This window comes from Carcharodon carcharias, chromosome 19 (genome assembly GCF_017639515.1).
Source record: "Carcharodon carcharias isolate sCarCar2 chromosome 19, sCarCar2.pri, whole genome shotgun sequence".
In the NCBI taxonomy this organism is placed as follows: Eukaryota; Metazoa; Chordata; class Chondrichthyes; order Lamniformes; family Lamnidae; genus Carcharodon; species Carcharodon carcharias.
This window is the reverse complement of record NC_054485.1, coordinates 74,476,174-74,588,568: the sequence shown is the minus strand read 5'-3', so window position 1 is coordinate 74,588,568 and position 112,395 is coordinate 74,476,174. Positions and strand designations below refer to the sequence as shown.

Genomic DNA, 112,395 nt, shown 5'->3' with positions numbered 1-112,395 from the left:
GTAACTCAGTGTGTGTGTGTGTGTGTGTGAGAGAGAGAGAGAATGTTTCTGAGTGTTTGTGTTTGTGTGTGAGAGAGTGAGAATATTTCTGTGTGTGAGAGAGAATGTTTGTGTGTGTGTGTGAGAGAGAATGTTTCTGTGTGTGAGAAAAAGAGAATGTTTCTATGTGTGTGTGAGAGAGAGAGAATGTGTGTGTGTGTCAGAGAAAGAGAATTTTTCTGTGTGTGTGTTTGTGTGTGCGTGTAAGAAAGAGAATGTTTCTGTGTATGTGCGTGTGTGTGCGTGAGAAAGAGAATGTTTCTGTGTGTGTGTGAGAAAGAAAATGTTTCTGTGTGTGTGTGTGTGTGTGTGTGTGTGTCGGAAAAAGAATGGTCGTGTGTGTGTGCGAAAGAGAATGTTTGTGTGTGTGTGTGTGAGAGAGAATGTTTCTGTGTGAGAGAGAGAATGTTTCTGTTTGTGTGAGAGAGATAGAATGTTTCTGTGTGTGTGTGTGTGTGTGTGTGTGTGTGTGTGTGAGAGAGGGTGTTTCTGTGTGTGCGTGTGTGAGAGAGGGTGTTTCTGTGTGTGTGTGTGAGAGGGAATGTTTCGGTGTCTGTGTGTGAGAGAGTGAATATTTCTGTGTGTGTGAGAGAGATAGAATGTTTCTGTGTGTTGGGTGGGAGAGAGAGAGAGAATATTTCTGTGTGTGTGTGAGAGAGAGAGAAATTGTTTCTGTGTATGTGTGAGAGAGAATGTTTCTGTGTGTGTGTGAGTGAGAATGTCACTCTGTCTGTGTGTGTGAGAGAGAGAGAATGTTTGTGTGTGTGTGTGTGTGTGTGTGTGTGTGTGTGTGTGTGTATGTGTGTGTGAGAGAGAGAGAATGTTTCTGTGTGTGTGTGAGAGGCAGAATGTTTCTGTGTGTGTGTGAAAGAGAATGTTTCTGTGTGTGTGTGAGAGAGAGAAATTGTTTCTGTGTGTGTGTGAGAGAGATTGTTTCTGTGTGTGTGTGAGAGAGTGAATGTTTGTGTGTGTGTTTGAGAGAGAATGTTTCACTGTGTGTGTGAGAGAGAGAGAATATTTCCATGTGTGTATGAGAGAGAGAGAATGATTCTGTGTGTTTGTGAGAGAGAGAGAATGTTTCTGTGTGTGTGTGTGAGAGAATGTTTCTGTGTGTGTGTGTGTGAGAGAATGTTTCTGTGTGTGTGTGAGAGAGAGAGAGAATGCTTCTGTGTGTGTGTGAGAGAGAATATTTCTGTGTGTGTGTGTGTGTCAGAGAGAATGTTTCTGTGTGTGTGAGAGACATTGTATCTGTGTGTGTGTGTGAGAGAGAATGTTTCTTTGTGTGTGTGAGAGAGAATGTTTCTTTGTGTGTGTGAGAGAGAGAATGTTTCTGTTTGTGTGTGTGTGAGAGAGAATGTTTCACTGTGTGTGTGAGAGAGAGAGAATATTTCCATGTGTGTATGAGAGAGAGAGAATGATTCTGTGTGTTTGTGTGAGAGAGAGAATGTTTCTTTGACTGTGAGAAAGGGAACGTTTCTGTGTGTGTGTGAGAAAGAGAATGTTTGTGTGTGTGTGTGTGTTTGTGAGTGAGAGACAGAATGTTTCTGTGTGTGTGTGTGTGTGTGAGTGAGAAAGAGAATGTTTCTGTGTATGTGTGTGTTAGAAAGAGTATGTTTCTGTGTGTGTGTGAGAGAGAAAGAGTATATTTGTGTGTGTGTGTGTGTGTGTGAGAAAGAGAATGTTTCTGTGTGAGAGAGAGAATGTTTCTGTGTGTCTGTGTGTGTGTGTGAGAGAGAATGTTACACTGTGTGTGTGTGTGTGTGTGTGAGAGAGAGAGAATATTTCCGTGTGTGTATGAGAGAGAGAATGATTCTGTGTGTTTGTGAGAAAGAGAGAGAGAATGTTTGTGTGTGTGTGTGTGAGACAGAGAATGTTTCTGTGTGTGTTTGTGAAAGCGAGAGAATGCTTCAGTGTGTGAGAGAGAGAGAGAGAGATTGTTTCTGTGTGTGTGTGAGAGAATATTTCTGTGTGTGTGTGTGTGTCAGAGAGAGAATGTTTGTGTCTGTGTGTGTGTGTGTGTGTGAGAGAGAGAATGTTTCTGTGTGTGTGAGAGAGAGAGAATGTTTCTATGTGTGTGTGTGAGAGAGAGAATGTGTGTGTGTCAGAGAAAGAAAATTTTTCTGTGTGTGTGTTTGTGTGTGCGTGTGAGAAAGAGAATGTTTCTGTGTGCGTGTGAGAAAGAGAATTTTTCAATGTGTGTGTGTGCGTGTAAGAAAGAGAATGTTTCTGTGTATGTGTGTGTGTGTGTGCGTGAGAAAGAGAATGTTTCTGTGTGTGTGAGAAAGAGAATGTTTCTGTGTGTGTGAGAAAGAGAATGTTTCTGTGTGTGTGTGTGTGTGTCGCAAAAAGAATCGTCGTGTGTGTGTGAGAAAGAGAATGTTTCTGTGTGTGTGTGTGTGAGAGAGAGAGAGAATGTTTCTCTGTGTTTGTGAGAGAGAGAGAATGTTTCTGTGTGTGTGTGTGAGAATGTAACTCAGTGTGTGTGAGTGTGTGTGTGAGAGAGAGAGAGAATGTTTCTGAGTGTTTGTGTTTGTGTGTGAGAGTGAGAATATTTCTGTGTGTGAGAGAGAATGTTTGTGTGTGTGTGTGAGAGAGAGTGTTTCTGTGTGTGAGAAAAAGAGAATGTGTGTGTGTGTGTGTGAGCAAGAGAATGTTTCTGTGTGTGTGTGTGTGTGTGTGTGTGAGAGAGAGAGAGAGAGAATGTTTCTATGTTTTTGTGTGTGAGAGAGAGAGAATGTTTCTGTGTGTGTGAGAGAGAGAATGTTTCTGTGTGTGTGTGAGAGAGAATGTTTCTGTGTGTGTGTGAGAGAGAGAGAATGTTTCTATGTGTGTGTGTGAGAGAGAGAGAATGTGTGTGTGTGTCAGAGAAAGAGAATTTTTCTGTGTGTGTGTTTGTGTGTGCGTGTAAGAAAGAGAATGTTTCTGTGTATGTGTGTGTGTGTGCGTGAGAAAGAGAATGTTTCTGTGTGTGTGTGAGAAAGAAAATGTTTCTGTGTGTGTGTGTGTGTGTGTCGGAAATAGAATGGTCGTGTGTGTGTGCGAAAGAGAATGTTTGTGTGTGTGTGTGTGAGAGAGAATGTTTCTGTGTGAGAGAGAGAGAGAATGTTTCTGTGTGTGTGAGAGAGATAGAATGTTTCTGTGTGTGTGTGTGTGTGTGTGTGTGTGTGTGTGAGAGAAGGTGTTTCTGTGTGTGCGTGTGTGAGAGAGGGTGTTTCTGTGTGTGTGTGTGAGAGGGAATGTTTCGGTGTCTGTGTGTGAGAGAGTGAATATTTCTGTGTGTGTGTGAGAGAGATAGAATGTTTCTGTGTGTTGGGTGGGAGAGAGAGAGAAATTGTTTCTGTGTGTGTGTGAGAGAGATTGTTTCTGTGTGTGTGTGAGAGAGTGAATGTTTGTGTGTGTGTTTGAGAGAGAATGTTTCACTGTGTGTGTGAGAGAGAGAGAATATTTCCATGTGTGTATGAGAGAGAGAGAATGATTCTGTGTGTTTGTGAGAGAGAGAGAATGTTTCTGTGTGTGTGTGTGTGAGAGAATGTTTCTGTGTTTGTGTGTGTGTGAGAGAATGTTTCTGTGTGTGTGTGAGAGAGAGAGAGAATGCTTCTGTGTGTGTGTGAGAGAGAATATTTCTGTGTGTGTGTGTGTGTCAGAGAGAATATTTCTGTGTGTGTGAGAGACATTGCTTCTGTGTGTGTGTGTGAGAGAGAATGTTTCTTTGTGTGTGTGAGAGAGAGAATGTTTGTGTGTGTGTGTGTGAGAGAGATAGAATGTTTCTGTGTGTTGGGTGGGAGAGAGAGAGAGAATATTTCTGTGTGTGTGAGAGAGAGAGAAATTGTTTCTGTGTGTGTGTGTGAGAGAGAATGTTACTTTGTGTGTGTGAGAGAGAGAATGTTTCTGTTATGTGAGAGAGGGAATGTTTCTGTGTGTGTGTGTGAGAGAGAGAGAATGTTTTTGTGTGTGTGTGAGAGAGAGAATGTTTCTGTGTGTGTGTGTGTGAGAGAGAGAGAGAGAGAATGTTTCTGTTTTTGTGTGTGAGAGAGAGAGAACGTTTCTGTGTGTGTGAGAGAGAATGTTTCTGTGTGTGTGTGAGAGAGAATGTTTCTGTGTGTGTGTGAGAGAGAGAATGTTTCTATGTGTGTGTGAGAGAGAGAGAATGTGTGTGTGTGTCAGAGAAAGAGAATTTTTCTGTGTGTGTGTGAGAAAGAGAATTTTTCTATGTGTGTGTGTGCGTGTAAGAAGGAGAATGTTTCTGTGTATGTGTGTGTGTGTGCGTGAGAAAGAGAATGTTTCTGTGTGTGTGTGTGTGTGTGAGAAAGAGAATATTTCTGTGTGTGTGTGTGAGAAAGAGAATGTTTCTGTGTGTGTGTGTACATGTGAGAAAGAGAATGTTTCTGTATGTGTGTGTGTGTGAGAGACAGAGATTGTTTCTGTGTGTGTGTGTATGTCTGTGTGTTAGAGAGAATATTTCTGTGTGTGAGAGAGAATGTTTCTGTGTGTGTGCGAGAGAGAGAGAATATTTCTGTGTGTGTGTGAGAGAATGTTTCTGTGTGTGTGAGAGAATGTTTCCGTGTGTGTGTGAGAGAATGTTTCTGTGTGTGTGTGTGAGAGAATGTTTCTGTGTGTGTGTGAGAGAATGTTTCTGTGTGTATGTGAGAGAATGTTTGTGTGTGTGTGTGAGACAGAATGTTTCTGTGTGTGTGTGTGAGAGAGAATGTGTGTGTGTGTGTGTGAGAAAGAGAATGTTTCTGTGTGTGTGTGTACATGTGTGAAAGAGAATGTTTCTGTGTGTGTGTGTGTGTCTGTGTGTTAGAGAGAATGTTTCTGTGTGTGTGTGTGTCTCTGTTTGAGAGAGAATGTGTCTGTGTGTGTGTGTGTGTGTGAGAGAGAGAATGTTTCTCTGTGTGTGTGAGAAAGAGAATGTTTCTGTGTGTGTATGTGGGCGTCTTAGAAAGATAATGTTTCTGTTTGTGTGTGTGAGAGAATGTTTCTGTTTGTGTGTGTGAGAGAGAATGTTTCTTTGTCTGTGAGAAAGGGAACGTTTCTGTGTGTGAGTGAGAAAGAGAATGTTTGTGTGTGTCTGTGTGTTTGTGAGTGAGAGACAGAATGTTTCTGTGTGTGTGTGTGTGAGTGAGAAAGAGAATGTTTCTGTGTATGTGTGTGTTAGAAAGAGTATGTTTCTGTGTGTGTGTGTGTGAGTGAGAAAGAGAATGTTTCTGTGTATGTGTGTGTTAGAAAGAGTATGTTTCTGTGTGTGTGTGTGAGAGAGAAAGAGTATATTTGTGTGTGTGTGTGTGTGTGTGAGAAAGAGAATGTTTCTGTGTGTGTGTGTGTACATGTGAGAAAGAGAATGTTTCTGTATGTGTGTGTGTGTGAGAGACAGAGATTGTTTCTGTGTGTGTGTGTATGTCTGTGTGTTAGAGAGAATATTTCTGTGTGTGAGAGAGAATGTTTCTGTGTGTGTGCGAGAGAGAGAGAATATTTCTGTGTGTGTGTGAGAGAATGATTCTGTGTGTGTGTGAGAGAATATTTCTGTGTGTGTGTGTGTGTCAGAGAGAGAATGTTTGTGTGTGTGTGTGAGAGAGAGAATGTTTCTGTGTGTGTGTGTGAGAGAGAGAATGTTTCTGTGTGTGTGTGTGTGTGAGAGAGAGAGAGAGAGAATGTTTCTATGTTTTTGTGTGTGAGAGAGAGAATGTTTCTGTGTGTGTGTGAGAGAGAATGTTTCTGTGTGTGTGTGAGAGAGAATGTTTCTGTGTGTGTGTGAGAGAGAATGTTTCTGTGTGTGTGTGAGAGAGAATGTTTCTATGTGTGTGTGAGGGAGAATATTTCTGTGTGTGTGTGTGAGAGACATTGTTTCTGTGTGTGTGTGTGAGAGAGAATGTTTCTTTGTGTGTGTGAGAGAGAGAATGTTTCTGTGTGTGTGTCAGAGAGAATATTTCTGTGTGTGTGTGTGAGAGAGATAGAATGTTTCTGTGTGTTGGGTGGGAGAGAGAGAGAGAATATTTGTGTGTGTGTGTGAGAGAGAGAGAAATTGTTTCTGTGTGTGTGTGTGAGAGAGAATGTTACTTTGTGTGTGTGAGAGAGAGAATGTTTCTGTTATGTGAGAGAGGGAATGTTTCTGTGTGTGTGTGAGAGAGAGAGAGAATGTTTTTGTGTGTGTGTGTGAGAGAGAGAATGTTTCTGTGTGTGTTTGTGTGTGAGAGAGAAAGAGAGAGAGAATGTTTCTGTTTTTGTGTGTGAGAGAGAGAGAATGTTTCTGTGTGTGTGAGAGAGAATTTTTCTGTGTGTGTGAGAGACATTGTTTCTGTGTGTGTGTGTGAGAGAGAATGTTTCTTTGTGTGTGTGAGAGAGAGAATGTTTCTGTGTGTGTGTCAGAGAGAGAATATTTCTGTGTGTGTGTGTGAGATAGATAGAATGTTTCTGTGTGTTGGGTGGGAGAGAGAGAGAGAATATTTGTGTGTGTGTGTGAGAGAGAGAGAAATTGTTTCTGTGTGTGTGTGTGAGAGAGATAGAATGTTTCTGTGTGTTGGGTGGGAGAGAGAGAAAGAATATTTCTGTGTGTGTGTGTGAGAGAGAGAAATTGTTTCTGTGCGTGTGTGAGAAAGATTGTTTCTGTGTGTGTGTGAAAGAGTGAATGTTTGTGTGTGTGTTTGAGAGAGAATGTTTCACTGTGTGTGTGAGAGAGAGAGAATATTTCCATGTGTGTATGAGAGAGAGAGAATGATTCTGTGTGTTTGTGAGAGAGAGAATGTTTCTGTGTGTGTGTGAGAGAGAATGCTTCTGTGTGTGTGTGAGAGAGAATATTTCTGTGTGTGTGTGTGTGTGTGTGTGTGTGTCAGAGAGAATGTTTCTGTGTGTGTGAGAGACATTGTTTCTGTGTGTGTGTGTGAGAGAGAATGTTTCTTTGTGTGTGTGAGAGAGAGAATGTTTCTGTGTGTGTGTCAGAGAGAGAATATTTGTGTGTGTGTGTGAGAGAGATAGAATGTTTCTGTGTGTTGGGTGGGAGAGAGAGAGAGAATATTTGTGTGTGTGTGTGAGAGAGAGAGAAATTGTTTCTGTGTGTGTGTGAGAGAGAATGTTACTTTGTGTGTGTGAGAGAGAGAATGTTTCTGTTATGTGAGAGAGGGAATGTTTCTGTGTGTGTGTGAGAGAGAGAATGTTTCTGTGTGTGTTTGTGTGTGAGAGAGAGAGAGAGAGAGAATGTTTCTGTTTTTGTGTGTGAGAGAGAGAGAATGTTTCTGTGTGTGTGTGAGAATGTTTCTGTGTGTGTGTGAGAGAGAATGTTTCTGTGTGTGTGTGAGAGAGAGAGAGAATGTTTCTATGTGTGTGTGAGAGAGAGAGAATGTGTGTGTGTGTCAGAGAAAGAGAATTTTTCTGTGTGTGTGTTTGTGTGTGCGTGTGAGAAAGAGAATGTTTCTGTGTGCGTGTGCAAAGAGAATTTTTCTGTGTGTGTGCGTGTAAGAAAGAGAATGTTTCTGTGTATGTGTGTGTGTGTGTGTGCGTGAGAAAGAGAATGTTTCTGTGTGCGTGAGAAAGAGAATGTTTCTGTGTGTGTGAGAAAGAGAATGTTTCTGTGTGTGTGTGTGTGTCGCAAAAAGAATGGTCGTGTGTGTGTGAGAAAGAGAATGTTTCGGTGTGTGTGTGTGTGAGAGACAGAGAATGTTTGTGTGTGTGTGTGTGTGAGAGAGAGAGAGAATGTTTCTCTGTGTTTGTGAGAGAGAGAGAATGTTTCTGTGTGTGTGTGTCTGAGTGTGTGTGTGAGAAAGAGAATGTTTTGGTGTGTGTGTGTGTGAGAGACACAGAATGTTTCTGTGTGTGTGTGTGTGAGAATGTAACTCAGTGTGTGTGTGTGTGTGAGAGAGAGAGAGAATGTTTCTGAGTGTTTGTGTTTGTGTGTGAGAGAGTGAGAATATTTCTGTCTGTGAGAGAGAATGTTTGTGTGTGTGTGTGAGAGAATGTTTCTGTGTGTGTGTGAGAGAGAGAGAGAGAGAATGTTTCTATGTTTTTGTGTGTGAGAGAGAGAGAATGATTCTGTGTGTGTGAGAGAGAATGTTTCTGTGTCTGTGTGAGAGAGAATGTTTCTCTGTGTGTGTGAGAGAGAGAGAATGTTTCTATGTGTGTGTGAGAGAGAGAGAATGTGTGTGTGTGTCAGAGAAAGAGAATTTTTCTGTGTGTGTGAGACATTGTTTCTGTGTGTGTGTGTGAGAGAGAATGTTTCTTTGTGTGTGTGAGAGAGAGAATGTTTCTGTGTGTGTGTCAGAGAGAGAATATTTCTGTGTGTGTGTGTGAGATAGATAGAATGTTTCTGTGTGTTGGGTAGGAGAGAGAGAGAGAATATTTGTGTGTGTGTGTGAGAGAGAGAGAAATTGTTTCTGTGTGTGTGTGAGAGAGAATGTTACTTTGTGTGTGTGAGAGAGAGAATGTTTCTGTTATGTGAGGAGGGAATGTTTCTGTGTGTGTGTGTGAGAAAGAGAATGTTTCTGTGTGTGTGTGTGTACATGTGAGAAAGAGAATGTTTCTGTATGTGTGTGTGTGTGTGAGACAGAGATTGTTTCTGTGTGTGTGTGTATGTCTGTGTGTTAGAGAGAATATTTCTGTGTGTGAGAGAGAATGTTTCTGTGTGTGTGCGAGAGAGAGAGAATATTTCTGTGTGTGTGTGAGAGAATGATTCTGTGTGTGTGTGAGAGAATGTTTCTGTGTGTGTGTGAGAGAATGTTTCTGTGTGTGTGTGAGAGAATGTTTCTGTGTGTGTGTGAGAGAGAATGTTTCTCTGTGTGTGTGTGTGAGAGAGAATGTGTGTGTGTGTGTGTGTGTGTGAGAAAGAATGTTTCTGTGTGTGTGTGTACATGTGAGAAAGAGAATGTTTCTGTGTGTGTGTGTGTGTGTGTGTGTCTGTGTGTTAGAGAGAATGTTTCTGCATGTGTGTGTGTCTCTGTTTGAGAGAGAATGTTTCTGTGTGTGTGAGAGAGAATGTGTGTGTGTCTCTGAGACAGAATGTTTCTGTGTGTGCGTCTGTGTGTCTGTGTGTGAGAGAGAATGTTTGTGTGTGGGTTTGTGTGTCTGTGTGTGAGAGAGACAGAGAATGTTTGTGTGTATGTGTGTCTGTGTGTGAGAAAGAATGTTTCTGTGTGTGTTTGTGCGTGTGTGTGTGAGAGAGTGAGGGAGAGAATGTTTCTGTGTGTGTGTTAGAAATAGAGAATGTTTCTGTGTGTTTGTGAGGGAGAGAATGTTTCTGTGTCTGAGAGAGAGAGAATGTTTCTGTGTGTGTGTGTGAGAGGGAGAGAGAATGTTTCTGTGTGTGAGAGAGAGAAAATGTTTCTGTTTGTGAGAGAGAGAATGTTTCTGTGTGTGTGAGAGTGAGAATGACACTCTGTGTGTGTGTGAGAGAGAGAGAATGTTTCTCTGTGTGTGTGTGAGAGAGAGGGAGAGAGTGTTTCTGTGTGTGTGTGTGAGAGAGAGAATGTTTCTGTGTGTTTGTGAGAGAGAGAATGTTTCTGTGTTTTTGAGAGAGAGAGAATGTTTCTGTGTGTGTGTGTGTGTGTGTGTGAGAAAGAGAATGTTTTGGTGTGTGTGTGTGAGAGACACAGAATGTTTCTGTGTGTGTGTGTGTCTGTGAGAATGTAACTCAGTGTGGGTGTGTGTGAGAGACAGAGAATGTTTCTGTGTGTGTGTGTGTGTGTGTGTGTGAGAGAGAGAGAGAATGTTTCTGTGTGTGAGAGAGAGAGAATGGTTCTGTGTGTGTGAGAGAGAATTTTTCTTTCTGCATTTGTGTGTGTGTGTGAGAGAGAATGTTTCTGTTGTGTGTGTGAGAGGGAGAATGTTTCTGTGTGCGTGTGTGTGTGTGTGAGAGGCAGAATGTTTCTGTGTGTGAGAGAGAGAGAGAATGGTTGTGTATGTGTGAGAGAGAATGTTTCTGTGTGTGTGTGAGTGAGAATGTCACTCTGTGTGTGAGAGAGAATGTTTCTGTGTGTGTGTGTGTGTGTGTGTTTGTGTGTATGTGTGTGTGTGTGTATGTGTGTGTGAGAGAGAGAGAATGTTTCTGTATGTGTGAGAAAGAGAATGTTTCTGTGTGTGTGTGTGTGAGACAGAATGTTTCTGTGTGAGAGAGAGAGAGAATGGTTGTATATGTGTGAGAGAGAATGTTTCTGTTTGTGTGTGAGTGAGAATGTCACTCTGTCTGCGTGTGAGAGAGAGAGAATGTTTGTGTGTGTGTGTGTGTGTGTGTGTGTATGTGCGTGTGAGAGAGAGAATGTTTGTGTGTGTGTGTGCGAGGCAGAATATTTCTGTGTGTGTGTGAAAGAGAATGTTTGTGTGTGTGTGTGAGAGACAGAGAATGTTTCTGTGTGTGCGTGTGTGTGAGAGAGAGAGAGAATGTTTCTGTGTGTGTGTGAGAGAGAATGCTTCTGTGTGTGAGAGAGAGAGAGAATGGTTCTGTGTGTGTAAGAGAGAATGTTTCTGTGTGTGTGTGAGAGAGAGAGAGAATGTTTCTCTGTGTGAGAGAGAGAATGTTTCTGTGTGTGTGTGAGAGAGAATGTTTCTCTGTGTGTGTGTGAGAGAGAGAGAATGTGTGTGTATGAGAAAGTGAATGTTTCTGTGTGTGTGTGTGTGAGAAAGAGAATGGTTGTGTGTGTGTGCGAAAGAGAATGTTTCTGTGTGTGTGAGAGAGAATGTTTCTGTGTATGTGAGAGAGAGAGAATGTGTCTGTGTTTGTGTGTGTGAGTGAGAGAGAATGTGTGTGTGAGAGAGAATGTTTCTGTGTATGTGTGAGAAAGAGAATGTTTCTGTGTGTGTGTGTGAGAGAGAGAATATGTATGTGTGTGTGTGTGTGTGTGAGAGAGAAAGAGAATGTTTCTGTGCGTTTGTGTGTGTGTGTGTGAGTGAGAGAGAGAATGTGTGTGTGTGTGTGAGACAGAGAGAGAATGTTTGTGTGTGTGCATGAGAGAGAGTAGTGTGTGTCCGTGCAGTGTGTGCGCATGCCCGCGCAGGTTCGCGTGTGAGAGAGAGATTTTGGCTCACTTCCGGTCAGGTTTCATTCCCCGATGACCGCCACACACCAAAATGCACTCACATCCACTGAAACAGTGTGAGCTGGGAGTTGGGACGTCTGTGTTGGAGTGTGTTTGTGTATATATGTGAGCGAGAGGAGTGTGTGTATGTTTGTGTGTGAGAAAGAGAGAGGGGAGTGTGTGTGCATGAGAGAGAGAGATCGAGAGAGGGAAATGTTGACTCACTACCAGTCTCAGGGATCTAATTCTCCTTCACTGCCAGACACCAACACACTCTCTCACCCACTGAAACAGTGTGAGCTGGATATTGGTGCGTCCGTGCAGATGTGTGTGTGTGTGTTTATTTGAAAAAGTGGAGAGAGACAGAGAGAGAGAGAGTGTGTGTGTGTGAGAGAGACAATGTGTGTGTGTGTGTGTGTGTGTGTGTGTGTGTGTGTGAGAGAGAGAGAGAGAATGTCTGTGTGTGTGTATGAGAGAAAGGTCGATGGAGAGAGGAGAGTGTGCAGGTGAGAGAGATTTTGTCTCACTTCATTCTCAGGTTTCATTCCCCTCACCGCCACACACCAAAATGCACTCACATCCATTGAAACAGTGTGAGCTGGGAGTTGGGGTGTCTGTGCTGGAGTGTGTCTGTGTGTATATGTGAGCGAGAGGAGTGCGTGTATGTTTGTGTGTGTGAGAGAAAGAGAGAGGAGTGTGTGTGCAAAAGAGAGAGAGATAGAGAGAGGGAAATGTTGGCTCACTTCCAATCTCAGGGATCTAATTCCCCTTCACTGCCAGACACCAACACACTCTCTCACCCACTGAAACAGTGTGAGCCGGACATTGATGCGCCCGTCCAGATGTGTGTGTATTTGAGAAAGTGGATAGATACAGGGAGAGATTGTGTGTATGAGAGAGAGAGAATGTTTGTGCGTGTGTGAGAGAGAGAATGTTTCTGTGTGTGTGAGAGCGAGAATGTTTCTGTGTGTGTGAGTGAGTGTGTGTATGTGAGAAAGAGAATGTGTGAGTGTGTGTGAGAGAATGTGTGTGTGTGTGAGAAAGGTCGAGGGAGTGAGGAGAGTGTGCAGGTGATTGAGAGTGAGACAGTAATTTTGTCTAACTCACATTCCTCTTCACTGCCAAACACCAACTTGCACTCACACCCACAGAAACAGTGCCAGCCAGGCCTTTGTGTGTGTAAAACAAAAACAGAAATACCTGGAAAAACTCAGCAGGTCTGGCAGCATCGGCAGAGAAGAACAAAGTTGACGTTTCAAGTCCTCATGACCCTTCAACAGACCTAAGTAGAAATAGGAAAGGGGTGAAATATAAGCTGGTTTAAGGGGATGGGGGAAGAAGGGGGGGTTGTTGGGACAAGCAAGCAGTGATAGGAGGAGATAACCAAAAGATGTCAGACAAAAGAACAAAGAGGTGTTGAAGGTGGTGATATTATCTAAAAGAATGTGCTAATTAAGATTGGAGAGCAGGACGAGCAAGGTAGCTCTAGTGGGGGTGGGGTGAAATAAACCATGGGTGGAAGACATTTAAAAATAATGGAAATAGGTGGAAAAAGAAAGATCTATATAAATTATTGGAAAAAACAAAAGGGAGGGGGAAGAAATGGAAAGGGGGTTGGGATGAAGGAGGGAGTTCAAGATCTAAAGTTGTTGAACTCAATATTCAGTCTGGAAGGCTGTAAAGTACGTAGTCGGAAGATGAGGTGCTGTTCCTCCAGTTTGTGTTGAGCTTCACTGGAACAATGCAGCAAGCCAAGGACAGACATGTGGGCAAGAGAGTAGGGTGGAGTGTTAAAATGGCAAGCGACAGAGAGGTCTGGGTCATTCTTGCGGACAGACCGCAGGTGTTCTGCAAAGCAGCCGCCCAGTTTACGTTTGGTCTCTTCAATGTAGAGCAAACCGCATTGGGAGCAATGAATGCAGTAGACTAAGTTGGGGGAAATGCAAGTGAAATGCTGCTTCACTTGAAAGGAGTGTTTGGGCCCTTGGACGGTGAGGAGAGAGGAAGTAAAAGGGCAGGTGTGCATATTTTGCGTGGGCATGTGTTGGTGCCGTAGGTGGTGGTTGAGGAGTAGGGGATGATGGAGGAGTGGACAACGGAGGGAATGATCCTTACGGATCTACGGACTTTACAGCTATTGAGTTCAACAACTTTAGATCTTGAACTCCCTCCTCCATCCCCACCCCCTTTCCGTTTCTTCCCCCTCCCTTTTGTTTTTTCCAATAATTTATATAGATTTTTCTTTTCCCACCTATTTCCATTATTTTAAATGTATTCCACCCATGGTTTATTTCGCCTCACCCCAACTAGAGCTACCTTGCTTGTCCTGCTCTCCAATCTTAATTAGCACATTCTTTTAGATAATATCACCACCTTTAACACCTCTTTGTTCTTTTGTCTGTGACATCTTTTGGTTATCTCCTCCTATCACTGCTTGCTTGTCCCTACAACCACACCACCCACCCCCACCCACCCCCCCTTTAAACCAGTTTATATTTCACCCCTCTCCTATTTTTACTTAGTTCTGTTGAAGGGTCATGAGGACTCGAAACGTCAACTTTGTTCTTCTCCGCCAATGCTGCCAGACCTGCTGAGTTTTTCCAGGTAATTCTGTTTTTGTTTTTACCTTTTGTGTGTATAATTGTCTCTGAGTGTCTGTCTGTCTTTCTATCTGTGTGTGTCTGTGTGTGTGAGAGAGAAATGGTGAGTGTCAGCCTGTTCCTGGGGCTTCCGCATTGCGAGCTGGGCCCTGGGGTGTCCGCACTGCGAGCTGGGCCCTGGGGTGTCTGTGTGGTGAGCTGGGCCCTGGGGTGTCCGCACTGCGAGCTGGGCCCTGGGGTGTCTGTGTGGTGAGCTGGGCCCTGAGGTGTCTGCGCTGTGAGCTGGGCCCTGGGGTGTCCGCGCTGCGAGCTGGGCCCTGGGGTGTCCGTGTGGTGAGCAGGGCCCTGGGGTGTCCAAACTGCGAGCTGGGCCCTGGGGTGTCCGCGCTGCGAGCTGGGCCCTGGGGTGTCTGCGCTGCGAGCTGGGCCCTGGGGTGTCCGCGTGGCGAGCTGGGCCCTGGGGTGTCCGCGTGGCGAGCTGGGCCCTGGGGTGTCCGCGCTGCGAGCTGGGCCCTGAGGTGTCCGCGTGGCGAGCTGGGCCCTGGGGTGTCCGCACTGCGATCTGGGCCCTGGGGTGTCCGCACTGCGAGCTGGGCCCTGGGATGTCCGCGCTGCGAGCTGGGCCCTGGGGTGTCCGCGCTGTGAGCTGGGCCCTGGGGTGTCCGCGTGGCGAGCTGGGCCCTGGGGTGTCCGCACTGCGATCTGGGCCCTGGGGTGTCCGCACTGCGAGCTGGGCCCTGGGGTGTCCGCGCTGTGAGCTGGGCCCTGGGGTGTCCGCGCTGCGAGCTGGGCCCTGGGGTGTCTGCGCTGCGAGCTGGGCCCTGGGGTGTCCGCACTGCGAGCTGGGCCCTGGGGTGTCCGTGTGGTGAGCTGGGTCCTGGGGTGTCCGTGTGGCGAGCTGGGCCCTGGGGTGTCCACACTGTGAGCTGGGCCCTGGGGTGTCCACGCTGCGAGCTGGGCCCTGGGATGTCTGCGCTGCGAGCTGGGCCCTGGGGTGTCCGCGCTGCGAGCTGGGCCCTGGGGTGTCTGCGCTGCGAGCTGGGCCCTGGGGTGTCCGCACTGCGAGCTGGGCCCTGGGGTGTCCGTGAGGTGAGCTGGGCCCTGGGGTGTCCGTGTGGTGAGCTGGGCCCTGGGGTGTCCACACTGTGAGCTGGGCCCTGGGGTGTCTGCGCTGCGAGCTGGGCCCTGGGGTGTCTGCGCTGCGAGCTGGGCCCTGGGGTGTCCGTGTGGTGAGCAGGGCCCTGGGGTGTCCGTGTGGTGAGCTGGGCCCTGGGGTGTCCACACTGCGAGCTGGGCCCTGGGGTGTCCACGCTGCGAGCTGGGCCCTGGGGTGTCCGCGCTGCGAGCTGGGCCCTGGGGTGTCCGCGCTGCGAGCTGGGCCCTGGGGAGTCCATGTGGCGAGCTGGGCCTTGGGGTGTCTGCGCTGCGAGCTGGGCCCTGGGGTGTCCGCGCTGCGAGCTGGGCCCTGGGGTGTCCGCGTGGCAAGCTGGGCCCTGGGGTGTCCGCACTGCGAGCTGGGCACTGGGGTGTCCGCGCTGCGAGCTGGGCCCTGGGGTGTCCGCGTGGCGAGCTGGGCCCTGGGGTGTCCGCGCTGCGAGCTGGGCCCTGGGGTGTCTGCGCTGCGAGCTGGGCCCTGGGGTGTCCGCACTGCGAGCTGGGCCCTGGGGTGTCCGTGTGGTGAGCTGGGCCCTGGGGTGTCCGTGTGGCGAGCTGGGCCCTGGGGTGTCCACACTGTGAGCTGGGCCCTGGGGTGTCCGCGCTGCGAGCTGGGCCCTGGGATGTCTGCGCTGCGAGCTGGGCCCTGGGGTGTCCGCGCTGCGAGCTGGGCCCTGGGGTGTCTGCGCTGCGAGCTGGGCCCTGGGGTGTCCGCACTGCGAGCTGGGCCCTGGGGTGTCCGTGTGGTGAGCTGGGCCCTGGGGTGTCCGTGTGGTGAGCTGGGCCCTGGGGTGTCAACACTGTGAGCTGGGCCCTGGGATGTCCGCGCTGCGAGCTGGGCCCTGGGGTGTCCGCGCTGTGAGCTGGGCCCTGGGGTGTCCGCGTGGCGAGCTGGGCCCTGGGGTGTCCGCACTGCGATCTGGGCCCTGGGGTGTCCGCACTGCGAGCTGGGCCCTGGGATGTCCGCGCTGCGAGCTGGGCCCTGGGGTGTCCGCGCTGCGAGCTGGGCCCTGGGGTGTCCGCGCTGCGAGCTGTGCCCTGGGGTGTCTGCGCTGCGAGCTGGGCCCTGGGGTGTCCGCACTGCGAGCTGGGCCCTGGGGTGTCCGTGTGGTGAGCTGGGTCCTGGGGTGTCCGTGTGGCGAGCTGGGCCCTGGGGTGTCCACACTGTGAGCTGGGCCCTGGGGTGTCCACGCTGCGAGCTGGGCCCTGGGATGTCTGCGCTGCGAGCTGGGCCCTGGGGTGTCCGCGCTGCGAGCTGGGCCCTGGGTTGTCTGCGCTGCGAGCTGGGCCCTGGGGTGTCCGCACTGCGAGCTGGGCCCTGGGGTGTCCGTGAGGTGAGCTGGGCCCTGGGGTGTCCGTGTGGTGAGCTGGGCCCTGGGGTGTCCACACTGTGAGCTGGGCCCTGGGGTGTCTGCGCTGCGAGCTGGGCCCTGGGGTGTCCGTGTGGTGAGCAGGGCCCTGGGGTGTCCGTGTGGTGAGCTGGGCCCTGGGGTGTCCACACTGCGAGCTGGGCCCTGGGGTGTCCACGCTGCGAGCTGGGCCCTGGGGTGTCCGCGCTGTGAGCTGGGCCCTGGGGTGTCTGCGCTGCGAGCTGGGCCCTGGGGTGTCTGCGCTGCGAGCTGGGCCCTGGGGTGTCTGCGCTGCGAGCTGGGCCCTGGGGTGTCCGTGTGGTGAGCAGGGCCCTGGGGTGTCCGTGTGGTGAGCTGGGCCCTGGGGTGTCCACACTGCGAGCTGGGCCCTGGGGTGTCCGCGCTGCGAGCTGGGCCCTGGGGTGTCTGCGCTGCGAGCTGGGCCCTGGGGTGTCCGCGCTGCGAGCTGGGCCCTGGGGTGTCCGCGCTGCGAGCTGGGCCCTGGGGTGTCCGCGTGGCGAGCTGGGCCCTGGGGTGTCCGCACTGCGAGCTGGGCCCTGGGGTGTCCGCGCTGCGATCTGGGCCCTGGGGTGTCCGCGCTGCGAGCTGGGCCCTGGGGTGTCCGCGCTGCGATCTGGGCCCTGGGGTGTCTGCGCTGCGAGCTGGGCCCTGGGGTGTCCGCACTGCGAGCTGGGCCCTGGGGTGTCCGTGTGGTGAGCTGGGCCCTGGGAGTCCGTGTGGCGAGCTGGGCCCTGGGGTGTCCACACTGTGAGCTGGGCCCTGGGGTGTCCGCGCTGCGAGCTGGGCCCTGGGATGTCTGCGCTGCGAGCTGGGCCCTGGGGTGTCCGCGCTGCGAGCTGGGCCCTGGGATTTCTGCGCTGCGAGCTGGGCCCTGGGGTGTCCGCACTGCGAGCTGGGCCCTGGGGTGTCCGTGTGGTGAGCTGGGCCCTGGGGTGTCCGTGTGGTGAGCTGGGCCCTGGGGTGTCCACACTGTGAGCTGGGCCCTGGGATGTCCGCACTGCGAGCTGGGCCCTGGGATGTCCGCGCTGTGAGCTGGGCCCTGGGGTGTCCGCGCTGCGAGCTGGGCCCTGGGGTGTCCGCGCTGCGAGCTGGGCCCTGGGGTGTCTGCGCTGCGAGCTGGGCCCTGGGGTGTCCGCACTGCGAGCTGGGCCCTGGGGTGTCCGCGCTGCGAGCTGGGCCCTGGGGTGTCTGCGCTGCGAGCTGGGCCCTGGGGTGTCTGCGCTGCGAGCTGGGCCCTGGGGTGTCCGCGCTGTGAGCTGGGCCCTGGGGTGTCCGCGCTGCGAGCTGGGCCCTGGGGTGTCCGCGCTGCGAGCTGGGCCCTGGGGTGTCTGCGCTGCGAGCTGGGCCCTGGGGTGTCCGCACTGCGAGCTGGGCCCTGGGGTGTCTGCGCTGTGAGCTGGGCCCTGGGGTGTCCGCGCTGCGAGCTGGGCCCTGGGGTGTCCGCACTGCAAGCTGGGCCCTGGGGTGTCCGTGTGGTGAGCTGGGCCCTGGGGTGTCCATGTGGCGAGCTGGGCCCTGGGGTGTCCACACTGTGAGCTGGGCCCTGGGGTGTCTGCGCTGCGAGCTGGGCCCTGGGATGTCTGCGCTGCGAGCTGGGCCCTGGGGTGTCCGCGCTGCGAGCTGGGCCCTGGGGTGTCCGCGCTGCGAGCTGGGCCCTGGGGTGTTCGCGCTGCGAGCTGGGCCCTGGGGTGTCCGTGTGGTGAGCTGGGCCCTGGGGTGTCCGTGTGGTGAGCTGGGCCCTGGGGTGTCCGTGTGGTGAGCTGGGCCCTGGGGTGTCCGCGCTGCGAGCTGGGCCTGGGATGTCCGCGCTGCGAGCTGGGCCCTGGGGTGTCTGCGCTGCGAGCTGGGCCCTGGGGTGTCTGCGCTGCGAGCTGGGCCCTGGGGAGTCCGTGTGGCGAGCTGGGCCCTGGGGTGTCTGCGCTGCGAGCTGGGCCCTGGGGTGTCCGCACTGCGAGCTGGGCCCTGGGGTGTCCGCGCTGTGAGCTGGACCCTGGGATGTCCGCGCTGTGAGCTGGGCCCTGGGGTGTCCGCGCTGCGAGCTGGGCCCTGGGGTGTCCGCGTGGCGAGCTGGGCCCTGGGGTGTCCGCACTGCGAGCTGGGCCCTGGGGTGTCCGCACTGCGAGCTGGGCCCTGGGGTGTCCGCGCTGCGAGCTGGGCCCTGGGGTGTCCGCGCGGTGAGCTGGGCCCTGGGGTGTCCGCGCTGCGAGCTGGGCCCTGGGGTGTCCGTGTGGTGAGCAGGGCCCTGGGGTGTCCGTGTGGTGAGCTGGGCCCTGGGGTGTCCGTGTGGTGAGCTGGGCCCTGGGATGTCTGCGCTGTGAGCTGGGCCCTGGGGTGTCCGCGCTGCGAGCTGGGCCCTGGGGTGTCTGCGCTGCGAGCTGGGCCCTGGGGAGTCCGTGTGGCGAACTGGGCCTTGGGGTGTCTGCGCTGCGAGCTGGGCCCTGGGGTGTCCGCGCTGCGAGCTGGGCCCTGGGGTGTCCGCGCTGCGAGCTGGGCCCTGGGGTGTCCGCGCTGCGAGCTGGGCCCTGGGGTGTCCGCGCTGCGAGCTGGGCCCTGGGGTGTCCGCGCTGCGAGCTGGGCCCTGGGGTGTCCGTGCTGTGCATGTGTGTGGGTCAGTGTGAATGAGAGGGGAGTGGTTGTGTCTATGTATGTGTGTGTGTGTGTGTGTGTGTGTGTGCATGAGAAAGAAGAGTGTACGTGTGCCTGTCTGTGTGTGAGAAAGAGGAGAGAGTGTGTGTGTCTATATGTGTCTGTGAGAGAGGGAGAAACAGCCTGTGTGAGGTGGGTCTTCAGGCGTTCGTGCTCGAATAGGGCCCTGGGCATCTGTGGTGGGGTGAGTGTGTGTTTGTGTGCGTGCATGAGAGAGAGGAGTGTATGTGTGTACGTGCGTGTGCATGTGCGTGCGTGAGAGAGGGAGAGAGATTTTGGCTCACTTCATTCTCAGGTTTCATTCCCCTCACCGCCACATGCCAAAATGCACTCACATCCACCGAAACAGTGTGAGCTGGGCGTTGGGGCGTCTGTGCTAGAGTGTGTCTTTGTGTATATGTGAGAGAGAGGAGTATGTGTCCATGAGAGAGAGAGATCGAGAGAGGGAAATGTTGGCTCACTTCCAGTCTCAGAGATCTAATTCCCCCTCACTGCCAGACACCAACACACTATCTCACCCACTGAAACAGTGTGAGCCGGACATTGGTGCGCCCGTCCAGATGTGTGTGTGTTTATTTGAGAAAGTGGAGAGATAGAGAATGTTTCTCTGTGTGTGTGAGAGAGAGAATGTTTGTGTGTGTTTGAAAGGTCGAGGGATTGAGGAGAGTGTGCAGGTGAGAGAGAGTGAGACAGTGATTTTGTCTAACTCACATTCCTCCTCACTGCCAAACACCAACTTGCACTTACACCCACAGAAACAGTGCGAGACAGGCCTTTGTGTGTGTAATTGTCTCTGTGTGTCTGTGTCTGTGTGAGTGATTGAGAAACGGTGAGTGTCAGCCGGGCCCTGGGGCATCCGTGCTCGAGCTGGGCCTTGGGCATCCATGGTGGGGTGAGTATGTGTTTGCGTGTGTGCATGAGAGAGTGGAGTGTGTGTGTGTGCGCATGTGAGAAAGAGAGAGAGATTTTGTCTCACTTCTAGTCTCAGATTTCATTCCCCTCACCGCCACACACCAAAATGCACTCACATCCACTGAAACAGTGTGAGCTGGCCCTTGTGGCGTCTGTGCTGGAGTGTGTCTGTGTGTTTGTGTGTATATGTGAGCGAGAAGAGTGTGTGTATGTTTGTGTGTGAGAAAGAGAGAGAGAGAGGAGTGTGTGTGCATGAGAGAGAGAGATAGAGAGAGGGAGATGTTGGCTCACTTCCAGTCTCAGGTTTCTTTCCCCTCACCGCCACACACCAAAATGCACTCACATCCACTGAAACAGTGAGAGCTGGGAGTTGGGGAGTCTGTGCTAGAGTGTGTTTGTGTGTTTATTTGTATATGTAAGCGAGAGGAGAGTGTGTATGTTTGTGTGAGAGAGAAAGAGGATTGTGTGCATGTTTGTGTTTGTGAGCGAGAGAGAGAGGGAGAGAGAGGGAAATTTTGGCTCACATCCAGTCTCAGGGATCTAATTCCCCATCACTGCCAGACACCAACACAATCTCTCACCCACTGAGACAGTGTGAGCCGGACTTTGGTGTGTGTCCGTGCAGATGTGTGTGTATATTTGAGAAAGAGGAGAGAAGCAGGGAGAGAGCGCGTGTGAGAGAGAGAGAGAATGTTTGTGTGTGAGAAAGGTCGAGGGAGTGAGAGAGAGTGAGACAATGACTTTGGCTAACTCATTCTCAGGGATCACATTCCCCCTCACTGACAGACAGCAACCCACACTGACACCAATGGAAACAGTGTCAGCCGGGCCCTCCGGGACATCCTGGTCCACTCCTCCATCACCCCCTACACCTCAACCCCCTCCCACAGCACCTTCCCATGCAACCGCAGAAGGTTCAACACTTGCCCCTTTACATCCCCCCTCCTCACCGTCCAAGGACCCAAACACTCCTTTCAAGTGAAGCAGCATTTCACTTGCACTTCCCTCAATTTAGTCTACTGCATTCGTTGTTCCCAATGTGGCTTCCTTCAAATCGGAGAGACCAAACGCAGACTGGGTCACTGCTTTGCGGAACACCTTCGGTATGTCCGCAAGCATGACCCAGACATCTCTGTCAATTGCCATTTCAACACTCCACCCTGGTGTCATGCCCACATGTCCGTCCTTGGCTTGCTGCAATGTTCCAGTGAAGTTCAACACAAACTGGAGGAACAGCACCTCATCTTCCGACTAGGCACTTTACAGCCTTCCAGACTTAACATTGAGTTCAACAACTTTAGATCATGAATGCTTTCCTCCATCCCCACCCCCTTTCCGATCCCTCTTTTCCAATAAGTTATATATATTTTTCTTTTCCCACCTATTTCCATTATTTTTAAATGTATTTCCATCCATTGTTTTATCTTTACCTTTTAGCCTATTTCGATCCCTTCCCCCACCCCACCCCCACTGGGGCTATCTGTACCTTACTCGTCCTGCTTTCTACCCTTAATGTCACCTATTAGCACATTTCTTAGATAATATCACCACCTTCAACACCGCTTTGTCCTTTTGTCTATGACATCTTTTGGCTATCTCCACCTATCACTGGCCCTCTATCCAGCTCTACCTGTCCTACACACACACACACACACACACACACACACAACCCCCCCATGCCCTTAAACCAGCTTATATTTCACCTCTTCTATTTCTCTTTAGTTCTGTTGAAGATTAATATGGACTCAAAAGTTAACTGTGTTCCTCTCTGCAGATGTGTCAGAGCTGCTGAGTTTTTCCAGGTATTTTTATTTTTGTTTTTGTTGTGCTTGGGGTTTCTGTGTCGTGAATGGGCCTTGGGATATCTGTGCTGGAGTGTGTGTGTGCGTGTGTCTGTGAGAGAGAGAGGAGAGTAAGTCTGTGAGAGAGCAAACGATCTGGAAGAATGTGTGTGTGAGAGAGAGGGAGAAAGAGTGGGTCTGTGTGTATGTATGTGTGTGTGTGTGTATGAGAGGGAGAGAGAGAGAGAGTCTGTATGTGTGTGAGAGAGAGAGGGTCTGTGTGTGCGTTTGTGTGTGAGTGGGACTGTGTGTGAGAAAGAGAGAGAGGGTCTGTGTGTGTGTGTGTGTGTGGGAGAGAGAGAGAGGGGGAGAGTGGGTCTGTGTGTGTGTGAGAGAGAGAGAGGGAGAGTGGGTCTGTGTGTGTGTGTGAGAGAGAGAGAGAGAGAGGGAGAGTGGGTCTGTGTGTGTATGTGTGAGAGAGAGAGGGAGAGTGGGTCTGTGTGTGTGTTTGTGTGTGAGAGAGAGGGTCTGTGTGTGTGTGTGTGTGAGAGAGAGAGAGGGGGAGAGTGGGTCTGTGTGTGTGTGTGTGTGTGTGTGTGTGAGAGAGAGAGGGTCTGTGTGTGTGTGTGTGTGTGAGAGAGAGAGAGGGTCTGTGTGTGTGTGTGTGTGTGAGAGAGAGAGAGAGGGGGAGAGTGGGTCTGTGTGTGTGTGTGTGTGTGTGAGAGTGTGGGTCTGTGTGTGTGTGTGTGAGAGAGAGAGAGAGGGGGAGAGTGGGTCTGTGTGTGTGTGTGTGTGTGTGTGTGTGAGAGAGTGGGTCTGTGTGTGTGTTTGTGTGTGAGAGAGAGGGAGAGTGTGATTTTGGCTAACCCCCAGTCTTAGCGATTGCATTCCCCTCACTGCCAGACAGCAACACATACCAACGGAAACAGTGCGAGCCCACCCTTGGGACACCCGTGCTACAAGCCAGGCCTTGGGGCTTCCATCCTGTGTGTGTTTGCATGAGAGAAAGGAATGTGTGTGTGAGAGAGAGAGTGATTTTGGCTAACTCCCAGATTCACGTATTTCATTCCCCTTAAGTGCCAGACAGCAACACACACTCACACCAACAGAAATAGTGCGAGCCAGGCCTTGGGGTTCTTGTGCTGGGTGTGTGTTTGTGTGTGTGTGCGTGAGAGAGAGGGAGAGAAAGTGTGAAAGAGGGAGAGGTGTGTGTATTTGTGTGAGAGAATGAGGAGCATGCATTTGTGTGTGTGTGTGTGTGTGTGTGAGAGAGAGAGAGAGACTTCGGCTCACTCAGTCTCAGGGATCTCATTCCCCATCACCAGTGTATACCAACACACTACCACCCACCAAAACAATGTGAGCCGGCGAACATGCTGTTAGCCAGGCCTTGGTGTGTCTGTGCTGCGAGATGGGCCTTGGGGCCTCGGGGGGGTGAGCTCTGTGTGCATGTGCCCGTCGGAAGCCCAAAGCAGCCCTTGGGCTGGGAATGATGCCAGAGCCTGGAGTAGAAGGGGGCCCTGCACGCATAACTTGACCACTGGAGGCTGGAGAAACATTGTGAGGGGTGGGGCAGAGGGCAGATCAGAGGCTCGCCAGAGAGTGAGTGAATCTGGAAGTGAGTGTGAGACTGATCATGAGTGTGTGTCTGTGTGTATGAGAGAGAAAGAAGAGAGTGTGTGTGTGTGTGCGTGTGGTGCATGTGTGTCCGAGAGCAAGGAGAGTGTGTGTGTGAGAGACCATGGAGAGCGTGTGTGTGTGTGTGTGAGTGAGGAGAGAGAGATTGTGTATGTGTGTGAGAGACCGTGGAGAGAGTGTGAATGTGTGTCTGAGAGTGAGTGTGTATATGTCTGAGTGAGGAGAGAGTGAGTGTGTGTCTGAGAGCAAGGAGAGACCGTGGAGAGTGTGCATCCTTGCTGCGAGCCGGGCCTCGGGGCCTGTGTGCTGTGAGCCAGGCCTCTTGTTTCCGTGCTGCGAGCCAGATCTGGGCCCTCCATGCTGCACACTGGGCCTTGGGGCCTCAGGAATGCGAGCCAGGCCAGACCCATGTGCTGCGAGCCAGTTCAAGCTCTCTGTCCCAGCACTGGGCGGAAACCTGAAGTGTGCCTAAGGCTGGGAGCAGTGCCAGACCCCGGAGCAGGAGTGGGGTCCAGTGGGCGAATAAGGACCTACCGGAGGCTGGTGAAACAGTGTGTGTGTGTGGGTCCGGGGCAGGGATTGGGTGGGGGGGGGTGGTAGCCGAGTGCAGAACTGGGTCTCACCAGAGTGTGTGAGACTGAGTGTGTTTGTGTGATAAAGACAATGGAGTGCGAGAGAGAGAGGGGTGCATGTATGTTTGTGAGTGTGTATTTGTGTGTGTGTGAGGAAGAGAGGGAGAGAGAGCTTTTGGCTCACTCCCAATCACAGGGTTCTCAAACCCCATCAATGCCACACACCAATACACACTCACACCTACTGAAACAGCGTGTGAGCACCCTGATACTGAGAGTGAGCCGGACACACACACACACTCTCGCACACCCTCATGGTCATCTTTATTTATTACTCATGCTTTAACATTATCAATTTATTGCTTCAAGATTTTTTTTTGCTTAGCAAGATGTTTCTTTTCATATCTTAGCTTATATTTTTGAAATTCTTGTTTAACTTTGTGCCAAATCTTATCTTTTCAAAATTTGCTCATCGGCCCTGCAACTGAGAAAATGTGGCTCCCCATGTGAGAAAGTTGGACAAGCTTGTTATAGAAGCACCATCCACTGGACCACAGGAGGAGATTGCAGATCTCTCACTGCTTTTCGCAGAAGGCTAGAAGGCACAGCAATAGAAGACACTGAAGTAAATGGTGACTGTCCACCAGAGGAGCTTCTTGACCTTGGCTGGCTCTTTTCATGATACTCAACAGAGTTCATGATAAGGAAGCCATTGTAGAAACAGGTGATCCTTTGGAAGACGAGCTGCTAGACCTTGTTACGCTCATTGACTCCACTGCCAATGCAGATGAAATCTCTGTTGTCTTTTTTGAAGGGTTAGCGCTGTTGAAGAAGTTACTGGTCCCACTGAATGCATCAATGAGATGCATCATAAATCGCTGGCTGACCACAGTGAGCTATCGAGGGAAAAGGCGATGTTTGATTCTAACTTGGATCAAACTACTAGAGAAAATGCAGAGCTTGATAGTTTGTACGAAAGTAAGCTGCAGCCCACACTTGAATCTCCATCAGCAACTCATGCTTACACTCAAGTCATCCTTCAGTACAGAAGCAGAGGCCAAAACTACAGAGCTTCTACAGTTGAAGAGTCCTATACAGGAATTTCATCTAGATCCAGGTCTAGAGGTTTTTTCCATTGTTGAAGATGGTGTCTTCCTACATTCTTATGCTGGCACCGTCATACCATTGCCTACAGTGGAGCAGCATCACACTAAAATAAACATGGAAATGATTTCACTGCCTACAGAAAGTGCAAGTAGTACCCTAAGAGTCGGAGGGAAGTCAGCTTTTCTTCATATCCTGCAATGTCTCCAGGATGTTTGCCATTCTTCTTCTTGTCTTCCAGATTTATTCAAATCTCAGGTATTGAATATCTATCTCATTGTCCATACAGTAGTGAATGATACAGCTGAGAAGTTCTTCATCGCAGTTGAAACTGCTTCCTCTCCTCAGGCCTTTACCCGGTGTGCAAAGAGAGTGTGATTGTCCATGTCCTGAAGTTTTCCCTCTTGAATCAGTCTTACAATGAATGGGTTTCACAACTCTTACAGTCAAGTCATCATAAGGATCACAGCCCAGATAGCAGCAGTCGTCAGAAGTTGCTATCCCACTCTGCCAATGTGTTTGTCTTCCAGGAAAAAGACAAGTGAACACAAATGTCCACAACATCCTGCAAGAGAGTGAGGACACAGTTGGAGATTGAAGACTTCGGGGACAGTGTCTTGGGCGGGGGGGTTGGGGGGGGGGGTGGTGTAGGAGTTGAACAGAAAAGGTACACAATATAGGAGATTTACAGAGCTTGGAAAATGTAATGTAAATAGCTTAATAAAAGAATATAAAATTTGAGATTATACATGTGGAGAGATGTAGAGTAGTGGGTTAATGGTTATGTTAATGAGACCATGATGATATTAATGATGTAACTGTGACATCAATAGTCAGATGACCAAGAGGCTCCAAGAGAGCTTGGTACAGAATAGTCTGTATCCTGAATACCAGGTGCTTACCCTGAGGTCTTTGCAAATGCTTCTTAATAAACTGTTTGAAGTTAAACTATATCGACTATCTCAACTTTGTCATAGGTGTTATGACACAGTAGTTGGTAAAGGCTGCGTTGTTTAAATCCCAGAGGGAAACTTGAACAACTGTCATAACCTACATTTTCAACTGGTATGTTTGAGATGCAGCTCTGAATTCAGGAATAAAACCACCAAGCCTCAAGAGGTTTTTTTATATAAAATTAAATTAAATATTTATTAATTTAAGAACAAATTAAACACATACACATGTCTACAAATGACTACCAGAATAACTTTTAAACAAATCCCAAAATTAATCACTCCCAGGTAAATCTTTACCAAGGGAACAATAACTCTTAGACTTTAAATAGACACCAGGCAAAGCATATTTGACTTTACGAGTTCAAAATGAGGTTCCTTGCAATTTGGTTCCTTTGCGGACAGAGTTGTAAACTTACAGGCTAGTTAGATCTTAAATGCCTCTGACCTACACACACAAACTCTTTTCTGTTTATACCTAGCTTCCACTTTGAATGTAAATTTTTCATTGTATTACTAGGTTTTTAAAAATTTTACCACTCCTAACAATAATCCCTTTCTTTTCACCAATTTTACTAGTAATATAAACACATTGCTTGGTGTCTGTCAGCTAGGTACAGATTTTATCCATTCTTTTGATTGGCTTATTTAACAAATGCAAGTTTACATTTGACCTTTTAATGTCCTTACATTTATCGAATTAATTCTCAAAACTACTATACATCAAAGCACCCAGACTAGCTGGTTTTAATCCAATTCAAACACACACACAGATCCAGACCTGACTACATTTCCAAGTTAACAATAATTTCCAATAACATTATAGACTTAATATCTCTTCATGAAAATAGGGAAGCAAAGCCTCATCAAGGTACGGTAAGATTAGAAAGTATAAGAGTAGTAAAACCTCAATAAAGTTCGGTAATAACATTGAAACAGTTCCCTCTCCTTTGTTGAAGGGACTGACTCCTCTGTTAGAGACTGTTCCACAGTGAGTGCAAGTCTCCTATTCTCCTGTGTGGATGATCAGATGAAAGTCCTTTATCTTCACTTAACTGTCATAAATCCTCTGTTTCCATCAGGGACAGTGGATTGTAACCTGGAGCAGCCAACATGTCTACTTTCTTCCTCCGCTCATTCTCCCGTCTTCCAAGGTGCTGTGAGGGCAATGGAAAAGACAGTTGGGTAAACTGTGCTATCAATTCACTATGAACTTGAGTCACACTGACAAAAGGTCCAGTTTTAAACTTAAGAGTATGTGTTTAATATCAAAAAACATTGCTTCAGAAAATATTGCTTCAGTGTAGCTGATTGAAGGGTTCTGCTTCATCCTCGGAGATTATATACATTGCACTCGCTCAGACTGCACATCCCAAATTCAGAAAAGAATGTATAATTGATATTTGTTCCTTAAATATTAGCTATTGCTTATCCACCGTCATGCCTTTTAATGAAGTTCCCCAATCTAGCTTAGCCAACTCATGCCTCATACCTTTGTAGTTTCCTTTCATGCGAAAGGGAACTGCACTGACTGTGACAATGGAAATATCACTCGCCAGCTGACATTTGGAGGTTTGTTGCTGTGGAAGGTTTGTTTCGACCTGTCATTCAAGCTTCAGAATTTGAGGTCAGTCGATGAGGACTGAGATGAGAAATGTTTTCACTGAAAGGGTTGTGAATCTTTGGAATTCTCTCTCCCAGGGAGCTGTGGATGTTCAGTCATTGAATATATTCAAGACTGAGATTGATGGATTTCTGGATGCTGAGTGAATAAAGGATATGGAGATAGTATGGGATGGTGAAATTGAAGCAGAAGGTTAGCCCTGATCATATTGAATAGTGCAGCAGGCAGTAGGGACTGAATTGCCTACTCCTGCTCCTATTCCCAGCACAGTCTGTTGTACAGGCCAGGCCTTGGGGCCTCAGTGCTGCGAGCTGGGCCTTGGGGGTCTCCGGTCTGTGAGCTGGACCAAGTCTGCATGCTGCATGCTGCTGTGTGTGGTTGCAGAGCCAGAGCCTGAAGGAGGCCTTGGGGCTGGGGGCAGTGCCAGGGCCTGGGGCCAAACCAGGGCCCAAAGCAGGAGAGTGAGCAGAGCCCAGATTGTGAAGTGGGGCCCTGAGCGTGCAGCTTGACCCACTGGAGGCTAAAGAAAGTATGGAGGGGAGTAGTGGCCAGAATAGGCACCCGCCAGAGTGTATGAGTGAGTCTAAGAGTGATTGTGAGACTGTGTGTGCATGTGTTTATGTGTGTATGAGAGAGGAGAGAGTGTGCGTGTGAGAGAGAGCGAGAGAGAGCAAGAGAGAGATTGTGGCTAACTCCCAGTCTCAGGGATCACATTCCCCCTCATTGCCAGACACCAACATGCTCTCACACCCATAGAAATAGAGCTGGGCCTTGGGGCGTCCGTAATGGTGTGTGTATGCTCGTAAGAGTATGTGTGTGTGTGTGTGTGTGTGTGTGTGTGAGAGAGAGAGAGAGTGAGGAGAGATGTATGTGGGGAGAGAGAGAGAGAGAGATTTTGGCTCACTCCCAATCTGAGGGATCACATTTCCCCCTCACTGTCAGACATCAACACACACTGTTACTCATGGAAACAGTGTGAGCTGGGCCGTGGGGCATTTGTGCTGTGTGAGTTTGTGTGTGTGTGAGGGAGAGAGAGAGAGAGAGAGAGAGGATAGTGTGCGTCTGTGTGTGAGAGATTGAGGGAGGGAGGTGAGTGTGTGTGTGTTAGAGAGAGCGAGTGATTTTGGCTAACAGGCATTCTCAGGGATCACATTCCCCCTCACTGCCAGACACCAACACACACTCATACCCACAGAAAAGAGAGAGTGCGTGTGCGTGTATGTATGTATGGAGGCTAAAGAAAGTATGGAGGGGAGGTAGCGGCCACAACAGGCACCGCCGGAGTCTATGATTGAGTTCTATGAGTGACTGTGAGGCTGTGTGTGTGTGCGTGTGTGTGTGTGTGTGTGTGTGTATATGTGTTTGTGTCTGTATGAGCCAGAGAGCAAGAGAGAGATTGTGGTTAACTCCCAGTCTCAGGGATCACAGTCCCCCTCATTGCCAAACACCAACATGCTCTCACACCCATAGAAATAGAGCTGGGCCTTGGGGCGTATGTGCATGTGTGGGAGAGAGGAGTGTGTGTGTGTGTGTGTGTGTGTGTAGGGGAGAGAGAGCAAGAGCGATTTTGACTCACTCCCAATCTCAGGGATCGCATTCTCCCTCACTGCCAGGCACAAATACACACTCACACCCACTGAAACAAGTGTGACTTGGGCCTTGGGGTGTCCGTAAAGTGAGCTGGGCCTTGGGGTCTTTGTGCTGTGAGCCAGGCCTCTTGTTTCCGTGCTCTGAGCCAGTTCAGGCTCTCTGTTCCAGCACAGGGCGGAAACCTGAAGTGGGCCTAGGGATGGGAGCAGAGCCAGACCCCGGAGCAGATGCAGGATCTGGACTCGGAGCAGGAGCGGGGCCCAGTGAGTGAAGAATGACCCACCGGAAGCTGGAGAAACACTGTGGTGGGGGGGGGTTGTAGAGACAGAACAGGGTCTCACCAGAGTGTGTGAGACTGAGTGTATGTGCGAGAGAGAGAAAAAGAATGGAGTGCGAGAGAGGGAGGGATCCATGTATATGTATATATGTGTGTTTGTGAGAGGAAGAGAGAGAGAGAGACAGATTTTTGCTTACTCCCAATCTCAGGGTTCTCAATCCCCGTCACTGCCACACACCAACACATACTCACTGAAACAGTGTGTGAGCACCCTGATACTGGGAGTCACCCGGGCAAATCAGATATCGAATATATTAGGTTTGGGACAGTAGCGCAGCATGCATGTGAGATCAGTAGTTTGAGCTTAGTTCACTTGGAGAATGTAGAAGAGAACTACTGATAACACAGCCAGTAAGCAATGGGAAAATAAATACTTACATTTCTACTTGTAATGCCATGGCAAACAAGCCTGCAGGATGTGTAAGCAGCTTGAGGAATTCCAGATTAGGATTATTGATCTGGAAGCCAAAATTCAGGCACTGTGCAACATAAGGGGGCGAAATACCTGGATACTTTGTTCCAAAAGACAGTCATACCTCTTAGAAGACGGTCATCTATTTGGTCAGCAGTGGGGGCCAGGAGTGTCAGTGAGGCAGGTAATGGGACTGAGCAGTCAGCAATGTAGGAGCCTCAGGCTTTGCAATTGTCAAACAAGTTTGAGGTGCTCACAACCTGTGTGGATGAAAGTGAAGTCTGCAAGGTGGATGAGTTGGCTGGCCATGGCACTGTGGTACAGGAAGCTGCTCAAGTGGGGGGAGCAAAAAGGAATGTAGTGGTAGTAGGGGATAGTATAGTGAGGGGGATTGACACTGTTCTCTGCAACAAAGAGCCAAAGTCCAGAAGGCTGTGCTCCCTGCCCAGTGCCAGGGTTCGAGATATCTGCTCAGGGCTGGAGAGGAACTTGTAGTGGGAGGGAGAGAACCCAGTTGTCGTGGTCCATGTGGGTGCCAATGAAATAGATAGAATGAGGAAAGAGGTTCTGCAAAGTCAGTATGAGGAGCTAGATACCAAATTAAAAAGCAGAACTTCAAAGGTAATGATCTCTGGACTATTAACTGCGCCATGTGTAAATTGGCATAGGGCAAATAAGATTAGACAGACGAATGCGTGGCTCAAAGACTGGTGTGGGAGAAGTGGGTTCCAGTTTGTTGGCAATGGCATCAGTACTGGGGAAAGTGGGGGCTGTACCGTTGGGACAGTTTACACCTGAGCCGTGCTGGGACGAGTGTCCTCGCAAATCACATAACTAGGGAAGTAGAGAGGGTAGAGGTAGCAATTCAAGGTGTAGAGTCAAGACAGGACAGCAAAATAGTAATATGAGAAATTAGGGTCAGAGAATGACAGGAAGGGACAGAGAGAAAAGAAACCTAAGAATATATCAACAGGAAAGACTAAATGTTACAAAGGTAACAAAAAGACAAAACTGAAGGCTCTCTATCTGAATGCACGTAGCATTCACAACAAAGTATATGAATTGATGGCCCACATTGAAGTAAATAAATATGATCTGATAGCAATTACGGAGATGTGGCTGCAGGACGACAAAGACTGGGTCCTTAATATTGAGGGGTACAAGACATTCAAGAAGAATAGGAAGCTAGGTAAAGGTGGAAAGGTAGCACTGTTAATCAAAGAGGGCATTGGTGCAATAGTTAGAGATGATCTTGGTTCAGGAGATCAGGATGTAGAATCGGTTTGGGTGGAGATGAGGAATAGCAGGGGGGAAAAGTAATTTGTGGGAGTGGTCTACAGGCCCCCTAATAGTAGCTACAATGTAGGACAAAGAATTCAAGACAAAATATTGTGTGCTTGTGATAAAGGGATGGCAATAATCAAGGGTGATTTTAATCTACCACTAAGATGAAAAATCAGATTGGCAGTAGTAGCATGGATGAGGGGTTCTAGAATGCTTTTGAGATAGTTTCTTACAGTAGTATGTTCTGGAACCAACAAGAGAACAGGTTATATTAGACTTGGCATTGTATAATGTGACAGGATTAACTAATACCTCAGGGTGAAGGCAGCCCTAGGTAGCAGCGGCCACAATATGATTGAATTTTACATCCAGTTTGAAAGGGAGAAGAGTGGGCCTAAGACTAGTATCTTAAACTTAAATAAGGGCAACTATGTGGGGATGAAATCTGAGCTAGCTGAAGTGAACTGGGAAACTAGGCTAGAGGATAGATCAATAGAGAAGCAGTGGCAGTATTCAGAATAAGTGCATTCCTATTATAAAGAAAAATTCTAAGCCGAGGACCCACCATCCGTGGTTAACTAAAGAAGTTAAGGAAAGCATCAACCTTAAGGAAAAAGCATACAACTCTGCAAAAATGAGTAGCAAGGCAGATGACTGGACAGAATATAAAGAACAGCAGAGAATGACGAAAAGTTTTATCAGGACAAAGAAAGTAGAGTATGAGAAGAAGCTAGCTAGAAGTGTAAAAATGGATAGCAAGAGTTTCTGCAGGTACTTAAAAAGGAAAAGAGTAAGTAAAGTGAGTGTTGGCCCTCAAGACAGTGACGGTGGGGAGTTAGTAGTAGATAATAAGGAAATGGCGGAAGAAATGAACAAATATTTTGCTTCTGCGTTCACTATAAAGGATACAAAAAACATTCCAGTAATAGCTGCAAATCAGGAGGTGAAAGAGAGAGAGAGAAACTTGGGAAATTGAAATCACTAGGGAAACGATACTGAGCAAATTGATGGATCTGCAGGCTGACAAGTCTCTGGCTCCCAATGAATTACATACTAGGGTCTTAAAAGAGGTGGGTGATGAGGTGTTAATTTTCCAATATTTCCTAGATTCTGGAAAGGTTCCAACAGACTGGAAACTAGCAAAGATAACTCCTCTATTCAAGAAGGGAGAGAAGCAGAAAACAGGAAACTACAGGCCAGTTAATGACCTCAGACGTCTGTCGTGGGGAAGTTGTTAGAATCGATCATTAAGGAGGCCATAGCTGGGCAGTTAGAAGAGCTCAAGGCAATCGGAAAGAGTCAACATGGTTTTATGAAAGGAAAATCATGTTTAACCAAATCATTGGAGTTTTTTGAAGGAGGAACATGGGCAGCAGATAAAGGGGAGACTGTAGACGTACTGTACTTGGACTTCCAGAAGGCATGTAATAAGGTGCCACATCAAAGGTTATTGCAGATAATAAAAGCACATGGTGTAAGGGATAATATATTAGCATGAATAGAAGATTGGCTGACTGGCAAAAAGCAGAGAGTATGCATCAATAGGTCTTTTTCAGATTGGCAGGATGTGACAAGTGGAGTCCCATGGGGGTGTGCGCTGGGGCCTAAACCTTTTACGATTTACACCAATAACTTAGATGAGGTGAGTGAAGCTATGGTAGCTAAATTTGTGAATGACACAAGGATAGGTAGGAAAGTATGTGGTGAAGAGGACATGAGGAGGTTGCAGATGGATATAGATAAGTTGAGTGAGTTGGCAAAGATCTGGCAAATGGAGTTTCATGTGGGAAAATGTGAAGTTGTTCACTTTGGCAGGAAGAACAAAAAAGCAGAGTATTACTTAAATGGAGAACAGCTGCATAATTCTGAGGTGCAGAGGGATTTAGGTTCTAGCACATGATCACAAAATGTTAGAATGCAGGTACAACAAGTAATTAAGAAGGCTAATGGAATGTTATCCTTTATTACGAGAGGGATTGAACATAAAAATAAGGATGTTATGCTTCAATTATATAGAGCACTGGTGAGACCGTACCTTGAATAATGTGTGCAGTTTTGGTCTTCTTATTTAAGGAAGGATGTAAATGCATTGGAGGTGGTTCAAAGCAGGTTTACTAGTTTGATACCTGGAATGAGTGGGTTGTCTTGTGAGGAAAGGTTGGACAGACTGGGCTTGTTTCCAATGGAGTTTCGAAGAATGAGGGGTGATTTAATTGAAGTATACAAGATCCTGAACAATTTCGACAAGGGGGACATTGAAAGGATGTTTCTTCTTGTGGGTGAGTCCAGAACTAGGGGTCGCCCTTTTAGAACAGAGATGAAGACAAATTTTTTCTCTGAGGGTTGTGTAACTTTAGAATTCTGCCTCAGAAGGTGGTGGAGGTGGGGTCATTGAATATTTTTAAGGCAGAGGTAGACAGATTCTTGTTAGGCAAGGGAATCAAAGGTTATCAGGGTTAGATGGGAATGTGGAAATCAAAACACAAGAAGATCAGCCATAATCTTATTGAATAGCGGAGCAGGTTCGAGGGCCGAATGGTCTACTTCTGTTCCTATTTCTTTTGTTCTTATGTAACTCCTTGGTGACAGTCACATTAAAGCCCTTGAAGAAGGCCTTTTGGATGGTCCAGGCATCTCTGATCCAGTGCTGCTCCCTGACTGCTGCTCTGTGGAGGATTGGGCTCTAGGATCAACAATACATTCTGTCTTCAGGTTTCTGACTCATTCACCCTGGGAGATTTCCACCTGGCAGGGAAAACTCTGACAGGTATAGTTTTCAGTCCCTGGTAGGATGACAAGTTAAATGAGGATAACATGCCAGGAAAAGTTGCTAGAGAAGGCCTGACAGCAAGAAGCTATATCGATCAGAGTCAGCAGGTTATCAGCAAGGGCACTGAGGGACTCTGCTCGTGCTAGCGCTGTCGACTGTCGCATTCAATATAATTGGCAGGAATTAGGCAGAACAGCTGCTGCTGTCCCTTCAGTGCTCATCCTGATCAGCATCTGCATTGTTACCAAAAGGTGATGATTTCACATACTCTGTAAATGGTAATGATGTCAAACAGGGGTAATGTCCCAGTTGCTGCCTCAGCACACCTCGAGAGAAGGAATGTGAAGATGATATTTATAGTGTTTAATATGGCTATTCATGTTCTAAGCCAAGGTGGATATCGCTAGGATGATCAAACAAAGCTGTAAGAGAATTACAAATTGATCAAGGATGTAAATAGAAACAAGGACTTGATGCCCACAGGAATCCAGAAGGATCCCTGGACGACCCTGTTGGCTGAGGGTCCAGTCAGATGAGTTGTGTCCACCTGGGTCAGATTTAATCTGACCACGGGCCAATAGGAAGTATTGATGTGGGGAATAAAGGGTTAATATGATTAATATAAATTGTATTCATTAAAGTTGTCTCTTACTGTACTTTCCCACCATCGCCCTATACATCTGCTATTGTTTTCTGAGATGTGTATTGCCAGGGATGGAGTGGCTCTAGCCGATAAGCTTGAACTGCTTTTGAGTTGCATTTGTTTTTCTTATGTCCTGTACTTTCTAACTAAATCTGCAGAGAAAACAGCTGGCCAGCTGCAACTGCATTGTGTATGAACATATGCTATTGTAACTGCTATTTGAGTGATACTGTAACTTAAATCTTCCTGTTGCATGCTCATAATAAAGATTTCTTAAACTGTAACTGACTCTGGACTCCAAATGGCATTTGTCTCACAACACCACCTAATATCTCCTTTGTCTCGGTGTTAATTTTTATCTGAATTTGTCTGTAAGAAACACCTTGGGATGTTTTACTACATTAAAGGCGCTGTGTAAATGCAATTTGTTGTTGAAGGGTTGATGCCCTCTTTCCCATCTCACATTCCTCCAATCCTCAAGGTACTGACCTGGAGTACAGACTGTGAATGTTGATTGGCCTCTACTGCTCTGTTTGAGTGGCCATTCAGCAGTGAACGTTGTGAGACAATGGAGACTGTCACAGCCGAGACACATCCTGCCCTCCCCGACTTCCCAGCTGGGGTCACTGATGAGGAACGGGATTCCTGGTTGATTCTACCCCTCCACAGACCAGAGATGCTGAGGCTAATTGAAGTCCCTCCATTACTACCCCAGGAATTGCTCCTCCCCTGGGAGCTTGTGCTGGTAGATCAGAAGCTGAAGCCTTTCTAACCACTGAGTATCTAATAGCCTTCTTAGCCAGAGTGAGTGTCAGTGAATGACTTGCACCTGATGCTGCATTGAAAGGATGCTGAGGTTATACAGGAGCTTCTTAACATATTGATGTCTTCTTTTGGTGATGTTTCGTGGTTGAGGGTTAAATTGGCCTTATTGAAACAATTGGACTGATGGTGGAAGAGGTTCGAGACAGACACTGCTGAGACATACAGTGCTTTGGAATGACAGCTCCCCTGCGCGAGCACTGGAGGATAAAGAACACAGGCAGCTCTCAGTGTAATGGAAGCAGGTGATCCGGCACCAGGTCTGTGTGGAGATGTGGGTGGTGCATGGCGAAAAAGGAGTAGGTGAAACAATCCAACCACACATCACACTCGAAGGGTTTGTCTCCTGTGTGGGTTCACTGATGTTACAGGAGGTCCAACTACTGTGTGAAGGCTTTATTACAGAACTCACACTGACAGGGTACATTGATGGACCAAGAGACACACAGACTATGTGAAAGCCTTGTCACACACCTCACAACTGAATGGTTTCACACCAGTGTGGATCTGCTGGTGCTGTAGGAAATCGGAGGAATGCATGTGAGACATTATTCATACATCACAACTGAATGGTTTTTCCTATGTGAATCCTCTGGTGTCCCATGAAGATTTGAGGAATTCAGGAAAACTTTAATGTAAGTTTGACACTTGAAGGGTTACTGTCCTCTGTGGGTCCACTGATGGGGCAAGAGATTTGATGAATTCATGACGGCTTTGTCACACACCTCATACTTGGACTTTCTCCCATGTGGATACGTCAGTGTTTCACTGGTGTCGATGATTTTCTAAAGGCTTGGCCGCACATCTGATGCATGAGTGTTCCTTCGCTGTGTGACTGCACTGGTGATATTCCAGGCCCAACAATTGTGCAAAGCTCTTGTCACACACATGACAAGTGAATGCGTTTGTGTGCACTGAGGTTCGATGACTGAGAACTATTTGTCACACACCTCGCATGTGAATGGCTTCTCCCCTGTGTGAATACGCCGGTGATTCACCAGGCCTGATAAGCGTGCAAGGTGATTATACACCTCACACTTGAATGGTTTCCCATCAGTGTGAAGGTGTTGGTGATTCATGAGTGTCAATGACTGTGCAAAGGCTTGGTTGCACATCTCACACTTGAATGCTTTCTTTTTCAGGTAGCTGCCCTTAGGTTACAGGTTGGAAAACAGATATGGCTTGTGTGTTAGGAGATCTCATCAGCCTGTGGGGCCCTCCTCACACACCTCACACTTGAACAGCCTCTCACCTGTAGGAATGAGTCAGCAGTTCATGAGGTTCGATGCATGATTGAAGCTCTCAACACACTTGGAGCCACTCACACTTCTTCCCAGCCTCACCTTGACCGATCACCCACAACCGAACCTTCAGAAAGGTTGGTTCCGATAGAAGGTTCCTCACCATTGACCAGTTTCAGATCTGATGATCTGTCAAAGCTCTCCTGACCCAACCGATTTCCAGATGATGGTTTCACTGCCCAACCTTCTCTGTGTTGACTAATGCTGTGAAGGGACTGGATGTCTTTCCATAGTTCTGCAGTTGTTCCTTGGGTGATGGTCAGGATCTATCTGCAGTGTCTATCCTCTCTGTATTCTCTGGTGTAGTACAGTGCAATCCTTCTGTAAACAGGAAAAGGTAACATGATTTCCTTGAAGTCCCTCTCCTCCTTTGCTGAAGGGGCTGACTCCTCAGTTAGAGACTGTTCCACAGTGAGTGTCAGTCTGCTATTCCCCTGTGTGGGGATCAGATGCAAATCCTTTCTTTTTCCTCACTTGCCTGTCACAGACCCTCTGTTGCCAGCAGGGACACTGGATAGTGACCAGGAGCAGACAATGTGGCTACTTTCTTTCCTCCGCCCAGCCCCAATCTTCCCAGGCACTGTGAGGACAATGGAAAAGACAGTCGGGCGGAGTGTAAAATGGACTATCAATTCACCATGAGCCTGGGACGTGCTGTTGAAGACCAGTTTTACCCTTAGAGTATGTGTTTATGTAAGAAATATTCAGCAGAAGTGTTAATTCAATGCAAATTTTGAAATTTTTTATCCAATTATTATTTATTTTTCGTTTTCACATTTTTTTTCTACATTCATTTTTATTTTTTAAATCCACTAATTTTTATTTGTATTCATTTATCTATGGTTTTCTCCCCTTTTTTATCCCTTCTATCCATTTTCTATAATTTTTACCAAAAGGGCCATCTGTTACTTGTTCCATGTTGTTCTTCCACACAATGCTACCCTTGTCCTACTATTATCACATTCTGCTTTCTTACCTTTACACCACTATCAGCACCTTTTTTAGCCCTTACCATTACCTTTAACACTCCCTTTGTCCTTTAGTTCATGACATCATGAGATTTGTCAATCTCGCCTGTGTCCCCACCTATTGCAGTCCTTCTATCCAGCTTCACCTGCTCCAACCCCCCTAAACAGTACAAATTTCACTTCTCTTCAGCTTTGAAGAAGGGTCATATGGACTCGAAGCGTTAACTCTGTTTTTCTCTCCGTAGATGCCGCTGGACCTGCTGAGTTTTTCCAGCATTTTCTGTTTTTGTTTCAGATTTCCAGTTTCCGCTGTATTTTGCTTTTATATTGAAATTTCTCCCCTTGTTTTCCAAAATTATTTGAAGAAAACACACTGGGCAGGAAGTGCTAGAAGGTATGGAAAATATTGCTTCAGTGTAGCTGATTTAAGGGTTCTGGTTTATGCTGGGAAATTAGATACACTGCACTCGGTCAGACTGCACATCCCAAATTCAGCTATCAGCTATAGCACTGGGCAAAACTATCAAATCCAAGCTGAGGCTTTTGCGAGGCCCTTCAGGTAAAATCTTTGAAGAAGGTATTAAAAGACATTTCAATAAATGTGTCTCTGCACCTCCCAGATAATTACAACTCACCTTCTCATATTCAGTAATGACCCAGCAACAAAACTCAGCCTGTAAATCAGAAGGGAAATGCTTCCAATAAACACACTCAATATCCAACACACAGCTCCAGTCAAACAGTTCAGCACAAAGCACCCAGTAAACAGCTCTCTCAGCTGGATCTTCTCACACAGCATAAGGGGCATTTCCACACCTGATTCCCCACAGGATAGTCAGACTGCCTGAACATTAGTGTGGATATTATGTGATGTAATTATTATAAATTCTGTTCCTTCACTCACCATCTCCTCACTTGGTTTTCAGTCCCTACAGGAAGTGAACCAGCTGTGGAAGAGGAAGAGGAGAGAATGGGCAGAGTGGGTGGGCTCTCTGATTGACGTCTCTCACAGCCAATCCAAATATTTCTGGAGTAACACAAGTTTCCTGAAGCAGCAGATCAGGTGGGGATTTAAACATGTTGGTGTCCCATTTGAATAAAACCTCACTTATTGCAGCTGCTGTCTCAGTTCGCCCGGCAAAACTTTGACAGAGATTTCTAGTGTGAGAATAGTATTCTTCATCCTCGGAGGCTTTCAAACTGACCACACCTATGTCGGGTGTGTGGCTTCAGATGTGTTTGACGGCAGATCAGAAGAGGAAGACCCATAGCATCCAAGGCAGCGATGACATGTAGTGGTGGGATCAGCATATGGACAGGAAAGAAGGGCAGAGGAGAGAGGGACACAGAAGAGACAGTAGGGAGAGAGGAAATTGACCTGGTGCCAGGCTTGGGGACAGAGTTGGGGCTCAATGTCTGAGTAGTTGCCCCGTGAGTTGATATCTGACAGCCCAGCCCTGCCCTGTCCAGGGGTCGCCTCCTGTGGAGGTTCAGCTCCCCTCAGCTCCAATTTCTGAGGCTCAACATTCACCTCATCTGGTTCCTCTCTCGGGATGTCACGGTCCATTCACCTCTCACGGAATATCACGGTCCATTCACCTCTCTCGGGATGTCACAGTTCATTCACCTCGCCCGGTTCCTCTCCTGAGCTGTCCCAGTCTAGACCTTGGACCTTGTATGAGAGTGATATTGTTCAGTGCGCAGTACTCTAAGATGATGGTTAACTGATGTGACGCAACTGAATAAAACTTTTATCTGTAGTTTGCTGAAATGATTGCAATAATTGAAAGTTGCATGTTGATTGGAGTCATGAAGTATGACTGACTGTTGGTGCCTGAATGCCCCAAAAGCCCTGAGTGTAATTTGAAGAGCCGCCTTAAACAGGTGCAATCGGCAGAAACTCACCACTCTCATTATTCCCATCTGGGGCCGTGGTCATTTCTGTGGCTGGTACCAGCTTCCTGGGTGATGTTTCATAAACCAGTGTTAAAGATCACAAAAGTTAAATTTATTCTTGACATAACTTACATTTAAAATTCAATATGGTAAATTTCAGCCACATTACACCGATAAAACCGACATAAATTAGCATAAACTCTCAGCTACAAACTGTGTGCTTGTCGTTGTTGCATATTTGCCAAGGAGTTTTACCAAAACAGACATTAAAAAAAATTGAGAGACCAATTGAAGCAATTTTATTTAAGGCTGGTACATTGTGGTCTGATTGGCTTCATGATCAATGCAGTGTGTAAACATCTACAGGATAATTTCTTCATTCACTTTACAACATATTTGTATTTCAATAAATGGTGGACGGGGTTTGTACAGGGACCCCAGAGTCTGAGGAATTATTCCTGTGACCCTGACAACAACTTTAATCCATGTTCATGGAATAATCCATCTGGAGTTGGACTTGAACCCACAACCTTGTTTTCTGAGTCAGAGGGTTGTGGATTCAAGACTCTCTCCAGGACTTCGGCACAAAAAATCACGGCTGACACTCCAGTGCAGGACTGAGGGGTGGAAGAGGTTACAGAGATAGGGAGGGGAGAGGCCATGGAAGGATTTGAAAACAAACTCAAACACTTCACTAAAACTAACACTGAGCTTTCTTGGGAAGAGTGGGTTATTCCTCGAGTTTTATTCCTGACAGACTGTTAGAACTGTGCCTAAACAATAGAACTTTCACAAGTGAATGAAAGCAGAATGGTTAATCAGCAATACTGATTGAAGACAATCCCTTAAGATGTCCATTCCAGCTGACACCAGGGACTTTACCACCTTTCACAGCTTCAGGAACCTAGACACAAAGACAACATTGATACCTGCAGCTCTAACTAATTACCACTTTAGATCAAATCAAACTTTCAGGCTGCCACTTTACAGGTGGAAAAGCATTCTGTACACAGCCTTTGGAGTTAACACCTTAGAAACTGAATCTAATCTAACAGAAATATTATGTGATTATGGGCTGTGATTTAGCTCATACTCTCATCTCTGAGTCAAAAGGTTGTGGGTTCAAGTCTCGCTCCAGAAACTTGAGCATTAAGGCTGACACTCCAGTGCAGTACTGAGGGAGTGCTGCACTGTCAGCAGTACCATCTTTCATATGAGTTAAACCAAGGCCCCGTATGCCCTTTCAGGTAAATGTAAAAGATCCCACGATACTATTTCAAAGGAGGGTTATCCCTGGATCCTGACCAATATGGATCTTGCAATCAACTTCAACAAAACAGATCGACTGGTTAGTATTACATTACTATTTGTGGGAGCTTGCTGTGTGCAAATTAGCTGCCACATTTTGAACATTACAACAGTGACTACACATCAAAAAGCTCTTCGTTGGCAGCAAAGTGCTTTTAGACATCCTGAATTCATGGAAGTTGATACAAAAATGCAAGTCCTTCTTTCTTTCTTATTCAAACATTATGCTTCATGTGAACTGGAAATGATAAACACATTGATGGAGAAAGTATGCCAGCCCACAGTGACATTGACCAATATATTGTGTACAGGACTCACTGTAGGCTCCTGAGTGCTTCAGTGAATAAGAACACACAATGCTGACAAATCAGGTAGTTTGGGTTAAGCTAAAAGAATGAATTTATTGTGAGGTATAAATCAGTACAGATTGAAACAACAACAGACAAATTACAACACAATATTCAGCTTACACCAAACTTTGAATCAACCAAAATAATAAAGCATTTGAAAAGGACTGAAGATCTTTCCTAGAACATGAAATGAATCTTGGAAGAGTGTAAGATGAACATATCACATCGTATTCCATCGAGGTACAATGGGCTGAGGGAACTCAAGTGTGTAGAGACTCACCCCCACTCCCTCACCGTACTCAGGATAGTAATCCTCCCAGACAGGAAAGTACAAACATTACCCAAGGCATTAGTAAAATGCACATCAACTGAAGAGGATCTGCCTATAATTCACATCACCAACTAATGTAGTGTCCGATTCTACCCCATATCCACTCTTGAGAGCTGGCTCACTTTACTAACACACACACACTCACATCAGGGGAAACTCTCTCAGTATACGACAGACAGAAGCTTTCTTTAAAATCCCTGTGTTTTAGTCTGGCTCCCAATTCCGATGGTCAGAAAATGACACTGAACTTCAGTGACACAGGATGGAGCTCGTGTCCATCATACAAACACATACAGAATTGAAGAGGTCGAGAGAGATTTGTAAATCTGTTGCAGAGTGGGCAACAACACTGCAGGCATCTGCAAACTGTAGATCGTATGGATCTATGGTGATCAGTTTAATTTTGGAACGGAGGCAACCAAGGTAAATAAGATTCCCATCTAGATGGTATTTAATACTGACACCAGAGGGCAGTTGATCTTTGATGAGATGAATAACCACTGTAGATTGTAAATAGAATGGGAGCTATCACACATCCTTGTTTGACACCAGTCTGGATTTTGAAAGCTTCTGTTTTAGATCTCCCACTCAAGACAGCTACAGTCATATCATCATGAAGCAATTGAAGGATTGTGTTGAAGTTCCTTGGATATCCAAATCGTTGGAGCACAAATGGGCTATCAATTCACTATGAGCTCAAGTTGTGCTGGCGAAGACTATTTGTACCCTCTGAGCATGTGTTTAATATAAAAAACACTCAGGAGAAATATTAATTCAATGGAGATTTTGAAATTTCTCAACTTGCTTTCCAAAATTATTTGAAGAAAACATTTGACGAGGAAGTGCTAGAAGCTAAGGAAAATTTTGCTTCAGTGTAGCTGAAGAGTTCAGAGCTAGGGCAGGGGGCAGCATTAATGGAAGTTTGTCCAGGTAAGCTTGCGGAAGGATGTGGCAGAGGCAGCTGGTGAGATTGTTTCAATCTTATTTCCCTGAGCACAGAGGTCAATAATTGGGGTTTGCATTAGAGGGGAGAGTCCTGCAGCCACGGCACATCTATTGGTGAGAGGTTACACTTCTGACTAGTATCACTGAGGAATACTGGGGATTTTCAGACAGTCAGTGGTTGTACTTGAACCAGTGGGATTGAGAATGTTTGGGTTTTTGATGAATGTGGGGATTAGGATTAAAAAAACCAAGAGGGTAGTGATGAATTTGCCCTTGAAATGTTACAGATAGCTGCAAGGAAGCAAAGATAAAGACAGTGGCAAAAAATTCAATAAAGGGTTAAGGTACAATATCTGTCATTGGAGAAGCTGGAGCACAGGAGAGACAGAATCTATGATTGGAGGAGCTGGAGTACGGGAGAGACAGAATCTGTGATTGGAGGAGCCAGAGCACAGGAGAGACAGAATCTGTGATTGGAGGAGCTGGAGCACAGGAGACAGAATCAGTGATTGGAGGAGCTGGAACATGGGAGAGACAGAATTTATGATTGGAAGAGCTGGAGCACACAGGAGAGACAGAATCTGTGATTGGAAGAGAATTAAAAACAAAAACCCTCTCTGCAAGTTAGAGAGAGAGAGAGAGAGAAAGGGGGAAACAATTCTCTTCAGAGCAGAACCTCAGAACTTGGGAGTCAATGGATAGTTAGCATTTTTCCCTCCATTTGGAATTATTTATTTTTAAAAATCCTTTTTGTGTTGTGTTTTTTATTGAGGGGTTGGGTATAAGGAGGGGACTGTTTCTGGCAGCTAGCGGTGAGGATGTACCGAGGTGGGTCTTTTAAAAGTTATTTATAAATGAACAGCCCCCCTTCCAACCCCCACCCCTTTCCCTCCTATTTCAATAGAAAATATAACAGAAAAGATGAGAATTGGGATCTCAGCACCACCATCAGCAGGTCTGGAGGAGAGAATGAGGACAAGATGGTGGAGAATTCAATGTAGGTAAAGCAGCTCTGGCTATGACTGAGAGAAAGAGGGAATGTGAGAGGGAGAGGGAATGTGGGAGGGAGGGAGAGAGTGAATGTGAAAGGGAAGGAGGGAGAGTGAGGCAATGCAAGAGGAAGGGAGAAAGAGGGAAGGAATGTGAGAGGAAGGAAGGGAGAATGTGAGATGAAGGAGGGAAAGAGATAGAGAGGAAGGGAATGTGCAAGGGCGGGAGGGAGGAGAGAAAGAGAGACATTGAAGAGGAGAATGGGGATAAGGGGGAGGAGGCCTCTCAGGGCAAAGGAGAGTGAGAGGGAGAGTATAGGAGACAGACAACACTGCTCACTTTCACATCCACAGCTTATTTTATGAAAATATGTATATAATTTTGCAACTCTTTCTTTTGAAATGTATCTTCATTTTTTCTTTTGGAACCCTCTTCCTGGCCCGGCTTTCAAATTCACAAACTCCTACTGGAACAACAATAACCAAATAAAAATAAAGAAGTTATATCCTTCCCAATGGATTCCTTCCTTTTATATTTGTCCAATTAATTTATGAGTAAAGTTGAGAGAGCCCTTAGGTAGACGAGAAAGAATATTGTGACTGAAATCCAGTTTTTTCTATTCGCTTTAGACTTTTCTTTAACTGTTTCTGCTATAGAAATGACTGTATACAAGCTTTTATAGGCTGTCGTGCGCATTTTCTCCTTTTATTAAAGAATTTTGATGTATAGGAAAGGTTGGGAGTCGAGTCAATCCAGAAGAGTCAGACCTTCCATGAATTTGCTTCAATGTCAGCCACTGGAGGACGACAGGATGGGGGTACTGGTGCATGAAGGAAAACTGTTTAATTGTTGTTGGATTCTTGGCCTCCTGCCCAGTACCAAGTCTCTCGTTTCTTTAATATCCTTTAGACGTAGAGTGAGTTTACAAATTCCTGTTTTGACAACAGTTTGGTTTCTAACTTAAATTTTTCAATCTGCTTTACCATCGAGGAACCCCTGAAAACCAAAAAGTAGCCCTCAAAAATCAAAAAGCAGAAAGTCTCACAGAGAACCCTCAGCAAAGAAATAATTTTCACCCCTGGTAGCCATAATGTCAATGTGATTATCAACAAATGGTAAGGCCAAGAAACAATCAATGCCTCCAGGGATGATTCTTCTCCCAGCTCGGTCGTTGCAGTGTGATGAAAATTAATCTTTCATCCCTGGAGACTCCAGACCAGTAATGGAGGGTTGGTAACTCTAGTTTGAGCAGACAGTTTGTGAAACAGTCAATCTGCAGTTTACAGTAGCTCTTTAATTCACCACCAAATTTACACCAGAGATTTCAGTTCAAAGCGAGTTCTAACCAGAATCCCTTCCAACATCCACAGGGATTTCTCCTCCTTCACTTTGACAGATTATAATGACTCAGCACAAACGTCATTGAGACAAATCCCCACAGCTCAGCAATGGCTGAAAATGGTTCAAACTTCCAGGTCACAGTGCAGCTTACTCATTTCATTTATTACCTGCTCCTCCAGCTGTAGGGCCTCGTCTTCCTGGCAGTGAGCTTCTTCTGGAGTCTTGCTGTGTAACCATCTCCCTTAATCCTCTATTGATCCTGGCTCAGCAACAAGCTGTCCTGCAGTTCCTGTTCTCCTGTACATAAACCCCACACTGTGTTCAGAGCACCTGATCCAATACCACAGACAGAGACGTAACATGGGTCTTCTTAAAACCGCATTGAGGCATTCTATCAATGCTCAGTGACTATTTCATACAACTAATTTTTATTCATTCATGGGATGTGAACATCACTGGCTAAACCAGCATTTGTTGCTCATCCCTTATTTACCCTTGAGAAGGCAGTGGTGAGCTGTCTTCTTAAACCATTGCAGTCCATGTGGTATAGGTGCACATAGAGTGCTGTTAGGGAGGGAGTTCCAGGATTTAGATCGTGTGACAGTGAAGGAACGGCAATATATTTCCAAATCAGGATGGTGAATGATTTGTTGGGGAACTTGCAGGTGGTGATGTTGCCATGAATCTGCTGCCCTTGTCCTTTGAGGTGGTAGGTTTTGCAGGTTTGGAAGGCGCTGTCTGAGGAGCCTTGGTGAGTTACTGCAGTGCATCTTGTAGATGGTACACACTGCTGCCACTGAGTGTTGGTGGTGAAGGGAGTGAACGTTTAAGGTGGTGAATGAAGTGCTGATTAAGCAGGCTGCTTTGTGCAGTGATGACACACATATTAAAAGATGTTCTGTCAGACACAGCAGGCTAACACTCGATTTGGAAATCCTAGTGCTCTGGTCTAGTTAGAAATTGAGAAATATTTGACAACCTAACACAGATGGAGCTGATATCCACTGAATTTGCTCCAAGCTGATGTGACTAAGTGAAGCAGTTCTTGCAGTGATTACACTGGGAGGGAGGAGGAGATGGCAAAACTGCTCTGCTCCATCTCACTCTGGGATGGTTTCTATCCTGTCTGGAGATACTGGTGAAGCTCTAAAGAGGACAAGTAGGTGAAACAATCCTGACACACGTCACACTCGAAGGGTTTGTCTCCCGTGTGGGTCCGTTGATGTTCCAGGAGGCCAGACAACAGTTTGAAAGCTTTGTTGCAGAACTCAGCTGAATGCTCTCTCTCCCCTCTGTGGGTTCGCTGATGTTCCACGAAGTCTGATGACTGCGTGAAGGCTTTGTTACAAAGCGTCCCACTGGGAGTTTTCTCCCCCACGTGGCTCCTCTGGTGATCCAGGAGGTTCGAGGAGCACGCAAGAGCTTTATCCCATGCCTCGCACTTGAAGGGTCTCTCTTGTGTGGGTCCTCTGATGCTGCAGCAAGCTCGAGGGGTGTGTGAAAGCTTTCTGGCAGACCTCACAGCTGGAGGGTCTCTCCCCGTGTGGGTCCGCTGGTGGATCAGGAGGGTGGATGAGTGTGTGAAACTTTTAACATACACGTCACACCAGAAAGGATTCTCCCCCGTGTGTGCTCGCTGGTGGATGAGCAGTGTGGATCTTTACAAAAGCTTTGTTACACACCTCACATTTGAAGGGTTTCTCCCCTGTGTGTGCCCGCTGATGTTGCAGAAGGGTTGAGGAATGCGTGAAGGCTTTGTCACAAATCTGATAGCTGAACTTGCTCTCCCCTCGGTGAATGTGCTGATGCTGCAGAAGTGTCGATGGCTGAATGAAGGAATTGTCACACAACTCACATCTGAAAGGCCTCTCCCCTATGTGAATATGTCAGTGTTGGAGGAGAGTCGATGAGTGTTTTGTCTCACACCTCACACGAAGGGTTTCTCCGCTGTTTGAATATGCTGATGTTGAAAGAGATTGGACAACTTTAAGAAAGCTTTGTTGTAAACGTCACACGGGAAGGGTTTCTCTCTCAGTCATTGTCCCTCATGGACCAACAGAGAGCCCACAGGGAGAAAGTTTTATCACACACCTTACATTTGAACAATTTCTCCCCTGTGTGGGTGAGTTGGTGCTTCAGGAAGTACGATGACCATACGAAGGTCTTCTCACAAACTTCACACCTGAACGGCCTCTCTGTGTGGGTGGGTTGTGGTTTCACAGGGTCTGGTGACTGGACAGAGACTCTGTCAAATTGTCCACATTCAATTAGTTTCTCTTCCATGTGACTGCCCTTGTGATACAGGAGGCATGATGGCTTCAATAAGGCTGTCTACACTCTTACCTATCTGTGAATGAGGAGCTCCTACAACCAGATAAATTCCTCATCACGCGTCACTCACTTGTCAGGATTTGAAAATGTTTCTCAAGGTGCAATGAATACTCAAAGCCAACTTCACACTTAGTGCCCTCCCATTCCAGTGGATGTTCCAGTGTTTCAGGTGTGCTAATGACTACATTTTAATCTCTCCTGTTACACTCCCTCCACCTCTAGTCCCTCCAAAGCGTTATAGTCTCTCCAGCCCGTTGCACTCCCTCCAAAGCATTATAGTCCCTCTAGCCCGTTGCACTAACTGATATCCCACAGAATAACCTCTGGAAGTGTTAGTTTTGATTGGATGTTGGACACTGGTCAGTTTCACTTTTGATCATTCATCAAATTCCTGCTGACAGATTCAATCACTGGAGATGGTTTTCCTGGGAAGTTGTCCCTCGGCTGACACTGGGATCTTCTCAGGTGATGAACAGGATCTATCTGGAATCTCTATCCACTTGTTTAAATCAGGACGATTCTTCTTTAAAACAGCAAAAAAAATCCACAAATACTTTCAACTCCTTTGAAATAATGAACAGCAGTAACTTGCATTTATATAGCACCTTTAACATGTCCCAAGGTAATGTTAGTATAGATGACCAAGAGCTTGATTAAAGAGCGAGGCTTTGAGGAGACTCTAACTGGAGGAAATGAAGAGTTTAGGAAGGCATGCCAGGAGCAGCACCAGGCATACCTAAAAATAAATCAAGCTACAACACCAGACTACTTGCATGCAAAAAAGCAGAAGCAGCATGTGATAGACAGAGCTAAATGATTCCACAAACAACGGATCAGACCTAAGCTCTGCAGCCCTGCAACATCCAAACGTGAATAGTGACTGACAATTAAACAACTAACCATAAGAGGAGGCTCCACAAATATCCTCATCCTCAATGAGTGGGGAGCCCAGCACATCAATGCAAAAGACAAGGCTGAAGCACTTGCAACTATCTTCAGCCAGAAGTGTCGTCTCCTCTCCATCTCAGCCTCCTCCTGATGTCCCCAGCATCGGATATGCCAGTCTTCAGCCAATTCAATTCACTGCATGTGATACCAAAAAACGGCAGGAGGCACTGGACACTGCAAAGGCTATGGGTCCTGATAATATTCCGGCAATAGTGCTGAAGACCTGTGCTCCAGAGCTTGCCATGTACCTAGCCAAGCTGTGCCAGTACAGCTACAACACTGACATATAGCCGTCAATGTGGAAAATTGCCCAGGTATGTCCTAGAAACATAGAAAATAAGAGCAGAAGTAGGCCATTCAGCCCTTCGAGCCTGCACTGCCAGTCAATATGATAATGGCTGATCCTTTATCTCTCCACATACCCCTTGCCTTTAGAGTCTAGAAATCTATCTACTTCCTTTTTAAATATACTCAGTGACCTGACCTCCACAGCCCTCTTTGGTAGAGGGTTTCAAGTGAAGAAGTTTCTCCTCATCTCAGTCCTAAATGGCCTACCCCATATCCTGAGATTGTGACCCCTTGTTCTAGACCCCAGAGCCAGAGGAAACATCACCCCTGCATCCAGTCTGTCCAACCCTGTCAGAAGTTTATACGTTTTAATGAGGTCCCTTCTCATCCTTCTAAACTCCAGTGAATAGAGGCATAGTCCGCCCAATCTCTCCTCATAGGACATAGCTGCTAGACTGGGTTTGCAGCAGGTCATGAGGGAACCAACAAGAGGGAAAAACGTACTTGACCTCATCCTCACCGACCTGCCTGCTGCAGATGCATCTGTCCATGACAGTATCGGTAGGAGTGACCACCGCACCGTTGTTGTGGAGATGAAGTCCTATCTTTATATTGCGGATACCCTCCATCGTGCAGCGTGGCACTATCACCGTGCTAAATGGGACAGATTTCAAACAGATCTAGCAACTCAAAACATCCATGAGTCACTGGGGTCATCAGCTGCCACAGAATTGTACTCAAACACAATCTGTAACCTCATGGCCTGGTATATCCTCCACTCTACCAGTACCATCAAGGCAGGGGATCAGTCTTGGTTCAATGAAGGGTGCAGAAGGGCATGCCAGGAGCAGCACTAGACATACCTAAAAATTAGGTGTCAACCTGGTGAAGTTACAACACAGGACGACTTGCTAGCCAAACAGCATAAGCAGCAAGTGATAGACAGAGCTAAGCGATCTCACAACCAACAAGTTAGTACTAAGCTCTGCAGTCCTGCCACATCTAATTGTGAATGCTGGTGGACAATTAAACAACTCACTGGAGGAGGAGGCTCAATTATGGGGGAGCCCAGCACATCAGTACAAAAGACAAGGCTGAAGAATTTGCTACAATCTTCAGCCAGAAGTGCTGAGTAGATGATCCAACTTGGCCTCCTCCAGAGGTCCCCAACTTCACAGATGCCAGTCTTCAGCCAATTGAATCCACTCCATGTGACATCAATAAATGGTTGAAGGCACTGGATAGTGCAAAGGCTATCGGCCCTGACAATATTTCTGCCCTATTGCTGAATACTTGTGTTCCAGAACTTGCTGCACCCCTAGCCAAGCTGTTCCAGTACAGATACAACACTGGCATCTACCCGGCTATGCGGAAAATTGGCCAGGTGTGTCCTGTACACAAGAAGCAGGACAAATCCAACCCAGTAAGTTACTGCCCCATCAGTCTACTCTTGACCATCAGTAAGTAATGAAATGGGTCATCAACAGTGCTATCAAGCGGCACTTGCTTAGCAATAACCTGCTCACTGATGCCCAGTTTGGGTTCCGCCAGGGCCGCTCAGCTCCTGATCTCATTACGGCCATGGTTCAAACATGGTCCCGAGGTGAAATGAGAATTATTGCCACAATAATTTGACCGAGTGCGGCATCAAGGAGCCCTAGCAAAACTGGAGCAAAACAAGGGAATCAGGGGCAAAACTCTCTGCTGATTGGAATCATATCTAGCACAAAAGGAAGATGGTTGTGGTTGTTGGATGTCAGTCACCCCAGCTCCAGGACATCGCTGCAGGAGTTCTTCAGGGTAGTGTCCTAGGCCCAACCATCTGATGAATGCACAATGTTCAGCACCACTCACGACTCCTCAGATACTGAAGCAGTCCATGTACAAATGCAACAACTCCTGAACAATATCCAGGCTTGGGCTGATAAGTGGCAAGTAACATTCATGCCACACAAGTGCCAGGCAATGACCATCTCCAACAAGAGAGAATCTAACCATTGCCCCTTGTCTTTCAATGGCATTACCATCACTGAATCCCCTACTAGGGGATCGTTAGGATTACAATTGACCAGAAACTGAACTGGACTAGCCATAGAAACACTGTGGCTACAAGAGCAGTCAGAGGCTAGGAATCCTGTGGATGACAACTCATCTCCTGACTCCCCAAAGCCTGCCCACCATCTACAAGCACAAGTCAGGAGCGTATGGAATACTCTGCACTTATCTGCATGAGTGCAGCCCCAACAACACTCAAAAAGCTTGACACCATCCAGGACAAAGCAGCCTGCTTGTTTGGCACCCCATCCACAACCTTATACATTCACTCCCTCCACCACTGATGCACAGTGGTAGCATTGTGTACCATCTACAAGATGCACTGCAGAAACTCACCAAGGCTCCTTCAACAGCACCTTCCAGATCCGTGATTTCTACCACCTAGAAGGAAAAGGGCAGCAGATGCATAGGAACATCACAATCACCTGCAAGTTCCCCACCAAGGCACACGCCACCCTGACTGGAAATATATCGCCGTTTCTTCACTGTCGCTGGGTCAAAATCCTCGAACTCCCTTTCTAACAGCATAGTGGGTGTACCTACAGCACATGAACTGCAGCGGTTCAAGAAGCTGGAACTTAACCCCTTAGTAACTGAATCTAATACAACAGAAATATTATAAGACTCAGCCATGGCTCAGTTAGCACTCTTGTCTCTGAATCTGAAGGTTGTGTGTTCAAGTCTCGCTCCAAAAACTAGAGCACTGAGGCTGACACTGAAGTGCACTACTAACAGAGTTCTGCACTGTCAGAAGTACCACCTTCAGATCAGGTAAACCAAGGCCCTGTCTGCCCTCTCAGGTAAGTGCTAAAGATCCCATGACTCTACATTGTAGAAGAGCAGGGGAGTTATCCCTGATGTTCTGGCCAATATGGATCTTGCAATAAACCTCACAATAACAGGTTATCTGGTCATTATCACATTGCTGTTTGTGGGAACTTGCTGTGAGCAAATTGGCTGCCACGTTTCCTAACAAAAAGGAACACACTTTAAAACACACTTCATTGGCTGTAAATTGCTTTCAGACACCTTGTGCTCAAGAAAGTTGATATAAAATTGCAATTCTTTCTTTCTGAGGGAAACATTATGCTTCCTGTGAACTGGAAATGATAAACCCATTGATGGAGAAAGTATGCCAGCCCACAGTGACATTGACCAATATATTGTGTACAGGGCTCTTACTGTAGGCTTCTGAGTGTTCCAGGGAATAGGAACACACCAATCTGTTATGACACAGCAGATGGTAAATGCTGAACTGTTCAAATTCCAGAAGGAAACTTGAAACAACTGCCACAACTCATTTTAATTTGTATAAAACTAGATTAAACATTTATTAATAAGAGATATGATTTTAAATGTCATAGAGTCACAGAGTTGTACAGCACAGAAACAGGTCCTTGGGCACATCATGTCCGTGCCAGCCATCAAGCACCTATCTATTCTAATCCCATTCACCAGCACTTGGCCTATATGCTATGGCATTTCAACTGCTCATCTAAATACTTAAATGTTGTGAGGGTTCCTGCCTCTACCACCCTCTCAGGCAGTGTGTTCCAGACTCCAACATCCCGCTGGGTAAAAAAAAGACTCCTCAAATCCCCTCTAAACCTCCTGCCCCTTACCTTAAATCTATGCCCCCTGGTTATTGATACCGCCATTAAGGGGAAAAGTTTCTTCCTATCTACCCTATCTATACCCCTCATAATTTTGTATACCTCCATCAGGTCACCCCTCAGCCTTCCCTATTCTAAGGAAAACAACCCTAGCCTAACCAATCTCTCTTCATAGCTGAAATGCTCCAGCCCAGGTAACATCCTGGTGAATCTCCTCTGCACCTTCTCCAATGCAATCACATCCTTCTTATGGTGTGGCAACCAGAACTGCACACAGTATTCCAGCTGTGGCCTAACTAGCGTTTTATACAGCTTCAACATAACCTTCCTGCTTTTATATTCTATGCGTCAGCTAATAAAGGCAAGTATCCCATACGCCTTCTTAACCATCTTATCTACCTGTGCTGCTGCCTTCAGGGATCTATGGACATATACACCAAGGTCCTCTGATCCCCTGTACTTCCTAGGATTCTACCACTCATTGTATATTCCCTTGCCGTGTTAGTCTTCCCAAAATGTATCATCTCACACTTCTCAGGATTAAATTCCATTTGCTACTGTTCTTCCCATTATACCAGCCCATCTATATTGTCCTGTAACCTATGGCTTCTCTCATCATTATTTACGACACTACCAATTTTCGTGTCATCTGCAAACTTGCTGATCACTACAAATTACTACTATGAAAACCTCAAAATCCCCTAATCAATCTAACTCCCAGTTACACTTTTGTTAAGGAAATAATAAGACACATAAATTTTAAAAGACCCAGGCAAAGAAACATGATAGCCTGAACAAGTGGTTTTCCAAGTGAGTTTTCTTAACTTCAGTCCTTTGAAGACAGCAGCTGGAGGCATAGATGCTGAAAGCTTTTTCACACACTTGTAAAATCTTAAAAATGCCTTCCATTCACACTGCAGTTGCTCCTTCTTTATACATAACTTCCTTTTTGAATGCAAAAACCCATTGTTTCACTATGTCTTTGGACTTTAACTCCCTCATAATAAAACCCTCTCATAGCACTAAATTTTACCAGTAATCTTTGGGAAAAATAAACACTCCGTTTCTAATCTTCACCTGGCTAAGTGACACATTTCACCCCTCCTTTGAAAACAGTATAGTCTGGTTTATTTCAAAATGCAAATATACCCTTGACATCTATGTTTATTTAATTAACATTTCAAACTTAACCTCTCTTCTTAGATCAAAGCACACAGACTAGCTGTCTCTAATTCAATTAAATCTCACCCACGCACATGCACACACACACGTACCACTATTACTCTATTTTACAATAAACTCCAATAACATTGAGAATTATTATATCTTCTTGACACTGCTGACAAATCAGGTAGTTTGAGTTACACTAAAAAGTGAATTTATTGGGTGTTTAAATCTATACAGAAGTTTGATAAAGCAGCAGGCAAATAATACCAGCCCATCAGCTCACAACAAACTTTGAATCAACCAAAATAACAAAGCATTTGAAAATGTCTCAAGATATTTCACACACGTGCACACACACACATCAGAAAAAGCTCTCAGAATACTGTAGAACATGTGCATCTATAGTGGTCAGTTTAGTTTTGAAACGGAGGCGACCGAGGTAAATGAGTTCCCTCTAGATGGTATTTAATACTAACACCTGAGGGCAGTTGATCTTTGATGAGGTGAATAGCCACTGTCAGGTAGATTGTAAATAGAATGGGGGCTACAACACAGCCTTGCTTGACACCAGTCTGGATTTTGAAGGCATCTGTTTCAGATTTACCACTCAAGACAGCTGCAGTCATATCATCATGAAGCAATTGCAGGATTGTGATGAAGTTTCTTGGACATCCAAATCATTGGAGCATGATCCACAGAGCCTCACAATTTACTGAGTTAAATGATTTGATCACGTTGATGAATGCAATGAAGAATTCCTGGTGTTGTTCTCGACATTTTTCTTGGGTTTGTCTGGCAGCAAAGACCATGTCGGAGGTTCCTCTGGAAGGTCTAAAGCCAAGTCAAAGTTCTAAGTGATGTCTGTATCACTCGATCCATGTGGGGGACTGATGCCTACTGGACAGATCATTGACTTGTTTGATCGGTGACGAACATCCACCCAGCACCAAGACATCACAAGGCCCAAAAGTCCAAGAGGAAGAAGATCAATGTCTCAGCCCTAACACAGCCCAACTGAAGAGAGGAATTCCAAGTGCACCTGGAAAATCTTCACACATCCAACTCAATTCCTGAACAGTGGGATCAAATTAAGTCAGCTGCACTAAACTACCGTGTCCAGATCATTGGGTTCGAGCATCATCATCACCAGGACTGGCTGGACGAACATGATATTCAAATATGTGACCTCCTGGAACAAAAACGATCAGTCTTCATTGCCTGGCAGAACAACCCAAGGCCACAACTCAAGAAGGCAGCATTTCAACAGCTCAAGTCTGACACCCAAATACAAATTCAGAAGATAAAGGACAAGTGATGGGAAGAGAAAGCCCGAAAGATCCAACAATATGCTGATCATCATGACATGCAAAGTTTTTCTGAAGTCATTAGGGTCATCTATAGACCGAAGTCAAATGGACAAAATCCCCTTCATTCACAGGATGAGGTTTCTCCTCTTTTAAGGATGACAATGCCATCTGTTAACACTGGAAAGAACATTTTGAACAACTCCTCAACCATGAATCCACAGTGGCAACTGATATCCTCCACTCTATCCCCCTGTGCCTATGGTAGAATCCATGGGTGAGTCACCATCGATGGGAGAGCTGCAACAAACAATCAAACAAATGAAAAACAACAAAGCATGTGGCCCCAATGGTATTCCAGCCGAGGTCTTCAAAGCTGGTGGGTATCTGCTCACATCAAGACTTCATTCACTCATCCTATGGATTTGGGAGGAAAAAGAACTCTCCCTGACTTCAGGAATGTGACAATCTTCAAGAAGGGAGATAAATCACACTGTGAGAACTATGGAGGTATTTCTGTCTTGTCCTAGCAGAAAAATCCTGGCACACATTCTTCTGAATTGACTGTGAGTAGAAATTAAGAAGCTACATATATTCACACACAGGGTTCTGGCCTTTGGAAGACAAAAAGGAGCATGTACACACATTGCATCTTTTTCAACTAAACAAAAGCTTAGGAGACAGCCATTCCTGGTTCACTCCCCAGGGTTAATGCCTTGACCAGAGTCCCCCGGCCTGGATTAAAATTAAACAAGGCTTGGCAATCAGCAGTCAGTTGTCAGTTACTGGTGCATTCTCCACTTGCCAACCAATTAACACACGCTTCTCATGCAGTATAAACTGTTGTTCCCTTTGCTATTTGGTATTCTTGCAAATGTCCTGATGAGTGCAAAAGGAAATGCTTTGACCATGTGTCTTTTTTCAGCAATACGGTGAATATTGCGAGACAATGGAGACTGTCACAGCCAAGACACATCCTGCCCTCCCACTGTCTTCTGAGTTGGGGTCACTGATAAGGAACGGGATTCCTGGCTGGTTCTCCCCCTCCATAGACCAGAGACGCTAAGTTTTATTGAAGTACCTATATTACTACCCCAGATGATTGTGTTGCTAGATCAGAAGCTGAAGCCTTTCTAACCACTGAACATCTGCCTTCTTAGCCAGAGTAAGAGTCAGTGAGTGACTTGTACCTGACGTTGCACTGAAAGGATGCTGAGTTTATACAGGAGCTTCTATACATATTGATGTCTTCTTCTGGTGATGTGGTGATCTGATCAAAAGGTAAATTAACCATCTTGAAACTTGGACTGATGGTGGGAGAGGTTTAAGACAGACACTGCTGAGGCAGACAATGCTTTGGAACGGCAGCTCCCCTGTGTGAGTACTGGAGAGTAAACAACACAGACAACTCTCAGTGCAACGGAAGCAGGTGACCCGGCTCCAAGTCCATGTGGAGACATCGGTGTAGGGCGAGAGTGGGTGTAGGTGAAACAATCCTGGCACACGTCACACTGGAAGAGTTTTTCTCCCGTGTGGGTTCGCTGATGTTCCAGGAGGTCTGACAACTGTGTGAAGGTATTACAGAACTGACACTGATAGGGTTTCTCCATCTGTGAGTTTGGTTACAAACCAGGAGATACGCTGACTGTGTGAAATCCTTGTCACGCACCTCACACCTGAATTGTTTCTCACCAGTGTGGATCCGCCACTGCTTCAGGATATCAGAGGAGTGGGTGAAAGCCTTGTCACAAACATCAGACCTGAATAGTTTCTCCCCTGCCTAAATCCTCTGCTGTCTCTGGAATTTTGAAGATGCACAAAATCTTTACCATAAACTACACATAAGTAGGGTGACAGCCCTGTGTGGATTGTCTGATGTTGCAGGAGGCTCAATAACTGTGTGAAGGCTTTTCCACAAACCTCACAGAAACAGCTTCTCCCTTATGTGAATACGTTGGTGTCTCACCAGCTCCAATGATTGTGCAAAGCCCTTATTACACACCTCACACCTAAAGGGTTTCTTCACTGTGTGAATTCTCTGGTGCATCAAAAGCCTCGTGGATGTTGCGAAAGCTTTATCACAAAGCTTGCACTTGAAGGGTTTCTCTCCTGTGTGGATTGTCTGATGTCTCGTGAGGCTCGATAACTGTGTGAAGGCTTTGTCACAAACCTCACAAGTGAATGGTTTCTCCCCTGTGTGAATGCGTTGGTGTATGCGGAGGTTCATTAGCTGCGAGAATGATTTATTGCACACTTCACATGTAAATGGCTTCTCCTCTGTGTGAATGCGTTGGTGTGCATGGAGGTTCATGAACTGAGAGAATGATTTGTCACACACCTCACACATGAATGGTTTCTCTCCTGTGTGAATGCGTTGGTGTCTTTGGAGATTCGATGACTGCGAGAATGATTTGGCACACACCTCACACTTGAATGGTTTCTCCCCTGTGTGAATGTATTGGTGTCTGTGGAGATTTGATGACAGTGAGAATGATTTGTGACACACCTCACACTTGAATGGTTTTTCCCTTGTGTGAATTCTTCGGTGCGTCAGGAGTTTGGAGGATTCGGTGAAAGACATCTCACAAACCTCACACCTGAAGGGTTTCTCCCCAGTGTGAATCCTTTGGTGCAACAAAAGCTTTGTAGATGTCATGAAAGCTTTATCACAAACCTCACATTTGAAGGGTTTCTCCGCCGTGTGGATTCTTTGATGGTTCAGGAGGCTTGAACATCGTGTGAATGCTTTCTCACAAACCTTGCATGAAAACCGCTTCTCTTCTCTGTGAATGCGTAGATGTGCATGGAGATTCGATGAATCTGAGAATGATTTCTGACACACCTTGCATGTGAATGGTTTCTCCCCAGTGTGAATGCGTTGGTGTGATCGGAGGTGCCATGTGTCAGACAATGATTTCTGACACACCTCACACTTGAACAGATTATCCCCAGTGTGGATTCGTTGGTGTCTCATGAGTGTCGATAACTGTGTGAAGGCTTGATGACACACATCACATTTGAATGGTTTCTCTTCCATATGCCTACCCTTGAAGTAACAGTTTTACAAGAGATGCACCTTGCATGTTAGGAGAACAAATGAGCCTGTGGATCTTTCCTCACACACCTCACAGTTAAACAGGCTCTCACTGTAGAAACAAATAACTGGCTTGATGAATGATTGAAGCTCTTACCACACTTGGAGCCCACTCACACTTCTTCCCAGCCTCACCCTGGCCGATCGCCCACAGCTAAGCCTTTAAGAAGGTTGGTTCTGATGGAAGGTTCCACAACATTGGTCAGTTTTATGTGACTGATAAGTCAAAGCTCCCTTGACCTGGTCAATTTCCAGATGATTGTTTCACTGCCCAACCTTCTCTGTGTTAAGCAATGCTGTGAAGGGACTGGATGTCTTCCCACAGTTGTGCAGTTGATCCTTGGGTAATGGTCAGGATCTATCTGCAGTGTCTATCCTCTAAATTCTCTGGTGTAGTATGGTGCAATCCTTCTGTAAAACAGGAAAAGGAAACATGATTTCCTCAAACTCCCTCTCCTCCTTTGCTGAAGGGGCTGACTCCTCAGTTAGAGACTGTTCCACAGTGAGTGCCAGTCTGCTATTCCCCTGTGTGGGATCAGATGCAAGTCCTTTCTTTTTCCTCACTTGACTGTCACACAACCTCTGTTTCCAGCAGGGACTCTGGATCGTGACTAGGAACAGACAATGTGGCTACTTTCTTTCCTCCACACAGGCCCCATCTTCCCAGGCACCGTGAGGGCAATGGAAAAGACAGTCGTGTGGAGTGTAAAATGGGCTATCAATTCACTGAGCTCATGTCGTGCTGGTGAAGACCAGTTTTATCCTTAGAGCATGTGTTTAATATAAAAACACTCAGGACAAATTTTAATTCAATGGAGATTTTGAAATTTCTCCTCTTGTTTTCCAAATTATTTGAAGATAATACAATAGACAGGAAGTGCGAGAAGCTAAGGAAAATATTGCTTCAGTGGAGCTGATTGAAGGGTTCTGGTTTATCCTGGAAAATTAGATACACTGCACTCACTCAGACTGCACATCCCAAATTCAGCTTTCAGTCTCAGCATTGGTCAAAACTATCAAATCCAAGCCCAGGCTTTTGGGAAAGGCCGAGGCCTTCAGGAAAAATCTTTTAAAAAAGGTATTAAAAAACATTTCTATAAATATGTCTCCAGGTATGGAGCTGAATTACTACAATGCTTGATTAACAATCCAAAGATTCTAAATTCAAATCCAACCACGGAAAGTTAGATACTTAGAACTGCAGTGCAGAAACAGGCCATACAGCCCTGTTGATCCACATTGATGTTTATGCTTCACACAAGTCTCCTCTCACCCCTCTTCAACTCACCCTATTAGCCTATCCTTCTGTTCCTTTCTCCCTCATGTGCTTATCTAGTTTCTCCTTAAAGACATATATGCTATTCACCTCAATCACTCCATGTTGTGAAACTGAATTTAATAAAATTTGAAATTTGTGGAATAGAATCAAAGTAAAAACATGAAAGCTTTCACGTTGTCCTTCAGGAAATGGAACCTGCTACAACTGCCTGGTTTGGTCTGCATGTGACTCCGGTCCCACACAACATGGTTGACTCTGAAGTGGCCTAGCAAACAATGATAAACAATCACTACAAAGTCCAATAAGAGGAAAATCAGATAGATCTGGACAATCGTGGCATTGTTTCAAAATAAGATTAAGATGATCTCAGCCCAGTGAATCCTGCAAAGTCTCTCTTACCTATGTCTGAAGGCAAGCACCCAAGTGAGGAGAGCTGCCCCACAGACTTGTCAAGTACGGTATTACTCATTGAATTGTGTCAATCTGGAAACATCCCAGGCTCCTCCGTCACCATCCATGGGTATATCCTATCTCACTGGTAGGTGGGCAAGTCCTCAATATTGACTCCATGTGGCGTCAGATCAAACAAGTTCAAGGGAAAGTCCCGCTCTGCTCCCAGCTGATGAATGCGTAATTCACCATGTTAATCATCAATAAGGAAGTAGACTGAGGACAGAACCCCAAACTGGGTAGCCATGAGGTGCATTGAGCTATCAACAGCAGTAGGATTGCATTCCACCACAATCTCACAGCCCAGCACAACCCTCATTCCATGATTATCATCAAACCAGGAGATAGACATGTCAGGAACAGTATTGGATGCACTTTGGAGTCAAGGTTGGAACTAAATGAAAGGACAAAGGGCTACATTCTGACTAAACATTAAGAGTAGAAGGTAATAAATAGAGCTAAACAACCCCACAACCAACAGATCACAGCAAAAATAAAAACAAAAAAACTGCGGATGCTGGAAATCCAAAACAAAAACAGAATTACCTGGAAAAACTCAGCAGGTCTGGCAGCATCGGCGGAGAAGAAAAGAGTTGACGTTTCGAGTCCTCATGACCCTTCGACAGAACTTGAGTTCGAGTCCAGGAAACAGCTGAAATATACAGCTTATATTTCAGCTCTTTCCTGGACTCGAACTCAAGTTCTGTCGAAGGGTCATGAGGACTCGAAACGTCAACTCTTTTCTTCTCCGCCGATGCTGCCAGACCTGCTGAGTTTTTCCAGATCACAGCAAAGCTCTGCAGTCCAAACACATCTTCTTAAGAATTGTGGATAAGTAGTCTAGTAACTGGAGAAGGTGGCTCACGAACGCTTCCATTCTCAACCATGTTGAAGTCCGGTTCATGCGTGCAAGCTGCAATGTAGCTTCAGCTAAAAATAGTGGGTGCATGATCAAACCCAGCCTCCTCCTGAGGTGCTGGGAGAACTCCCCTCCAGACCACTCAAATCCTCCCCACTGTCGAGAAGGCTCAAGTCAGGAGTGTGATGGAATATTCAACACTCACATGGATGGGAACATCTACAACACTGAAGAGTCCGGACAGGATCAGGAACACAGCCGGTCCCCTAATCAGAGCCACTACCATTAGACTCAGTACCCACTCCCTCCACCACCAGGACACTATCCAGGGACGATACATCACAAGAATCTTCCATCACCCTGGATATTCAACCCTGAACATTAGTGTGGATATTATGGGATACAATCTGTATAAACTCTGCTCCTTCACTCACTGGATATTCAATCCTGAACATTAGTGTGAATATTATGTGATGTAATTATTATAAATTCTGTTCCTTCACTCACCATCTCACTTGGTTTTCAGTCTACAGGAAGTGAAGCAGCTGTGGAAGAGGAGAGAATGGGTGGGCTCTCTGATTGACGTCTCTCTCAGCCAATTAGGGACAGAAATATATTGAAATCCCCCCCCCCCCCCCGCACCAAGAACATGTCAATCACTCTGCTCAACCGATCAGCGAGAAGGGGATGGGGCTTTTCTGACTCATTGCTCCACCTGGTGCTGAGCAGTCACTGTTCTGCGCCTCTCACTCAGCCGAACGACATTAGCACTGCTGGGAGGGGTAAGACGTCTGGGCGGTGAGGAGCGACAGGATTCAGTAATTGGGAGACCAAGGCGCAGTGCCTGATGGGAGTTGTAGTTCTGACGCACGCAGCGGTGGTTGCCGCCCAGCGTTCGCGAGTTCGAATCGGAGAAAGCGCGAGCCCGAACGGCTGTCACGTGGGCGGGGCTGGAATTCCGGGTGGCGGGAACCAGGATCGCAGCCATTTAACCCCCTCTACCTGCCCCCCCCCCCTCATCCAATTGGTTAAATGGATAACATGGGACTACATTGGTTTTCTGTGACAGGTGAGAGACTGTTTTCTCCAGACTGTGGAGTAAAAGTCTAAAAGTTTGACTCTCCCAGTTTTGACTCCATCTCCCTTACTGGTGCTGAAGGGCCTGTCCTCCATTTAGACCCTGCCCCAGTTAAGATTGTAGATCTAAGGTGCTCCGCTCCATGGCCCAGTCCTCAAATCATTTCTCTCCCTCTTGAAGCTGTCTGCTTGCCATTCCTTTACTACTAGATTTCTGTTTTGTCTGGTGGTGAGGGGCATTTCTTTCTGACTCGAGGTAAAATGGGACAGATTGTAAGAGACCCTCTGTGAATCTGACATCAGGTCATCAGATGATTTTACACAGGGGCAGCGTGTGGATGAGAAATAGGTGGGGACTGAGGATAGACCCTTGGTCAGACTCCAGAGCGATGGGGGTGGGAAGATTAACCATTGCAGGAGATTCTCTGGTTACAAGTGAAGAGGCGAAAGTGGGCCAAGTGTTAACAGTCCCACTGATTGGACAACAGAGAAGAGTTGGAGGAGGAGGATAGTGTGGTCGGGTATGTCAAAGGCTGTTTCTCTCTCCACAGCTGTTGCCTGACCGGAGTATTCCCAGTATTTTCTGAATATATATCAGATTTCCAGTATTCACAGTATTTTACATTGTATTTGAAGAGCTGGGTGTGAGCATGTTTAGCAAGTGTACTATGGGGTGATTTGATGGAGATTTGAAAATAACAACACTTTGTGTTCACGACTTCATGTGGACAAATTATTTCAATTGGATAGGTTATGGAGGGCCGAGGGTCATATTTACAAGTTGTGGAAGGGTAGAACTACAGATTCATCGATCATTAAAAGTAGCAAGACAGGTCAACAAGGTCATTAAATAAATCAAACAATAGCACTGGGGTCCATTTTTCAAGGAATAGAATTGAAAAGCAGAGAAGTTATGCTGAACTTGTATAGAGCCTTGGTTAGACCATTCTTGGAGAGCTCTGCACAGTTCTGATCTCCATAATGAAAAAGGACATAACAGAACTGCAGAAGGTGAAAAAATCCATTCATAAGGATGATATTGAGAGAATGTAAATATTAGGAAGGACTGAACAGACTAACACTCATTTCCTTAGAAAAGAGAAGTCTGAGGGGTGACATAACAGAAATCTTTAATATGATGAATTGTAAAATTATGAATTTGGGGGCTAAATGGAGAGAACATGTTTCCACTTCAAAGAATCACAGAATTTTAACGGCGTAGAAGGAGGCCATTCGGCCCATCATGTCTGCACCAGCTCTCCACATGAAAATTATGACCTGACTTTTCCCCGTACCGCTGCACATTGATTCTATTCAAATAATCATCTAATGCCCTCTTGAATGCCTCGACTGAACCTGCCTCCACCACAATTCCAAGCAGTGCATTCCAGACTCGAACCACTCGTTTGAAAAAGTTTTTTCTCACGTCACATCTGTTTCTTTTCCAAGTCACTTTAAATCTGTACCCTCTCGTTCTTGATCCTTTTACGAGCGGGAACAACTTCTTCCTATCTACTTTGTCTAGCCCCCTCATGATTTTGAACATCTTTATCAAATCTCCTCTTAGCTGCCTTCTCTCCAAGAAGAACAGTCCCAATGTCTCTAATCTATCTCCATAACTGAAGTTTCTCATCCCTGGAACCATTCTTGTAAACCTCTTCTGCACTCTCACCAATATGTTCACATCCTTCCTATAATTTGGTGCCCAGAACTGTACACAATACTCCAGCTGTGCTCTAATGAGTGTCTTATCTAAATTCAGCATAACCTGATGAAGAGTCATACGGACACGAAACGTTAACTCTGTCTTCCTCTCCACAGATGCTGTCAGATCTGCTGAGTTTTTCCAGCTATTTTTGTTTTTGTTTCAGCATAACCTCCTTGCTCTTGTACTCTATGGCCCTATTAATAAAGGCCAGGATACTATTTGCTTTATTAACTGCTCTCTCCACCTGTTCTGCCACCTTCAATGATCTAGGCACACAAAGATCTAGGTCTTTCTGATCCTGCACCCCCTTCAAAATTTCACCCCTTATTTTATATTGTCTGTCCATGTTCTTCCTACCAAAATGCATCACCGCACACTTCTCCGCATTCAACTTCATCTGTCACCTTTATGTCCTTCCACCTACTTGACTATGTCCTTTTGAAGTTCTACATCGTCTTCCTCGTAGTTTACAATGCTCCCAAGCTTTGTCTCATCCGTAAAGTTTGAAATTGCCCCCTGCACACCAAGATCTAGAGCACTAATATATGTCAGGAAAACAAGGGTCCCAATACCGACCCCTGGGGAACTCCACTACAAGCCTTCCTCCAGCCTGAAAAATATCCATTGACTCTCTGCTTCCTATTTTTCAGCCAATTTTGTATCCATGTTGCTACTGTCCCTTTTATTCCAAGAGCAATAACTTTTCTCACAAATCTGTTGTGCAGCACTGTATTAAATGCCTTTTGAAAGTCCATGTCCACCACATCAACAGCATTACCATCATTTTCCTTTTCTGTGACCTCTTCAAAAAACTCCCGCAAGTTAGTTAAACACAATTTCCCCCTTTAGAAATCCATGCTGGCTTTTCCTTACCAACCCATATTTTTCCATGTGACTACTAATTCTATCCCAAATAATTGTTTCTAGAATCTTGCCTACCACTGAAGTCAAATTGACTGGTCTGTAATTGCTGGGCTTATCCTTACAATCTTTTTTGAACAAGGGTGTAATGTTTGCAATTCTCCAATCCTCTGGTACCTCCCTAAGTCTAGGGTAGACTGAAAAATTATGGCCAGTGCCCCTGCAATTCCTACTCTCACTTCCTTCAATCTCCTTGGATGCATCTCGTCTGGTCCCGGTGCCTTGTCAACTTTAAGTATGACATTCTATTCAACACTTTCTCCTCATCAATTTTAAACCCTTCTAGTGAAGAGTTTCCTCCTCTGTCACCATGGCCTGAGTAGCATCTACCTCCTTGGTAAAGACAGACGGAAAGTATTCATTTAATACCACAGCCGTAGCCCCTTCGTCCATGTATAAATTCCCTTCTGGGTCCCTAATCAGCCCTACTCCTTTTACCACCCTTTAACTACTAATATGCCTATAGAAGACTGTGGGATTCCCCTTTATGTTGGCTGCCAGTCTTTTCTCATAATTTCTCTCTACTTCCCTACTATGCCTTTTCATCTCCCCTCTGAACCTTTTGTATTCCTCTTGGTTCTCAATTGTATTTTCTACCTGACACCTGTCATAAGCACACTTTTCCTTCTTTACTAGAACTTCTATCTCCTTTTTCATCCAGGGAGCTCTGGATTTGTTTGCCCTACCTTTCCCTTTTGATGGAATATACCTTGACTGTGCTCGAACCAATTCCTTTTTGAAGGTGGCTCATTGTTCAGCTAAAGCTTTTCCCGCCAGTCTTTTTTTCCAGTCTATCCGGCCCAGCTCCATTCTTGACCCATTGAAGCTGGCTCTCATCCAGTTAATTATCCTTACTCTGGGTTTCCTATCACCCTTTCCTATCATCATCCTAAAACGTATAATACAATGATCACTGTCTCCTAAAATGTTCCCCCACTGACACTTGACTACGTTCTTCTCAATAGTTGGCAGTCTGTAAACTACACCGAGCAATGTAATTGCACCATTTTTGTTCCTTAGCTCTAGCCAAATTGATTCTGTCCTTGAACCCTCTGGGATATCCTCTTTCTCCAGCACTGCAATGCTCATCTGAACCAATACCTCCACCTTTCCTTCCTTTCCTATCTATTCTGAACACGCTGTAGCCAGGAATATTTAACACCCAGTTCTGCTCTTCCTTGAGCCAGGTCTCGGTTATTGCCACAACATCATAATTCTGCATGGTAATCTGCGCTTGTAACTCCCCAATCTTATTTTACTCGGTGCATTCACATGCATGCATAGTAACCCTGATTTAGATTTTGTTACTTTTCCCCTCACCCGGACTCCACCTATTAACTTGCTATTTTCTATTCTAAAGCTTTCTGTCTCTCCCAGTATTTTGTGCACCCTAGTAATCTTCTCTAATATTCTCTCCTGGTTCCCACACTCCTGCCGAGTTAATTTAAAGCCCTCCCAACAGCCCTAGAAAAGCTCCCTGCAAGGAACTCAGCCCCGGCTCTGTTCAGGTGCAAACTGTCCAGCTTGTACAGGTGCCATCTTCCCCAGAGCCAGTCCGTGTCCCAGGAATCTTCCTGCACCATCTTTCCAGCCACGCATTCATCTGCCTTATCTTCCTATTTCTGTACTCACTGACTTGTGGTACCTGGTGTAATGCGGAGATTACTACATTTGAGATCCTGCTTGCTAATTTTCTACCTAGTTCCCTAAATTCTGATTGCAGGACCACATCCATCTTCCTACCTAAGTCATTGGTACTAATGTGGACCACAGCCTTTGGCTGTTCAGTTGTGTGGGGGAGTCCAAAACTAGGGCCCAGAAATATAAGATGGTCAATAATAAATTCAATAAGGAATTCAGGAGAAACTTCTTCACCAAGAAAATATGGAACTTGCTACCACAGGGAATGGTTGAGGTAAATAGTTTTGGTGTATTTGATGGGAAGCCAGGTAAGTACATGAGGGAGAAAGGAATAGAGGATCTGCTGATAGGGTGAGATAAAAGGCTGTGTTTGTTGCCAGCGATGTGCATGTGTAGTTTTAGTGTTTTACTCTGTTCTGTCATTGCGAGTGACAGAGTCAGCAGCGCCCAGGAGCAAAGATGATGTTGCTCAAATTATCAAGAGTGTGTTTTAGGCAACGTCCTTAATTCCTATTTGAAGTGGATTAACCAGAGACCCTGTCACTCATGTAGAGGGAATCGGTTTTCCGGGACCAAGCTCCAGTCAGACTAGGACCTCGGACCTTGGAGTGGAAGTCAGGCATTTATTTATCAGTGGTGGGATTTTGTGGGTGAGACAGACGTTCAGCATGAGAGATTTTATTTCTGTTGATTCATTTTCCGAATTGTGAAAATGCATTTTAAACCTCCAAGTTTATAACCTGTGCCCTCGCACCAACTTCAATACCACAAGAATTGTAGTAAAATCATTTACATATTGAACTTTCATTGCTGCTTCTTTAAGTGTGATATGTTGTACAGCAGCTCTCATTCCATTCAGCTTGTCTGCTTCCATCAGTTCCAGCATGCATTACTCAGAATGTTTGTTAATGTAAAATTTTAAGTTTTTCTTGAGATTGTTAAAAACCAAATCAGCCCGAGATGCTATAATTCAGACTTTCTGTTTGGTATTTTTTTTCGTCTGCTAGTAGCAAAAGGCAGTTTCTTGAAGCAGAGGATGCTTCCAATGAAATGAATCGTGCCCCCTTTACAGGTGCTTCAGAGGATGGATTTATCTTTAATGACTTTATAATATGCCATCATAAACATCCTGGGGGGTTACCATTGACTAGAAACTGAACTGGACTAGCCATATAAATGTAGTGGCTACAAGATCAAGTCAGGGGCCAGGAATCCTGTGGCGAGTAACTCACTTCCTGCTCTCCAAAGCTTGACCAACATCTGCAAGCCACAAGTCAGCAGTCTGATGGAATACTCCCCACTTGCCTGGCTGAGTACAGCTCCAACAACACTCAAGAAGCTTGACACCATCCAGGACAAAGCAGCCCGCTTGACTAGCACCCATCCACAAACATTCACTCCCTTCACCACTAATGCACTGTGGCAGCAGTGTGTAACATCTACAAGATGCACTGCAGGGTTTCACCAAGGTTCCTTAGACAGAGCTTTCCAAATCCACAACCACTACCATCTAGAAGGACAAGGGCAACCGACACATGGGAACACCACCACCTGGAAGTTCTCCTCTAAGTCATACACCAACCTGACTTGGAAATATATCGCCATTCTTTCACTGTCGCTGGGTCAAAATCCTGGAACTCCCTCCCTAACAGCACTGTGGGTATGCCTACAGCACATGGGCAGCTCATGACCACCTTCTCAAAGGCAATTAGGGATGGACAATAAATGCTGGCCTAGCCTGCAATGCCCACATCCCATTGTTAGGAAATAGAGATAGTTTAATTAAGTTGTATGTGTATTTGGGTGCATTAAGAATCATGTATATCTTAAAGTTTAAATTTAATTTATATTTTTTTCTAATTGTGGGTTAAAAGGTGAAACCTGGGATCTAGTTTCAATTTTGAGTGGAGATAGCAGATCTAAAGTACTGTTTGTATGCTTGCATTTCCAATGAGCTTTATGACTCCTAATGAGAAGTTAAAGCAAACACAAGAGTAGGAAAAACTGTGCTATTGCTGAGCAACAGGGGTCTAGGGAGGCAGGCCCTGCCCACACACATAAAAGTAGATCAGTTGAAAGTAATTTGAGTGCAGTTGGAAGAAGGTGCCAGAGCAGGCAGGACTTGAAAAGGGACAGATAGCAAGTTCTAAACTAAAGAAAAAAGTCCCCAAATCCAGAATAATGAAACAGGAGAAAGTCCCAAGAAGACCTTCTAGTCAAAGGAAGGACAGGAACCTGGAAAAGGTCCTGTTAAGTAAAATTAAGAGTGAGCAGCAGAGGAAGGCTCCAAGCTTCAAGCTTAAAGGAAGAAAAGCTGCAGGAATCAGATTTAATGTGAGAGGCCAGAAGGTCCAAAGAGACAGCTGAAGGTCTGTAACTCTTTATTATGGGCTTGTGAAGCAGTGGTGTACTATTGACAGCTGAGTCAGTGAGAGAGAGTACGTGGAAGAAAGCTTGAATGCATGTGACAATCCAGGGGAGAGGAACATCAGAAGGAGAATTCGAAACCCTGCAGTGAACCCTTGCAGAAAGTGTCTGAGAGAAAGTGTCGGTTTAGGAGAAGATTCTAAAGCGAGTTCTGGGAGAGCGGAGATTGGAAAGCCTTGTGTGAAAGACAGAGTTCAGTGAGACTGGCTGGCTCACGGTGTCACAAGCATCTGAGGGGGAGTTGAGGAGAGATCCACAGCATCTGGTTGGGGTTGCATCTGTCACTTGGTTTCAGAGTGTGGTGTGTCTGATCACAGGTCACCTAGTGGTTTACTTGGACTGTGTATTGTGAACATTAGAGTATAAGATAGTTTATGTACCTCATGTTAACCTTAAAAATCTGCATATATCTGTATAGTTGTGGGTGAAGGATATTGTAATTTAGTTCATTTTTCTGGTTTAATAAATGTTTTATTCTTTTGTTAAAATTTCATCAGCTGACTCCTGTGACTGTTCAGTAGCCACTCTCCACGTATCTAAACAAAAAATAAAAGTTAGGATCTATCAAGCCAGGTTCCACCCTGGGATCAGGCTTGCTCAGTAGTAACATCAGCTGGCACCATAACACCGTGAATGAATTTAAAAAAAACCCAGAGACCAATTACGTAAGCTGCCTTTCACTTTCTCTTGCCTGTCTCGTTTTAAAAGCAGTAAATGAAACACCATCGATCCATTACTAACAAACGAAAATGAATATATTTATTGATATGTAAAATTTCAGACAGAAGCAGAAAAACACTGGTGGAAATTAATGGGACTAAACATGCATTCCATATTATTTACAGCACAGAAACGGGAGGATGGCATATGTGTGTGGTGACATCGTTGACATATGCGCAGAGGGTACTGGCAGGCATGGCGCAGCAGAGTGACATCATTGGATTTCTACATACTTGCAGACCAGTGTGCATATGCAGACGGGTATCAGCAGCTATCTTGCATTGCAAGAGACACAGTGGAGATACAATAGGTAAGGAGAAAGCTCATGTGGAGCATCAGTACTGGTAGAAAGCAGTTGGGCCGAATGGCCTGTTTTTGTGCTTTAAAAACTAGAATGAATACAAAAAATGCTGGAAATACTCAGCAGGTGTCCTTTGTTTTATTTCCTCAAAGTCAGTCACCCTGGAGTCAATCTCTGAGTCGCAGTCACTCCCCAAGCAAGAGGAAGTCCATAAAACAGTTTCAACGTTGAGCATAGTGTCACTCCCCAGAATCACTCACTAAGCACTGGCTCAATCTCCTCTCCATGGTCTTCTCTGTTCCTCCCTCCCATGTCCCCCTCTCCTGTGTCCCTTTCTCCTCAGTCCCTCCCTCCTCTCTTCTTCACTGCATGTGTTGATCCCACCACTGTATGTCATCGCTGCTTTGAATGCTGTGGGTCTTCCTCTTCTGATCTGCTGTCAAACACATCTATCTGAGGCTACACATCCCACACTGATGTCATCAGTGTGAAAGCCTCTGAGGATGAAGAATGCTATCCCCACACTAGTTTACTGGGGGAACTGAGACAGCAGCTGCAATAAGTGAGGTTTATCCAGATGGGATAATGACAAGTTTAAATCCCCACCTGATCTGCTGCTCAAAGTCGCCTCCTTTTAACCGGTCAGTTTCCCAAGATTCAGGAAACTCAAGTTACTCCAGAAATATTTGGAGCCATTTGAATTTTAAACAATGTTCCATGCGGTGTGTAAAATGGTTACTGCATTCAAACCTTTATGTACATGTGATGACTTCAGAGATGACATTGATATGGGAAGCCACAGTGTACAAAGGGAGTTTTATCCAAACATACCCCTGTTCATAAAAAAGTAAAAACATTCCATTTCCTATCATTTTCAAATTACTCCACAAATAAAATTCTTAAAGAAAATTATTACACATGATCGCAAAACACTGTTCTTTCCAATCATTGCACACACAATCTTTAAAGTGTTCAGTTCTTATGGTATGTGTGTGTGTTCTTGTTAACTATTCATCCAGTTGTCTGCTGGTTCTTCAGGTGACGTCTCTCTAGGGAATGTTGTGAGTGTTGTTGCTGTGGTAACTGTTGCCGCTGATCTGTTGCATTTGTGGGGGAATGGTTGCCCTCTGGGACTGATGGTCATTCAGTTCCTTGTTCAGTTGGTGAAATAGGATCTGCCTCACCAGCTCCCTGCTGTGAAGGAGCAGCTTCTCCAGTTGCTCATAGATGTCTGCGGTTGTGAAGATAGATCTGGTCGTTCATCGTGTACGATCAAGGTGACAACTTCTCTACACAGGACCCAAGTTGCCAAGTGAGCTGACTTTTGTTGAATGTTTTCACTCTGACCGACTCTCCAACTCTCAGCTCTGGCAATGATGTGGCAGCTTTATCAAAGTGAAATTTGTCTTTCTGTTGTTTCACTTTGATCTTGTCACTCACCCTGTCAATACTTCTGCTCTCAGTAGTTTTTCAGCTGTTGGAAGAGTAGTCTGGGTGCAGCGTGACATTATTCGCTGAACTGGACAAATTTCTATGCCTTCAGTAGGTGTGTTTCTCCACTCTAAGATTGCCTTGTACACATCTGTGATGGGTCTGGTCGATTTTTTGATGATTGCTTTGGCAATTTTCACTGCTGTCTCAGCCTTTCCATTTGACTGGGGATAGTGTGCAGATGATGTGTGGTGCTGAATTTCCCAATCATTCATCAAGTGTCTGAATTCTCCCCTTGTGAACTGAGGGTCATTGTCACTCACCACAATGTCAGAAATGCCATGACGACTGAAATGTGCTTTCAGGCATTCTACAATCTCACTAGTAGTTGTTGATGTCAGCTGATCTAACTCCCAGTCGTCTGAATAGCAGTCGACTGTGACGAGATAATCCATTCCAGTGAGAGTGAAGAGGTCTATTCCAAGCTTCATCTATGGTGTGTCTGGGACATCATGAGTCATGAGCAGCTCTTTATCTTGCTTAGCTTGATGTTCATTACAAACACTGCACTGGCTGATGTGGTCCATAACCTCATTGCTCATGTTTGGCCAGTGGAGCACTACTCTTGCCTTCCTTAAACTAGACTCGATTCCCTGATGGTTTGTGTGGATGTGCTTCAGCATCTCTTTTCTCATCTCTTTAAAGATAATGAAGATAATGATCATAGTCCCTTTGTACAAGATGCCATCTTGGGCGATCACTTCATCTCTCTGCCCAATACTCTCCTACAGCAACAGGTGTGTGTCTGATAGTTTCAGGCCATCCTTTCATCACAACTTCCTGTAACATTTGAAGAGTTGTATCTCATTGTGTAGTCTTCTTGATCTGAGCAAGATGCTTGTCTGTCAGAAAACAAAAACAGAATTACCTGGAAAAACTCAGCAGGTCTGGCAGCATCGGCGGAGAAGAAAAGAGTTGACGTTTCGAGTCCTCACGACCCTTCGACAGAACTTGACAGAGCTTGTCTGTCAGATTCAATGTCTCTGCTGGGTTGATGACTTCCAGGGCATGTCATGCTGTTGCTTGTTGAATCTGCAAGATTTCACACTCTGTACTATGATCAACATTCCTCAAAGAGAGTGCAGCTCTCGATAGTATGTCGGTGATGTTCAGCTGCTTCTCTTGCTTGTACTTCACTTCCAAGTGATATCACTGCAAATGGAGTAACAACCTTTGCAATCGCTTTGGAGCATTTGAAGCGTTTTTAGAAAGGTGCTTTGAAGTGACTTGTGGTCAGACTGTACCATCACTTTCTCTCTTCCAAACTGGTACCGTTTGAAATGCTCACAAGCGAAGACAATAGCCAGGCTCTCTTTCTCAATCTACGCAGTGTTGTTCAGTTTGTGTTAACTTTCTGGATACAAACACAACTGGTTGTCCTTGTTGCATGAGGGTTGCTCCAAGTCCTGTTTCACTGCCATCTCACTGCAGGGTGACTTCATCATTGACATCATCGTACCTCAGCACTGGTGTTGTTGTCACTAATTGGTTGATGTGAGTGAAAGTTGCTTCTTGTTCTGTGTCCCAATACCTCAGAACATCCTCTGCAGTGAGCTTGTGTAGACATTCACACTCTGATGACAATTTGGGCAAAGAGATCCCAGGTGATGTTCACTGATGTTCCTGGAGGTCCAGAAAGTGTGTGAAGGCTTTATTACAGAACTCACACAACAATAGGATTTCTCCCCACTGAGTGCATTGATGGACCAGGAGATAAGTTGTCTGTGTGAGAGCCTCACACCTGAACGGTTTCTCTCCAGTATGACTCTATTGTTGCTTCAGGAAATCAGCAGACTGGTTGAAAGCTGTCGCACAAACATTGCACTTGAAGAGTTTCTCCCCCTGACAATCCTCTGGTGTCCCTGGAAAGTCTTTGATGAAGCAGCTGAAGATGTTTGGGCTTAGGTCATCATCCTGAGCAATGCCTGCAGTGATGTCCTGGGAGTGAGATGATTGACCTCCAACAACCACAACCACAACCATCTTCTTTTGTGTTATGTATGACTCCAACCAGTGGAGAGTTTTCTCCTGATTCCTATTGACTCCAGTTTTGCTAGGGGTTCTTGATGCCACACTTGGTCACATGTTGCCTTGGTGTCAAGGCCAGTCATTCTCACCTCTTGAGTTCAGCTCATTTGTCCATGTTTGGACCAAGGCTGTGATGAGGTCAGGAGCTGCCTAGCCCTGGCAGAACCCAGAGTATATTCTGTGCGCTTGCCATCATCACTGCTACTTCCAATTGGTAATTTGGTGTTCAACATGGAGGAAACACTGATTCATCAGCTGAGGGGATGGGCATTTGCGGTAAGTTATAATCAGCAGGAGGTTTGCTTGCTCATATTCGACCTGATGCCATGAGACTTCATAGGTTTTGGAGTTAATGTTGAGGATTCCAAAGGTAACTCCCTCCTGACTGTATACCACTGTGTCTGCAACTTCTGGTGCGTCTGTCCTGCTAGAGGGACAGGACATACCCAGTGAAAGTGTTGGTGGTATCTGGGACAATGTTTGCAGGGTATGAGTATGGCTGTGTCAGGTTTTTGCTTCATTAGTCTGTGGGACAGCTCTCCCAATTTTGGCACAAGCCCCTAGATGTTAGTAATGAGGACTCTGCAGGGTCAACAGGGCTGGGTGAGCCATTATCATTTCCAGTACCTAGGTCGATGCCAAATGACCCATCTGGTTTCATTGCTTTGAGACTTTGTAGTGGTTTGATACAACTGAATGGCTTGGTAAGGACAGCAGATTTCCTTCCCTAAAGGACATTAATAAACCAGATGGGTTTTTATGACAATGGTTATATGGTCACCATTACTGAGACTAGCTTTGAATTCCAGCTTTATTAATTGACATTAAATTCCACAAGCTGCAGTGGTGGGAACCCAAGTCCCCAGAGCATTAGCCTGGGCTTTGGGATTACTAACCCAGTGACTACAGCACCGCCTCCTCCCAGTTCAAGATTGTTCCACAGTGAGTGCTATTCTACTATTCCCCTGGATGAGGCATCAGATACAAGTCATTTCTTTTTCCTCACTTGACTGTTACACACTCTCTGTTTCCAGCAGGGACATTGGATAGTGACCAGGAGCAGACAATGTGGCTACTTTCTTTCCTCCAACCAGACCCCATCTTCCCAGGCACCATGAGGGCAATGGAAGTGACAGTTGGACGAAGTGTAAAATGGGCTATCAATTCACTATGAACATGTGTTGTGCTGGTGAAGACCAGTTTTATCCTTAGAGTATGTGTTTAATGTAAAAAGCACTGCGGAGAAATGTTAATTCAATTGGGTTTTCCAAAATTATTTGACAAAAACACATGGGAAATGATGTTTTTCCTCAAGTAACTGCCGATTCTTTCACCAATAACCTTTTATCTGCAACCTCAATTTATCAACGCTTCTGCCAATGGAAACAGTTTCTCTTTATTTACTCTGTTTAAACCATTCATGATTTTAAACATCTCTAACAAATTTCCTCTTAGCCTTCTCTGCTCTAAGGGAAACAATCCCAGCTTCTCCGGTCTATCCATCTAACTGTAATCCCTCAATCCTAGATCCATTCCAGCAAATCTCTTCTTTACTTCTCCAAAATTCAGAGCTAGGGTGGTGGGAGGACTTGGAGGGATTCGAAAAGACAGGAAACATCCAGATCCCGACACACAGAGAGAACTGACCATTCACGGTCCACAGGATAATAACCAGCTCCAAAAATACACACACAGAACTCAACAATATCAAATCAATAATTCAGCACAAAGCACCAAGTAAACAGCTCTCTCAGCTGGATCTTCTCACACAGCATAAGGGGCATTTCCACAGCTGATTCCCCACAGGATAGTCAGACTGCCTGAACATTAATGTGGATATTATGCGATGTAATTATTATAAATTCTGTTCCTTCACTCAGCATGTCCTCACTTGGTTTTCAGTCCCTACAGGAAGTGAATCAGTTGTGGAAGAGGAAGAGGAGAGAATGGGCAGAGAGGGTGAGCTCTCTGACTGACGTCTTTCACAGCCAATCCAAATATTTCCAGGGCAACAGGTGTTTCCTGAAGCTTGGGAAACTGACCAGTGAAACAAAGGCAACTTTGAGCAGCAGATCAGGTGGGATTTAAACTTGTCATTGTCCCATCTGAATAAAACCTCACTTATTACAGCTCCTGTCTCAGTTCCCTCTGTTAAACGTTTGACAGAGATTTCTCGTGTGGGAATAGCATTCTTCATCCTCGGAGGCTTTCAAGCTGACAACATCAGTGTGGGATGTGTAGCCTTGGATGAATTTGACAGCAGATCAGAAGAGGAAGACACAGCATCCAAGGCAGTAATGATGTGCAGTGGTGGGATTAGCACATGCACAGGAGAGAGGGACACAGGAGAGAGGAAGAAATTGACAGTGCTCAGAGAGTCCAGGGATTGTCTCCTGTTGAGGTCCAGCTCCCCTTAGCTCTAATTTATGAGAATCAACATTCCCTAATCTGGCTCTTCTCCTTGGACGTCCTGGTCCATTCACTTCTCTTGGGATGTCCCGGTGCATTCACCTCTCCCAGCTCCTCTCCTGGGCTATCCCAGTCTAGACCTTAAAAACAAAAAACTGCGGATGCTGGAAATCCAAAACAAAAACAGAATTACCTGGAAAAACTCAGCAGGTCTGGCAGCATCGGCGGAGAAGAAACTCTTTTCTTCTCCACCGATGCTGCCAGACCTGCTGAGTTTTTCCAGGTAATTCTGTTTTTGTTCCAGTCTAGACCTTGTTTGAGAGTGATATTGTTCAGTGTGCTGTACATTAGGATGATTGTGACCATTCTCTCTCTCTGGGGAATACTGCGATCCACCCTCTGGTGTAGCCAGTACCTGAAACAGTTCTTCAACATCCCACTAGCTTCTCTCTGTGAGCTGTCTCAGAGGGACACAGGCATCAATAAACAACACCTCCTCCTCAGTGTGTGGTGTATGAAATGGTGGCATCAGCCACACAAGGGTTCTTTAGTGCAGCCTTGGCAAATGGAGTGCAGCTGACAAACTGAGTGAAGACTTGGTGTTTGGTGAGAGGGGAGTTCGGTGAAGGGGGGAAAGGATTTAATATCTTTCTCACCCCACAGAACTTGGTTCTTCGCTCTACTACAGGGAAAGGAGCTAGCTGTTTGGTGAGCAGTAAGTAGGTAAGTTCTATCCCTAAAGTTTAAAACAGTACACAAATTGGTGATAAAGTTAATGAAATATATAAGGAAGCAACAATAAATATGTGATTAATACAATTCAGTAATTATTTAAAACACATTAAGGATGGCAGGACAGGTGATGTGTCAAGGTTGCAGTATGTGGGATCTCCTGGATAACATTGTGATCGAGGGCAAACACGTCTGCAGTAAGTGTTTGCAGCTTGAGGAACTTCAGCTCAGAGTCATCAAACTGGAGGCTGAGCTGCAGTTACTGTGACACATCAGGAAGGGGGAAAGTTACATGAATGTTCTATACCAGGAGGCAATCACACCACTTAGCATAGAGTCTTCTGATTTGGTCAATGATCAGGAACAGGAGGGTGTGACTGCGAGTGAGGCAGGTAAGGGGACCCAGAGGGCAGGAGTGCAGGAGTGTGAGCCACTGCAACTGTCAAACAGGTTTGAGGTTCTCTCAGCTTATTTGGATGAGAGTGGGAGCTGCAGGGTGGATGAGCAAACTGAACAAGGCACCATGGTACAGGAAGCCATTAAATTGGGGGAACAAAAATGGACGTGGTGGTAGTAGGGGACAGTATAATGAGGGGGATTAACACTGTTCTCTGTAGCAAAGAGCAAGAGTCCAGGCGGCTGTGTTGCCTGCCCAGTGCCAGCGTTCGGGGCATCTGCTCAGGACTGGAGAGATTGCAGTGGGAGGGGGAGGATCTGGTGGACATGGTCCATATAGGTACCAACGACATAGGCAGGATTAGGAAGGTGATTCTGCATAGTCTGTATGATGAGCTAGGCACCAAATTAAGAAGCAGAACCTCAAAGATAATTTCTGGATCATTACCTGAGCCACGTGCAAATTGGCATAGGACAAATAAGATTAGAGAAATGAATGCATGGCTCAAAGACTGGTGTGGGAGAAGTGGATTCCGATTTGTGTGGCACTGACACCAGTTTTGGGGAAAGTGAGATCCAGACCGTTGGGACGGTCTACACCTGAACCATGCAGGGGCTGGTGTCCTCGCGAGCCGCCTAACTAGGGAAGTAGAGAGGGTTTTAAACTAAATAGTGGGGACAAGGGATCAAATTTGGGAAGATGTGGTAAACCAAAGAGTAGAGACAAGGCAAGAGAGACAGGGAAATGATAAAATGACTGTATCAGGAAGGGACAGAGAGTACAATTCTAAGAGCAAATCAGCAGATAAGGCTGGACGCTACAAAAATAATAAAAGGGCAAAACCAAAGGCTCTGTATCTAAATGCACATTGAATTCGAAACAAAACAGATGAACTCGTAACGCAAATAGAAATTAATAAGTACAATCTGAGAGCCATTCCAGAGACATGGCTACAGGATGACATGGATTGGGACCTGAATATTGAAGGATATGACATTTAGGAAGGACAGTAAGTTAGGAAAAAGTGCAGGGCTGGCTTTGTTAATTAGTAATGGCATTAGCACATTAGAGAGGGATGACCTAAGTTCAGGAAACTAGGATGCAGAAGCAGTTTGGGTTGAAATGAGGAATAATAAAGGCAAGAAGTCACTTGTGGGAGTGGTGTACAGGCCTCCTAATTGTAACTATACAGTAGGACAGAGTATAAAAGAAGAGATAATGGGAGCTTGCCAGAAAGGTACAGCAATAATCATGGGGGATTTTAATCTGCATATAGACTGGAAAAATCATCTGGGCAAAGGTAGCGTAGATGAAGAGTTCATTGAATGTTTTCGGGATAGTTTCTGAGAACAGCACATTCTCTAGCCAACCAGAGAGCAGGCTATAATGGACTTGGTATTGAACAACAAGATAGGATTAATTGGTAACCTCTTAGTGAAGGCACCCCTAGGTAGCAGCAATCGTAATATGATTGAATTTTATATTCATTTTGAGGGAGAAATGAATGCGTCCAAGACTAGTGTTTTAAACTTAAATAAGGGAAATTATGAGGGCATGAACAAAGAAGTGAACTGGCAAATAAGGTTGAGGGATATGTCAATAGAAGTTCAGTGGCAGACTTTTAAAGGGATATTTCAGAATACACTGAATATATACATTCCAATGAGAAAGAAAAATTCCCAAGGGGAGGGCCCACCAGCTGTGATTAACTAAAAAAGTTAAAGGCAGTATCAAACTTAAAGAAAAAGCATATGATTGTGCAAAGACGGGTGGCAGGTCAGACGATTGGAAAGAATATAAAGAATAGCAAAGAACGACAACAAGATTAATAAGGAAACATTAGAGTATGAGAGAAAGCTAGCTAGCAATATAAAGATAGATAGTAAGAGTTTCTATAGATATTTAAATAAGAAAAGAGTTAACAAAGTGAGCATGGTCCTATAGAAAGTGTGTCTGGGAATTGACAGTGGAAAGTAGGGAAATGGCGAATGAATTAAACAGATATTTTGCTTCGGTCTTCACTGTAGAGGACACAGGTAACATCCCAGAAATAGCTGTGAATCAGGAAATGGAAGGGAGGGAGGAACACGGAAAAATTACAGTCACGAGGGAAGTGGTATTGAGCAAATTGGGGTTGTGGGATGACAAATCTCCAGGTCTGGTTGGACTTCATCCTAAGGCTTGAAAGCAATAGCTAGTGAGATAATTGATGCACTGGTTTTAATTTCCCAAAATTCCCTAGATTCATGTGACTCCTTCAAAGATTTGCAATAAGTTAGTTAAACATGATTTTCCTTTCACAAAACCATGTTGATTCTGCCTGACTGCCTTGAACTTTTCTAAGTGCCCTGCTATAACATCTTTAAAAATATCTTCTAACATGTATCCCTGCAACAGATGTTAGACTAACTGGCCTGTAGTTTCCTGCTTTCTGCCTCCCTCCCTTTTTGAATAAAGGAGTTGTATTTGCTACTTTCCAGTCTAATGGAACCAACACAAAGGAAGATGGTTGTGGTTGCTGGAGGTAGGTCATCTCAGCTCCAGGACATCACAGCAGGAGTTCCTCAGGGTAGTGTCCTCGGCCCAACCATCTTCAGCTGTTTCATCAATGACCTTCCTTCCATCATAAGGTCAGAACAGGGGATGTTCGCTGAGGATTGCAAAATGTTCAGCACCATTTGTGACTCCTCAGGTACTGAAGCAGCCCATGTCCAAATGCAGCAAGACTGGACAATATCTAGGCTTGGGCTGACAAGTGGCAAGTAACATTCTCGCCACACAAGTGTCAGACAATGATCATCTCCGACAAGAGAGAATCCAACCATCGCGCCTTGATGTTCAATGGTATTGCCATCACTTAATCCCCCACTATCAACATCCTGGGGGTTACCATTGACCCAAAACTGAACTGGACAGCCATATAAATACTATGGCTACAAGAGCAGGTCAAAGGCTAAGAATAGTGCGGTGAGTAACTCAGCCCCTTCAGCAAAGGAGGAGAGGACGTTGGAGGAAATCATGTTTCCTTTTCCTGTTTTACATAAGGATTGCACCGTACTACACCAGAGAATACAGAGAGGATAGACACCGCAGATAGATTCTGACCATCACCCAAGCAACAAGTGCACAACTGTGGGAAGACAATCCCTTCATAGCAATGCTCAACATAGAGAAGGTTGGGCAGTGAAACCATCATCTGGAAATCGGTTGGGTCAGGGGAGCTTTGACATTTAATCAGATCTGAAACTGGTCAGTGGTATGGAGTCTTCCATCAGAACCAACCTTTCCGAAGGTTTGGCTGTGGGTGATAGGTCAGGGTGAGGCTAAGAAGAAGAGTGAGTAGGCTCCAAATGTGGTGAGAACTTCAATCATTCATCGAGCCTCATGAACCACTGACTCATTAGCACAGGTGAGAGGCTGTTCAATTGAAGTGTGTGAGGAGGTCTCCATAGACGCATAGATCCCCTAACACACAAGGTGCATCTGTTGCATCATCTGTAACACAAGGGCAGCTACATGGCAGAGAAACCATTGAAGTGTGAGATGTGCGACCAAGCCTTCACCCAGTTACCTACACTCATGAATCACCGACACATTCACGCTAGGGAGAGACCGTTCACATGTGAGGTGTATAACGGATTATTCTCTGTCATCGAACCTCCGCACACATCAATGCATTCAGACAGGGGAGAGGGCATTCAAGTGAGGTGTGTGACCAAGCCACCTTGAAGTCAGGGAACCTCCGCGTACACCATTGCACACTGGGGAGAAATCATTCAAGTGTGAGATTTGCAACAGGGGCTTTGCACAGTCATCGCCCCTGATGAGTCACTGCTGTGTTCACACAGGGAAGAAACCATTCACTTGTGAGATGTGCAACAAATCATTCTCCAGGTCGTCGACCTTCCGCAGACACCAATGCATTCACATCGGGGAGAAACCATTCACATGCGATGTGTGGAACAAATCCTTCTCATTGAAGCTCCTGCTACATCAGAGGATTCACACAGGAGAAACCATTCAAATGTGAGGTGTGTGACAAGGCTTCCACACGGTCAGCTATCTCTTGATCCATCAGCACACTCATACACTGAGAAGGAAGTGATCTTTTTGATAGAGAGGGTATGAGTTCAGAAGCTCAGCTGGAGGTTGAATAGAGCAAATATTGTTTATGGAGGGGGAATGAAGAGGAGTTTAAGGAATGTAGGAACTGGAGTAATCCCTCAAGCCTTTTATGTCAGTTAGATCATGGCTGATCTGTATCTGACCTCTGTCTACCTGTCTTGGCTCTGTAACCCTGAACCTTTCCTCATCACAGTTTTGAAATTTTTGACTGTTTCCCAGAGTCAACAGCTTTTGTGGGGAGAGTTCCAGATTTCCAGTACTGTTCTGGAGCATTGTTATGATATACATTTTTTTGAAAAATTGTTTTGAAGATCACATTTTGTAATTCTTGGACTGAGTTTAAAAACTTTGCAAAGTGGACTCTGAGGGTCATGTGACTTTCTCCTTGTGGACTCAGGCTGGAGCCCCATCAGCCAGACAAAGAGGAGACATCCTCAGACATATACATTTAAAATTCATTGAGTGTTCCAAAAATGTAAACAGAAACTCATTGACTCGATGGCTTTTCCTCCAAACACAAAGACATTGAAAAGCCACTTTAAAGTGTGAACAACCTTAGCCCTTTGATCACTACAGGGGGTAAGGAGACTTTGGATAACTGTAATGGAATTACCACATGCCTTTTTGGAAAGTGACTGGGCTTTCTTGTGTAGGTCACATGGGTGATGGTGACCATTTTGCCTTACCTGCAAAAAGCTTTGAAAAGGGCAGGAAAAGACAGATCCACAGAGAACCATCTTGAAGCTTTGACCAGGGAGAGACAGAGAAAAACATCTAAGATAGGTCCTGGTCTGCTGCAAAGTAATAGGCAGCTAAATGTGCCACACCAGTGGAACAGAAGTAAGGAACGTTCTCTCCTCCCTGTAAACCTGATTCTATCTATTAAGCTCACCTGTTAAAGTAACCTTGGGCAGTTTGACAGTAGAAGCCGTCATAGATGCAGTGACAACTCTGCAATCCCAAGACCTTCACTTCAGGCAATGCAACGTCTCAACTTTAAAACCTATCAGGCCTGCACCAAATATGGACTGAACTGATCCAATTTTTATAAGTATTGTTTTATCCTCGTCTGTAATTAATCTTTGTGTATATGTGTGAGTGATATCATTATTCCTTAAGTCAATTCCAGAGCAAGAGTGTCAAAATAAACCTTGCAAGTACAAAAGACTTTGCTGCTGGGTTATTGTAAATTGACTTTCTCACTCAAAGGGTAAGAAATACACTCTCACATAGAAATATATTGTTCATGGGCAACTTTGGGGAAACACCTTTTAAAGCGATGTAAAGTGATGTAGTATTCTGTAGTATGCCTGTAGAATTCTGGGAGTGTCCCCTGATGTGGGTGTGTGTGTTAGTAAAGTGAGCCAGCTCTCAGGAGTGGGTATGGATAGAATTGGACCTTGCTTTAGTTGGTGATATGAATTATAGACAGATCCTCTTCAGGTGACGGGTGTTTGACTAATACCATGGGTAATGTTTGTACTCTGCTGTCTGGGAGGACTACTATCCTGAGTATGGTGAGAGAGTGGGGCTGAGTCTCTACAGACCTGAGTTCCCACAGCCCATCATACCTCAATGTAATAACGGTGTGATATGTTCACATTACACTCTTCCAAGTTTCATTTCATGTTCTGGAAAAGATCTTGATTCATTTTCAAATGCTTTATTATTTTAGTTGATTCAAATTTGGGTATAAGCTGAATGTTGTGTTTGTTTGCTGTTCTACCAATCTTTTGTATAGATTTATAATGCAAAATAAATTCCTTTTTTTGCTTAATCCAAAGCACTTGATTTCTCAGAATGGTGTGTTCTACTTACTGAAACATTGAGCCTGCAGTAAGAGTCCTGTGCACAATTTATTGGTCATAGGAAATAGGAGTAGGCCATTCAGTCCTTCGAGCTTGCTCCACCATTCAACTAGATCATGGCTGATCTTCTACATCAATACCATTTTCCTGCACTATCCCCATATCCTGTGATATCTTTAATATCTAGAAATCTATTGATCTCTGTCCTGAACATACTTAATGACTGAGCTTCCACAGCCCTCTGGGGTAGAGAATTCCAAAGATTCACCAACCTCTCAGAGTGAAAAAATTCCTCCTCATCGCAGCTCCAAATGTCTTCCCGCTTATTCTGAGACTGTGTCACTTGGTTCTAGACCCACCCCCCACCCCCACTCCAGCCAAGGGAAATATCCTTCCAGCAGCCACCCTGTTAAGCCCTATAAGAATTTTGTATGCTTCAATAAAAGAACTCTAGAGAATATAGGCCCAGGGTCCTCAGTCTGTTTGCATAGGACAATCCCACCATCCCAGGGATCAGTCTGGTGAACCTTAGTTGCATTCCCTCTATGGCAAGTATATCCTTCCTTAGGTGAGGAAATGAAAACTATACACAATTCTCCAGATATGGTTTCACCAAGGCTCTATATATCTTTACTCCTGTACTCAAATCCCCTTGCAATAAAGGCCAACATCCCATTTGTCTTCCTAATTGCTTGCTGCACCTGCTTGTTAGCTTTCAGTGACTTGTCAACAAGGACACCCAAGTCCCTTTAGACATCAACCCTTCCCAATCTTTCACCATTTAAGAAATACTCTGCATTTCAGTTTTTACTACCAAAGTGGCTAACTTCACATTTTTCCATATTATATTTCATCTGACAAATACTTGTCCACTCACTTAGCCTGTCTCAATCCCCTTGAAAACTCTTTTCATTCTCCTCGCAACTCACATTCCTACCTAGTTTTGTATCATCAACAAACTTTAAAAGATTACATTTGGTTCCAAAACCCAAATCATTAATGTCAATGAGCTCAACGTTACTGTGGGCTGGTATACTTTATCAATTAGTTTATAATTTCCAGTTCACGGGATAATAATGTTTCCCTAAAAAAAAAGCTTTGCATTTATATATCAATTTTCATGAACACAAGGCATCCAAAAGCATTTTACAGCCAATGAAATACTTTTTGAAGTGTAGTCAGTGTTGTAATGTAAGAAACGTGGTAGCCAATTTGTGCACAATGTGGCAATCCTGTTAGGGATCTTTAATGTTTGAAGAGAAATGCAAACACCATGTGATTAACCCACAGACTATGCCATAGGATTTCACATTTTTAAACAAAAACAACTGCTATTGTGTATAAAATAAAGCATGCATAATTACCTAACAAAGTAATTTATAATTACTTAAGCTATGAACTCAGTTCTATTTCTTACTTCCCCTTATACATTACAATAATCTAGAAGATTTATTCATTTCTTTAGGGATCAAACCAAAAGTATGCCAAAGACCTCTGGAATTCACTTCAGTTCTCAGTGTCCAAGTTATTCTCTTTCCTTTTGGCTAAGTGACCATCTAACTTTGCTTTAATACCTCACAATTATGGCTGCCTCAGCTTGTTTGGATTGCGAGCAGAAATCCACTTGCCTTTGCATAACTTTCAAGCCAACTCTGCTGACTACCTTCTGCCACAAGGCCCTATGAGGACCACTGTATGTTTCTTCCTCTAGCTTCAAACAAGGCATATCTTCCAGCTGTTTTTATGTCACAAAATCCAAATTGAGCTTGACCTCCATCTGCATTCCATGCGGTGAATGATAGAGTTAGAATTTTCTCTGTTTAAATTACAGGCCTGATGAACAATCATCTTCTGTTGGCTCTCTCAATCCAATAAGATGCAGGCTACGCCAAATCAAAACTGCAACTGCCTTCTGTGAGCAAACACTCAGCTAAATTAAACAAAAGAACCTTTACCCAACTCTGATTCTGTGGCCCAATTTAATAATTAAAATTACTAATGGATGTGATTACCCTCACTCCAAGCTCCCTAGGTCCATGAAGAACGCATGTGTTCACTAATCTGCTTTCAGTACCTTTTCATCTGGAATCTACATGCATAATTTAAATCTTTTATTGAAGGGTAGACCTTCTGTCTCCAGTACAAACTTAAAGATGACCCACTTTTGTTTATTACTCACACCTCTACCCCTGACATTGTAAGCTAAACATAGGTTAGCTTTTTACTGTAATAAACTCCAAGCTTGTTTGAATTGCATTGCAATTAGAGCTATAATCAATTTCTCAGAGATGCTTTTTTTAATATTTGTTCATGGGATGTGGGTGTTGCTGGCTAGGCCAGCATTTATTGCCCACCCCTAATTGTCCTTGAGAAGGTGGTGGTGAGCTGCCTTCTTGAACTGCTGCAGTTCATGTGGTGTAGGTGCTGTTAAGGAAAGAGTTCCAGGATTTTGACCCAGCGACAGTGAAGGAATAGCAATATATTTCCAAGCCAAGATGGTGTGTGGCTTGGAGGGGAACTTGCAGGTGGTGGTGTTCCCGTGTATCTGCTGCCCTTGTCCTTCCAGGTGGTAGTGGTCATGGGTTTGGAAGGTGCTGCTTAAGGAGCCTTGGTGAGTTTCTGCAGTGCATCTTGTAGATGGTACGCACTGCTGCCACTGTGCACCGGTGGTGGAGGGAGTGAATGGTTCAGGGTGAGGTGCCAATCAAGCGGCTGCTTTGTCCTGGATGGTGACGAGCTTCTTGAGTGTTGTTGGAGCTGCACTCATCCAGGCAAGTGGAGAGTATTCCATCACACTCCTGACTTGTTCCTTGCAGATGGTGGACAGGATTTGAGGAGTCAGGAGGTGAGTTACCGCAGGATTCATAGCCTCTGACTTGCTCTTGTTGCCACAGTGTTTATATGGCTGGTTCAGTTCAGTTTCTGGTCAATGGTATCCCCCAGGATGTGGATAGTGGGGGATTCTGCGATGGTAATGCCATTTAATGTCAAGGGTAAATGGTTAGATTCTCTTTTGTTGGAGATGGTCATTGCCTGCCACTTGTGTGGCACGAATGTTGTTTGCCATTTGTCAGTCCAAGCCTGGATATTGTCCAGGTCTTGATGCATTTGGACATGGACTGCTTCAGTATCTGAGGAGTCGCAAATTGTGCTGAACATTGTGCAATCATCAGCGAGCATCCCCACTCCTGACCTTATGATGGAAGGTCATTGATGAAGCAGCTGAAGATGGTTGGCCCCAGGACACTACCCTGAGGAACAGTTATATATATATAGTTAAAACTTCAATTCCTGAAACTAAAAGTTATATTCCAAAACATATGAATTATGAACTATATTTTTGCAACAACAGCAAATTCCACCAACAGCAATGTGATAATGACCGAATAATCTGTTTTTGTGTTATTGTGGGATCCACATTGGCCAAAACATTGAAATAGCGTCCTCACTCTTCTACAACAAGGTGTTATGGGAACTTTCACATCCAACTCCAGATGGATTATTCCATGAACATGGATTAAAGTTGTTGTTAGGGCTACACTGAGAATTCCTGAGATTCTGGGCTACATGTACAAACATCCCACGCACCCCCACCACATCTGTTTATTAAAGCAGTTGGATAATTGGAAAATGAGTGAAGAAATTATCCATGTTCACATTGATCATAAAACCAATCAGATCACGATCCTTAAATCAAGCTGCTTCAAATCGTCAGTATTGAAAAAATGTTTGCTTCAGTAAAACTCCTTGTCTTTTAAATGTGTAATCTGGTTAAAATTGACCATATCAGGAATTTTAAATGTAAGTTTCATCAAAAGTAAACTGATCCTTTGACGATATTTAACTCTGGTTTATGAAACATCACCCAGGAAGCTGGTACCAGCCACAGAAATGACCACGGCCCCAGATGGGAATAATGAGATTGGCGAGTTTCTGCCGATTGCACCTGTTTGAGGCGACTCTTCAAATTATACTCAGGGTTTTTGGTCGTTCAGGCACCAACAGTCAGTCATGTTCATGGCTCCAGTCTACATGCTGTGGTCAGCAATTATTTCAGCAAACTACAGGGCCAAAGATAAGAGCCTTTGTTTTTTCATTGATAGCAGAGTTTAAAATGGTGCACTTCCTCCCAATACTCTCACGTTTATAGTAATGGAGGAAAGGAGAGGAGAGAGGAAGGAAGCGGAAGAGGAAGGGGGAAGGAGACAGAAAGAGAGTTAGCAGAAGGAAGAGGAAGAGCAATGGAGGAAGAGAGAGGTAGAGAGGTAGGAAAGGGGAAGAGAAGGAAAATGAAGAGGTGGAAGGAAGAGGCACAGGATCAAGGAGAGAGATAGGAAAAAGGAGGAAGAAGAGAGAAAGGGTGGTAGGAAGGAAAGATAGGAGCGAGAGGAGAGCAGAGAAGAATACATTACTCCCTCTTTCCTAAGCTTCTACCCCTGCACTTCTCTCTCCCATGTCTCTCTCTCCTGTGCCTGTGCTGATCCTATCACTGCACGTCATCACTGCCTTGGATACTGTGGGTCTTCCTCTTCTGATCTGTTGTCAAACACATCCAAGGCTACACCTCCAACACTGATGTTGTCAGTTTGAAAGCCTCCGAGGATGAAGAATGCTATTTCCACACTAGAAATCTCTTCCAAATGTTTACCAGTGGGAACTGAGACAGCAGCTGCAATAAGTGAGGTTTTATTCAGATGGGACAATGACAAGTTTAAATCCACCTGATCTGCTACTCAAAGTCACCTCCGTTTCAGTGGTCAGTTTCCCAAGCTTCAGGAAACTCATGTTACCCCAGAAATATTTGGAGCAATTTGAATTTTGAACAATGTTCCATGTGGTGTGTAAAATGGTTACTGCCCTCAAAAATTTATTTACACACCATGACATCAGAGATCACATTGATATGGGCAGCCACAGTGTAAAAAAGGGATTTATCTAAATATCACCCTGTTCATAAAAAGAAAGATTGCATGCACTACGATTTACAAGTTACATACATAGATAGTCCTTAATGAAAATTATCACAAATAAACAAGACTGTTTCTTCTTTCCAGTCATTTTTTATTCATCCACGGGATGTGGGCTTCACTGGCTAGGCCAGTATTTATTGCCCATCCCTAATTGCTCTTGAGAAAGTGATAGTGAGCAGCCTTCTTGAAGCGCTGCAGTCCATGTGGTGTAGAAACACCCACAGTGCTGTTAGGGAGGGAGTTCCAGGATTTTGACCCAACGACAGTGAAGGAACAGTGATATATTTCCAAGTCAGGATGGTGAGTGGCTTGGTGGGGAACTTCCAGGTGGTGATGTTCCCATGTATCTGCTGCCCTTGTCCTTCTAGATGGTAGTGGTCATGGGTTTGGAAGATGCTGTCTAAGGATCGTTCCAATTTTGTATCTCTCTGAACACACATTGCACACACACAATCTTTAAAATGTTCAACTCTTCTTATGGTAAGTGAGAGAGTTGTTGTTGGCTGTTCATCCAGTGTCTGCTGGTTCCTGAGGCAATGTTGTCTCTCTGGGGGATGTTGTTGCCGTGGTGAGTGTTGTTGCTGTGGTAATTGTTGCTGCTGATCCGCTGCATTTGTTGGGGAACAGTTGACCTCTGGGACTGATGGTCATTCAGTTTCTTGCTCAGTTGGTGAAATCGGATCTGCCTCGTCAGTTGTCTGCTGTGAAGGAGCAGCTTCTCCGGTTGCACATAGATGTATGATCGAGGTGATAACTTCTCTACACAGGACCCAAGTTGCCAAGTGAGCTGACTTCTGTTGAGTGTGTTGAATGTTTTAACTCTGCGGCTCTCCAACTCTCAGCTCTGGCAACGATGTGGCAGCTTTATCAAAGTGAAATTTGTCTTTCTGTTGTTTCACTTTGATCTTGTCACACACTCCCTGTTACTACTTCTAGCCTCAGTAGTTTTTTTAGCTGTTGGAAGAGTAATCTGGGTGCAGCGTGACATTAGTCACTGGACTGGACAACTTTCCATGCCTTCAGTAGGTGTGTTTCTCCACTCTAAGATTGCCTTGTACACATCTGTGCTGGATTTAGTCGATTTTTTGATGATCCCTTTGGCAATTTTCACCATTGCCTCAGCCTTTCTATTTGACTGGGGATAGTGTGGAGATGATGTGTAGTGTTGAATTTCCCAATCATTCATCAAGTGTCTGAAATCTTCACTCATGAATTGAGGGTCATTGTCACTCATGACAATGTCAGGAATGCCATGATGACTGAAATGTCCTTTCAGGCATTCTACAATCTCACTGGTAGTTGTTGACGTCAGCTGGTCTAACTCCCAGTAGTCTGAATAGCAGTCGACTGTGACAGGATAATCAATTCCAGTGAGAGTGAAGAGGTCTACTCCAAGCTTCATCCATGGTCTGTCTGGAAGTCATGAGTCATGAGCAGCTCTTTATCTTGCTTAGCTTGATGTTCATTATAAACACTGCACTGGCTGATGTGGTCCTTAACTTCATTGCTCATGTTTGGCCAGTAGAGAACTTCTCTTTTCTTCTTCAGACTGGACTCGATTCCTTGATGGTTTGTGTTGATGAGCTTCAGCATCTCTTTTCTCATCTCTTTAGGGATAATGACCTGAGTCCCTTTGTAAAGATGCCATCTTGGGAGATCACTTCATCTCTGTCTGTCCAATACTCTCCTACAGCAACAGGTGTGTGTCTGATGGTTTCAGGCCATCCTTTCATCACAATTTCCTGTAACATTTGAAGAGCTGTATCTCATTGTGTAGGTAGCTTGATCTGAGCAAGTCTGTCAGATTCAGTGTCTCTGCTAGGTTGAAGACTTCCAAAGCATGTTGTTCTGTTGCTTCTGGTTGAGATTTCACACTCTGTACTAGCATCATTAACATTCCTCAAGGAAGGTGCAGTTCTCGACATCATGTTGATGATGTCCATCTGCTTCCCTTGCTAGTACTTCACTTACACATATCTCTGCAAATGAGGTAACATCCTTTGTAAACGCTTTGGAGCAGAGAGAAGCAGTTTGATGCTTTGAAGTGGATTGTGGTCAGACTCTACTATCACTTTCTCTCTCCCAAACAGGTACTGGTTGAAATGCTCACAAGCAAAGACAATAGCCAGGCTCTCTTTCTCAATCTGTGTATAGCGTTGTTCAGTTTGTGTTAACGTTCTGGATACAAACACAACTGGTTGTCCTTGTTGCATGAGGGTTGCTCCAAGTCCTGTTTCACTGCCATCTCATTGCAGGGTGACTTCATCATTGACATCATTGTACCTCAACACTGGTGTTGTTGTCACTAGTTGTTTGAAGCTGCTTCTTGTTCTGCGCCCCAATATCACTGAACATCCTTTGCAGTGAGCTTGTGAAAAGAGTCACACTGTAACAACAAATTGGTCAAGAACTTGGTTTAGGTACTCCCCGTGTGGGTTCACTGATGTTCCAGGAGGTCTGACAACTGTATTAAGGCTTTATTACAGAATTCACACCAATAGGGTTCCTTCCATGTGTGAGTGCGTTGATGGACCAGGAGACACACTGACTGTGTGAAAGCCTTGTCACACACCTCACACCTAAATGGTTCCTCACCAGTGTGGATCCACTGGTTCTTCAGGAGATGGGAGGAGTGGATGAAAGCCTTGTCACGAATACCTCACCTGAATTGTTTCTCCTAGATGAATCCTCTGGTGTCCCAGGAGGGTCAAAGATGTCACAAAATCTTTATCGCAAACCTCACACTTGAAGGGTTACTCCACGCTGTGGCTCCTCTGATGGAGCAGGAGCCTTGATGACACTGAGAATGATTTGTCACACAACTCGCAAATGAATGGCTTCTCCCCTGTATGGGTGTGTTCATGTATGTGGAGGTTCCCTGACTGTGAGAATGATTTGTCGCACACCTTACATCTGAATGGTTTCTTCCCTGTGTGGGTGCGTTCGTGTGTGCGAAGGTTCCCTGCCTGCGAGAATGATTTGTCACACATCTTGCACCTGAAGGGTTTCTCCCCTGTGTGGCTCCTCTGATGGAGCAGGAGACTAGAGGACGTCAAGAATAGTTTGTTGCACACCTCACATGTGAATGGTTTTTCCCCTGTGTGAACTGTCTGATGCATCCGGAGATCCGATGACCATGAGAAAGATTGGTCACACACCTCACACCTGAATGGTTTCTCTCCTGTATGAGTGCGTTCGTGTGTGCGGAGGTTCCCTGACTGTGAGAATGATTTGTCACACACCTCACACTTGAATGGTTTCTCCCCTGTGTGAATGCGCCAGTGTTGGCGGAGGTTCCCTGACAATGAGAATGATTTTTCACACACCTCACATGTGAATGGTTTCTTGCCTGTGTGAATGCGTTCGTGTTTGTGAAGATCCGATGATGTTGAGAATGATTTGTCACACACCTCACACGTGAATGGTTTCTCACCTGTGTGAAAGCGCTGGTGTTTGCGGAGACCTGATGATGATGAGAATGATTTTTCACACACTTCACACGTGAATGGTTTCTCACCTGTGTGAATGCGTTGGTGTTTGCGGAGGTCCGATGATGTTGAGAATGATTTGTCGCACACCTCACATGTGTATGGTTTCTCCCCGGTGTGAATGCGTCGGTGATTCACCAGGCCTGATAAATGTGCAAAGCCCTTGTTACACAGCTCACATTCGAATGGCTTCTCCCCAGTGTGGCTCCGTTGGTGATTTTCTAGTTTCGATGGATGTGCGAAGACTTGATAACACACCTCACATTTGAATGGTTTCTCTTCCATGTAGCAGCCCTTGAGTTACTGATGGGACAACAGATGCACCTTCTGTGTTAGGGGACCTTACGAGCCTGTGGAGGCCTCCTCACACACCTCACAATTCAACAACCTCACACCTGTGCAAATGAGTCAGTGGTTCATGAGGCTCGATGAAAGATTGAAGCTCTCACCACACTTAGAGCCACTCACACTTCTTTCCAGCCTCACCCTGACCGATCGCCCACAGCCAAACCTTTGGAAAGGTTGGTTCTGATGGAAGGCTCCACACCACTGACCAGTTTCAGATCTGATGATATGTCAAAGCTCTCTTGACCTGACCGATTTCCAGATGATGGTTCACTGCCCAACCTTCTGTGTTGAGCAATGCTGCGAAGGGATTGTCTTCCACAGTTGTGCAGTTGTTCCTTTGGTGATGGTCAAAATCTATCTGTGGTGTCTATTCTCTCTGTATTCTCTGGTGTAGTACGGTGCAATCCTTCTGTAAAACAGGAAAAGGAAAGATGATTTCCTCCAACTCTCTCGCCTCCTTTGCTGATGGGCTGACTCCTCCGTTTTTTATTTATAGTTTCACAGGATGTGGGTGTCGCTGGCTATTCCAACATTTATTGCCCATCCCTAATTACCTTTGAGAAGGTGGTGGTGAGCTGCTTTTGTAAACTGCTGCAGCCCATGTGATGTAGGTACATCCAAGTGCTGTTAGTGAGGGAGTTCCAGGATTTTGACCCAGCAACAGTGAAGGAATGGTGATATATTTCCAAGTCAAGATGGTGTGAGTCTTGGAGGGGAACTTCCAGGTAGTGGTGTTCCCATGCATCTGCTGCCTTTGTCCTTCTAGGTGGTAGAGTTCATGGGTTTGGAAGGGACTGTCGAAGGAGCATTGGTGATTGCTACAGTGCATCTTCTAGATGGCACACACTGCTGCCACTGTGCGTCGGTGGTGGAGGGAGTGAATATTTAAAGTGATGGATGGGGTGCCAATCAAGCAGGCTGCTTTGTCCTGGATGGTGTCAAGCTTCTTGAGTTGGAGCTGTACTTATCCAGGCAAGCAGAGCAGCTTCCATCACACTCCTGACTTGTGCTTTGGAGATGGTGGACAGTTTTTGGGGAGTCAGAAGGTGAGTTACATAACCACAGAATTCACAGCCTCTAACCTGCTCTTGTAGCCACAGTACTTATATGGCTGTTCCAGGTCAATTTCTGATCAATGGTAACCCCCAAGGATGTTGATAGTGTGGGATTCAGCGACTGTATTGCCATTGAATGTCAAGAGGAGATGGTTAGATTCTCTCTTATTGGAGATGGTCATTGCCTGGCACTTGTGTGGCATGAATGTTACATGCTGCTTAACAGCCCAAGCCTAAATGTTGTCCAGGACATAGCGCATATGGGCGCGGACTGCTTCAGTCTCTGAGGAGTCAAGAATGGTATTGAATATTGTGCAATCATCAGCTAACACCCCCACTTACGACTTCATAGGTTCAAAGTCAATGTTGAGGATTCCCAAGGTAATTCCCTCGCAACTGCATACCACTGTTTCCCCAACTCTGTCCTGCTGTGGGACAGGACATACCCAAAGAGGATGATGATGGTGTCTGGGACATTGTCTGTTATGTATGATTCCGTGATTCCGTGAGATGACTGTGTCAGGCTGTTGCTTGACCAGTCTGTAGGACAGCCCTCCCAATGTTGGCACAAGCCTGCAGATGTTAGTGAGGAGGGCTTTGCAGGTTGACAGGGCTGGGTGAGCCCATTGATGTTTCCAGTGCCTAGGTTGATGCCAAGTGCTCCGTCTGGGTTCACTGTGCTGTGGCTTTGTAGCAGTTTGATAGAACTGAGTGGCTTGCTAGGTCATTTCCGAGGGTCAATCGCATTTCTGTGGATCTGGAGTCTTGTTACAAGAATGGTTCCAGGGATGAGAACTTCAGCTGTGAGGATAGGTTGGAGAGGTTGGGACTGTTCTCCTTGGAGAGAAGAAGTCTAAGAGTAGATTTGATAGAGATGTTCAAAATCATGAAGGGGCTGGACTGAGTAGATAGGGAGAAGCTGTTCCTGCTCATAAAAAATCAAGAAAGAATAGGCACAGATTTAAAGTGATTTGTGAAAGAAGCAAACGTGACGTGAGAAAAAATTTTTTCACACAATGAATGTTTCGAGTCTGGAATGCACTGCCTGGAGGTGTGGTGGAGGTAGGTTCATTAGAGGCATTCAAAAGGGCATTAGATGATTATTTGAACAGAAACAATGTGCAGGGGTATGGGGGAAAAGGCAGGGCAATGGCAGCAGGTCATAATGCTCATTTGGAGAACTGGTGCATACATGATGGGCCGAATGGCCTCTTCTGCACTGTTAAAATTCTGTGATTCTGGGGATCTCATGTAGGCTAGACCAGGTAGGAACTGCAGATTTCCTAAAGGACATTAATGAACTATTTGGGTTTTTATGACAATTCACAATGGTTTCATGGTCACCATTACTGAGATTAGTTTTTACTTCCAGATTTATTAATTAAATTTAAATTCCACAAGCTGCTGTAGGAGGAGTTTGAACCCATGTGCCCACAGCCTTAACCTCGGTCTCTGTACTATGGGTCCAGCGATTACAGCACCACCTCCACCTCTTTAGAGACGGTTCCACAGTGAGTGCCAATCTGCTATTCACCTGTGTGGGGGAATCAGATGCAAGTCTTTTCTTTTCCTCACTTGATTGTCACACACCCTCTGTTTCCAGCAGGGACACTGGATAGTGACCAGGAGCAGACAACGTGGCTACTTTCTTTCCTCCGCCCAACCCCTCATCTTCTCAGGCACCTTGAGGACAATGGAAAAGACAGTCGGGCCATCAATTCACTATGAGCTCAGGACATGCTGAAAAAGGCTGGTTTTACACTCAGATGTTGTGTTTAATATAACAAACACTCAGGAGAAATGTTAATTCAGTGGAGATTATAAAATTTCTCTCCTTGTTTTCCAGAACTATTTAAAGAAAACACAACAGGCAGGAAGTGCTAGAAGCTAAGGAAAATATTGCTTCAGTGTAGCTGATTGAAGGGTTCTGGCTTATCCTGGGAAATTAGGTACACTGCACTCGCTCAGACTGCACATCCCAGATTCAGCTATCAGCCACAGCACCGGGCAACACCATCAAATACAAGCCCAGGCTTTTGTGAAAGGCCAAGGCCTTCAGGTAAAATTTTTAATGACGATTAAATACAGTTCTGGCAGTTTATCTTCTGTGGTACTGGATTTAAAATACAGAGATTGCTCTGATGGAAACAATTCCACCTTCTCCGGTCTATCCACATAACTGTAATTCCTCAATCCTGGAACATTACAGTAAATCTCTTCTGCACCTTCTCCAAAATTCAATAATACAGTGGGAGGTTTTGGAGTGATTTGAAAAGACAGGAAACATCCAGAACCCAACACACAGACAGAACTGACCATTCATAGTCCACAGGATAATAACCAGCTCCTAACACACACACACACACACACACACACAGAACTCAACAATAGGAAATCAGTAAGAATCCTCAGACACTCTGCACCTCCCAGATAATTACACCTCACCTTCTCATATTCAGTAATGGCCCATCAACAAAACTCAGCCTGTAAATCAGAAGAGAAATGCTTCCAATAAACACACTCAATATCCAACACACAGCTCCAGTCAAAATGTTCAGCACAAAGCACCCAGTAAACAGCTCTCTCAGCTGGATCTTCTCACAGAGCATAAGGGGCATTTCCACACCTGATTCCCCACAGGATAGTCAGACTGCCTGAACATTAGTGTGGATATTATGTGATGTAATTATTATAAATTCTGTTCCTTCACTCACCATCTCCTCACTTGGTTTTCAGTCCCTACAGGAAGTGAAGCAGTTGTGGAAGAGGAAGAGGAGAGAATGGGCAGAGTGGGTGGGCTCTCTGATTGACGTCTCTCACAGCCAATCCAAATATTTCTGGAGTAACATGAGTTTCCTGAAGCTTGGGAAACTGACCAGTGAGATGGAGGTGACTTTGAGCAGCAGATCAGGTGGGGATTTAAACTTCATTGTCCCATCTGAATAAAACCTCAGTTATTGCAGTCAGTTCCCCCTGGTAAACAGCAGAGGCCCGCAGCAAGTCAGGCAACATCTGTGGAGAGAGAAACAGCCTTTGACATGCCCGACCACACTATCCTCCTCCTCCAACTCTTCTCTGTTGTCCAATCAGTGGGACTGTTATCACTTGGCCCACTTTTGCCTCTTCAGTGGTAGCCAGATAATTTCCTGCAATGGTTAATCTTCCCACCCCCATCGCTCTGGAGTCTGACCAAAGGTCTATCCTCAGTCCCCACCTATTTCTCATCCACACGCTGCCCCTGTGTAAAACCATCTGATGACCTGATGTCAGATTCACAGAGGGTCTCTTACAATCTGTCCCATTTTACCTCGAGTCAGAAAGAAATGCCCCTCATCACCAGACAAAACAGAAAACTAGTAGTAAAGGAATGGCGAGCAGACAGCTTCAAGAGGGAGAGAAATGATTTGAGGACCAGGCCATGGAGCGGAGCACCTTAGATCTACAATCTTAACTGGGGCAGGGTCTAAATGGAGGACAGGCCCTTCAGCACCAGTAAGGGAGATGGATTCATATCTTGGAGAGTCAAACTTATATACTTTTACTCCACAGTCTGGAGAAAACAGTCTCTCACCAATGTAGAATGTAGTCACCAATGTAGAATGTAGTCACCTGTTATCCATTTAGCCATGTTGATGGGTGTCTGAGATGCGGAGTGAAGAAGGGAGGGATGGGGGCAAAGGGGGGAATGGGGGTGAAGGGGGAATGGGGGGGTGAAGGAGGGGGATGTGGGGTTGAAGGAGGGTGATGGGAGTGAAGGAGAGGGGATGGGGGAGTGAAGGAGGGGCTATGGAGGGTGAAAGGGGGGTTGTTGGTGAAGGAGGGAGTTGAAGGAGGGGGGATGGGGTGAAGGAGGGTTGAGGAGGAGGGGTAGATGCCAGTGATGAAGCAAACACTGTGGCTACAAGAGCAAGTAGAGACTGGGAATCATGCAGCGAGTAACTCATCTCCTGACTCCCCAAAGCCAGTCCACCATCTACAAGGCACAAGTCAGGAGTGTGATGGAATACTCTCCATTTCCCTAGATGAGTGCAGCTCCAACAACATTCAAGAAGCCGGACACCATCCAGGACAAAGCAGGCTGCTTGATTCTCACCCCATCTCCAAACATTCACTCCCTCCACCACCGACACACAGTAGCAGCAGTGTGTACCATCTACAAGATGTACTGTAGGAACTCACCAAGGCTCCTTCAACAGCGCCTTTCATTACCATCTAAAAGGACAAGGGCAGCAGATAGATGGGAACACCATCATCTAGAAGTTCCCCTCCAAGCCATTCACCATGCTGATTTGGGAATATATCACTGTTTCTTCACTGTCGCTGGGTCAAAATCCTGGAACTCCCTCCCAAACTGCACTGTGGATGTGCCTACACCACATGAACTGCAGTGGTTCAAGAAGGAAGCTCACCACCACTTTCTCACGGGCAATTAGGGAGGGCAATAAATGCTGGCCTAACCAGTGACCCCCATATCTGAAAACAAAGAGGTGGGATGTGGTGTGAAAGTGGGGAGGGGAGGGGGGGGGTGTTAAACGATTGCGATCCTGATTCCCGCCACCTGGGGTTGGGAGTTGCAGGTGTGTTCCCCCAATTCCCGCCCCGCCCACATGACAGCCACTCTGGCTTGCGTTTTCTCAGATTTGAAGTCCCCAATGCTGGGTGTCACGGGCTCCCATCAGGCACTATGGGCTGGGTCTTCCCCTGGTTCCATACAGCCGTACCTGACTGCACAGGCGCGAGGCCCCATGCTGAATGATTTATGTCATTCCGACTGGATCAGAGTTGGCCTTCACAATGCTTGCACGGATACAGGTGGAGCAATGTCGGAAGTCCTAGCCCCACCTTCTATGATTGGCTAAACCGAGTGATTGACATTTTAACTGTGGGTGGGATTTCAATGTATCCTGTCCCCGATTGGTTGCGAGATATGTTAATCAGAGAGCCCACCCACTCTGCCCATTCTCTCCCCTTCCTCTTCCACAACTGGTTCACTTCCTATAGGGACTGAAAACCAAATGAGGAGATGGTGAGTGATAGAACAGAATTCATACAAGTTGTATCACATAAGATCCATTCTAGTGTTCAGGACTGAATATCCAGTGAGTGAAAGAGCAGAGTTTATATTGATTGTATCCCATAAGATGCACACTGATATTCAGGATTGGATAGCCAGAGTGAAGGAACATTCTGGTGTAAGGAATTGGGGCCTGAGAAATAAATCGAAAGGGAGACCATAACATTGTAGAAAGTAGGTACATTAATGAAGCATGGAATATGATTTAGTAAAGTGGCAGTAATTAAAATAAATGGCTTTATTTTACCCCACTGTTCGGAAATTGAGTTGGATGTGGGAAGATTTTCCAGATTGGTCTTGAGTTGCACCTGGAATTCCTCTCTTCAGTCGGGCTGTTTTAGGGCTGAGACATTGACCTCCTCCCTCTTGGACTTTTGGGTCTTGTGATGTCTTGGTGCTGGTTGGATGTTCATCAGCGATCAAACAAGTCAATGACCTGTCCAGCAGGCATCAGTCCCCTACATGGATCGAGTGATACAGACATCACTTAGAACTTTGACTTGGCTTCAGACCTTCCAGAGGAACTTCCAACATGGACTTTGTTTCCAGACAAATTCAAAAAAAGTGTCGAGAATAACACCAGGAACTCTTCATTACATTCATCAACGTAACCAAAGCATTTAATTCAGTAAATCATGAGGCTCTGTGCATTGTGTTCCATTATTTGGATGAACAAGAAACTTCATCTCAATCCTGACATTGCTTCATGATGATATGACTGCAACTGTTTTGAGTGGGAGATCTGAAACAGAAGCCTTCAAAATCCAGACTGGTGTCAAGCAAGGCTGTGTGATAGCCCCCATTCTACTTACCTGACAGTGATTATTCACTTCATCAAATATCAACTGCCATCTGGTGTCAGTATTAAATACCATCCAGATGGGAAACTCATTTACCTCAGTCTCCTCTATGTCAAAATTAAACTGACCATAGGTACACATGATCTACAATTTGCAGGTGCAGTGTCGTTTTCCACTCTGTAACAGACTTGCAAACCTCTCTTGATCTCTTCAATTCTGCATGATGGAAATGAGCTCAATCCTGTGCCACTGAAGTTCGGTGTCATTTCTGACCATCAGAATTGGGAGTCAGACTAAAGCACGGGCATTTTAAGGAAGCTTCTGTCTGTAGTATTCTGACAGAGTTTCCCCTGATATATATATATATGTGTGTATGTGTGTGTGTGTGTGTGTGTGTGTTTTAGTATTAGTAAAGTGAGCCAGCTCTCAGGAGTGGGCATGGGGTAGAATCAGACCTTGCTTTAGTTGGTGATGTGGATTATAGACAGATCCTCTTCAGGTTTCATAAAAGTATAATAATTTTCATAATATTTTTCTGGTTTATTGTGAAGTAGGTTTATGGGCATAACTATAGCTGGGTCTGTTTGTGTGTGATTTAATTACATTTGGAGTCAAGTAGACTGCAAGCTTTAACTCATCAAAAGAAGCTAGGTGCTTGACATGCTCATGAGTAAACATGGATGTTGGCTTCATGTATGAAGTGTGAAGGGAATTTGCATTTTGAGATAAATGAAGGGATATTTGGATTTCAAAGGGATCATAGTCTGTTTACAACTAGCCAGATAAGCAAGGCTAAGGAATATGTTTATTTGTCCCAAAGGTTACTGATAATACATTGGCAACATTAAAGTTTTATATTATGATGGAAATACAGTTTCAAAGACATATGAAACAATAGAATTTACATTTTAAAAAGAGAGAAACATATATAAAGGAGAATGAAAGGTTATGCAGGAGAAGGCCATGTAAGACCTAACAGTAGTCTGTGAAAAGCCTTAATGAAGCGTCCAACATTTGTGCATGTCTGTCTTACGAAAGTGTCCTGTCTTATGAAACTGAAGCTGGAGAAAAGCCATTGGGAATTCCACCGTCCAGGGTACTGTGTTAACTTGCTGAGTCTGATTTAAATTTAAAATCTATTTCTGACAGTTGCCTTAAATGGAGGTTAGGTTAATTAGGAATTTTAGGAGTTATTATAGTAGTAATTGTAGTCCTTTGTATGTGCTTGACATTTTTTATTTTGATAAATATTTTAATGTAATTTTTAAAATCCCTAAAGGTCTTGGTGGACTTATTACTTCTGAATTCAGTGTATTCATCTTGTAATAAATACAAATTGCAAAACAGTTGTGATAGCGCGACCAAGTTTCCCTCGTGGATATGTCCACCTGGCACACATCATCTGCCACATCATAACATCAGGTGATGGGTGTTTGACTATACTATCGGTAATGTTTGTACTCTCCTGTCTGGGAGGACTACTATCCTGAGTATGGTGAGGGAATGGGGTGAGTCGCTACAGACCTGAGTTCACTCAGCACATCATACCTCGGTGTAATAATGGTGTGATATGTTCATCTTACATTCTTCCAGGATTCATTTCATGTTCTGGGAAAGATCTGGAGTCATTTTCAAATGCTTTGTAATTTTGGTCAATTCAAAGTATGGTGTAAGTTAAATATTGTGTTGTTTGCTGCTTTTCTATCTTTGCATAGATTTATATCTGACAAATTTATTTTTTTAACTAAACTCAAAACCACCTGATTTGTCAACACTCCTATTCACTGAAACACTCATGAGCCTACAATAAGAGTCCTGTACGTAATATATTGGTCATTGTCACTGTGAGCTGGTATCCTTTCTCCATCAATGGGGGCTTGTGATTTCCAGTTCACAGGAAGCATTACTTTTCCCTAAGAAATAATTTATTTATTAAACTTCATGAAATTACACATCTGAAAGCACTTTACATTCAATGAAGTGTTTTTTTGAACTGTAGTCACTGTTGTAATGTTGGAAACTGGGCAGTCAATTTGCGCACAGCAAGCTTTCACAAACAGCAATGTGGTAGTGCCCAGCTAACCTGTTTCTGTGATATTTATTGCGGGATCCATTTGACCATGACATCAGGGAAGACTTCCCTGCCCTTCTATGATGTAGAGCCATGGGATCTTTTGCATTCACCTGAGAGGGCAGACAGTACCTTTGTTTAACTCATCTGAAGGTGGTACTTCTGACAGCACAGAACTCTCTCAGTACTGCACTGGAGTGTCAGCCTCAGTGCTCCAGTTTCTGAATTGAGACCTGAACACACAATCTTCTGACTCAGAGATGAGAGTACTAACTAAGTCATGACTGACAATAACGGTCTGACTGACTGATAATGTTTTTGCTGTGTTATATTCAGTTTCTAAGGGGTTAAGTCCCAAGGCTGTGTACAGAATGCATTTCCCCCTGTAAACTAGCAGCCTAAAAGTTTAATTTGACTTACAGTGGTAACTAGTTAGAGCTGCAGGTTTCAGTGTTGTCTTAGTGTCTGGGTTCCTGAACCTGTGAAAGGTGGTAAAGTCCCTGGTGTCAGCTGGAATGGACATCTTAAGGGATTGTCTTCAATCAGTACTGCTGATTAACCATTCTGCTTTCATTCACGCATGAAAGTTCTATTGTTTAGGCACAGTTCTAACAGTCTGTCAGGAATAAAACTTGAGGAATAACCCACTCTTCCCAGGAAAGCTCAGTGTTAGTTTTAGTGAGATTTTTGATCTTGTTTTCAGACCCTTCCATGGCTTCTCCCGTCCCTATCTCTGTAATCTCTTCCACCCCTCAGTACTGCACTGGAGAGTCAACCATGATTTTTTGTGCTCAAGTCCTGGAGTGGGAATTGAACCTACAACCCTCTGACTCAGAGAACAAGGTTGTGGGTTCAAGTCCAGCTGCAGATGGATTATTCCATGAACATGGATTAAAGTTGTTATCAGGGCCACACGAATAATTCCTCAGGCTCTGGGCTCCCTGAACAAACATCCTCACTGCCCATTTATTGAAACACAAACATGTTGTAAAATGAGTGAAGAAATTATCCTGTCGATGTTTACACACTGCATTGATCATGAAGCCAATTAGATCACAATGTATTGCTGTAAATAAAACTGCTTCAATTGGTTGCACAAAATTATTTTTAAAATTTGCTTTAGTTAAACTCCTTGACAAATATGTGTTATGATCCCAACTGATGTTACTACTGGAAAAGTCAGATCCCAGGGTGGAACCCAACTTAATAGATCCTAACTTTTACTTTTTGTTTAGAAACATGGAGAGCAGATACTGAACTGGGTCACAGGAGTCGGCTAATGAACTTTTAACAAAAGAATAAAACATTTAATAAACAAGAAATGATGAACTATATTACACTACTCCTTCACTCCAACAATATCTTAACAGATATATAGATTCGTAAGGATAACACAAGTTACAAAAGCTCTTATACTCTAAAGTTCACACTAAGTACCCACTCCATGTAAACCAATAGGTGACCTGTGGTCAGACACACCATACTTTGAAACCAAGTGACAGCTGCCACCCCAAACAGGTGCTATGGATCTCTCAGCAACTCCCCCCAGATGCTTGCCACATCGTGAGCCACCCTGTCTCACTGAACTCCATCTTTCACATGAGGGTTTCCAACCTCCGCTCTCGAAGAGCTTGCTTTGGATTTGTCTGCCCAAACGACGCTTTCTCTTGGATGCCTTCCACAAGGGTCCACCTCCAGGATTTCGATCTCTCTTTCCAATATTCCTTCCCCCGGATCTCTGTGTGCATTCAGGCTTCACCTTTCATGCACCCTCTCGGGTATTTGGCTGTGCCAAGCAGGGCACTGTTGCTCCAAAAGCCCTTGCTTAGTAGTCACCAACTTTTGGCTGTCTCCTCAGATCTTCTGGCTTTTTGCAAGACCACCTTGCTCCAAGTCTGCTTCCTGCAGCTCTGTATTTTAACTTTGAGCCTTTTCCTCTGCTCCTCACTCTTGACTTCACTTAACGGGACTTTTTTCAGAAATCTTTCCTTTTCCTTTGACTAGTTCCACTCCTGGTTTTGGGACTTTTCTTCCTCATTCTTTGGAACAGGCTTTCTCTCCTGTCCAGCTTCTCCTGGCACCTGATTCCAGCTGAACTAAAACTGCTTTATGTTTCCCTGAGTTCTGTGTGGGTCCCCTGTTGCTAGGCAACAGCCCAGTTTTTCTACTTTGTTTTAGCTTCCCTAAACCACTTCAAGGGTTATAAAACCTCAATAAAATGCAGGTATACAAACAAACCCACAGACTTGCAGGCAACATTCTCCTAGAGAAAAACTCTAAATGAAACTAGACCCAGGTTTCACCCTTTCAACTGACAAATAAAAAAAATTAAACTTAAAACTACAGCTTATTTCTAATATACAAATACACATATAACTTACTTGGTACTATCTCTAGTTCCAAACATATGCAACAACCACAGTGCACAGATTGTGGCCAAGAGTTTATGTTGGTTTGAGTTGGTTTTATCAGCATAATGCAGCTGAAATTGACTGTATAAGGAACTTAAATTGTCAGTTATGTCAAGTGTAAATTGAACTTCTGTGATCCTCAACGCTGGTTTATTAAACATCACCCAGGAGGCTGGTACCAATGACAGAGATGACCATGGTCCCAGATGGGAAAAATGAGAGTGGCAAGTTTCTGCAAATTGCTAGAGAAGAAAAATAGGGGGGAGAGAGATGGAGGAGGAGAGAGTAACACAGAGGAGCAGGGAGCGAGAACTAGGAAAGTGGATCAGGAGGAAAGAAAAGGAGGCAGTAGGTAGGAAAGGAAGGAGAGATAGGAGGCGGATGAACAGAAGAGAGCAGCATAAATGATTCTCTCCTGTGTCTCCTTCCAATGCCCCTCTCTCGTCTGCCCCTCCTGTACATGTGCTGATCCCACCACTGCACGTCATCGCTGTCTTGGATGCTGTGGGTCTCCCTTCTCTGATCTGCTGTCAAACACATCTGAGGCTACACATCCAACTCGGATGTTGTCAGTTTGAAAGACTCCGAGGATGAGGAATGCTATTCCCACACTAGAAATCTCTGTCAAATGTTTGACAGGGGAATCTGAGACAACAGCTGCAATAAGTGAGGTTTTATTCAGGTGGGACAATGACAAGTTTAAATGCTCAAAGTTTCACTGGTCAGTTTCCCAAGCTTCAGGAAACTCATGTTACTCCAGAAATATTTGGATTGGCTGTGGGGGATGTCAATCAGAGAGCCCACCCTCTCTGCCCATTCTCTCCTCTTCCTCTTCCACAGCTGCTTCACTTCCTGTAGGGACTGAAAACCAAGTGAGGAGATGGTGAGCAAAAGAGCAGAATTTATAATAATTACATCACATAATATCCACACTAATGTTCAGGCAGTCTGACTATCCTGTGGGGAATCAGGTGTGGAAATGCCCCTTATGCTGTGTGAGAAGATCCAGCTGAGAGAGCTGTTTACTGGGTGCTTTGTGCTGAACTGTTTGACTGGAGCTGTGTGTTGGATATTGAGTGTGTTTATTGGAAGCTTTTCCCTTCTGATTTACAGGCTGAGTTTTGTTGATGGGTCATTACTGAATATGAGAAGGTGAGGTGTAATTATCTGGGAGGTGCAGAGTGTCTGAGGATTCTTACTGATTTCCTATTGTTGAGTTCTGTATGTGTGTGTGTGTGTGTGTTGGGAGCTGGTTATTATCCTGTGGACTGTGAATGGTCAGTTCTGTCTGTGTTTTGGGATCTGGATGTTTCCCATCTTTTCAAATCCCTCTAAGACCACCCCCACCCCCACCCCCACCCCCACCAATCTCTAACCTCCTCAGAAAAGTATAAAAAGACTTGCATTTATATAGAGATTTTCATGACCACCAGATGTCCCAAAGCCCTTTACAGCCAATGAAGTACTTTTGAAGTGTCATCACAGTTGTAACTTAGGAAACATGGCAGCCAATGTGTGCACAGCAATCTTCTATTAATAGCAATGTGATAACTACCCGATAACCTGTTTTTTAGTGGTGTTGATTGAGGGATTAATGTTGGTCAGGACTCCTGGGATAACTCCCTTATTCTTCAAAATAGTGCCATGGGATCTTTTACACACACCTTAGAGAGAGCAGAAGGGGCCTTGTTTGAGATCTCATCTGAAAGACAGCACCTCTGAAGTGCAGCACTACTAGTCTATGATTCTGTATGATTCTATGAAAGGTTGTCTGTTACCATCCCTGGCTCTCAATGTCATTTCCCTATGTTGGTCAGGAATAGGGACACCGTGCATAGGAATAGGTGCCAGCCCCACTCACATGAGACACCAGTGATGTGCTGCCCCAGCTCATCTGCTGCTGAAACCCTCATCCATACATTTTTGGCTCTAGACTCAACTATTCCATTGCTCTCCAGGCTGCATATTGTACTATAAACTTAAGCTCCTCCAAAACTCTGCAGCCCATGTCCTAACTGACACCAAGACCCATTCCCCAATCACCCCTGTGCTCGCTGATCTACACTGGCTCCTGATCAAGGAACAGCTCGATTTTAAAATTCTAACACTTGTTTTCAAATCTGTCCATGGCCTTGCCCCTCTCTATCTCTGTAATATCTAAAGCAATTTGTCTGCCATACCTGGAGAGACATTTATTGAAATGTCTTTTAATGCCTTTTAAAGATTTTACCTGAAGGCCTCAGCCTTTCCCAAAAGCCTGGGCTTGGATTTGATAGTTTTGCCCAGTGCTTTGGCTGATAGCTGAATTTGGGATGTGCAGTCTGAGCGAGTGCAGTGTATCTAATTTCCCAGGATAAAGCAGAACCCTTCAATCAGCTACACTGAAGCAATATTTTTGTAGCTTCTAACTTCCTGCCCAGTTTGTTTTCTTCAAATAATTTTCTAAAACAAGGGGAGGAATTTCAAAATCTCCCTTGAATTAACATTTTTCCTGAGTGTTTTTTATATTAAGCACATACTCTAAGGGTAAAAACTGATCTTCACCAGCACGACTCGAGCTCATAGTGAATTGATAGCCCGTTTTACACTCTGCCCGACTGTCTTTTCCATTGCCCTCACGGTGCCTGGGAAGATGGGGGGCTGGGTGGAGGAAAGAAAGTAGCCACATTGTCTGCTCCTGGTCACTATCCAGTGTCCCTGCTGGAAACAGAGGGTGTGTGACAGTCAAACGAGGAAAATGAAAGGACTTGTATCTGATTCCCCCACACAGGGGAATAGCAGACTGGCACTCACTGTAGAACAGTCTCTAACTGAGGAGTCAGCCTCTTCAGCTAAGGAAGAGAGGGAGTTGGAGGAAATCATGTTTCCTTTTCCTGTTTTACAGAAGGATTGCACCATACTACACCAGAGAATACAGAGGGGATAGACACCGCAGATAGATCCTGACCATCACCCAAGGAACAACTGCACAACTGTGGGGAGACATCCAATCTCTTCACAGCATTGCTAAACACAGAGAACCATCACCTGGAAATGAGTTGGGTCAGGGGTGCTTTGACATATCATCAGATCTGAAACTGGTCAGTGGTGTGGACCCTTCCATCACAACCAACCTTTTCGAAGGTTCAGCTGTGGGCGATTGGTCAGGGTGAGGCTGGGAAGAAGTGTGAGTGGCTCCAAGTGTGGTGAGAGCTTCAATCATTCATCGAGCCTCATGAACCACTGACTCATTCCTACAGGTGAGAGGCTGTTCAAGTGTGAGGTGTGTGAGGAGGGATCCAAAGACTCATAAGATCTCCTAACAGAAAAGGTGCGTCTGTTGCACAGCCAAATGGAAGAGAAACCATTCAAATGTGAGGTGTGTGACCAAGACTTCACACAGTCATCGACACAGGTGAGACACCAATGTATCCACACTGGGGAGAAGCTTTTCAAGTGTGAGGTGTGCAATAAATCAATGTCAGACTTATGGCACCTCCGCACACACCAACGCATTCACACAGGGGAGAAACCCTTCACGTGCAAGGTTTGTGACAAATCATTTTCACAGTTAACAAACCTCCGTGCACATCAACAAATTCACACAGGGGAGAAACCATTCATGTGTGAGGTGTGTGAGAAATCCTTTACAAGGATGTGGAGCTTCCTAGCCCATCAGACAATCCACACAGGGGAGAAGCCCTTTAAGTGTGAGCTTTGTGATAAAGCTTTTGCGACATCTACGAGGCTCCTGATACACCAGAAGATTCACACAGGGGAGAAACCCTTCAGGTGTGATGTTTGTGAGAAGGCTTTCATTCACTCCTTTGATCTCATGAGGCACCAGCGGATTCACACAGGGGAGAAACCATTTAAGTGTGAGGTGTGCGATCGAGCCTTCACACAGTCATCAATGCTTGTGACACATCGACGCATCCATACTGGGGAGAAGCCTTTCAAGTGTGAGGTGTGCAACAAATCATTTGCGCAGTCATCAACCCACCATGAACACCAACGCATTCACACAGGTGAGAAACCGTTCATGTGTGAGGTGTGCGACAAGTCTTTCTCGCGGTCAACACACCTCCGTGCACACCAACGCATTCACACTGGAGAGAAACCATTTGTGTGTGAGGTGTGTAACAAATCATTTTCGAAGTCATCAAGCCTCCGCGAGCACCAATGCATTCACACAGGGGTGAGACCATTCAGGTGCGAGCTTTGTGATAAAGGTTTTGTGATATCCTCCGCCCTCCTGAGACACCAGCGGATTCACACAGGGGAGAAACCCTTCAGGTGTGAGGTGTGCGACCGAGCCTTCACACAGTCATCGATGCTGGTGAAACATCGACATATTCACAGTGGGCAGAAGCCGTTCAAGTGTGAAGAGTGTGACAAATCCTTCTCACAGTCTTCGACCCACCGTGCACACCAGTGCATTCACACAGGTGCGAAACCATTCACATGTGAGGTGTGCGACAAATCATTCTCCTTGTCAAATACCCTTCTCGAACACCAGCGCAATCATACAGGGGAAAAACCATTCACATGTAAAGTGTGTGACAAATCATTCTCGCGGTCATCAAACCTTCGTGCACACCAGCGAATTCACACAGGGCAGAAACCATTCAGGTGTGTGGTGTGCGACAAACTATTCTCACGGTTAGCAAATCTCCATGTACACCAACGCATTCACACTGGGGAGAAGCCATTCAGGTGTGAAATGTGCAACAAATCATTTGCACAGTTATCAAACCTCCTGCGGCATCAGACAATTCACTCAAGTGTGAGGTGTGGAACGAGGGCTTTGGACAATCATCAGTGAAATCATCTCGTTGAAACACCAACATATTCATTCTGTTGAGAAACCATTCCCACACACAAGGAGCCTCGGCAAGGACCAATGCGATCACATGGAAGTAACCATTCATGTGAGAGTTGTGCTGCAAATTATGGAACCTCTACACACGACAAAGCATTCACAGTAGGGAGAAACCATTCACGTATACCGTGTGCAACAAATCATTCTCGTAGTTAACAAACCTCTGCAGACACTAATGCCTCCACATGGGGGGAAACCATTCATGTGCGAAATTTACAACAAATCTTTCCCGAAACTCCTGCTCCACTAGAGGATCCACATGAGAGTAACCCTTAAAGTGTGAGATTTTTTAAAGTTTTCATGACATCTTCCACCCTCTGCAACATCAGAGGAGTCACACAAGCGAGAAATTATTCAGTTGTGATGTTTGTTACAAGGTTTTCACACAGTCAGCATGTCTCATGGCACATCGATGTACTCACACAGCGGAGAAACCCTATTGGAGTGAGCTCTGTAATAAGCCTTCACACAGTTGTTGGACCTCCTGAAACATCAGTGAACCCACACAGGAGACAAATCCTTCCAGTGTGACGTGTGCCAAGATTGTTTTGCCTACTCCTCTCTCGCCATACACCAACATCTCCACACGGACTTGGAGCCGGGTCACCTGCTTCCATTACACTGAGAGTTGTCTGTGTTGTTTACCCTCCAGTGCTCACACAGGGGAGCTGTTGTTCCACAGCACTGTCTGTCTCAGTAGTGTCTGTCTCAAACCTCCCCCACCATCAGTCCAATTGCTTCAAGAAGGCCAATTTAATCTTTGACCAGATCACCAAACATCACCAAAAGAAGACATCAATATGTATAGAAGCTCCTGTATAAACTCAGCATCCTTTCAGTGCAGCGTCAGGTACAAGTTACTCACTGACTCACTCTGAATGAGAAGGCAATCAGCTACTCAGTGGTTAGAAAGGCTTCAGCTTCTGCTCTACCAGCATAAGCACCAAGGGGAAGAGCCATTTCTGGGGCAGTAATGGAGGGACTTCAGTTAGCCTTAGCATCTCTGATCTGCGGATGGGGAGAGTCAGCCAGGAATCTTGTTCGTCATCGGTGACCCCAACTGGGAAGTCATGGGGAGGGCAGGATGTGTCGCGGCTGTGACAGTCTCCATTGTCTCACAACATTCACTGTCTGGGTCTACACATGCTGAATGGCCACTCAAACAGAGCACTAGAGGCCAATCAATGTCCACAGTCTGTACTCCAGGTCAGTATCTTGAGGACTGGAGGGAATGTGAGAAGATAACAGCTTGTATTTATAGAGCACTTTAATATAATCAAACATCCTAAAGTGTTTCATAGAGATGTAATCAGAGAAAAATTAACACTGAGACAGAGAAGGGGATATTGAGTGGGGATGACCAAAAATATGGTTGAAGAGATGGGATTTGAGGAGGATCCTAAAGGAGGGGAGAGAGATAAAGATTCAAAGAGGTTTAAGGAGGGAATTCTAAAGATCTCTTAACACCCAAGGTACATCTGTTACAAGCTCTGTTAACACAAGTGCAGCTACATGGAAGAGAAATCCTTCAAGTGTAAGATTTGTGTTCAAGCTTTTGTGGTGTCTTTGAGTCTCCTGAGACATCAAAGGAATCACACAGGGGAGGAACCTTTCAGGAGTGAGGAATGTGACTGAGTTTTCACATCTAGTACCACTTCTCAGCATTCTCCCCATAGCACATTCTTCCTTTTCAGATAATACAATTCCCTCTTGAATTCCTTGATTGAACCTGCCTCCACCACACTCTCAGACAGTTCATTCTAGATCCTAATTACTCGCTGTGTGAAAAGTCTTTCTTCATGTCTCTGTTGCTTATTTTGCCGATTACCTTAAATCTGTGCTCTCCGGTTTTCGATCATTTCATCAATGGGAGCAATTGTTCTTTAACTACCCTGCTCAAACCCCTCATGATTTTGAATATTTCGATCAAATCTCCTCTCAGCCTTTTCTTCTCCAAGGAGAACAGTCCCAACTTCTCCAATCTATCTACATAACTGAAGTTCCTCATCCATGGAACCATTCTCTTGAATCTTCTCTGCATTCTCATGCCTTCACATCCTTCCTAAATTGCAGTGCCCAGAACTAGACACAATATTCCAGTTGAGTCTGAACCAATGTTTTATACAGGTTTAACATACTTCCTTCCTTTTGTACTCTGTGCCCCTATTGATAAAGACGAGGATGCTGTATGCTTTATTAACCACGGTCTCAACCTGTCCTGCCACCTTTTGTGATTTTGTACATGTACACCCAGGTCCCTCTGCTCTTGCACCTCTTTTAGAATTGTGCCCTTTATTTTATATTGTCTTTCTGAATTCTTCCTACCAAAATAAGTTACTTCACATTTCTCTGCATTAAATTTATCCCCTTTTTGCAACAAGGGTGTAACATTTGCAATCCTCTAGTCCTCTGGCACCTCTCCTGAGGCAAGGAAGAGTGGAAAATTATAGCCAACATCTCCACAAATTCCAACCTCACTTCCCTCAGTATACTTGGATGCATCTCATATGGTCCTGGTTCCGATCATCTTTCAGTACAGACAGATTATCCAATAATTCCTTATCAATTTTAAATCCTTCAAGTTTCTGAATGACCTCCTATTCCACCATGACCTGCACAAAATCTTCTTCCTTGGTAAAGACTGTTGCAAAGTATTCATTTCATACCTCACCCATACCCCCCTGCTTTCATGCATTAATTCCCTTTTTGGTCCCTAGTTGGCCCCACACCTCCTTTTACCACCCTTTTACTATTTATATGCCTATAGAAGACTTTTGGATTCGCTTTTATGTTAGCTTTCAAAATTGTCTCATACTCTCTCTCTGCTTCTCATTTGCTTTTCCAGTTCCCCAATAAACTTTCAATATTCAGTTTGGTTCTTAGTTGTCCACTTGACATCTGTCATAAGCACACTTTTTCTTCTTCACCTTAATCTCATCTCTTTTGCCATCCAGGGAGCTCTGGATTTCTTTGCCGTATCTTTCCCTTTTATGGGAATATCCCTTGACTCTGCCTGATCTCCTCTCAGTTACCGTTTTTCTTGCCAACCTTTGATTCCAATTTATCTTGGTCAGATCCATTCTCATTGCAATGAAGTTGGCTGTGCCCAAGTTAATTATTCTTACTCTGGAGTGTTCCTTACCTTTTTCCATAGTCAACCTAAACCTTGTGATACAATAAGTATTGTCTCTAAATGTTCTCCTACTGACACTTGATCCATTTGGACCCCTCATTCGCAAGAACCAGGTCCAGCAATGCCTTCTTTCCCATTGGAGTGGAATCATACTGCAATGGAAAATTCTCCTGAACGCATACTAGGAACTCTTTCACCTCTCTGCCCTTTACACCACTACTATCCCGGTCTGCATTAAGACAATTAAAGTTCAGATTATTAACTTTTTTCCAGTACTGTAGAATTCTTGCACCTCTCTGTAATTTCCTTGGAAATTTGTTCTTCCACATATTTCCAACTAGTTTGTGGCCTATAGACTACTCTGAGCAATATAATTGCATCTCTTTTGTTCCTTACCTCTTGCCAAATAGATTCTGACCTTGACCCCTCTGGGACATCCTCTCTCTCCTGCTCTACAATGTTCTCTTTAATCATTACTGCCACCCCCCCTGCTTTCTTTCCTTCCCTACCTTTCCTGAACACCTTGTATCCAAGAATATTTAATACTCAGTCCCACCCTCCTTTGAGGCACAACGTTATATTTCCACGTGGCAATCTGCGCCGGCAACTCACCAATCTTACTTAATACGTTCTGTGCATTCACATACATGCACTGTAATCCTAATTTAGACTTTACTACTTTCCCTCTTTCTCTGACCTCACCAAATATCTTACTATTTTTTACTCTAGTGCTAACTGTCTCTCCTAATACTCTCCAGTATGACCTTCCCACACCCCAGCCAGGTTAGGTTAAACCCTCCCCAACAGTACTAGAAAATCGCGCTGCAAGGAAATTGGTCCCTGTTCTGTTTAGGTGTTACCCATCTGACCTGTACAGTTCCCATCTTCCCCAGAACTGATCCCAATTTCCCAGGGATCTAAAGTCCTCCATCTCGCCAGCCTCACATTCATCTGCTTTATCCTCCACTTTCTATACTCATTTGCGCCTGGCACTGCCAGAGAGAACTATCTTTGAGGTTATCCTTGCTAATTTCCTACCTAGCTCCCTAAATTCTGACTGCAGAATAAAATCCCTCTTTCTACCTATGATGTTGGTACCATTATGGACCATGACCCCAGGCTGTTCACCTTCCCCGCCTCAGAGTGCTTTGCAACCGTTCAGGGTTATCCTTGATCCTGCATCATGGAGGCAACATACCTTCCTGGATTCACGTCTGCAGCTGCAGAAATGTCTGTCTATTCCCCTAACGAATTTTTGATCACTATAGCTCTTCCAGTTTTCTTTGTACCCCTGTACAGCTGAACCAGCTGAGGTGCCATGTATGTGGCTCTGGCTGCACTCCCCAGATCAACCATCAATTTCAAAAGTATTCAGGACTGAATTCAGTATTCAAGGACCCCTGCACTATCTGCCTTCCTGTCATTTCCTTGACATCTTCCCTGAAAACCCTAGCTCGAATTTTAATGCTGTGCCAGTAAAATGAGCCAGCTCTCTGGAGTATGGAGTAGAACTGGACCTTGCTTTAGTTTGGTGATTTTCAAATGCTTTGTTATTTTGGATGATTCAAAGTTTGGTGTAAGCTGAATATTATGTTGTTGTTTGTCTTTTTATCAATTTTCTGTTTAAATTTATAACTCACAATAAATTCACTTTTTTAACTTAACCCAAACTACCTGATTTGCCAGCATGGTGTGTTCACATTCACTGAAACACTCAGGAGCATACAATAAGAGTCCTGTATACAGTATACTGATCAGTGTCACTGTGGGCTGGTATGCTTTCATAATATGTGGGTTTATAATTACCAATTCAGAGGAAGCATAACATTTCCCTCAGAAAGAAAGACTTGAAGTTTCGGCCTCTGAAAGCACTTTACAGCCAATGAAGTGCTCATTGATGGGTGTTGTTATGACCGAGCAATTGATAGAGCTGAGTTATTTAAAAATCCCAGAGAGAAACTTTAAACAACTGTCATAACCTAAATTTTTAAGTGGTAAATTTGAGATGCAACTTTAAATTCAGGAATCAGATCACCAATTCTCTAAACTAAGTGAAACATTTCATTAACTTACACCAGTTAAAATATATATACACATGGCTAAAAATTACTACTATCGTAACTTTTAACAAATTCCCAAACTAATCTCCATTAAGGCAACAGCAACTCATAGACTTAACCAGACACCAGGCAAAGCATTTTCACCTTAAGAATTCAAAATTAGATTCTTTTCACTTTGGCTCTCGTGGAGACAGTTGGAGGCTTACAGCTGCTGTTGATCTCACATTGCCTCTGCTCTACACACACAAAACTGCTGGAGTTATACCTAGCAT

The 112,395-nt window shown here is 45.3% G+C and overlaps 3 protein-coding genes across 8 annotated transcripts; 1 reads left to right on the top strand and 2 right to left on the bottom strand.

Moving 5' to 3' along the window:
- Positions 1-53,218: 53,218 nt before the first annotated feature.
- Positions 53,219-60,605, bottom strand: LOC121291781 (zinc finger protein 271-like). The gene is made up of 2 exons (XM_041213330.1): positions 60,575-60,605; positions 53,219-57,890 (listed from the first exon to the last, which is right to left on the bottom strand). Exon 2 carries the CDS (start codon positions 57,420-57,422, stop codon positions 56,307-56,309), a length of 1,116 nt encoding a protein of 371 aa, XP_041069264.1. The 5' UTR covers positions 57,423-57,890; positions 60,575-60,605; the 3' UTR covers positions 53,219-56,306.
- A 401-nt stretch (positions 60,606-61,006) lies between these two features.
- Positions 61,007-111,691, top strand: LOC121291776 (zinc finger protein 271-like). 4 transcript variants are annotated; one of them, XR_005946072.1, is made up of 3 exons: positions 61,007-61,136; positions 68,687-68,871; positions 75,454-75,575. XR_005946072.1 is itself a non-coding variant. In XM_041213319.1 (3 exons), the coding sequence occupies exon 3, from the start codon at positions 105,401-105,403 to the stop codon at positions 106,871-106,873; it is 1,473 nt and encodes a 490-aa protein (XP_041069253.1). In that variant the 5' UTR covers positions 61,007-61,136; positions 68,687-68,871; positions 104,954-105,400; the 3' UTR covers positions 106,874-111,691. The 4 variants fall into 4 exon arrangements, 2 of the variants coding, with proteins under 2 accessions (XP_041069253.1, XP_041069254.1); XR_005946073.1 differs by lacking the exon at positions 75,454-75,575 and adding an exon at positions 74,284-74,953; XM_041213319.1 differs by lacking the exon at positions 75,454-75,575 and adding an exon at positions 104,954-111,691.
- On the bottom strand, positions 87,109-94,466 carry LOC121291783 (zinc finger protein 271-like). 3 transcript variants are annotated; one of them, XM_041213333.1, is made up of 3 exons: positions 94,428-94,449; positions 93,248-93,396; positions 87,109-91,067 (listed from the first exon to the last, which is right to left on the bottom strand). In XM_041213333.1, exon 3 carries the CDS (start codon positions 90,593-90,595, stop codon positions 89,576-89,578), a length of 1,020 nt encoding a protein of 339 aa, XP_041069267.1. In that variant the 5' UTR covers positions 90,596-91,067; positions 93,248-93,396; positions 94,428-94,449; the 3' UTR covers positions 87,109-89,575. The 3 variants fall into 3 exon arrangements, 2 of the variants coding, with proteins under 2 accessions (XP_041069267.1, XP_041069268.1); XR_005946074.1 differs by lacking the exon at positions 87,109-91,067 and adding an exon at positions 92,608-92,638; XM_041213334.1 differs by lacking the exon at positions 93,248-93,396 and having other exon boundaries at positions 94,428-94,466.
- Positions 111,692-112,395: the final 704 nt, after the last annotated feature.

Coding starts and splice junctions, on each gene's coding strand:
- LOC121291781 (XM_041213330.1), bottom strand. CDS start 57,422: ATGGAAGAGAAACCATTCAAATGTGATGTGTGTCATCAAGCCTTCACA.
- LOC121291783 (XM_041213334.1), bottom strand. CDS start 90,595: ATGGAAGAGAAACCATTCAAATGTGAGGTGTGTTATCAAGTCTTCGCA.
- LOC121291776 (XM_041213319.1), top strand. CDS start 105,401: ATGGAAGAGAAACCATTCAAATGTGAGGTGTGTGACCAAGACTTCACA.